Raw genomic sequence first — 131,842 nt, forward strand, 5'->3', positions numbered from 1 at the left:
TTTTTGAAAGTAGCTGTGTTTTTCTATTCCTGGATAACCCCTTTAAGGCCCTTATTCATGGACCAACCATGGCACTGGAACAACTGTTGGTCTCAATGATTGGCGCACATTTAATAAGCCTTTACATGTGCGGCCAATAATGATGATTTTAATGGCTGCATGAAAAATTATATTAGCTGAAGAGACAATTAGGGGGATTGAGTGTCTCCAGCAAACACTCGTTCGCCCAATAATCGGCCTGTGTAAAAGGGTCCTTAGAGGAGGAGCAAGAGACAAGAAGAGAGAACTAGAACCTGTGTAGAACTTATGTCTCGAGTGGAACTGCAATGTTATCAGACAAGAATGAGAGAATTTTGCCCAAGAGTCACGAAAAGCCGTGGAACAGAAAACATAACCATTCTCTTGTGTTCTGGGGGCAAAACCCAACACTTTGATGGTTAAGCAGTTATGAGCTGACACCACTGTTTAAACTGCAGAGTTAAGACAGCTTAAAGGGGTACTCCGCCCCTAGACATCTTATCCCCTATCCAAAGGATCTCCCTGCTGCACCCGGTTCAGCACCGGAGGCTCGTGATGTCACGGTCGCGCCCCCTCGTGACGTCTACTAGACTTGCATTGAGGGGGCGTGGTCGTGACATCACGAGCGTGGCGTGGCCATGACATCACGAGCCTCCGCCCCGCATCGCCAGTCATACAGCACTGAGCGAAGTTCGCTCCATGCATCAGATGTCTGGGGTGCTGCAGCCGAGATTGCGGGGGTCCCGCTGCTGTGGATAGGGGATAAGATGTCTAGGGGCGGAGAACCCCTTTAAAGTAGATCTGGTTATGGACGGCAGCAAAGTAGCCAATTACTTAGGGGCCCCATTACTAAAGGGTACCCCAAGGGCTTGACCTCCAGGAACAGCCTTGAGCATGCAGTGTATACTGCTCTAGACTACCAAGGTAACTCCATCACTATTTAGTGGTCATTCTGTGATGGTTTTATTTATAGACTGTATGAAAGTATTATGGTAGCATTGTATTTCAGTATTCTGGTATAAACTTACAGGTAAATAGTACCTATGAATTTGTGTCTAAAGAATGGCAAACACAGAGATACTATTATGTCCGATTCATGGTCACAATGGAGCTTTGATTATATCTTGATGCTACTGTAATATACAGAGACTGAGGGGCAATGCCTCCCAATTATATGATCATGGCATAGCCACGGTAGTTTGTAAGGCGGTAGTCCGCTTTATTGTGGTCTGCCTGCTTGACGTAAAGGGGTACTCTTCCTCTAGACATATTAACCCTATCCAAAGTATAAGGGATAAGATGTCAGACCACAGGGGTCCCGCTGCTGGGAAGCCCCGAGATCTTGGCTGCGGCACCCCAGACATCCTGTGCACATAGCAAACTTAGCTCCATGTCTGGATGACTGACGATGCGAGGCGGAGGCTCGTGACATCATGGTCACGCCCCCTCAATGCAAGTCTATGGGAGGGGGCGTGACGTCCGTCACGCCCCCTCCCATAGACTTGCATTGAGGGGGCGTGACCCTGATGTCACGAGCAGGCGTGGCCATTAGAGATGAGCGAACTTACAGTAAATTTGATTCGTCACGAACTTCTCGGCTCGGCAGTTGATGACTTTCCTGCATAAATTAGTTCAGCTTTCAGGTGCTCCCGTGGGCTGGAAAAGGTGGATACAGTCCTAGGAGACTATTTCCTAGGAATGTATCCACCTTTTCCAGCCCACCGGAGCACCGGAAGGCTGAACTAATTTACGCAGGATAAGTCATCAACTGCCGAGCCGAGAAGTTCGTGACGAATTGAATTTACTGTAAGTTCGCTCATCTCTAGTGGCCATGATGTCACGAGCCTACGGCACTGCACCCGACACTCTACTGTAAACAAATGCCGTGTGCCACAGGGAGATCCCCAGCGGCACGACCCCCGCGATCAGACATTTTATCACCTATCCTGTGGATAGGTGATAAGATTTCTAGGGGCAGAGTACCCCTTTAATCTCCAGTTAACCTCATCTAACACGTCTGACCACCCAAGTGTCCACCCATCCAATCCTAAGTGACAAATTTTGTTTTTGTAACCAGTTCTAATTTTTTTTTTTCCAGAATACTTCATTAGACCCGACTTACACAAAGGAGACATTATGATCCCAGACTCGAAAAATGTCACTTATTTTCAAATATATATTTTAGTAAGATGAAATAAATGACACAATGGTTTAAACAAATTATTAGTTTCATCTGCATATGAACGAAACTTTTTGTTCGGTTTCATTACAAGAGCAAAAACGCCCATGATTTCAATGGAGAGAGCGGTATGGACGGTATTAGCGCGGCCTTTGTAACATGTAAATGGAGTCTGATCTCAATTTTATAAAACAACAAGCAGAAATTAACTGCAGATTTCGTACAATTCAACGTTTTCACAAAGATGTATTGTTAAGTCCATTAAGGAAGATTTAAAAAAAAATATATAAAAAAAACTCAGTACAGAACAAATCACACCAGAACAATTTTCGGTTTATAACAATTGTAGAGAGACAAAATTAGAGACCGTAGATTTACTCCAACATTATCCAGATCCCTTTGGCTGTCATCAATAATAACTCCTCACATTTTGGGAGAAATTTTAGCCCAAGAAAAAACTGTGCTAAATTACACTTTGGAGCCCAAACTTCTTTATAAAGGAAAGGGAAGGTATAACATAGATTTATACAATAGATTTAAAGGGGTATTTCCACTTTAGAGATACAGTCATGGCCGTAAATGTTGGCACCCCTTAATTCTTTTCAGAAAAGGATTGTAGCATTTCTCACAGAAAAGGATTGCAGTAACACTTGTTTTGCTATACACATGTTTATTCCCTTTGTGTGTATTGGAACTAAACCAAAAAAGGGAGGAGAAAAGCAAATTGGACATAATGTCACCAAACTCCAAAAATGGTCTGGACAAAATTATTGGCACCCTTTCAAAAGTGTGGAAAATTAGATTGTTTCAAGCATGTGATACTCCTTTAAACCCACCTGGGGCAAGTAACCGGTGTGGGCAATATAAAAATCACACCTGAAAGCAGATAAAAAGGAGAGAAGTTCACTTAGTCTTTGCATTGTATGTCTCTGTGTGCCACACTAAGCATGGACAACAGAAAGATGAGAAGAGAACTGTCTGAGGACTTGAGAACCAAAATTGTGGAAAAATATCAACAATCTCATGGTTAAAAGTCCATCTCCAGGGATCTAGATTTGCCTTTGTCCACAGTGCACAACATTATCAAGAAGTTTGCAACCCATGGCACTGTAGCTAATCTCCCTGGGCGTGGACGGAAGAGAAAAGTTGATGAAAGGTGTCAACGCAGGATAGTCCGGATAGTGGATAAGCAGCCCCAAACAAGTTCCAAAGATATTCAAGCTGTCCTGCAGCCTCAGGGAGCATCAGTGTCAGTGCAAACAATCCGTCGACATTTAAATGAAAGTAAACAGTATGGCAGGAGACCCAGGAGGACCCCACTGCTGACAGAGACATAAAAAAGCAAGACTGCATTTTGCCAAATTGAGTAAGCCAAAATCCTTCTGGGACAGGTCCTCAAGCCTGATTGTATTCTGGACTACAATCGGTATATGGTGGGAGTTGATCTCTCTGATCAAGTCCTCAAGCCATACAATGCCATGCGGAAAACACGGGCATGGTACAAAAAATGTGGAGTCTACATGGTACAGGTTGCCATGTACAACTCTTTTGCACTCTCCCAGTACACTGGCAACACATCTTTGATGACCGCCAAAGAGCGGGTCAGAGCATCTCTGGAACTTTGGCTTCCAGTCCCCGGATTGTCCCCAGCCAACACTTTCCAGCTGAGGTCCCCCACACTGAAAAAAAGGGATGATCCCAGAAAAAATGCAGAGTGTGTCACAGGAGGGGGATTCGGAAGAACACCACCACTCAATGTGACACTTGCCCCGATCATCCGGGCCTCTACATTAGAGATTGCTTCAGGGAGTATCACACTTCCATGGAGCACTACATTTTTAATTATTTTCCATAATTTTAATTCCCCAGAATTCAACTCCAATGTATTAGTCTAGAGTACAGTGTCTTCCAAATTTCAAAAACTAAACCTATTTCCCAATACCCCTGATAATATATCCCCCCCCCCCCCCCCCCCCCGCCCCCAAAAAAAAAATTAGTCATGGGACACAGAGTAACAGGACCGGGGGGTTTGCAGTTGCCTCAAATGCGCAGCACTCTCTTTTTTTTCTATTACTACTTGTGAAACAAAAAAATTTTTGGTTAATACCAGCAATTCAGTGTTAAAAATCAATAAAAAGGTGAGTGATGGTTAATTTTCATTTTTTTTGCAGCCCGGGCAGGACAGAGCAGGAGTACTCTGCACCAGAGTACTCCTTTAACATCCACATATGGGGTGTTTTCTTAATCGGGAGAAATTGGGCTTCAAATTTTGGGGTCCATTTTCTCCTATTACACCATGTGAAAATAAAAAAAATAGAGTAACATCATTTAAGTGTTAAAAATCGAATTTTTCATTTTCTCGGCCAAGTTCAACACAAACCTGCCAAACATCTGTAAGGTGTTAAGGCTCACTGTACCCCTTGTCACGTTCCTTGAGGGGTGTAGTTTCCAAAATTGTGTGCCATATGTAGGTTTTTTTGCTGTTCTGGCACCCTGGGGACTTGCTAAATGCAAAATGCCCCCCCAAAAACCATTTCAGCAAAATTCTTTTTCTTTTGAGCATTGTAGTGCGCCAGCAGAGCACTTAACGTCCACACATGGGGTATTTCCATACTCAGAAGAAAGGGAGTTTAAAATTTGGGGGGCATTTACTCCTATTACCCCTTGTGAAAAAGAAAAATTTGGGGTAACACCATCATTTTAGTGTTAAAAATCGAATTTTCCATTTTTACGTCCAAATTCAACGCAAAGTCGTCAAACTCCTGTGAGGTGTTAAGGCTCACTATACCCCCTGTTACAGGGGTATTCCAGGAAAAAAACTTATATATATGTCAACTGGCTCCAGTAAGTAAAACAGATTTGTAAATTACTTCTATTAAACATTAAAAAATCTTAATCCTTTCAGTACAGTTGTTCTTTTCTGTCTAACTGCTCTCTGATGACACCTGTCTCGGGAGCTGTAGGAGCAAATGCCCATAGCAAACCTCTTATGCTCTGGACAGTTCCTGAGACAGACAGAGGTGTCAGCAGAGAGCATTGTTGTTAGACAGAAAAGAACAACTCAACTTCAGCAGCTGATAACTATTGGGAGGATCAAGATTGTTTAATAGAAGTAATTTACAAATCTGTTTAACTTTCTTGAGCCAGTTGATCTAAAAAAAAAAGTTTTTTTCTGGAATACCCCTTTAATTTTAATCAGTAACAACATATAAAACATTTTTGGAACTGACAGTGCCCATATAAAAAGGTGGTCTTAAACTGTGTCCCTCCAGATGTTGCAAAACGTCAACTCCCAGCATGCCCGGACAGCCGTTGGCTGTCCGGTCATGCTGGGAGTTGACGTTTTGCAACATCTGGAGGGCCACAGTTTGAGACCACTTAGTTAGAAGGTATGGGAAAGAATAGCAAGTATCATCCTTCTTTTCCGTCTTCTCCTGTTTAATGGTCTATTTGGGCTCAGTTGCTATGGTACTATCTCATAGAGGATATATTACTATAGATCAGCTGGTCATGACTGCTGAGCACTGTGCTAATTTAGATTGGAAGTCATGATGGTTATTCTCACTTTAAAGATCCCTGGCTTTTGCAGCATAGTGCAGATTATAGTGTCTACTATAGTGTCATTAAAGGGGTACTCCGGTGAAAACCTTTTTTCTTTTAAATCAACTGGTGGCAGAAAGTTAAACATATTTGTAAATTACTTCTATTAAAAAATCTTAATCCTTCCAGTACTTATTAGCTGCTGAATGCTACAGAGGCAATTCCTTTCTTTTTGGAACACTGATGACATCACGAGCACAGTGCTCTCTGCTGACATCTCTGTCCTTTTTAGCAACCATGCATAGCAGATACATAGCAGATGTATGCTAAGGGCAGCATGGTGGCTCAGTGGTTAGCACTGCTGCCTTGCAGTGCTGGGGACTTGGGTTCCAATCCCACTAAGGACAACAATAAATAAAGCGTTATTATTTTTATAATAACGTCAGCAGAGAGAACTGTGCTCGTGATGTCATCAGAGAGCATTCCAAAAAGAAAAGAATTTCCTCTGTAGTATTCAGCAGCTAATAAGTACAGGAAGGATTAAGATTTTTTAATAGAAGTAATTTACAAATCTGTTTAACTTTCTGCCACCAGTTGATTTAAAAGAAAAAAGGTTTTCACCGGAGTACCCCTTTAAACGTAATGCTTTTAGATTTCTGCTCTAAAGTCTTCAGAATTTTAAAGGCATTTCTGGATACTGTATATAATATAGGCTGTATGTCAGTAAGGAACAGAATGCATGTTATGAATGTTATTCACTATACTCAACATATGATTTACAGTGCAACTATCTGTGGCCTGTCAGATGCTTGTTAAAGGGGTACTCCGGTGGAAAACTTTTCTTTTTCTTTTTTTTAAATCAACTAGTGCCAGAAAGTTAAACAGATTTGTAAATTACGTCTATTAAAAAATCTTAATCCTTCCAGTACTTATTAGCTGCTGAATACTACAGAGGAAATTATTTTCTTTTTGGAACACAGAGCTCTCTGCTGACATCATGACCACAGTGCTCTCTGCTGACATCTCTGTCCATTTTAAGAACTGTCCAGAGTAGGAGAAAATCCCCATAGCAAACATATGCTGCTCTGGTCAGTTCCTAAAATGGACAGAGATGTCAGCAGAGAGCACTGTGTTCCAAAATAGAAAAGAATTTCCTCTGTAGTATTCAGCAGCTAATAAGTACTGGAAGGATTAAGCTTTTTTTTAATAGAAGTAATTTACAAATCTGTTTAACTTTCTGGCACCAGTTGATTAAAAAAAAAAAAAGTTTTCCACCGGAGTACCCCTTTAAGGACAGAACCAGTGGACGCTAGCTACATTGCAGGGGGGCTTTGCACAGCTTCCAACTACAAAGGCAATGTTTCCCAAACAGCAAAACTACAATTCCCAGCATGCCAGGATAGCCAAATGCAAAATTTTCAAACCATTTGTCACCTTTTTGGTAAGTTTTGACGCAAATTAAACTTTTATGGAAGTAGTGCAAGCAGTCACCCATTCTTCAGTAAATAGTAAATGTTCACAATCAAACATGTGGCGCACAGAATAATATAATAGGGAAATTGACAAATGGGTCCAAAAAAACATACATTTTCCCCCCCAATGTCTCTCACTCTGGAGGACCTGGTACATTTGTGCATCACACAGTCAGCTCATTGATTTCAATCAGAAATGTGTTATACTTCATTTATCCTGTGGAGGCGCTGCAAAGACATTGAGCAATTGCTACCAGATTTTTTCACAGATTAAAGGGGTACTCTGGTGGAAAAAAAAATTCAAATAAACTGGTGCCAACAAGTTATACAGATTTGTAAATGACTTCTATATAAAAATCACAATCCTTCCAGTACTTATCAGCTGCTGTATGCTCCAGAGGAAGTTGTGTAGTTCTTTCCAGTCTGACCACCGTGCTCTCTGCTGAAACCTCTGTCTGAGTCAGGAACTGTCCAGAGCAGGATAGGTTTGCTATGGGGATTTGTTCCTACTCTGGACAGTTCCTGACATGGACAGAGATGGCAGCAGAGAGCACTGTGGTCAGACAGAAAAGAACTACACAATTTCCTCTGGAGCATGCAGCAGCTAATAAGTACGGGAAGGATTAAGATTTTTAAATAGAAGTTTAAATATCTGTTTAACTTTCTGGTACCAGTTGATTTGAAAACAAAACATTTTTCACCGGAGTACCCCTTTAAAGCTGATTTCTGGGGGTCCGGTCCATGCAGCATGGCACCTTGAGTTCAGCTTTTTCTTAGGTGACCCAACAAAATGATATTTCCAAAGCAAAAATGATACCTTGCAGCTCCCTCTAACCTTTTTTTTCATAAAAAAAAATTCGCTGCTCCAATTTCTGTCACTTTATCTATTTTGGTGACCCATTCAGGGTACATACAGTAGTTATCTTTGGGTGACTGTTTTCTGTCTGTTTTTATAACATTATAAAATAGTAAAGGCCAGAATCTGGCTATGAATGGATATGAATATATTTTTCCATTAACAAACAGCATTCTAAAAGTGTTATTTAGAACTTACAGAGCGTGCTGTGGCTTTTTAACCCTTTAGGGACCAAACGAAACTTAGTCTCACGACGACAGGAATTGATTTCTTTTTGCCAGTCATAATTTTATTTATTTATTTTTGTAACATCTATGTATGCTGCTATAAAGGAGCCTTGTTTTTTTGCAGTTTACATGTTTTGCCTTTCCAATGTTGGAATTTTTAAAACCATGTGTGTCTAAAGGACGCATTTTCATAAACTTTAATATAACACATTATTCCTTTTTTAAGATAGGCAAATTTTGATACCTATTTAATAGCAGTATTTACAGATGTAGCCCTTAAGTAATGGGGCTCAGAATTGTTTCTACCTCGAATTGTGGATCTACAAGTGAAATCACAAGGAAAAGTTGGAGATAAACTTTTATATATATATATATATATATATATATATATATATATATATATATAAATAAATCATCAGAGATAAAGAAATGCGGAGCACTCACCCAAGCTTCTTCTGCAGTGGTAGTTTATTGCAAAACTTACAACATAGGGGTACACAAGTAGGGGAGCTGTGTAGGAGGACGCGGGCGTATCGTCTCGGTGACGGACCGTTGTGCGCTTCGTCAGACCGGGAATATCGGGATCACAGGAAGAGGTGTGCTTTAAAAGAGCGTCACATATATAACTTATAAAATTAGGTTAGTGCAAGTTAAAAGCAAACATCTTACCATCTTAGAGACAAGTCATATCAGGGCACCATATTCCTGTTTATCATTCATACCCAACGGGCCGGTGGCGTCCAGCCGGATAATCCACCTGGCCTCGTTTTTCAGTAATTGTTGGTGCTTGTTCAGACCACGCGCTGCATTTGTAATCTGTTCAATAGCGGCAAATTGCAATCCATCCGGATTGCTATTATGGTGATCTTTCATGTGGGTCATAAATCGTGGGGCTCCTGTTCCTGTTACCAGTGATCTTAGGTGTTCCCTAATCCTATGATATAACGGCCGGATTGTTTTGCCCACATAAAAATGACCACATGTGCAGACTATGCAGTAGACAACAAAGGTTGATTTACAATTTAAAAATTGTTTAACTTGAATATTATATCCTCCTAGTTGTAGGTTTTTAAACTTGCCATTGTATTTGCATTGTTTGCAATTCCCGCAAGTAAAATTTCCTATTGGTTTGGAATCTTTTAACCAATTAGTGGATTGTTTTTTCTGTTTTTTATTTCTGTTATATTGATCCTGAATCGTGATGTTTTTTTCTTTAAGTTATAATGGGTAATGTTTCATAAATTTTTGCTAAATCATTATCTTGTTGAATCATGTACCAGTTTTTATTTATGGATTTTTTTATTATATTGTTCATAGCTGTGTTTTTGAATGTGAACGTGAACCTTGGATTATTGTCCTGTTTTTTTCTATTCGAGAGCAAGGCTGCTCTAGGAATTTTGTTAACTTTTTAATGTGCAGCTTGAAGTATTTCTAGGGGGTAACCTCTTTTCAATAATCTTTTTTCTAATGCATCAGCTTGTTCTGCAAATTTATCCTCATTATTATTAATCCTTTTTAATCTGATAAGTTGACTTGTGGGGATTCCATTTTTTATGTGTGTGGGGTGGGATGAGGTATAATGTAAGATAGAGTTTTTAGAAGTTGGTTTTCTATGACCAGATGTAACTATATTATTATCAATTATTTCTATTTGAACATCAAGAAACTCTAGAGAGTTTTTACCAAACACCGACGTGAAATTCATGTTCATAGTGTTGGTCTCATTAAGGTACTGTATAAATTCTGTAAATCTAGCTTCATCACCTTCCCATACCACGAACACGTCATCCACAAAGCGTAGGAGGAATTTAATGTGATGGATAAAAGGGTTTGCAACTGTGTAGATGTAATTATATTCAAATATTGCTAAGTATATATTAGCGAATGAGCATGATACAGGTGTGCCCATGGCCGTGCCAAGGCACTGCCTGTACCATTGGTCATTATATTGGAAGCAGTTGTGTGATAGAATAAATGAAGTAGCCTATGTTATGAAATCTATGAGTGGTGGGGATTTATCTGAACTGGACAAGAACTGACGGAGAGCTTGCACCCCCGCATCCTGAGGGATGCGGGTGTATAAGCTCTTGAAGTCAATCGATGCCAGGGCGTACGCTTCTTGCCATTTAAAGCCATCAAGGGCTGATATCAAGTCTCCAGTATCCCTCAAATATGAGGGTATGTATGGGAGCAGAGGGGATATCAGCCAATCTATGTAGCTTGACAAAAAAGAAGTGGGTGATCCAATTCCAGCTATTATGGGGCGTCCTGAAGGCAGAGTGACGGCTTTGTGTATTTTAGGTACGATATGCCAATTTGGTTTTGATGGATTTTCAGGTAATAGTTGTTCTGCTGTTTTTTCAGTAATGGTATTGTTATTTACATAGAAGAGTACGGAGGTTGTCCATAATTTTTCTAGTTGGATCCTGCTTGAGTTTTTCATATACTTTTACATTACTCAACTGTTTCATTGATTCGGTTTCATAATCCTTTTTATACCAAATAAGGTAGGATATATTAGAGACTTGACGTCCTGATAGACAGCCCTGTGGAATAAATCCAGAGAGCTGCCTGGAGGAACTGGAGGGTTAAAGTGAGATGGATTGCCTCCCCGAAAGGGGACGTCTATCAATATTTCTCTATTCATTTACTCCTCCTCTGTCTCTGCCAGACTAGCTAAAGTTTGGACATTTTCCTCATCCTGGGCAGTATTACCAGAGATAACTCTAAACCCCAAGGGGCCAATTTTACATTGAGTTTACCCCTCTTTAGGTCATTTGGATTCTGGGAGTCTACCGCTTTTATTCATAATAGCAAAATGTTTAGTTAAGGACAACCTTCGTATGGCTTTCGCCATATCTTCTTCGAATAAGCAATAGTCAAAAGGTTCATGCAAACCAAAATTAAGTCCTTTATTTAATACTTTTAAGCAGTACTCTTTCAGGGGTACGTCAGTCAGATTAACCACAATGTTTTCATTTATTGTCTCCAGGTCACTGTCTTCCTTTTTATCGCTTTGCTTCTTCCTCCTCCTTCTGCCCCCCCTCCGGGTACGAGATCTAAAGGGGAGATCCGTGCTGTATTTTCTCCTTCCTTATTGGATGTCGTAGGTTCGTCAGATATGCTTGAATCCGATTCCGTAGTCAGTCACTTTTTTGGGGAATTTTTTTCTTATATTGATTACAATTTTTTTTTTTACGAGTGTAGGATGTTTTGTCTTGCTGATATTTATTATTCGTTTTTTCTTTATTCCAGGTGAATTCTTGATGGGATTCAAATCTGATTTATCCCTTAAAAACTTATCTCTTTTTATTTCTTTTATGGATAATTGCAGAGTTTACATTTTTTGATCCAGGTTCACAGTAAATTTCTTGTACACCGCTGCTGGTACTCTGGTGTGTAATTCACACTTCATTTTACAGAGTTGTTCAGTGACCATGTCATATTCACTTTTATTTTTCTCTATCACGAGTTGTTGTAATTTTAGTGAATGTTGAAGATGCTGTTCATTCCACATTTTAACAAAGTTTTCATCTTGTAGAAATTGTTGTCTGCATAGGCTTGCAGGGATTCAATAGTCCAAAATAAACGGGTTTCCCGTTCCGCTAAAGAATGGATTTTATGTTCCAGCGTTTTGGTGCTGAGGACCTGAATGGCGTCTTTTGTCTCACAAGATGTGAAATATAGCCCCCGCGTCTACTCTCCCCCTCCGTGACCGTACAGGTCTGATCTGTGTCCATAGTTTCCATGTCGATTCACAGGTGTTGGAATACACCTGATAAAAGTGTGCTCGTGAGTAATAAGGTAACAGTTCATACAATGTAGCAGAGTACTCGGCACCACTTTAAATTCCGGACTGGTAGCTGGAATTGGATCACCCACGTCTTTTTTGTCAAGCTACATAGATTGGCTGATATACCCTCTGCTCTCATACATACCCTTATATTTGAGGGATACTGGAGACTTGATATCATCCCTTGATAGCTTTGAATGGCAAGAAGGGTACACCCTGGCATCGATTGACGTCGAGAGCTTATACACCCGCATCCCTCAGGATGCGGGGGTGCAAGCTCTCCGTCAGTTCTTGTCCAGTTCAGATAAATCCCCACCACTCATAGATTTCATAACAGAGGCTACTTCATTTATTCTATCAAACAACTGCTTCCAATATAATGACCAATGGTACAGGCAGTGCCTTGGCACGGCCATGGGAACACCTGTATCATGCTCATTCGCTAATATATACTTAGCAATATTTGAATATAATTACATCTACACAGTTGCAAACCCTTTTATCCATCACATTAAATTCCTCCTACGCTTTGTGGATGACGTGTTTGTGGTATGGGAAGGTGATGAAGCTAAATTTACAGAATTTATACAGTACCTTAATGATACCAACACCATGAACATGAATTTCACGTCGGTGTTTGGTAAAAACTCTCTAGAGTTTCTTGATGTTCAAATAGAAATAATTGATAATAATTAGTTACATCTGGTCATAGAAAACCAACTTCTAAAAACTCTATCTTACATTATACCTCATCCCACCCCACACACATAAAAAATGGAATCCCCACAAGTCAACTTATCAGATTAAAAAGGATTAATAATAATGAGGATAAATTTGCCGAACAAGCTGATGCATTAGAAAAAAGATCATTGAAAAGAGGTTACCCCCTAGAAATACTTCAAGCTGCACGTTTAAAAGTTAACAAAATTCCTAGAGCAGCCTTGCTCTCAAATAGAAAAAGACAGGACAATAATCCAAGGTTCACGTTCACATTCAAAAACACAGCTATGAACAATATAATACAAAAATCCATAAATAAAAACTGGTACATGATTCAACAAGATAATGATTTAGCAAAAATTAATGAAAAATTACCCATTATAACTTACAGAAAAAACATCACGATTCAGGATCAATATAACAGAAATAAAAAACAGAAAAAACAATCCACTAATTGGTTAAAAGATTCCAAACCAATAGGAAATTTTCCTTGCGGGAATTGCAAACAATGCAAATACAATGGCAAGTTTAAAAACCTACAACTAGGAGGATATAATATTCAAATTAAACAATTTTTAAATTGTAAATCAACCTTTGTTGTCTACTGCATAGTCTGCACATGTGGTCATTTTTATGTGGGCAAAACAATCCGGCCGTTATATCATAGGATTAGGGAACACCTAAGATCACTGGTAACAGGAACAGGAGCCCCACGATTTATGACCCACATGAAAGATCACCATAATAGCAATCCGGATGGATTGCGATTTGCCGCTATTGAACAGGTTACAAATGCAGCGCGTGGTCTGAACAAGCACCAACAATTACTGAAAAACGAGGCCAGGTGGATTATCCGGCTGGACGCCACCGGCCCGTTGGGTATGAATGATAAACAGGAATATGGTGCCCTGATATGACTTGTTATATGTAATGCAGGTCTCTAAGATGATAAGATGTTTGCTTTTAACTTGCACTAACCTAATTTTATAAGTTATATATGTAACGGTGTTTCATCCAATAGCGCACAGGTTACCTGTAGCGTCACAACACCTACCTCTTTTAAAGCACACCTCTTCCTGTGATCCCGATATTCCCGGTCTGACGAAGCGCACAACGGTCCGTCACCGAGACGATACCCCCGCGTCCTCCTACACAGCTCCCCTACCTGTGTACCCCTATGTAGTAAGTTTTGCACTAAACTACCACTGCAGAAGAAGCTTGGGTGAGTGCTCCGCATTTCTTTATCTCTGATGATACATTGTGATTTGCTATACTCCCATCGTGCAAGCACCACATATACAGCTCTCACAGCAGTTAAAGGGGACGTACACACTTTCAAGCCATTTACCAGTCCGGAATTTAAAGTGGTGCCGAGTACTCTGCTTATCTGCTGCTATATATATAACTGTTTATTTGGAAGTAAACTCTTATTGTGCAAAGTTTCTTTCCATTTCCTAGAATGTTAACCTCTGCTGTATATTGAGGTGAAGCCAAACTAACTTCACCTCCAATAGATGGAGTCACAGCGTCTTGACAGATAAGATCACAAGAATCTTAAAGGGGTACTCCGGCCCTAAGACATCTTATCCCCTATACAAAGGATAGGGGATAAGATGTCTGACCACAGGGGTCCCGGCGCTGGGGACCCCCGCAATCTTGCATTCGGCACCCACCTCTTTGAGCTTCAAGCCGCGCTGCTAGCTCACAAACTGCTGGGTGCCGACCATGGGGCCGGAGTATCGTGATGTCACAACTCCACCCCCGCTATGCAAGTCTATGGGAGAGGGCGTGACGGCGGACATGCATTCCATAAAGTTGTGAATGTCACACTGTGTGCGACATTCACAACTTTATGGAATACATTTTTCTTTTTTTCACCTTTATATGGATTTGTGTGCTGCGGATTTATCCTATTTTTCTGCATTTATATGGACCCTTGACCACGGTCTGGTTCTGCGTGCACCTACAATTTTGATTCTACAAGGGTGCTGTTTTCCTGTATTTTGTTGTAGATAGATATGAAATAGATAGATAGATAGATATGAGATAGATATGAGATAGATAGATAGATATGAGATAGATATGAGATAGATAGATATGAGATAGATAGAAAGAGATGAGATAGATACATATATAGATATGAGATAGATAGATAGGAGATAGATAGATAGGAGATAGATAGATAGATAGGAGATAGATAGATAGGAGATAGATAGATAGGAGATAGATAGATAGGAGATAGATAGATAGGAGATAGATAGATAGGAGATAGATAGATAGGAGATAGATAGATAGGAGATAGATAGATAGGAGATAGATAGGAGATAGATAGAACGAGATGATATGGATATAAGATAGATAGATATGAATTAGATAGATAGATATGAGATAGATAGATATGAGATAGATATATAGATAGATAATAGATAGATAGATAGATATGAGATAGAAGATATGAGATAGATAGATATGAGATAGATAGATAGATATGAGATAGATATGAGATAGATAGATAGATATGAGAAAGATAGATATGAGAAAGATAGATAGATATGAGAGATAGATAGATAGATAGATAGATAGATATGAGATAGATAGATAGATGTATCTAAACTGATGCACACATAGATAAATGATAGATAGATTAATATTGATGGTAAAAAAATCTGCAGTTTCAGAGATAATACATCATCTTTGACTCAAAAAAAAAGGAAGAAATAAAAGCCGATTAAAGAATAAGATTTTATTATGGGCCCCTGGGAAGAATTGTAGTCTGTCCAGTAATTGTTCTGTGATCCAGAACATGTGATAACCCAGCACCGTCAATGCCGGATTATTGCATTATAATGGTTGTAAATCTCCATTGTGAGATATTGCTTTACTTCGTACTAAAAGGGAAAGTGATCTGAAGTAATGTCCCCATTCCAGCAGGACCCCCGAGTGACAACCTAGCACACAAAGGAAGCAGATGGGGGGACTCTGCACACAGATTACTGAGCGGAGCGACTCTCCGGAGACTGACGGAACCAATGACCTCATATTGTCAATAAACAGTTTTTATATTAAAACAAACCGCGCTCTCTGTGTCTCCGCAGCCTCGCACTGCATTAAAAGGCATCATGTCAGGCGAGAAATGTGGATTCCCATCTGCTATAATATGTCACAAAGCCTCAAATCTGCAAGTTATTTATACATCAACCTCGCTCTATAGCAATGTTTCCTAACCAGGGTGCCTCCAGCTGTTGCCTTTGGCTGTCCAGGGATGCTGGGAGTTATAGTTTTGCAACAGCTGCAGGCACCCTGGTTGGGAAACACTGCTCTATAGATTAACCTTCATATTTCCTGGGAGCAACTGGAAACAATAAAAAACATAAAATGGCCATCACATCAAACCACATAATAAGACGACGGCAATAACATGTCCAATATTATAAATGGTTGTCATCACATAGGGGGAGATTTATCAAAACCTGTGCAGAGGAAGAGTGGTGCAGTTGCCCATAGCAACCAATCAGAGGCCTGTGGAAAATGAAAGAAGCAATCTGATTGGTTGCTATGGGCAACTGCACCACTCTTCCTCTGCACAGGTTTTGATAAATCTCCCTCATAATGTATATGTGGGGACAGGACATATATAATCACAATAAGCCCCCTATAACTATGGAGAATATGAATTATTTATCAAAACAATGGAGAAGTGGAGTTACTGCCCATTACAACCAGTCCTATTCCAGACATGATTTTTCAAAGGCCCTTTGAAAAATCAAAGCAGCGGTTGCATTGGTTGCTATGGGCAACTGATCTGCTTTCCAAACTGTCCACTGATTGGTTGACAGGTTTTTGTTTAGACACCCAAGTTGCATTGGTTGCAATGGCCCAAGTGTCATTGGTTGCTATGGCCCAAGATGCATTGGTTGCTATGAACAACTGCTATCTAAACTGGAATTGGAAATCTAAGCTGATCCATGACAGTTTTTTGTCAATCTCTGTAACCTCTTTAAAGGGTTACTCCAGGGAACTGAACCTTTTTAGACACATCCCATATCCACAAGATTGAAGATAAGGTCTGATCACAGGGGTCCGACCGCTGGAACCCCCCGCGATCTCCTGTATTGGCCCTGGATTACTTTCTCAGAGCAGAGTTACCCCCACCATCCAGTGCAAGTGATGGCCCGCTTAGCCAATTACCAGCCACAGTGATATCCCGCCTTAACCGGTGATTGGCTGAGCGGACTGTCACTTGCGTCCGTCCAGGGCATGGCGGAGTGCCCAAAAAAGACTGTTTTTCCATTATAGTCTATCTCTGGGTCAGTTCCATTCCTTGTTTTTAATTCTATGGGGTAACTTTGAAATGGGTGGATATTCTGCAGGTTTTTCCGTAGGGGAAAGTCAGCAGCAGATTTTGTTGCTACCCATTGACTTTAATGGGGTCTGCTTGAGACTTTCCACTTTGGAAAACCAGCAGAAAATTCACACCCCTTAGGGCTCGTTCACACAAGCGGATTTCTTATCAAACCTGCAGCAGATCTTCTGCTGCAAGTTTGAAAAGGGTCGGGGCCTCGTGCGCTATCCGCAGCGGATTTTCGCCAGCAGAATCTCCGCTGTTGAAAATCCGCCGCAGACCCCATTAAAGTCTATAGGGTCTGCAGTGGACCTTCAACAGCGGTGATTCCGCTGGTGAAAATCTGCTGCGGATAGCGCACGGAGGACCCGCCCCTTTTAAAAAGTGTGAACGAGCAGATTTATCTGCGGGTTTCCAGCTGCGTGTTTGGAAGCAGCTGGGCTCTCCACGGCTGTCCGCAGTAGATTTTCACCTGTGAAATTTCCCATGCGGAAAATCACCGCAAGCCCCATTGAAGTCAATAGAGTCTGCGGAGTATTTTCCGCAGCGGAAATACCGAAACAAATAAATCCGCTTGTGTCAACGAGCCCTTAGTTTAAGGTTACAAGTGCCGTATTTTGCTGCGAATTTGCTGGAGCTGATTTTGCTAACTATTGAGTTCAATGGGTTGGAAAATACGCAGCAAAATACAGCACGGTCATCCTACCCTTAGGCTACGTTTACGCAGCATATTTTAAAGCTTAAAAATTACACTTTTTGTTTACGGATGTTCCGGTAGTTTCAGTTTTCTGCTTGCAATTTAAGTATTTTGAAGAATTAAGGCCATGTTCACAATAGTGTTCAAATCTAAAACATGCACTGATTTTTATGGCTGGAATAATTAGGACTGTAAAATGAAACTACATGTGAACTGACAGACATTTTCCTATTACATTTATTTCAGTTCATTAGAAGGAAAAACTGATGTAAAATGGCATAAGAAAATACTCTTGAAGAAATGACACGTGAATATGGCCTAATAATGTTTTATTACGGGAACTGTCTAGGACAATACCTCTCGGTTGGGGTCTCAAACGTGTTCAGTTTCTTAATCTGGCTTTTCACACTCTTTGCTTTTGTTCATGAAAGTTGATCGTGGCATCTAAAAATGCTAATTATTGGTGCAGGAGGGTATGGGTTCACCTCAGGGGCTCGATCAGCTGACATTACCTGTCTCCATTCCATCCAATCGCCCCTCTGCTTTAGTACTGGAGAAGCAGAGTGGCAATAACAGTGATCAATGCTACGCAGAGCACCGAAAAGTGTGGCTTATACAGGTGAAACTCTACAGCACCTAATGTGGGGGAACTGTACTGCACCTAATGTGGGGAACTATATTGCGCCTAATGTGGAAAACTATACTGCACTTAACGTGGGATGAACTGTACTGCACCTAATGTGGGATGAACTGTACTGCACCTAATGTGGGATGAACTGTACTGCACCTAATGTGGATAACTATACTGCACCTAATGTGGGGAACTATACTGCACCTAATGTGGGGGCACTATACTGCACCTAATGTGGGGGAACTATACTGCACCTAATGTGGGGAACTATACTGCACCTAATGTGGATAACTATACTGCACCTAATGTGGGGAACTATACTGCACCTAATGTGGGGGAACTATACTGCACCTAATGTGGGGGAACTATACTGCACCTAATGTGGGGGAACTATACTGCACCTAATGTGGGGAACTATACTGCACCTAATGTGGGGAACTATACTGCACCTAATGTGGGGGAACTATACTGCACCTAATGTGGGGAACTATACTGCACCTAATGTGGGGAAATATACTGCACCTAATGTGGGGAACTATACTGCACCTAATGTGGGGGGCTATACTGCACCTAATGGGGGGGAACTATACTGCACCTAATGGGGGGGAACTATACTGCACCTAATGGGGGGGAACTATACTGCACCTAATGGGGGGGAACTATACTGAACCTAATGTGGGGGAACTGTCGGGGGGGGGCATCATTATGAAGTGCTCCGGGCAGCCTTAATCTGGCCCTCCCAAAATCTCCTGGCAGACGGATGTGTTGACCCTGGACTTAAAGGGGCACTCTGGTGGAAAACTTTTTTTTTTTTAATGAACTGGTGCCAGAAAGTTAGGGTACGTTCACACGCATGGATTTATATGCAGGTTTCCCTCTGCGAATTTGAAAGGGGGAGGGCTCTTCTCAGCAGATTTTCTGTGGCGGAATTTCCACTGCGTAAAATCCGCCGCAGACCCTACTGACTTAAATGGGTCTTGCTGCGGATTTTCCGCAGCGTAAATCCACCATGGAAAATCTGCTGCGGACTACCGAGAAGAGCCCACCCCCTTTCAAATATACACAAAAAAGTCCGCCCTTGTGAACGTACCCTTAAACAGATTTGCAAATTACGTCTATTTAAAAATCTTAAACCTTCCAGTACTTATTAGCAGCTGTATGCTACAGAGGAAATTCTTTTCTTTTTGAATTTCTTTTTTGTCTTGTCCACAGTACTCTCTGCCGACACCTCTGTCCATGTCAGGAACTGTCCAGAGCAGCATAGGTTTGCTATGGGGATTATCTCCTGCTCTGGACAGTTCCTGATACGGGCATCAGGTGTCAGCAGAGAGCCCTATGGACAAGGCAAAAAAAAAAATCAAAAAGAAGAGAATTTTCTCGGTAGCATACAGCTGCTAATAAGTACTGGAAGGACAAATACTTTTTAATAGAAGTAATTTTGAAAAATGTTTAGCTTTCTGGCACCAGTTGATTTAAAAAAATATATTTTCCACCGGAGTACCCCTTTAATGAAGCACAGTGGACCAACACCAGCAGATGAAATCATAGTAATTGGGGGGAGATTTGGGGTTTTCATGAGCTGAAGCCATAATCATCACAATTATGACAAATCACGGCTTAGACTATCTTGCTTTGCATGCAATGAGTCTCTCATATATTAGTTTAACCCTTAAAGTTGCATTACCGAAAGAAATGAACTTTGCACGATATTCTAATTTTTCGAGTTTCACCTGTAATAGCCCCCACAGACTTAAAAAGAGTAATGAAAAAAAATGTATTAGTAAATGTGAGTAAGCCCCTCCGCTAATTAGAGTTGGAATCGCCCCCATTTTTCCACATAAAATAATGTAAACAAAAATAAAACAGATGTGGTATCACTGCGTGTGAAAATGTCGAAAATAATGAAACATGTTAATAAAGCATAGTGAATGGCGTAAATCTAAAAAAAAAAAAATGCCAAATTGGAGATTTTTGTTCATACACTACAAAAAAAAAAAAATTAACCCCTTAACGACGCAGGACGTATATTTACGTCCTGCGCCGGCTCCCTCGATATGAAGCGGGATCGCGCCGCAATCCCGCATCATATCGCGTCAGTCCCTACGCTCATCAACGGCCGGGACCCGCGGCTAATACCACACATCGCCGATCGCAGCGATGTGCGGTATTAACCCTTTAGAAGCGGCGGTCAGAGCTGACCGCCGCTTCTAAAGTGAAAGTGACCCGGCTGCTCAGTCGGGCTGTTCGGGACCGCCGCTGTGAAATCGCGGCGTCCCGAACAGCTTGCAGGACACCGGGAGGGCCCTTACCTGCCTCCTCGGTGTCCGATCGGCGAATGACTGCTCCGTGCCTGAGATCCAGGCAGGAGCAGTCAAGCGCCGATAACACTGATCACAGGCGTGTTAATACACACCAGTGATCAGCATAGGAGATCAGTGTGAGCAGTGTTATAGGTCCCTATGGGACCTATAACTGCAAAAAAAAAGTAAAAAAAAAGTGTTAATAAAGGTCATTTAACCCCTTCCCTAATAAAAGTTTGAATCACCCCCCTTTTCCCATAAAAAAACTAAAACAGTGTAAAAATAAAAATAAATAAACATATGTGGTATCGCCGCGTGCGTAAATGTCCGAACTATAAAAAGATATCATTAATTAAACCGCACGGTCAATGGCGTACGCGCAAAAAAATTCCAAAGTCAAAAAAAGCAAATTTTTGGTCACTTTTTATACCATTAAAAAATGAATAAAAAGTGATCAAAAAGTCCGATCAAAACAAAAATCATACCGATAAAAACTTCAGATCACGGCGCAAAAAATGAGTCCTCATACCGCCCTGTACGTGGAAAAATAAAAAAAGTTATAGGGTCAGAAGAGGAAATTTTGAAACGTATAAATTTTCCTGCATGTAGTTATGATTTTTTCCAGAAGTGCGACAAAATCAAACCTATATAAGTAGGGAATCATTTTAATCGTATGGACCTACAGAATAATAAGGTGTCATTTTTACCAAAATATGCACTGCGTAGAAATGGAAGCCCCCAAAAGTTACAAAATGGCGTTTTTTCTTCGATTTTGTCGCACAATTATTTTTTTTTCCGTTCGCCGTGCATTTTTGGGTAAAATGACTGATGTCACTGCAAAGTAGAATTGGTGACGCAAAAAATAAGCCATAATATGGATATTTAGGTGGAAAATTGAAAGGGTTATGATTTTTAAAAGGTAAGGAGGAAAAAACGAAAGTGCAAAAACTGAAAAATCCTGAGTCCTTAAGGGGTTAAAAGTAGAGATGAGCGAACTTACAGTAAATTCGATTCGTCACGAACTTCTCGGCTCGGCAGTTGATGACTTATCCTGCGTAAATGAGTTCAGCTTTCCGGTGCTCCGGTGGGCTGGAAAAGGTGGATACATTCCTAGGAAAGAGTCTCCTAGGACTGTATCCACCTTTTCCAGCCCACGGGAGCACCTGAAAGCTGAACTCATTTATGCAGGAAAAATCATCAACTGCCGAGCCGAGAAGTTCGTGACGAATCGAATTTACTGTAAGTTCGCTCATCTCTAATTAAAAGTGATAACTAAAAGTCTGATCAAGACAAATATGATCTTTATACATCCCTGGTATATTGGGTGAAAAAAAAAAAAAGAATTATAGGGGTCAGAAAATGACAATTTTAAGTATACTAATTTTCTTTAAAAAAGTTTTAATTTTTAGTAGAAAAATAAAACAAAACCTAAATAAAATTTGGTACGTTGTAATCATATTGCTATACAGAATAAATCAGTTTAACCGTAAACCCTCTATCATCTTGGGCCTTTAGGCATTGCCGTAGTGGTTAGTCTTCCCCAGGTGTATAGCCCATCACAACGGATATGCATGGTAATCACATTAATAACCAATACATTTTTTAACATTCATTGGGGGGAACAGAGAAGTGTTTGGAGGGGCTGTCCACATTAAAATAGTCACATACTACATCAGTGTTTCCCAACCAGGGTGCCTCCAGCTGTTGCAAAACTACATCTCCCAGCATGCCCGGACAGGCTTCGGCTGTCCGGGCATGCTGGGAGATGTAGTTTTGCAACAGCTGGAGGCACCCTAGTTGGGAAACACTGTACTACATACTGTGTAGAGATGAGCGAACTTACAGTAAATTCGATTCGTCACAAACTTCTCGGCTCGGCGGTTGATGACTTATCCTGCATAAATTAGTTCAGCTTTCAGGTGCTCCCGTGGGCTGGAAAAGGTGGATACAGTCCTAGGAGACTCTTTCCTAGGAATGTATCCACCTTTTCCAGCCCACCGGAGCACCGGAAAGCTGAACTAATTTATGCAGGATAAGTCATCAACTGCCGAGTTGAGAAGTTCGTGACGAATTGAATTTACTGTAAGTTCGCTCATCTCTAATACAGTGCACTATTATACAGCGACTTATGCCGAATGACAACATCAGCTCCACTATGTATATATAGATATAGATATATATATATATATATATATATAACTCTTATTTACCCGTTCACAATGACTTCGTAAGATATCGCAGCACTTGACGGCACTTGTAAATTAGGAAAATTTTACAGATTTTTTACACCAAATTAGCAAAAAAAAAAGAAAAAATACCAAACCTATAAATTTGGCGCAGGCATTATTTTATATTATTAAATTAATTAATTTATTATTATTATGTTACATATTAGACTGTAATAGCTGAAACAAGAATTTTTTGCATTGTAAATAATTTGTCCCAATTTAACTTTAGTTTGCGGGTTAAAACCTAGTTTTACATTAGCGAAAAATCTCATTGCAAAATATAATTTCAGCCCTACCACATGTGGCGTACACATACTACAGAAGACTCGGGCTTTGTCATTTAGCCCATCGTGTTTTCTGTGGATTTTACATAGGACTGCAGGCAAATCTACTACTACATCTGCAAAAGATCCCAGTGGTTCTGACTTACCCTTCATCCTGCTGGAGTGATCCCGAAATATAGTGCTACTGGTCCTGCGATAATGTCGCCCCTAGAGACCCATGTCTCGTAAGAGTTACACCCCCCGTGCCAGGGTAGAAGACACAGTAAATAGGGAGAGAGAAGGGTCTTCGGATGGAGGAATGACTGAAGGAGGTCTCATCATCAGCAGAATGCTGCACACACCCCTCCATCCACAGCACACACCCAAATAGGACGCTGCACCCCAGTACAGTGCTGAAGCAAAAAGTTCTGTAATGTTTTTTGTTTTATGTAATTTAATATAAATAGAGTCTATGGTCTTGACCTAAAATAATCTACATAGAGTCGTCCCATTATATGGGGTCTACATTTGGATGTGCATATGTATATGAACACATAGGATGTGCTGGTTTGGAATCAGGAAATTAACTATTGTTTAAATAAACTTTTTTTGGTTATATATTATATATATATATATATATATATATATATATATATATATATATATATATATGTATTATATATATATATATATATATATATACATACAAATAAAAGCAGCACATCAAGCAATAATAAATATAGATAGATTCGGGGTGCTTGCATAGTTGGAGCCTGGGTCCACCGGTTCCTTAATCCAAATACAAAAAATAGGATGCAGCACACCACAAATTGCAATCAGGAGTGTTGGTTTATTCCATAACGTGCATAGGACAATGTTTCGCCAGCCTCACGCTGGCTTTCTCAAGGACTTGAGAAAGCCAGCGTGAGGCTGGCGAAACGTTGTCCTCTGCATCCGGTGATCCGGTAATTTTACAGGAATTTAACAGAGAGAAAAAAAATAGTGCTTGCACTATTTCTTTCTCCGCTCACTCCCGTCCTTCTTGCAGGTTTGCCGATGGAACACCGAATAGCGGAGTCCGACGGCAATGTGAACGAGGCCTTACTGATATATTTCCTGGAGATAAAACAACTACTAGTTGCAAAAATGTATAACAACTATTCTGTAACAGTAAATACAGGAGGCTCAACGCATTTTAGTGTATGTTCACACAGGCAAAAAAAAATATGAAAAATGCCCAAAGAAGGCACAGTTTCAAACTCCCATTGCCCATAGCAACCAATCAGAGCACTTCTTTCATTTTTTTTAAAAGGCCTCTGAAAAATGACAGCAGCAATCTGATTGGTTGCTATGGGCAACTGGTCAACTTTTCCTCAGCACAGGTCTTCATAAATCTCCCACATAGTGAACTCAATGGGAGCTTGAAAAGCCACATGAAAAAACACCTCAAAAGAAACACTGAAATCAGCTATAAAATTCTATCAGCTAGAACCGCCTGCCTTATATTGTGTACTAAGCCCTTATATAGCCCTATATGCAGCAAACAGCGTCCTGCTTGTATACATTGCTATTATAACCATCATCAAAGGAGACCTCCAGCTAAAATTTACTTATTCCCCCCCCCTTCCACGATCTCCCGGATGGGACCCCGGCTCTCAGTGAGGAGCGCGTGTTGTCTACTAGTAACGACACACCCTCCATTCATTTCAATGGGGGCACCGATAATGCCTTGAGTGGTGGACTTGGGCCTTTTCGGCACACCCATAGAACTGAAAAGAGCAAGCGCCAGGTCCCGTTCTGGAGATCGCGGCGGGGGTGGGTTCCAGGCATCGGACCCTAACCGGGATCAGATACTCCTGTGGATAGGGAATAAGTTAGTTTTTGTTGGATTTCTCCTTTAACTTTTTCGAGCTACAGTATAGTCCAGTGTTTTCCAACCAGGGTGCCTCCAGCTGTATCAAAACTACAACTCCCAGCATGCCCGGACAGCCTTTGGCTGTCCGGGCATGCTGGGAGTTGTAGTTTTGCAACAGCCGGAGACACCCTGCTTGGGAAACACTCATATAGTAGCTTCCCACACAAGCCATTTGGCTACCCATGACCCAAATCAGCACTTGTCATAGTTGCTCATATCCCTACGCTTGCTTATATATAGTCCTTACATCCCGACCATATATCCCACCCTCATGTCCCGACCTCACATCCCAACCTCACTATATATTAAGTTGACATATAAGTAACATGTGACCAAGTTACATCGATATATCTCCAGCCATTTGGAAGTGATGCTGGAACATATATACATACAGTATACACACATATATATGTGGTAGCCCTTGGGGGGTGTATGGTAGGGATGGTATAATGTTGGTATATGAGGGGTTAATATTAACCCAGTCACTCGTGACGCCAGGGTGAGGGCTGGTATGCTGAATCTATGTTCCGGCCTATCGCCGCCCTTCCCAGAAGCGATAGGTGCATTGAAATGAGTGAAGATCCACAAGCAGATTTAACTTGAACTTGAATAACTTTACTGCAGTGCTTGCAATATCCAATGCGTAGTAACAGTCTCATATAACAGTTCTTAGGTTGCTTAGCGACTGGCAGAAGTTGCGGACCTTGCATTAACTTATAGTCTCTGAATTAAGGGAATGATGTGCAGATCCGTCCGGATTTAGGGGAAATATTGGGTCCGGTGATACTGCAGAGTGCTTAGGGGATGACACACTCTATAATTTAGATCATTCGGCCGTTGCCGCAAGGCTCAGGCCTAACTCACTGTGACCACTGCTATACAGGTCTTGCTTGCTTGCTATCCCAGGAACAAGAGAGAGATAAGATGGCCACCGCTCCCTTATATGGGCAGGGGGTGTGGTGAATCTGATCGGTCCGAATGTCTGCCATTCACTTTACATGGTGTGATGGGATTGCTTCCATCACAGGATCTATATACATTATAAAACCAGAATGAGGCTAGAGATACCAAAGTGAGGCCTGGAACGCATCACATGACCCGAAGGCCCTGCGACACCATGGAAACAAGTAATTAACCATTTATATACAGAAATAATACTATCTACATTATTCTATGGACAAATTAGAAATCTATATACTACAATAGAGGCGACTAGGGGCGGACTGACCAACAGAGATTACTAAGTCCTAGGGACTCTGGCTACAGGGACCCATAGATAAATAAGTACCGCATGAAATGCGGTACTGGGACACCACATATATATATATATATATATATATATATATATATATATATATATATATATATATATATATATATACACACATACAGTGGCCCCTCAACATATGATATTAATTGGTTCCAGGAGAACCATCATATGTTGAAACCATCATATGTCGAGTACATATGTCTATGTAAAAATGGTAATTGGTTCTGGGGCCTCGGAACCATTGTATGTTGAATACATATCTCTATGGGAAACTGCTAATTGGTTCTGGGAAGACCATTGTATGTGGAGTGTATGGGGAGTGTTTAACAAACCAGGGTGCCTCCAGCTGTTGCACAACTACAACTCCCAGCATGCATGTACAGCCATTGACTGTCTGGGCATGCTGGGAGTTATAGTTTTGCAACAGCTGGAGGCACACTGATAGGGAAACATTGATGTATGGGGTGTATAGTGTGTATATGTATTGTATGTGATGTGTGACATCGCATACAGTACTGTACAGTTCTTTAAATACCTTCAGGGGGGACAGAATGTCCTCCATTACCATCCTGCCGACTACAGCTCTATAGGAAAGGAAGGGGAGGGCAGCCAGCAGCTCATTGGATGCCTGCAGCAAGATGCTGCAGGCTATTGGCTATGGCTGCACTGGGGGGCGGGGCTTACAAGGAGCTCACAGTGGAAGCCTGCGTGAGTTAGCAGGACAGCATGTGAGCAACAGGAGGCAGAACAGGGCACACGGGGCACATTAAACAACTATCTGTCAGTTGCTGAAGTTGTCAGCGCTGTCAGATAGCTGTTTGTACGATGGCCCCGACACACAGCAGCATCATATGTCGATGCTGCCTTCAACATACGATGGGCTCTGAGAGGCCATCATATGTTGAAATGATCATATGTCAGGGCCATCATAAGTCGGGGGGGGTCACTGTATATGTATGTATGTATGTATGTGTGTATATATATATATATATATATATATATATATATAATATATGGCTCAAGTCCTGCAGGATCGCATGGGAACTGAGTTCCTGCACTTTTTCCACAGCAGGAACTTGGTGCCCATTAGCAGGACCAGCCCTTCAGTGAAAGTCTAGCGTAAGTTCCCACACTTTTTTTTCCCCAGTACACGGCCCCTATATGTGTGTGTATTTAATATATTTATATATATATATATATATATATATATATATATATATATATATATATATATATATATATATATATATATATAAATAAAACTGCTCATACAATTTTCAGGTAAAGGTCACATATATGGGGGAGGTTTATCAAGACCTGTGCAGAGGAAAAGTTGCTGAGTTGCCCATAGCAACCAATCAGATCGCTTCTTTCATTTTTCACAGGCCTATTCAAAAATGAAAGAAGCAATCTGATTGGTTGCTATGGGCAACTCAGCAACTTTTCCTCTGGAGAGGTTTTGATAAATCTCCCCCTATAATGTTCAGAAAGTCCGTCGCCATGTTCAGTTCTTTCACAATACGTCTTCTTGTCCAGTGGCCTCCAAAGTGTGGAACCTCCAGATGTTGCAAAACTACAACTCCCAGAATGCCCGGACAGCCGTTGGCTGTCCGGGCATTCTGGGAGTTGTAGTTTTGCAACATCTGGAGGTTCTACACTTTGGAGGCCACTGTTCTAGTCCCATAGTCGCATGATAATATCACAAGAGCATATAAAAAATATTTTAAAAAAAGACATCCTACCTTTCCATACAAACGCTTGTCCCAGTCATCTCACTATTTCACTGAAGGTTCATCCTCCTCTTACTCCATCCCTTCTTACATCTCAGTTCCTCGTGCTACATTCCCTTGTGAGTGCGCTGTCCCTCTTTTAAGCACCCTGTGTCATGTTACTGAGAACAATGCCAGCAGTATACCTGCGCCCCCTAGTAGTCATTATGTAGCACTGCAGGACAGCAGTTTAACACTAGATATTCTAGCGATGGCCAAGATTCATTGCACTTCCCTTGCTGCTAATACAATGCTATACACCAGTGTATCTAACCTGTGGCTCTTCAGCTGCTACAAAACTACAACTCCCATCGTGCATTGCTGTCCAAAGGCTGTAGACCATTACTGATCATCATAAATCGGCACGCATACAGTGAGGTTTTGCACGGAGCCCCCAACAGAGGGAGATAATTTTATGATTTTTTAGTAGAGATGAGCGAACTTACAGTAAATTCGATTCGTCACGAACTTCTCGGCTCGGCAGTTGATGACGTATCCTGCGTAAATTAGTTCAGCCTTCAGGTGCTCCGGTGGGCTGGAAAAGGTGGATACAGTCCTAGGAAAGAGTCTCCTAGGACTGTATCCACCTTTTCCAGCCCACGGGAGCACCTGAAAGCTGAACTAATTTACGCAGGAAGTCATCAACTGCCGAGCCGAGAAGTTCGTGACGAATCGAATTTACTGTAAGTTCGCTCATCTCTAATTTTTAGGTTTCTTCCATTTGTAAATAATCACACCAACTTGGTGATGATCTTGTAGCCCAATCCGGCCATGTTTAGGTCTACAGTTTTGTCTTCGACATCCTTGGACAGCAATTTGGTCTTGGCCATGGTGGAGAGCCTGGAATCTGACTAATTGCTTATGTGGACAGGTGTCTTTTATACAAGCTGAGATTAGGAGCACTCCCTTTAGCTCCTAGAGGATGTGGAATGTCCCTGTATGCACTGGCTGTCTGGAATATGGCGCCTCAAGACGTACAGGACTATGAAGTGGATTATAGAGCACAGGTCTCGCCGGTAACGGCAAACATCAGTGGTCATGCTGATACCCACCATTAACCCTTCAGATACTGTGATTAGAGATGAGCGAAGTTACAGTAATTTGATTTGTCACAAACCTCGCGGCTCGGCGGTTGCTAACTTTATCCTGCACAAATTACTTCAGCCTTCAGGCACTCTGGTGGGCTGGAAAAGTTGGATACAGTCCTGGGAGACTCTCCTAGGACTATATCCACCTTTTCCAGCCCACCGGATCACCTGAAAGCCGAACTAATTTATGTAGGCTAAAGTTAGCAACCGCCGAGCTGTGAGGTTTGTGACGAATCGAATTTCTGTAACTTCGCTCATCTCTAGCTGTGATCAATACGGATCAAAGGATCTGATTGAAGTATTAATGGGGGTGCAAAAGACTCATCAGGCCACCTGCAGTGCGATTACGGGGGGTCCGAGGAGTCATGATGGCGACCAGAGGTCTGTGGCCACTCTCGCAGCCTTTTCTATGGTCTGCCTTATGCATAGCACTGATCAGTATTTGCAATGAAAAGATTACTATAAAAAGTCACTATTTGAAACAAGTACGAGAGATCAGCTCTTCGATGAAAGTCCAGAGATCAGCTGATGGGGAGCAGTAGGTGGCCACATATTACTTTGCAAGGAGGTAGGACTATGTAAAAACGCAGCTGCAGCCACTTTTGAATCCCAATCTCTAATGGACAAAATCTGTCTCCTTCTTCCTCTGGCAGTTCACAGCATAGTCCCTTCTTACTTTCACTGCAGGAGAAGTCGTCTTAGGCTGGGTTCACACTACGTTTTCTCCCATACGGGAGCGCATACGGCAGGGGGGAGCTAAAACCTCGCGCTCCCGTATGCCTTCGTATGTGCTCCCGTGTGTCATTCATTTCAATGAGCCGGCCGCAGTTAAACGTTCGGTCCGTTCGGCTCATTTTTGCGCCGTATGCGCTTTTCCCCCGGACCTAAAACTGTGGTCAACCACGGTTTGAGGTCCGGTCGTAAAAGCGCATACGGCGCAAAAATGAGCCGACCGAACGTTTCACTCCGGCCGGCTCATTGAAATGAATGACACACGGGAGCACATACGAAGGCATACGGGAGCGCGAGGTTTTAGCTCCCCCCTGCCGTATGCGCTCCCGTATGGGAGAAAACGTAGTGTGAACCCAGCCTTAGCTATACTGCTGGAGGATCTGCCTTCTTTAACAAGCAAAGTGGAATTCTATTTTTTCTTCACTTAACCCATTAAGGACCAGGCCCTTTTTGGCCTTAAGGACCAGACCAATTTTATTTTTGCATTTTCGTTTTTTCTTCCACGCCTTCAAAAAAATCATAACTCTTATATTTCCATCCACAGACCCATATGAGGGCTTTTATTTTTTTGCATCACCAATTGTACTTTGTAATTACATCACTTATTTTACTATAAAATGTACGGCGCAACCAAACAAATAATATTTATGTGGGAAAATTGAAAAGAAAACCGCAATTTAGCAAATTTTGGAAGGTTTTGTTTTCACGCTGTACACTTTCCGGTAAAAATGACAAGTTTTCTTTATTCTGTGGGTCAATACGATTAAAATGATATCCATGTTGTATGCTTTTCTATAATTGTACCGCTTATAAAGAATCTCAAACCATTTTAACAAAATCTGTATGTTTGAATTGCCCTATTTTGACCACCTATAACTTTCAAATTTTTCCGTATATGGGGCGATATGAGGGCTCATTTTTTGCGCCATGCTCTGTAGTTTTTATCGGTACCACTTTTGCTTAGGTTTTACTTTTTATTAATTTTTTGGGGAATAAAATGTGACAAAAAAAGCAGCAATTTTGGACTTTAATATTTTTACGTTTACGCCGTTCACCAAACGGGATAATTAACAATATATTTTAATAGTTCAGACTTTTACGCATGCGTCGATACCAAATATGTTTTTTACGCTTTTTTGGGGGTAAAATGGAAAAAACTGACGTTTAACTTTTTTATTGGGGGAGGGGATTTCTCACATTTTATCACTTAATTTTACATTTTTTTAACTTTTTTTTTTTACTACACTTCTTATGTCCCCATAGGTGACTATTCATAGCAATCAGTTGATTGCTAATCCTGTTCAGTGCTATGTATAGGACATAGCACTGCTCAGTATTATCGGCTATCTTCTGCTCTGGTCTGCTCGATCTCAGACCAGAGCAGAAGACCCCGGGAGACAGCCGGAGCCAGGTGAGGGGACCTCCGGCCGCCATGCTGGATGATCGGATGGCCGCGGCAGCACTGCGGGCTATCCGATCATCCATTCAAAGTACCGCACTGCCGCAGATGCCATGATCTGTATCACGGCATCTGAAGGGTTAATGGCGGACATCCGCGCGATCGCGGATGTCCGCCATTACCGGCGGGTCCCTGGCTGCTGATAGCAGCCAGGACCTGCCGGGCATGACGCGAGCACCGTTCCGGTGCTCGCGATCATGGCGGCGCGTAAATGTAAGTCATGGTGCCCTAAGTACCACGTCACCATGACGTACATTTACGTCCATTGTCGTTAAGGGGTTAACAGAAGCACTACGCAGAAACCTGGATGTGAGGAAATGCCACTTGTTTGGCTAACCAGCACTTAGCTCAGTAGGTGGACATGCACATTGCTATACACTTTGGACAGCAGGTGGCACCATAATAAAATGATAACCAAGTTCCGGACAACTTAATTAAAGTAGTAGTCCAGTTTAGAAAAATGAATCCCCTGTCCAAAAGATAGAAAATAAGTATCAGATTGCAGGGGTCCCCAAGCGATCTCCTGCCTGGCCCTTCGCTCTCCCCACAAATGGAGCTGTGTTGACCACTGCATGCCCTCTCCATATATCTCTATGGGAGAACAGGAGATACACGAGTACAGCACTTTGGCTCTCCCATAGAGATGAATGAAGGCCACATGCTGACCCACCCTCCGTGCATGAGAAGAACTGGTGTGCCATGCAGGAGATCCTGTGACCTGACACTTTGGATAGGGGATACATTTTTCTAAATGGATAACTCCTTTAAAGCGTACCTGTCAGATCCCACAAAAAAAACAGAACAGTTTTTTGCTACTCAGTACCTCCTCCTGATCATGTACATGTAATTTTTATGTCTCTATCACCAATATTTTTTAAAAAAATAGCATATTACAGCTGCTCAATGTCTTTTCCATCTTGTCAAAGGGAGGGGACTAGACCTTCTGTTGCCTGCACTGTGATGACTCCTCCCCCTCCCTCACTCTGCTGACTCACTGCTCTGGGGAGCCTGGCAGCCCTGCTCTGTAACCCTTTCCTCTCTGGATTTATGCTGTAACACACACACACTGGTTATTGGAGATTACCTGTACTTTACCACCAAACACAATATGGTCAGTGTATAACTTCTTATTTTCCTATGTCATTCATACCTCAGGAACTGGTCACAGCAGGAAAAATTTACAGCTTTAAAACAGGATTAGATACATTACTGGAACAAATTAACATTAATGCTTATGAAGAAATATAAAATCCCATCCCTTCCCCAATATCGCGCCACACCCCTATCCTTCAATTCCCTGGTAGTACGGTTGAAAAAAGACATACGTCCATCAAGTTCAAACTATATGTATCATCCTTAAGCAGTTCCTTAATGCTGGGAATTGTAGTTTTGGAATTGTTGGAGATACAGTGTTTGGATAACTCTTTTTACAGCCGTGTTGCCTTCAGCTGTGTGCCTACACCTTTTGCAAAACTACAACTCCCAACATGCCCATACATGCTTTCACTGTCCAGGCATGCTTGAAATTGTAGTTTTGCAACAGCTGGAGGCACATGATTGTTTTTTTCCAAGATGCACAACATATAGAAAAAAGTTTTCATATCTGACCGTGCTCATTTAAATTCATTTGTACAGAATTAAAATAAATGTAAACACACCAAAAGCATAGAAATATAAAACAGAGGACACTGATCAGATTCAAAACTGTTCACCTTTAATGTAGTAAAGCCGATTGCACTTTTAACTATTTTAAAACGTATGAACCAAAAACATAGAAAATATCAGTTCAGAAAACACAGCAGAGAGGTAGGACAGAGTCAGAGAGAAGGCGACCATCTATGGGAAGACAAATAAATAAAGGTTATGACAAGATACGCTGACGGGTCATGTTGTGGTATCAGATATGGTTAAGTACTGTGTAGACAGGAGCCTGGTAGACATACAGGACAGAACACAAGCAGTTGTCCTGAAGATGGACTATTCCTTGAAGTCAAGAAATTGCTGCAGTTTTTTCCGATGTTCTGAAGATAGAGGAACAGAGCTGGGGAAAAGAAACGGGTTCAGGTTTATAGGATTTTTATTATCAACAGTTATTCCCTATCCAATGAGCAAGTTATAAACAAAGCTAAGCTTGGCAATGCTGGGAATCCCCATAGGCAGTGAATGGAGTGGTGGCTGAGCATGCGCGGGGTGATCCAGTTACTGTAGGGGACATTTCACCTAAATGCCGTTAATCTGCAGGGGTTCCAGCAATTGGCCTTATAGCGATCACCTAGTCATCCCCTATTCCAGTGTGCCTCCAGCTGTTGCAAAACTACAACTCCCAGCATGCCCGGACAGCCGTTGGCTGTCTGGGCATGCTGGGAGTTGTAGTTTTGCAACAGCTGGAGGCACACTGGTTGGGAATCACTGGTGTGAGGTTTTACAATGTTTTGAATTTTTATTTTATTTTTTAAATTTAATTAATAATATTTGGGGGTTTCTTTCTTTTTCAGTGTGATCTTTTCTAATATGTGACTTACATATTCTGGGAATTGTAGTTTTGCAACAGCTGAAGGCACACTGGTTCAAAAATAGTGAATAATGGATAACTGGGACTTTTTTTTTTGACACTTGTTATACAAGAGCCCTTCCCCTGAATTAAATTCTTACTGTAAGGTCTCTCCAAATGTTGTGGTTATCCTGTAGATTGCAGTCTTCAGAGTGGATCTAACCGCGAACCTTACTGTCTTGTAAGAAGAATCTACTATACTTGATGTAGACCTGGCTGGTTTGCTCGAGGCATGTGGAAGCTTAAAATGCTTTTCGACAGCCTGGAAGAAACAAATATAACAAAACAAAAACAAAAAGTCCAATAAATAGCAGCACCAAAATTGGCGACTCTCCTGACATCTCTATCTTAGCAGAAACATAGAAATCCCCATAAGAACTTTTTTTTATTTTTTATTATTATTATTATTTTTTTTTAATAGAACACTTTTTTCCCTCTATCGGCTCCATTGGGGGCCACAGACCGTGGGTGTATGCTGCTGTCTCTAGGAGATGTGACACTATGGTAATAAAAAAAGGTCGTCTCCTCCCAGCAGGATATACCCGCCTTCAGGCCCTGAGCTAATCAGATTAAGCTTAGTGTCTAAAGGAGGTGGACATGGGCTGGAATTCTCCAGACCAGGTCTTCTGATTTATTGTTTTCCTAGTATAGGGACGTGTTAGTTTTTTTATTCCTTTTTCTTTCCCGTTTTCAGGTGGGGACTCAGGGATTCCAGTTCCCTGTTTCCCCATTGCGAGTAAGGGGGCACAGACATTGCGTATATGCGCTGTTCAGCCCCCCCCCCCCCCCCCCCCCCCCCCCCAACGGTCAGCGCCTGGTGGCTGACAGCCGCGGCGCTGGTACGGGCCGGGTGCTCTTAGCGCCGTCTTACTTTCACTTTCTCCGGCAGCGCCTTATATGCAGCTGACAGCCGCGGCGCTGGTACAGGCCGGGCGCTCTCAGCGCCGGCTTACTTTCACTTTTTTCGACAGTCTCTGCCGGCGTATAGGCCGCCCGCTCTATTTCCCCGAGCGCATATGCGGCTGACGTGCGCTCGGGACAAGGAGTGGGCGCCATTACAGCTTCTTCTTAACCAGTCTATAGCTCCGCCCACAGGGCTGTCTGAGCTCTTCAGAGGCGCGAACTAGCATCCAATCAGCGCCGTGGCGCGCGATTTTCAGTTAGAAGGGGCCAATTAGTTACTGCCTCTGCTTCGGGCACGCCCCTCTCTCTATTGGCTAGCCTGTTTCTTACACTCTAGCTGCACGGAGTCGAGTTCTCCTCACTGCAGCTGCCAGGGGACACAGACTAGGGTGAGAAAGTTCCTGTCTCTTTTCTCATTATGTCCGTACCCAGAGCTGTTCCTCCCTCTAAACAGAAACCTGGTTCGTCAGTGACTTATTTTGTCTGTAAGCACTGTAATACCAAGATGCCTGGCTCTGCTGAGCCCACTTGCCCTGCCTGCTCCACTGCTCCCCCAGACCCCCTGGTATCCCCGGATGCCCTTTCAGTTCAGGTGGATTCAGCCGCTCCACCAGCCTGGGTTTCTTCCCTGACCCAGTATATGGCTGACTTGACCCAAGTCTCCCGTTTGGTGGCTGAGGCCTCCCGGGAAGTGGTGTCCGCCTTGAAGGGGTCTTCCTTGCACAGGGCCTCAGAGGGCCCGCTCCTCGTCTCCACATACTTCACGCTCTCACAAGCGTACTAGGGGTGCCTCGTCTGACTCTTCCATTGAGTCTTCAGATGGACGTGGGCGTTCAGTGGATCCACCAATCTCCCAGATCTCTAAGGAGACTACACTGCCACTGGCAGATGGCGTTGCCTTCAAGGATTCCACAGACAAGAAGGTAGAATCCTTAGCGAAGTTTGCCTCTGAAGCAGCTGGCTCTTCTCTTCTTCCCATCTTTGCCTCGACATGGGTGTCCAAGGCCCTGTCGGAGTGGTGCCAAAAGCTTGATCAGGATATCTTAGCGGGATCTCCCCCAGAGGATCTATCTGGGGACTTCCTGTGCGCAGCTTCCATGCAGTCAGCCCGTTGTTTTGTCTTTGCTGTGGGTCACCTAGCGGCTCTCCGCCGCTCTATGTGGCTTAAAGCTTGGAATGCGGATGCCGCTTCCAAAAGGTCTCTCACTGAGCTTCCTTTTACGGGTGGCCGTCTTTGTGGCAAGCGCCTTGGTGAGATTATCTCTGAGGCAACGGGAGGTAAGAGTTCCTTGTTGCCTCAAAATAATGCTTGCCCTACTTCCCAAAGGAAGTCCTCTTCCTTTCGGACCTTTGGCTCCAGCAAAGGGTCCGGGAAGGCGCCTTCGTGGGACAAGAAGGCTCCCTCGTTCCGGGCGCGCCCGTCTTGGAAGTCGGACTCCAACCGGTCCGGCCGTTTTTCGCCCAAATCAGGCAACCGCAAACCCACTTCTGCATTTTCAATTCGTAGCCCTCGCCTTTGGTCTGGCCACGGCTCCTCGGGTCTTTACCAAGATCGTTGCGCCAGTGATGGGCCTGTTACGGTTGAGGGGAGTCTCAGTGATACCCTACATGGACGACCTTCTCATCAAGGCTCCAACCAGAGCCCAGACTCTGGAGAATGTGAATGTCACTCTCCACACTCTGGATCGCTTCGGGTGGATGGTCAACCGGGACAAGTCCGTCCTCCGTCCTACCCAGTCTCTAACCTTCTTGGGACTTTCGCTTAGAGACGGCCTCTGCCCGAATTTGACTCCCGCCGGACAAACGTCTGGCGCTTCTGTCGGGGGGTCCGCTCCCTTCGGACCCAGGTCTCAGTCCCCATCCGTCCCATCCTGGGTCGGATGGTGGCAACTATGGAGGCCGTACCCTTTGCCCAGTTTCATTACTGCCCCCTTCAACTGGTGATTCTCTCTCGATGGGACAGGTCTCCTCTGTCCCTCGATCATCAGAATGTTCTCCCTCGCAGGGTCAGTCAGTCTCTGCTCTGGTGGCTCTGCTCCCCCCTTCTTCTCCAAGGGCGGTCATTTCTTCCCCTTCACTGGCAGGTTGTTACAACGGATGCCAGCCTGTCGGGCTGGGGCGGGGTGTTCAAGGATTGGACGGTTCAGGGACTCTGGTCTCCCCGAGAGGCACTTCTTCCGATAAACATATTGGAATTACGGGCGATTCTTCTTTGTCTTCTTCATTTGGAGTCCCGGCTTCAGTCCCGTCCTGTCCGCATCCAGTCGGACAACGCCACGGCCGTGGCGTACATAAATGAACAAGGCGGCACTCGCAGCTCGGCAGCCATGGCCGAGGTGACCAAGATTCTCATCTGGGCGGAAAGCAATGTTCCGGCCATTTTGCCGATTCACATTCCGGGAGTCCTCAACTGGGAAGCTGACTTCCTCAGACGGTCCTCACCTGACCCCGGCGAGTGGTCTCTACATCCAGAGGTCTTCGCGTAACTCTGCGACCTCTGGGGTGTTCCAGACGTGGACCTCTTCGAGTCCCGACACAATCGGAAGATCCTTCCTTTTGTGTCCAAGTACCGGGACCCTCAGGCTCTGGCCGTGGACGCCCTAGTGATTTCTTGGGCGGGGTTTGCCCTACCGTATCTCTTCCCTCCCCTTCTGCTCCTTCCCAGGGTTCTGAGGAAGCTCAAAATAGAGGACATCGCCGCCATTCTGGTAGCTCCAGATTGGCCCCGAAGGTCGTGGTACGCCGACGTAGTCAGGCTCCTGGACGACGCTCCACTGCGCCTTCCGCTCCGTCCGGACCTGCTCTCTCAGGGTCCTCTTTGCCACCCCAATTTACAGTCGCTGCATTTGACGGCATGGCGGTTGAGACCGCGGTTTTGAGGGCCCGCGGGTTCTCTTACCGAGTCATTCACACCATGCTCAGGGCTCGTAAGCCCTCCTCAGCAAGAATTTACCACCGTACTTGGCGGTCTTATTTTCGTTGGTGTGAAGCTCAGGACTTATCCCCTGTAACCTTCTCGGTTCCCTGTCTTCTCTCCTTTTTGCAGTCTGGTTTGGAACTGAGGTTGTCGCTCAGTCCCCTTAAAAGGTCAGGTTTCGGCCCTTGCTGTTCTTTTCCAGCGGCCCCTGGCTTCTAATTCTCATGTCCGGACCTTCCTTCAAGGAGTGGCGCACGCTGTTCCTCCTTATCGGTCACCCTCTCCCCCTTGGGACTTGAATTTGGTTCTGAGTGCCCTCCAGGGTGCACCCTTTGTGCCCCTTAGAGAGATGTCTCTCCGCCTCCTTTCTTGGAAAGTGGCGTTTCATGTTGCTATCACCTCCATCCGGAGGGTGTCTGAATTGGCAGCTCTTTCCTGCCATTCTCCGTTTCTGGTGATCCACCAGGACAAGGTTGTTTTCCGGCCAGATCCTTCCTTTTTGCCTAAGATGGTTTTGGCCTTTCATCTCAATGAGGACATTGTCCTCCCGTCTTTTTGTCCTGCTCCTTCTCATCCTAAGGAGCGCTTACTACACAAGCTGGATGTAGTTCGGGCTGTTCGGTCCTATCTCTCCATCACTTCTTCATTTCATCAGTGTGATTCCTTTTTCGTCCTTACGGAAGGTCTCGGTGGATTCGGTCTGCCATTTCGGTAGCCTATCGCTGTAAGTGGGAAGATTCCTCCTTTCAGGGTTGTGGCTCATTTTACCCGTTCTGTTGGGGCATCCTAGGCTCTCCAGAATAGAGCCTCAGCCTCGCAGATTTGCAAGGCGGCTACCTGGTCGTCTTTGCACACTTTCTCGAGGTTCTACCCAGTTCATATCCTCACATCGGCTGATGCTAGTCTGGGCCGTAAAGTGTTGCCGGCGGCAGTGGATCAGCAGTCTGTCTGACTGCTTATCTGCCCACCCAAGGGACAGCTTTGGGTACGTCCCACGGTCTGTGTCCCCCAATGGAGCCGGTAGAGAAAAGGAGATTTTTGTTTACTTACCGTAAAATCTCTTTCTCGGAGGATCCATTGGGGGGACACAGCTCCCGCCCTTTTTGGGGTTTCCTTTGGTTCTCTGTCCGAGGGGGTGTTGTTCAGTTATGTTTTTTCTTCTGGTTCTCGGACAGTTTTGAGTTTCTCTTTGACCTGTTGGTCTCCTCTTTTGCTCTGGAACTTAAACTGATTAGCTCAGGGCCTGAAGGCGGGTATATCCTGCTGGGAGGAGCCAACCTTTTTTAAATTACCATGGTGTCACACCTCCTAGAGACAGCAGCATACACCCACGGTCTGTGTCCCCCAATGGATCCTCCGAGAAAGAGATTTTACGGTAAGTAAACAAAAATCTCTTTTTTTTAAAGGTGTTGTTCCCTTCCTCTGTTATTCCTCCTGGAAATGTAAATGATAAAATCACTGACCAACAGGTGCTGTTACCATGCCCAATATTAAAGGTGTTATCCAGGAAAAGAAAAGTAGAGTTGATTTCTTCTAAAAACAGCACCACACCTGTCCTCGGGCTGTGAGTGGTATTAAAACTATGCTCCATTCACTTCAATGGAACAGAGTTGTAATACCACACTCAACCTAAGGATAGGTGTGGTGCTGTTTTTTCGTGCAAAATCAGCTCAGTTTTTTCTTATCCTGAAGGGTCCGATTGCTGGGACCCCCTGCGATCTCCTGAACGGGGCGGCGGCAGTCTGCAGGAAGCAGCGGCAGACAAGCCCCCTCCATGTATTTCTATAGGATCGCGGAGGGTCCCAGCGGTCGGACCCCCCGCGATCTATAACTTATCCCATATCCTCCAGATAGAATATAAGTTATATTCCAATTCCAGTTTTTGCTAAGACGAGTCAGAGTGTGTAAAAACGCTATTTTTTGATAAGGGAGATGGAAACACAGTTATCGATTTAGTCCTACATTTCCAGGAGGAGCAACAGAGGAATGGCAGAATGCAGAAGCCTGAGAGAAAATGTTTTGTTTTTTTCCCAAGGGGGAAAACATATTTACTAAAACAGACATATAAGAAGAGATTCATAACAAGAATCTTTACTTTGCCCACTAGTTGACTGGTGTGTGCAGGAGTGTGCGTGAGGCGACCTTTTTTCTGTCTGTTTTGACTGATAACAGTCCACTCCTGTATTATCCTCAGGAATAGACTACAGCACCCATCAGGTATTTGACACTCACCTCTTGTAGAGTAAGAAGTGTGGCGAGTATGTTGGAGAGAGTAGTCTGTACTACCCCCATTCTGTCTTCTGAGAAGGATGCTGACACCAGATGTGACAGACCTTTAAAAAGAAAATATATATATATATATAAAAAAAAAAAAAAAAAAACACAAGACGACAGGGATTACTATGGACGAAGCAGGTGTTGGGAATCAAGAGTGTCCATAAGATGCATTTGATATGTCTTATGCAACACACACAAAAAATAAAATAAAAAGCCCATGTAGGAGAGGTGTTAAAGGGGTACTCCGCCTCTAGACATCTCGTCCCCTATCCAAAAGAAAAGGGAATAAGATGTCTGATAGCTGGGGTTCCGCTGTTGGGGACCCCCGCGATCTCTGCTGCGGCACTCCAGACATGCTCCCTCCCCTCCATTGGTTAGGGGATAAGATGTCTAGGGGCAGAGTACCCCTTTAAAGATGTGCTCCTTTTCCTATGACAGCTCCACATGACCGTCACCTGCAGCAAATCTGGCCACTGTAGAGTTCCCCTTATAGTTCTTATCTACAAGCCCAGCCCTGCACAGGGTTAACATTTTATGTTGTAACAGTGGGAAATAAGTGTTATGTCTTGTGAAGTACTCAATATAGAGATTTATCAATAATGTTAAAGATGCAAATTAGGGATCGACCGATTATCGGTTTGACCGATATCGGCCGATATTCACGATTTTGGACGTTATCGGTATCGGCAATTACCTTACCGATAATCCTATAATGCACATTTGTTATATGGCCAAAATGAGGTCACTATTCATTCAAATCTATGGGGCCCGGTACCTAACATGCACATATACACCAGAATCCCATTTAGACAGAGGCTGCTGTCATATCTTCAATATACATTGCACATCATATTTTGAACCCAATCTAAGATGTTAGAGATAATTTATACCCAAAATGGATGTAGGGATCTCCACCTAAAACTGTATTCCAATCATTCCAAGTCCACAATCCCTAAACTGGAGTCGCTGTTGATGGTGGTTCATGACTTCAGCTTTATATATTTAAAGGGGTACTCCGGCCCTAAGACATCTTATCCCCTATGCCAAGGATAGGGGATGTCTGATCACGGGGGTCCCGCTGCTGGGCCATCACCCCCTCTCCCATAGACTTGCATTGAGGGGGCGGGGTGTGATGTCACACGGGGCAGAGTCGTGACATCACGATACTCCGTCCTTGTGATCGAGAGACATAAGACTTGGAGCCTCCAGCACTTCCTGCAGTGCTCGCAGGTGGGTGCTGCATGCTAGATTGCAGGGGTCCCCAGCGGAGGGACCCCAGTGATCAGACATCTTATCCCCTATTCTTTGGATTCATGATAAGATGTCTTAGGGTCGGAGTACCACTTTAAAATGTTTCACGCATATACATGGCTATACATAACTAAGCTTACCCTGTTACACAATCAGGAAGAGAAACTAGCTCAGGGTTCAACCTCACCTTCTAAAGCCCAAATGTGGATCTGTGAATCAGCAAACACTTCCTGACTAGAGGCCTCTGGATGCTGTAAAGAAAAGAAAAAAGGAGATTTTTGTTTACTTACCGTAAAATCTCTCTCGGAGGATCCATTGGGGGACACAGACTGTGGGTGTATGCTGCTGTCTCTAGGAGGTGTGACACTATGGTAATAAAAAAAGTCGGCTCCTCCCAGCAGGATATACCCGCCTTCAGGCTCTGAGCTAATCAGTTTAAGTTCCAGAGCAATAGGAGGAGACCAACAGGTCAAAGAAAAACCCAAAACTGTCCGAGAACCAGAAGAAAAAACATAACTGAACACACTCTCGGACAGTGAACCAAGGAAACCACAATAAGGGCGGGAGCTGTGTCCCCCAATGGATCCTCCGAGAAAGAGATTTTACGGTAAGTAAACAAAAATCTCCTTTTCTCTATCGGCTCCATTGGGGGACACAGACCGTGGGACGTACCAAAGCCGTCCCTTGGGTGGGCAGATAAAAAGTCAGGCAGACGGCCGATCCACTGCCGCCTGCAACACTTTACAACCCAGACTAGCATCAGCCGATGCGAAAGTATGAACTTGGTAGAACCTCGAGAAAGTGTGCAAAGACGACCAGGTAGCCGCCTTGCAAATCTGCGAGGCCGAGGCTCTATTCTAGAGAGCCCAGGATGCCCCAACAGAACGGGTAGAATGAGACACAACCCTGAAAGGAGGAATCTTCCCCTTACAGCGATAGGCTTCCGAAATGGCGGACCGAATCCACCGGGAAATGGTGGCTTTGGAAGCAGGTTGTCCCTTGCGACGACCTTCCGTAAGGAAGAAAAAGGAATCACACTGATGAAACGAAGAAGTGATGGAGAGATAAGATCGAACAGCCGAACTACATCCAGCTTGTGTAGTAAGCGCTCCTCAGGATGAGAAGGAGCAGGACAAAAAGACGGGAGGACAATGTCCTCATTGAGATGAAAGGCCAAAACCATCTTAGGCAAAAAGGAATGATCTGGCCGGAAAACAACGTTGTCCTGGTGGATCACCAGAAACGGAGAACGGCAGGAGAGAGCTACCAATACAGATACCCTCCGGATGGAGTTGATAGCAACAAGAAACGCCACTTTCCAAGAAAGGAGGTGGAGAGACACCTCTCTAAGGGGCTCAAAGGGTGCTCCCTGGAGGGCACTCAGAACCAAATTCAAGTCCCAAGGGGGAGAGGGTGGCCGATAAGGAGGAACAGCATTCGCCACTCCTTGAAGGAAGGTCCGGACATGAGAATTAGAAGCCAGGGGCCGCTGGAAAAGAATAGCAAGGGCCGAAACCTGACCTTTAAAAGGGGACTGAGAGACAACCCCAGTTCCAAACCGGACTGCAAAAAGGAGAGAAGACGGGGAACCGAGGTGGTTACAGGGGATAAGTTCTGAGCTTCACACCAACGAAAATAAGACCGCCAAGTACGGTGGTAAATTCTTGCGGAGGAGGGCTTACGAGCCCTGAGCATGGTGTGAATGACTCGGTAAGAGAACCCGCGGGCCCTCAAAACCGCGGTCTCAACTGCCACGCCGTCAAAAGCAGAGACTGTAAATTGGGGTGGCAAAGAGGACCCTGAGAGAGCAGATCCGGATGGAGCGGAAGGCGCAGTGGAGCGTCGTCCATGAGCCTGACTACATCGGCATACCACAACCTTCGGGGCCAATCTGGAGCTGCCAGAATGGCGGGGACGTCTTCTGTTTTGAGCTTCCTCAGAACCCTGGGAAGGAGCGGAAGGGGAGGGAACAGATAGGGTAGGGTAAACCCCGCCCAAGGAATCACTAGGGCGTCCACGGCCGGAGCCTGAGGGTCCCAGGACTTGGACACAAAAGGAAGGATCTTCCGATTGTGTCGGGACGCGAAGAGGTCCATGTCCGGAATGTCCCAGAGGGCGCAGAGTTGCGTGAAGACCTCTGGATGTACGGACCACTCGCCGGGGTCGGGTGAGGACCGACTGAGGAAGTCCGCTTCCCAGTTGAGCACTCCCGGTATGTGAATCGCCGAAATGGCCGGAACATTGCTTTCCGCACAGATGAGAATCTAGGTCACCACGGCCATGGCTGCCGAGCTGCAAGTGCCGCCTTGTCGATTTATGTACGCCACAGCCGTGGCGTTGTCCGACTGGACGGGACTGAAGCCGGGACTCCCAATGAAGAAGACAAAGAAGAATCGCCCGTAATTCCAATATGTTTATCGGAAAAAGGGCCTCTCGGGGAGACCAGAGTCCCTGAACCGTCCAATCCCTGAACACACCACCCCAGCCCGACAGGCTGGCATCTGTTGTAACAACCTGCCAGTGAAGGGGAAGAAATGACCACCCTTGGAGAAGAAGGGGGGAGCGGAGTCACCAGAGCAGAGACTGACTGACCCTGAGAGGGAGAACAATCTGACGATCGAGGGACAGTGGAGATCTGTCCCATCGAGAGAGAATCGCCAGTTGAAGGGGGCGGTAATGAAACTGGGCAAAGGGTACGGCCTCCATAGTTGCCACCATCCGACCCAGGACTTCCATACAAGTGCGGATGGGGACTGAGACCTGGGTCCGAAGGGAGCGGACCCCCGACAGAAGCGCCAGACGTTTGTCCGGCGGGAGGCAAATTCGGGCAGAGGCCGTCTCGAAGCAAAGTCCCAAGAAGGTTAGAGACTGGGTAGGACAGAGGACTGACTTGTCCCGGTTGATCATCCACCCGAAGCGATCCAGAGTGTGGAGAGTGACGTCCACATTCTCCAAAGTCTGGGCTCTGGTTGGAGCCTTGATGAGAAGGTCGTCTAGGTAGGGTATCATCTAGTCTCCCCTCAACCGTAACAGGCCATCACTGGCGCAAGGATCTTGGTAAAGACCCGAGGAGCCATGGCCAAACCAAAGGGGAGGGCTACGAATTGAAAATGCCCCTCCGGAACCGCAAAGCGGAGGTACCGATGATGGCCTGGAAATATTGGCACATGGAGGTAGGCATCCTTGATGTCCACCGATGAAAGAAACTCCCCTTGTTCCAGGGACGCCACCACTGAACGGAGAGATTCCATTCGGAAGTGGCGGATAAGAAGATGACGGTTGAGACGCTTGAGGTCTAGGATTGGTCGCACAGAACCTTCCTTCTTGGGAAACACAAAAAGATTGGAATTGAAACCCCGTTCCCCTGGAGGAAAGGGAACGATAACCCCCTGGAGAAGCAGAGACTGGAGAGCCTCTCAAAATTGCTTCACCAGAGAAGGAGATCGGGGCCCGGGATCGAAAAAAGCGATCCCTCGGAAGGGAGGCCAATTCGATTCGGTAACCATTGGACACCACGTCCCTGACCCAAGAGTACTGAATGTGTGAGGTTCAGATGTCTCGAAAAAGTAAGAGACGACCTCCCACCCAAGAAGAAACCGCAGGTGGGGGCCTCACTTCATGCAGAAGTGGGTTTGCGGTTGCCTCATTTGGGCGCAAAACGGCCGGACCGGTTGGAGTCCGACTTCCAAGAAAGGGCGCCCGGAACGAGGGAGCCTTCTTGTCCCGCGAAGGCGCCTGCCCGGACACTTTGCTGGAGCCAAAGGTCCGAAAGGACCAAAAAGAAGAGGACTTCCTTTGGGAAGTAGGGCGAGCCTTATTTTGAGGCAACAAGGAACTCTTACATCCAGTCGCCTCAGAGATAATCTCACCAAGGCGCTTGCCAAAAAGATGGCCACCTGTAAAAGGAAGCTCAGTGAGAGACCTTTTGAAAGCGGCATCCGCATTCCAAGCTTTAAGCCACATAGAGCGGCGGAGAGCCGCTAGGTGACCCACAGCAAAGGCAGAACAATGGGCTGACTGCATGGAAGCTGTGCACAGGAAGTCCCCAGCTTTAGAGCATTGGAGAGCCAGAGCAGATAGATCCTCTGGGGGGGATCCCGCTAAGATATCCTGATGGAACTTTTGGCACCACTCCGACAGGGCTTTGGACACCCTTGTCGAGGCGAAGATGGGAAGAAGAGAAGAGCCAGCTGCTTCAGAGGCAAACTTCGCTAAGAGGGAGGGGAAACCACCTTAGTGACAAAGTCCTTGTCAAATGGATAACGTTCTTGAATCGTCTTGATTCCCGGGAACCTCTTGTCTGGATGTTACCATGCAGATTCCAGAATGTCGTCAAAGTCAGCGTGCGAGCTGAACCTTTGAGGTGCTGGCTTAGCACGATGAAAGGATACTGCTGGAGTGACATCCGAAGATCCTGAGTCCTCTAAGTGAAAGGTGTCTCTTATGGCTGTCACCAATGAGTTCACAGTTTCAACTGAATCCGAGCAGTCCTCTGAGTCAGATTCCGGCTCGGAAGCCTTGTCCGCCAGTTCACCAGGAGAATGTGAACGAGTAGAGGCAGTCCTGGAGGGGGGGCGACCCTGACCGGGTACGCGGCTCTGGCATGGCAGAGCGGCGACTCCGAGAACGTTCTCTGGAGGAGCGACATTTGTGCCCAGGGTGACAGGGGGCGGGACCCACGAGGGGAACGCCCACGTCTATCTGAAGACTCAATGGAAGAGTCAGACGAGGCACCCCTAGTACGCTTGTGAGAGCGTGATGTGGAGACGAGGAGCGGGCCCTCTCAGAGGCCCTGTGCAAGGAAGACCCCTTCAAGGCGGACTCCACTTCCCGGGAGGCCTCAGCCACCGAACGGGAGACTTGGGTCAAGTCATCCATATACTGGGTCAGGGAAGAAACCCAGGCTGGAGCGGCTGAATCCACCGGAACTGAAAGGGCATCAGGGGGTACCAGGGGGTCTGGGGGAGCAGTGGAGCAGGCAGGGTAAGTGGGCTCAGTAGAGACAGACATCTTGGTATTACAGTGCTTACAGACAAAATAAGTCACTGACGTTCCAGGTTTCTGTTTAGAGGGAGGAACAGCTCTGGGTACGGACATAATGAGAAAAGAGACAGGAACTTTCTCACCCTAGTCTGTGTCCCCTGGCAGCTGCAGTGAGGAGAACTCGACTCCGTGCAGCTAGAGTGTAAGAAACAGGCCAGCCAATAGGAAGGGAGGGGCGTGTCTGAAGCAGAGGCACTAACTAATTGGCCCCTTCTAACTGAAAATCGCGCCCAAGGTGCTGATTGGAGGCTACTTCGCGCCTCTGAAGAGCTCCTACAGCCCTGTGGGCAGCGCTATAGACTGTCCGAGAAGAAGCTGTAATGGCGCCCGCTCCTTGTCCCGAGCGCACATGTCAGCCGCATATGCTCTCGGGGAAATAGGCAGCCTATACGCCGGCAGAGACTGCCAGATAAAGAGATAGTAAGCCAGCGCCGCGGCTGTCAGCCGCATATAAGGCGCTGTCGGAGAAAGTAAAAGTAAGCCAGCGCTGAGAGCGCCCGGCCCGTACCTGCGCCGCGGCTGTCAGCCACCTATAAGGCGCTGCGGACATAGCCGCAAGTAACCACACACACACACACACACACAGTGAAGTGCCCAATGTAAAACATAGATGACATGCCCCCTAAGATGCCACTGCTCCCCCAGAATAAAAGTCCAGCCCCTGTATAAGCCAGCCCCATAACCTGAAAGGTGGGCCAAAAACAGGGGATCTCCAGAGGTTGCAAGACCGTACCTAAGGAGAAAAGGGGGGAAAGTACTTACCTCAGTCAGAAGAACTTACCTAATGAAGTCTTCAGTGAAGTCTTCAGTCAGCTTTAGTTGCCTGCATCACGCCTGGCTGCTATGCGCGAGCAAGGTGAGCAGGGAAATAGGGGACCCAGACCCATGAGGTACCAACCCAGGCACTGACCGTTGGCGAGGGGGGGGGGGGGGGGGGTAAACAGCGCATATACGCAATGTCTGTGCCCCCTTACTCGCAATGGGGAAACAGGGAACCGGAGTCCCCACCTGAAAACAGGAAAGAAGAAGGAATAAAAAACTAACACGTCCCTATACTAGGAAAACAAAAAATCAGAAGACCAGGTCTGGAGAATTCCAGACCATGTCCACCTCCTCCAGACACTAAGCTTAAACTGATTAGCTCAGGGCCTGAAGGCGGGTATATCCTGCTGAGAGGAGCCGACTTTTTTATTACCATAGTGTCACACCTCCTAGAGACAGCAGCATACACCCACGGTCTGTGTCCCCCAATGGAGCCGATAGAGAAAAAAAAAAAAGTTATTGAGCAGACCTGTACAAATATATGATATAAAAAACTAGGGATGCACCGAAATTTCAGCTGCCTAAAATTATCGTCCAAAAATGCCCCTTTCAGCATTGTCGGCCGAGTTAAATTCCGCTGAAAATTTAGCAGGGTGTGGCTTAACCCCCTTCCCGACCCATGACATACATGTACGTCATGGGTCGGGGGAGGACATGACATGGGCCGTGTCATGAACGGGAGATGCCTGCTGCTACCAGCCGCTGACATCTGCCTGTAATGATGGACATCAGAGATTGCTCCGATGTCCGTCATCGACCATACCCGGCAGCCCCCTGCTAATTCTTGTAGCGGGGGGAAGCCGCTAATGGTCGGCATATGGTGATTGCCGCGGCTGGCTTTTAACCCATTAGATCGCCGCTGTCAAAGCTGACAGTGGCGCCTAAAGAGACATGTAAATGCACCCTGGTGGTCCAGTGGGGGCGCGCCCCCCCCCCTTATTAAATTATTATGTTTTTGATCCTGTGAACGGTGTAAAAGCAAAAAGATTCCAAACGCAAAAAATTGCTGATTTCGGCCAAGCACAGCCTAAATTTTTGGACCAATATTTCCCTTTCGGTGCATCCCTACAAAAAAAACTTATCTAGTCTATGCCAGGACTTGAATACACACAATATACATCTTCTATCAGGATCGCCATGAATCAGTTTAAATAATTCCTAATCTGGTACCTATTTGACCCCAGGGACAATGGATTAAAGGAATTTTACAACAAAATTAAGTATATTACTATAGGTTCCTTTGGCTACATAAAAGGCTTAATGTAGAGTTTTAAATAAGTAAAAGTTAAAGGGTTTATCCAGCATTTTAGCAAAATTCATATTCTGCAGCTCCCGTTTGGCTCTGGACACCACTTCAGTCAGTGATTGGCTGAGCAGATAGGTCCTGCACCAAGTGCTTGTCTCGGAAGACAACGATGATCGGGGGGCCAGACTGAGCCAAAATGGGAGCTACAGGGCCTAGGTAAGTATAGATTATTATTTTTTTTCCCCAGCCCCCAGCAGGAATTTCATTTTAGCAAAATGCTGGATAAACCCTTGAACCCATCTCACAAACTTACCTTGCTGAATAGATACGTAAACAAAACTCGTTTTCCAAAGAAATGTTTGATCTAAGAGAACAAAAAATGAAAATAAAAAATCCATTACACAATGCAAAATGGTAAACGAACACGAAATAAACGCTCAATACATACAGTCAGGTCCATAAAGATTGGGACATCTACACAATTCTAAAATGTTTGGCTCTATACACCACCACAATGGATTTGAAATGAAACAAACATGATGTGCTTTAACTCCAGACTGTCAGCTTTAATTTGAGGGTATTTACATCCAAATCAGGTGAAGGGTGTTGGAATTACAACAGTTTGCATATGTGCCTCCCACTTGCTAAGGGACCAAAAGTAATGGGACAATTGGGTTCTCAGCTGTTCCATGGCCAGGTGTGTGTTATTCCCTGATTATCCCAATTACAATGAGAAGATAAAAGGTCCAGAATTAATTTCAACTGTGCTATTTGCATTTGGAATATGTTGCTGTCAACTCTCAAGATAAGATCCAAAGAGCTGTCACTATCAGTGAAGCAAGCCATCATTGGGCTGAAAAAACAAAAACAAACCCATCAGAGAGAGAGCCGAAACAATAGGTGTGGCCAAAACAACTGATTGGAACATTCTTAAAAAGAAGAAACGCTCCAGTGAGCTCAGCAACACCAAAAGACCCGGAAGACCAAGGAAAATAACTGGAGGATGACTGAAGAATTCTTTTCCTGGTGAAGAAAACCCCTTCACAACAGTTGGCCAGATGAAGAACACTCTCCATACAATACATTTACAAGAATAAACCCAAATACATGTAAATGCTACGGTCGTCTGCCAGGAGATCTATGGCAAGAGAAGACTTACTTAAAAGGGTGGGTCCTGATAGTGTCATCCCGAGGACCAAAGTAAGGGACCCAACTGAATCAGGTGGCCGTGAAGTGGCAAATGGGCTACCTGATTCAGTACGTATACTAACTACCTTATATTATTTTTTTCTAATGGTGTTAAGAAGCTACAGATCAGAGTACAACATGTGAATGTGCGGCCATGAATTTTTTTTCTAAATTTGTCTCTTTTTTGGGGTGGGGCCTTCAAGCCTAAAACATTAATCACGTATCCAGCATTCAGATTGCAGGTGGTCCAACATCTGGGACTTCTACTGACCACAAAAATTGGGGACGACTCAATTCAGAGACATAACTATGGCTAGAAGTGCTAAGGTAGCAAGCGCCCAGCCACTTCAAACAACATCTATGTCTCTAATATAAGCTTAAAATATTGATTAAATATTCAAAAAAAAAGTTACAGAATGAAGATTTCAATTATACACTAAATATAGCATTTGCATGTCGGGGAATATGTAAGTCACATATTAGAAAAGATCACATGGAAAAATAAATAAAGTAAGAAACCACCAAATATTAAATAAAAAAAAATAAAAAAATAAAAATTGGAAAAACATTTTAAAACCTCACACCAGTGATTCCCAACCAAGGTGCCTCCAGCTGTTGCAAAACTACAACTCCCAGCATGCCCGGACAGCCAAAGGCTGTCCGGGCATGCTGGGAGATGTAGTTTTGCAACAGCTGGAGGCACCCTGGTTGGGAATCACTGCCTCACACCTTAGGTTTGAAAAAGGACTCCATTTGCACCCTCCTCTTGTAAAATATCATGTGCTGGTCATTAGAGATGAGTGAACTTACAGTAAATTCGATTCGTCACAAACTTCTCGGCTCGGCGGTTGCTGACTTTTCCTGCATAAATTAGTTCAGCTTTCTGGTGCTCCGGTGGGCTGGAAAAGGTGGATACGGTCCTAGGAAAAAGTCTCCTAGGACTGTATCCACCTTTTCCAGCCCACCGGAGCACCGGAAAGCTGAACTCATTTATGCAGGAAAAGTCATCAACTGCCGAGCCGAGAAGTTCGTGACGAATCGAAGTTATTGTAAGTTCGCTCATCTCTACTGGTCATACATACAGCAGCATACCCTTCATTTCCTGCACCTACCTGCTCCAGTCTTTTGTGGAGCCATGTATAGAGGATCCGCTGCCCGGCACCGCCAGTAGAACTAGAGCCGGTTTTAGAGAGAGGAGAAACTTCTGAACCGTTGCTCTGGATGTCTATTAAAAAATAAATACATAAAATGTAAAAGATTTAGTATTATTCGTCCTGTGATCATATGATAAGATAAACACCATAAGCTAGACTTTCAGATATAGGACATCCTATCACGTTAGTATTAAAGGGGTACTGCGGTGGAAAACTTTTTTTTATTTTTCTGGTGCCAGAAAGTGAAACAGATTTGTAAATTACTTCTATTAAAAAAATCTTAATCCTTCCAGTACTTATTAGCTGCTGAATACTACAGAGGAAATTATTTTCTTTTTGGAACACAGAGCTCTCTGCTGACATCACGAGCACAGTGCTCTCTGCTGACATCTCTGTCCATTTTAAGAACTGTCCAGAGTAGGAGAAAATCCCCACAGAAAACATATGCTGCTCTGGACAGTTCCTAAAATGGACAGAGGTGTCAGCAGAGAGCACTGTGCTCGTGATGTCAGCAGAGAGCTCTGTGTTCAAAAAGAAAATAATTTCCTCTGTAGTATTCAGCAGCTAATAAGTACTGGAAGGATTAAGATTATTTTAATAGAAGTAATTTACAAATCTGTTTAACTTTCTGGCACCAGTTGATTAAAAAAAAAAAAAAGTTTTCCACCGGAGTACCCCTTTAATCCTCGCTATTGAAGCCCTGAAAGCATGACTAGATACGTAAACAAGCTATTGCACTCACCCGACTCACAAGTCCACAGCTTGGCACCTCTTCTCATAACATGGGGGCTCTGTACAGATCCATGCCATGGAGAACTTTGCTCAACACTAGCAATGCGACCAACTGCGGGAGAGGCAAAAGGACTACCAGAGTCCCATCTTGATTTCAGAGCAGGACCTTGCTTCAGTAGTGAAGGGAAAGGGGTCTGCGGAGTTGGAACAATGTTTGGTGAAGGCTCAACTGTGTCATTGATGAAAGAGGTACCTGAAAATGAATTAAAAGGGTGTATATTATTTAGAAAAAAAAAAAAAAAAAAAAAACACTTGACATGCTGCCCAGACATAGTTTTGATCGTACCGGGTCCCACTCCTGAGACCGGCTGTGATCGCTAGTTATAAGCCTGAGGAAGTTTGCAGCAGCACACGGCTTACTCCCCGGCTGTCAATCAAATCTGACCTTTTCTCTATACAAGTTTAAGCAGCGAAAAGGTCAGATCTGTCGACTGGCCAGGGGGTCGAGAGCAATGCCGTGCACTTCCCTGGCTTATAACTAGCAATTGCAGAGGGTCTCTTGAGTGAGGTCTGGTTAGATCAAAACGATAAAAACAGAGTGAAACAGAGAGACAGAGCATTGTTACTTTTGGCAAATTAAAATATAAAAGAAAAGCATAAAGGGAGGGTAAATGAGGAGCAATGGTTTCAAGCACATTACTAGGACGGCACACCTGAGCTGCTGGAAGACTTTCTTGTCTCTGAAGAGGATGATGAGAGTCGGACACGTCCATTACTTGCAGCAGCTTCCTGATGAGCAACAAGTCTTGATGTCAAATTGGTTAATACCCCTAAGCACTCCCTAGAGATAGCGGTCCAATTGTGAGGATGTCCTCCTGTCAAATATAAAGGGAAATTATCAAGTTCCTATTTAGTAGTCTATTGGTAGGGGAAAGTGACCCTGTCTTCCAAGCATTATCAAGTAGTGCATACCTGGCTGGCTGAGGCTGAACACTTCTTGTCTTCGATATGGAGAATATTGAGAGAGGAGCATCAGATCTTGGAAAGCCAAATACTGTGGAGGACAAACAAAATGCAACATAAAAATTACAACAAGTCTCCTTTATATCTAGATGAAGAACATTGGGGGGGGGGGGGGGAGATTCATCAAAACCTGTGTAGAGAAATAAGAGAAGCAATCTGATTGGCTGCTATGGGCAACTGCACCACTCTTACTAAACATAGGTTTTTATAAATCTCCGCCATTTGGTATCATGGTGTATATTAACACTAACTGAACAAAACATATGGTAGGTACATTCATGGAACAAAGGCTGATCAAAGAAGGTTGCTTTGACTGTCTAGCAAAGTGTTTCCCAACCAGTGTGCATCCAGCTGTTGCAAAACTACAACTTCCAGCATGCATGAACAGCCGGAGACTGTCCAGGCATGCTGGGACTTGTCGTTTTGCAACAGCTGGAGACACACTGGTTAGGAAATACTGTGCTAGCTTCTGACGAGTGCTAAGGAGTCCAGAAAGAACAAGAAAGGCTGTAGAGAGTGTTTACAAGCAGTAGCCGACCCTCTATGACGTATATATGTATGAACCACTAAGGTAAACAGGTCTGAAAAACACCTCTTTATATCACTCACTTTAAGCAGAGGAGAACTGCAGCTCAACATGTTTGGAAGACATTTATTTGCTTCTTCGGGAAATGCTGTCTGCACAGGAAACTTGTGCGCCTAGAAGTATAGACGGGTTAACAATATAAGAGCAATAAAAGGAGACTACAAAAGAACTAGTCTGCATTCGTGTAAGTGAAGGCAGATTATAAAAAAAAATTATGATATGTATGCACACAAACCTCTGTATATAATACAGCCTTGCTAAATTACAGAAGAAACGAGCTTCTTCACGTCATGGGCTTACTTGAAAGTAATGCAATTATTTTAAATGTATGGTTTTCTGTATTATAGCTGCTTTCATGCTAAAAATTGGTCTGTAAAACAAAAAGGTAGAATCTCCCAGTAGTTGGGTAGGAAATCCTACCCTATTAGGTAAAAGCACCCAAGGAAGTGGGTGGAGAATCTCACCTATAAGATAGAAGTCCCCAGAAGGTAGGTAGGGAATCACCCTATTAGGCAGAAGCCCCCAGTAGGTAGTGAATGCCCACTTAAAGCTAGAAGACCCCCATTATAAGCAAGTATGGAATCCACAGTATAAGGCAGAAGCTCACAGTAGGTTGGTAAGGAAGTCTCCCTTTTAGGTAGAAGCCCTCAGTAGTTAGGTAGTCCAATAGGTGGGGAACCTCCTATTACATAGATGCCCCCATTGGTTGCGACCAACTGCGGGAAAGGCAAAAAGACTACCAGAGTCCCATCTTGCTTTCAGAGCAGGACATTGCTTCAGTAGTGAAGGGAAAGGGGTCTGGGGAGTTGGAACAATGTTTGGTGAAGGCCAAATGTGTCATTGACGAAAGAGGTAGCTGAAAATGAACTAAAGGGTGTATATTATTTAGAAAAACACTTGACATGCTGCCCAGACATAGTTTTGACCGTACCGGGTCCCACTCCTGAGACCCGCTGTGATCGCTAGTTATAAGCCTGAGGAAGTTTGCAGCAGCACACAGCTGACTCCCCGGCTGTCAATCAAATCTGACATTTTCTCTATATAAGTCTAGGCAGCGAAAAGGTCAGATTTGTCGGATGCCCAGAGCAATGTTATGCACTTCCCTGGCTTATAACTAGCAATTGCAGGGGGTTTCTTGGATGAGATAAGCCTCTTTCAAAAGAAAATAATAAAAATCCCACTCACCTCTCCTGTGCTCCTCTGCTCTGTTAGTGGTGAAGGACCTTTTCCTGCAAGCCAAAGTGGTGCAGGACCTGCCGCAAGAGAAAATTACATAATTGAGTGGCAGGTTCTGCACCACTCTAGATAATGAAGTGAAGGATAAAGAGGCCTCAGCTCAGGAGGGTTTTTATTTTTTTTAATGGCCTGCTGGTTTTTATAATGGCCTGCTGGTACTCTAGTTTCCATTATGACATTTTTATAAATAAGGCCCAAAATCTATACAGGACCTAGAAAGGTTTATTACAATAGATTCGTACTACTAACCTCTGTAGCATAGATCTGGAAGAGCAGCCATGCGATGTACCAGGTGGTGAGAAGGAACACACCAGACACCCAAACATGGTAAAAGAGTGACAAGTCCAGGAGTCCACGAAGAGTATCCAGGGGTGGCAAGTGTCTGCACAGAAAATAAGAATACCACAGGTCTGTGACTACAATACAATTGTGTATTTATTAATTGTATGGATTATACAACAGACAGACAACTTGCAGCCTATAGTGTTGGTCTGTGTAGCCCCCAGCCATGCCTTCCGCCTACTTTATTTGGGGGTTCCCCTTTGTTTCTGTCAGCACTCCATAAAAAAAAGTTAAGGTGGCTGCAGCGATACAGCATTGCGGCGCACACACACAATGTATGCCAATGTTTCACAACCAGTGTGCCTCCAGCTGCTGCAAAATGACAACTCCTAGCATGCATGTACCAAAGAGGTAACTGGTTCAAAAACACGACTCACTTATCCATATGGAGGTTCATGACTACTTGAATCCATTTTCTTGGAATATAGCCTGGAATAAAAAGACAGAATTTAAGAGAAGTGTGTATACTTTATGTGTCTGTGTATATAAGAGATTAGAATAAAAAATAAAATCATACCCAGAAAAAAATAGAGAGCGGTCAAATTCCGGGCCAGGTATAGAGACTGGACACCGCTATATTTCAGAAGTTTTGGGACACTTTGACGGAACTGGAAATACTTGAATTGCTTAAAGAGAAGAGAAAGTTGTTTAATATTTAAATCATACATGTAACATGTGACACATAGATCAATTGTGAAGTAGAATATTAAAAAAGCATCACTATTAGTTTGGAAATCAGCTTTGTTTAGCTGATCATGAAAGAGATGAGCAGAGAGTTAGGGTATGGTCACACTGAGGAATTGGAGAGGAATTTACCTGAGTAATTCTGCTTCAAAACATCCAACAATAAAAGTTCCATTGACATTAAAGGACAAGTCTCACAGTAAACAATTGTTCATCTTTTAGTGCAGAAGGTAAAGTTATACAGGTTTGTAAATCACTTCCATTACCAATGCTGCTTAGAAACCAGCTTTATCTGCATTCTTCTGTCTGACAGGAAATTCAGCTGTTCCAGGTTTTCATGACTTTCGACCCCCTATTCAGGCTGTTATCAGCAGCATCCAGGGGCCGTGACGTGACAATTACCCAGAAAACCCCTGTGCTGCAGAGAGGTGACTGAGCTCGGGCTTAGCCCCTCCCATCTGATGAATATTCACACTGTCCTCCCTCTGTTCTGCAGTGATTGGCTGAGCAGCACTGCCTATATGCCGGCTGATTCAGATCATAGTTCTCTCCCCTCTCCTTGCTAATGTTTTTACACTGAGAACGGAGGAGAGGGGGGAGGGGAGGGAGCTGTCACACTGAGCACTGGGGAGAGAGGAGTGCAGGGCAGAGGAGGGGGGAGGTGATTGTGCCACTGTAAAGCTGTTTCATTGAGAGGAGGAGGGGGAGGGAGTGATTTTACAGTGTAAAACTGCAGCTTCAACTCCAGGGTCCCTTTCTCTGAGCACTTTGTTTCCTCGTGGCCACCCTGCTGTATTGGGCTATGATTGGAGCTCAGTGTTATGTGGGAGTGGCTAGCATAAGTTAGGGGAGGTAACAAGCTCTCTGCTCAGGCAGCTGAGAGCAGGAAATGTGAGCAGTGCATGCAGGGAAATGTAGTCTTTGAGATCACAGGCATAGCCACCATAACCAGGAAGTAACTGGAATTTATGAGCTGAATAGCTGGTGAATGGGGGGGCGGAAAAAAAATCACAAACATGTCAGAGAGGTGGTAGGTGAATATACTATGGAATGGCTAGGTATCTTTTTTTTCTTTGCTGCATGGGATATCTTCTTTAACTCCTTGGGGACGGAGCCAATTATAACCCTAAGGACGGGAGAATTTTTTGCACATCTGACCACTTCAAGCATTAATAACTCTGGGATGCTTTTACTTTTCATTCTGATTCAGAGACTGTTTTTTCGTGACATATTCTTCTTCATGTTAGTGGTAAATTTTTGTCGATACTTGCATAATTTCTTGGTGAAAAATTGAAAAATGTTATGAAAAAAATGAAAAATTTAAATTTTTCTAACTTTGAAGCTCTCTGCTTGTAAGGAAAAAGGAGATTTTTGTTTACTTACCGTAAAATCTCTTTCTCGAAGGATCCATTGGGGGACACAGCTCCCGCCATTTTGGGGTTTTTCCTTGGTTCTCTGTCCGAGGGTGTGTTCAGTTATGTTTTTTCTTCTGGTTCTCGGACAGTTTTGGGTTTTTCTTTGACCTGTTGGTCTCCTCCTATTGCTCTGGAACTTAAACTGATTAGCTCAGAGCCTGACGGCGGGTGAATCCTGCAGGGAGGAGCTGACTTTTTTTTTATTACCATAGTGTTACACCTCCTAGAGACAGCAGCATACACCCACAGTCTGCGTCCCCCAATGGATCATTCGAGAAAGAGATTTTACGGTAAGTAAACAAAAATCTCCTTTTCTCTATCGGCTCCATTGGGGGACACAGATCGTGGGACGTACCAAAGCCGTCCCTTGGGTGGGCAGATAACAGTTAGGCAGACGGCCGATCCACTGCCGCCTGCAACACTTTACGACCCAGACTAGCATCAGCCGATGCGAAAGTATGAATTCGGTAAAACCTCGAGAAAGTGTGCAAAGACGATCAGGTGGCCGCCTTGCAAATCTGCGAGGCCGAGGCTCTATTCTGGAGAGCCCAGGATGCCCCAACAGAACGGTAGAATGAGCCAAAACCCTGAAAGGAGGAATCGTCCCCTTACAGCGATAGGCTTCCAAATTGGCGCACCAAATCCACCGAGAAATGGTGGCCTTGGAAGGACGACCTTCCGTAAGGACGAAAAAGGAATCACACTGATGAAACGAAGAAGTGATGGAGAGATAAGACCAAACAGCCCGAACTACATCCAGCTTGTGTAGTAAGTGCTCCTTAGGATGAGAGGGAGCAGGACAAAAGGACGGGAGGACAATGTCCTCATTGAGATGAAAGGCCGAGACCACCTTAGGCAAAAAGGAAGGATCTGGCCAGAAAACAACCTTGTCCTGGTGGATCACCAGAAACGGAGAACGGCAGGAAAGAGCTGCCAGTTCAGACACCCTCCGGATGGAGGTGATCGCAACAAGAAACACCACATTCCAAGAAAGGAGGCGGAGAGACACCTCTCTAAGGGGCTCAAAGGGTGCACCCTGGAGGGCACTCAGAACCAAATTCAAGTCCCAAGGGGGAGAGGGTGACCGATAAGGAGGAACAGCGTGCGCCACTCCTTGAAGGAAGGTCCGGACATGAGAATTAGAAGCCAGGGGCCGCTGGGAAAGAATAGCAAGGGCTGAAACCTGACCTTTAAGGGAACTGAGAGTCAACCCCAGTTCCAACCCCGACTGCAAAAAGGAGAGAAGACTGGGAACCGAGAAGGTTACCGGGGAGAATTCCTGAGCTTCACACCAACGAAAATAAGACCGCCAAGTACGGTGGTAAATTCTTGCGGAGGGGGGCTTACGAGCCTTGAGCATGGTGTGCATAACTTGGGAAGAGGACTTGGGAAGAGAACCCGCGGGCCCTCAAAACCGCGGTCTCAACCGCCACGCCGTCAAATGCAGCAAATTGGGGTGGCAAAGAGGACCCAGAGAGAGTATGTCCGGGCGGAGAGGAAGGCACAGAGGAGCGTCGTCCAGGAGACTGACTACGTCGGCGTACCACGACCTTCGGGGGCCAATCTGGAGCTACCAGAATGGCGGGGACGTCCTCTGCCTTGAGCTTCCTCAGCACCCTGGGAAGCCGGAGCGGAAGAGGAGGGAACAGATAGGGTAGGGCAAACCGCGCCCAAGGAATCACTAGGGCGTCCACGGCCAGAGCCTGAGGGTCCCGGTACTTGGACACAAAAGGAAGGATCTTCCGATTGTGCCGGAGCGCGAAGAGGTCCACGTCCAGAATGCCACAGAGGTCGCAGAGCTGCGCTAAGACCTCTGGATGAAGAGACCACTCGCCGGGGTCGGGTGAGGACCGAGTGAGGAAGTCCGCTTCCCAGTTGAGCACTCCCGGAATGTGAATCGCCGAAATGGCCGGAACCTTGCTCTCCGCCCAGGTGAGAATCTTTGTCACCTCGGCCATGGCTGCCGAGCTGCGAGTGCCGCCCTGTCGATTTATGTACGTACGCCACGGCCGTGGCGTTGTCCGACTGAACGCGGACAGGACGGGACTCCCAATGAAGAAGACAAAGAAGAATCGCCCGTAATTCCAATATGTTTATTGGAAGAAAGGTCTCCTGGGGAGACCAGAGTCCCTGAACCGTCCAATCCCTGAACACGCCGCCCCAGCCCGACAGGCTGGCATCCGTTGTAACAACCTGCAAGTAAAGGGGAAGAAACGACCACCCTTGGAGAAGAAGGGGGGAGCGGAGCCACCAGAGCAGAGACTGATGGACCCTGTGAGGGAGAACGATCTGACGATCAAGGGACAGAGGAGACCTGTTCCATTGAGAAAGAATCGCCAGTTGAAGGGGGCGGTAATGAAACTGGGCAAAGGTTATGCCCTCCATAGTTACCACCATCCGACCCAGGACTTCCATACAAGTGCGGAAGGAGACTGATACCTGGGTCCGAAGGGAGCGGACACCCGACCGGAGCGCAAGACGTTTGTCCGGCGGAAGACAAATTCGGGCAGAGGCCGTGTCGAATCGAAGTCCCAGGACCAGATTCTCCAGTCTGGGCTCTGGTTGGAGCCTTGATGAGATAGGGTATCACCGAGATTCCCCTCGACCGTAACAGGCCCATCACTGACGCAAGGATCTTTGTAAAGACCAGAGGAGCCGTGGCTAGACCAAAGGGGAGGGCTACAAATTGAAAGAGCCCCTCCGGAACCGCAAAGCGGAGGTACAGATGATGGCCCGGAAATATTGGCATATGGAGGTAGGCATCCTTGATGTCCACCGATGAAAGGAACTCCCCTTGATCCAGGGACGCCACCACCGAACGGAGAGATTCCATTCGGAAGTGGCGGATGAGAAGGTGACGGTTGAGACGCTTGAGATCTAGGATTGGTCGCACAGACCCGTCCTTCTTGGAGACCACAAAAAGATTTGAATAGAAACCCCGAAACCGTTCCCCTGGAATTACAGGGACGATAACCCCCTGGAGAAGCAGAGACTGGAGAGCCGCTCTAAATTGCTTAGCCAGGAGGAGGAGACCGGGGGGCCAAGGATCGAAAAAAGCGATCCCTCGAAAGGGAGGCGAATTCGATCCGGTAACCGTTGGACACCACGTCCCTGACCTAAGAATCCTGAATGTGTGAGGTCCAGATGTCTCGGAAAAACAAGAGACGACCTCCTACCCGAGAAGAAACCGCGGGTGGGGGCCTCACTTCATGCAGAAGTGGGTTTGCGGTTGCCCGATTTGGGCGCAAAACGGCCGGACCGGTTGGAGTCCGACTTCCAAGACGGGCGTGCCCGGAAAGAGGGAGCCTTCTTGTCCCGCGAGGGCACCTGCCCGGACCCTTCACTGGAGCCAAAGGTCCGAAAGGACCGAAAGGAAAAGGACTTCCTTTGGGAAGTAGGGCAAGCCTTATTTTGAGGTAACAAGGAACTCTTACCTCCCGTTGCCTCAGAGATAATCTCATCAAAGGAGTTTGCCAAAAAGACGACCACCCGTAAAGGGAAGCTCAGTGAGAGACCTTTTGGAAGCGGCATCCGCATTTCAAGCTTTAAGCCACATAGAGCGGCGGAGAGCCGCTAGGTGACCCACAAAGGCAGAACAAAGGGCTGACTGCATGGAAGCTGTGCACAGAAAGTCCCCAGCTTTAGCGCATTGGAGAGCCAGAGCAGATAGATCCTCTGGGGGGGGGGGGGGGGGGGATCCCGCTAAGATATCCTGATGGAGCTTTTGGCACCACTCCGAAAGGGCCTTGGACACCCATGTCGAGGCGAAGATGGGAAGAAGAGAAGAGCCAGCTTCTTCAGAAGCGAACTTCGCTAAAGATTCTACCTTCTTGTCCGTGGGATCCTTGAAGGCAGCGGCATCTGCCAGAGGCAGTGTAGTCACCTTAGAGATCCTGGAAATTGGTGGATCCACTGAGGGAGGGGATACCACCTTAGCGACAAAGTCCTTGTCAAATGGATAACGTTCTTGAATTGTCTTGATTCCCGGGAACCTCTTGTCTGGATGTTTCCATGCGGATTCCAGAATGTCGTCAAAGTCAGCGTGAGAGCTGAACCTTTGAGGTGCTGGCTTAGCACGATGAAAGGATACTCCTGGAGTGACATCCGAAGATCCTGGGTTCTCCAAGTGAAAGGTGTCTCTTATGGCTGTCACCAATGAGTTCACCGTTGCAACTGAGTCCGAGCGGTCCTCTGAGTCAGATGCCGGCTCGGAAGCCTCGTCCACAAGTTCACCAGGGGAATGTGAATGAGTAGAGGCAGTCCTGGAGGGGGGCGACCCAGACCGGGTACGCGGCTCTGGCGTGGCAGAGCGGCGACTCCGAGAACGTCCTCTGGAGGAGCGACATTTGTGCCCAGATGATAGGGGGTGGCGGGACCCACGAGGGGAACGCTCACGTCTATCTGAAGACTCAAAGGAAGAGTCAGACGAGGCACCCCTAGTACGCTTGTGAGAGCGTGATGTATGAGGAGACGAGGAGCGGGCCCTCTCAGAGGTCCTGCGCAGGGAAGACCCCTTCAAGGCGGACACCACTTCCCGGGAAGCCTCAGCCACTGAACAGGAGACTTGGGTCAAGTCAGCCATATACTGGGTCAGGGAAGAAACCCAGGCTGGGGGAGCAGTGGAGCAGGCAGGGCAAGTGGGCTCAGCAGAGCCAGACATCTTGGTATTACAGTGCTTACAGATATATTAAGTCACTGAAGTTCCAGGTTTCTGTTTAGAGGGAGGAACAACTCTGGGTACGGACATAATGTGGGAAAAAGGAGACAGGAACTTTCTCACCCTAGTCTGTGTCCCCTGTCAGCTGCAGTGAGGAGAACTCGCTCCGTGCAGCTAGAGAGACTGAACAGGCCAGCCAATAGGAAGGGAGGGGCGTGCCTGAAGCAAGGCACACAGTAACAGACCCCTTCTCACTGAAAATCGCGCCCGCAGCGCTGATTGGAGGCTGCTTCGCGCCTCTGAGAGCTCCCAGCCCTGTGGGTGGAGCTACAGACCGGCCGAGAAGAACTGTCATGGCGCCCGCTCCTTGTCCCGAGTGCACATGTCTAGCCGCATATGCGCTCAGGGGAATAGAGCGGGCGGCCCAAACGCCGGCAGAGATTGCCGGCGAAAGTGAAAGTAAGCCGGCGCTGAAGCGCTCGGCTCGTAGCAGCGCCGCGGCTGTCAGCCGCGTATAAGGCGCTGCCGGCAAAACTAAAGTAAGCCGGCGCTGAGAGCGCCCGGCCCGAAACAGCGCCGCGGCTGACAGCCGCATATAAAGGCGCTGGACGTAGTTGCACCAAACACAACATAAAGTAAAGTGCCCCATAATACATGCCCCCTCAGTAGGGAGTGGCGTAGTGGCGTCTATGCAGTGTACTAGGCCGGAGCCTGCCCGGAGTGGAGAAGATGACCGCCGGAGAAGGACAGCCCGGACTGGTTCACTCTTCACCCGGAACACCCCGGACACTACAGGAAGGAAGGATGGATGGCCCGGACCACCCCCATTCTGGGTAAGTTTAATTTTTTTATTGACTCGGAGGGTGGGGGAGGGGCCCGACCGGTATAGCGTTATGGGCAAAAATCCATACCGGTATACCGCCCAGCATCACGGTGGGGGGTGCGACGTGGTGCGGTGGGTCGGCGGTGCGGTGGGTCAGGGCATTATCGGCTTATCGGCAAGGTAATTGCTGATACCGATAATGCCCAAAATCATGATTATCGGCCGATAATATCGGCCATACCGATAATCGGTCGATCCCTACCCCTCAGGTGCCACTGCTCCCCCACCCACTTTTCTCCGTACCTATGGAGAAAAAGGGTACTTACCTCAGTCAGAAGAACTTTCCTAATGGAGTCTTCAGTCAGCTTTTTGTCCCTGCATCACGCCTGGCTGCTACGCGCAAGCGAGGCGAGCAGAGAAATAGGGGGACCCGGACCCATGAGGTACCAACCCAGACGCTGACCGTTGGCAAGGGGAGGCAAACAGCGCATATACGCAATGTCTGTGCCCCCTTACTCGCAATGGGGAAACAGGGAACCGGAGTCCCTTAGTCCCCACCTGAAAACAGAAAAGAAAAAAAGGAATAAAAAAACTAACACGTCCCTATACTAGGAAAACAAAAAATTAGAAGACCTGGTCTGGAAAATCCAAACCATGTCCACCTCCTTCAGACACTAAGCTTAAACTGACTAGCTCAGAGCCTGAAGGCTGGTATATCCTGCTGGGAGGAGCCGAATTTTTATTACCATAGTGTCACACCTCCTAGAGACAGCAGCATACACCCACGGTCTGTGTCCCCCAATGGAGCCGATAGAGAAACAGACATTCCAAAAAATTATATATTGATTCACAAATACAATATGTCTACTTTATATTTGCATCATAAAGTTGACATGTTTTTACTTTTGGAAGACATCAGAGGCTTCAATGTTCCCATTTTTCCCAAAATTTTCAAAATCAGAATTATTCAGGGACCAGTTCAGTTTTGAAGTGGATTTGAAGGGCCTTCATATTAGAAATACCCCACAAATTAACCCATTATAAAAACTGCACCCCTCAAAGTATTCAAAATGACATTCAGAAAGTTTGTTAACCCTTTAGGTGTTTCACAGGAATAGCAGCAAAGTGAAGGAGAAAATTCTAAATCATTTTTTACACTAACAAGTTCGTGCAGACCCAGTTTTTGAATTTTTACAAGGGGTAATAGGAGAAAAGCCCCCCAAAATGTGTAACCCAATTTCTCTAGAGTAAGAAAATACCTCATATGTGTATGTCAAGTGTTCGGGGGGCGCAGTAGAGGGCTCAGAAGGGAAGGAGCGACAATGGGATTTTGGAGAGTGAATTTTTCTGAAATGGTTTTTGAGGGGCATGTCACATTTAGGATGCCCCTATGGTGCCAGAACAGCAAGAAAACCCCCACATGGCATAATATTTTGTAAACTACACCCCTCAAGGCACGTAACAAGGGGTCCAGTGAGCCTTAACACCCCACAGGTGTTTGACGACTTTTCGTTAAAGTCGGATGTGTAAATGGAAAAAAAAAATTTTTCACTGAAGTTCAGTTTTTCCCCACCAAATGTAACATTTGTACAAAGGGTAATGAGAGAAAACCCCCCCCCCCAAAATTTGTAGTGCAATTTCTCCTGAGTACAGAAATACCCCATATGTGGCCCTAAACTGTTGCCTTGAAATACGACAGGGCTCTGGAGAGAGCGCCATGCGCATTTGAGGCCTAAATAAGGAATTAGCAATAGGGGCAGACCCGGTTACCTACAGTAAAATCCTACAGCAGTGTTTCTCAAACAGGGTGCCTCCAGCTGTTGCAAGACTTCCAGCCTGCCAGGACAGTCTATGGCTGTCCGGCAATACTGGGAGTTGCGTTTTTGCAACAGCTGGAGGCTCAGTTTAGGAAACACTGCTGTATGAGACGTTTTCATTTTTATTGGGGGGGAGGGGGGACGTGTAAGGGGGTGTATATGTAGTGTTTTACTTTTTATTATTTGTTAGTGTAGTGTAGTGTAGTGTTTTTAGGGTACATTCACACTGGCGCAGGTTCACAGTAAGTTTTCCGCTGGGAGTTTGAGCTCCGGCGGAAAATTTTACGCAGCTCAAACTTGTAAAAGGAAACACACTGAAAACCTGCCCGTGGGAATGTACCCTGTAAAATGACAACTCCCAGAATGCACAGACAGACTGTACATGCTGGGAGTTGTAGTTTTACAACAGCTGTAGGCACACTGGTGAGGAATTACTGAGTTAGAAAACAGACTGGTTGGGATCACTGAGCTAGAGTCTGTTTTCTAACTCAGTAATTCCTCACCAGTGTGCCTACAGCTGTTGTAAAACTACAACTCCCAGCATGTACGGTCTGTCAGTGCATTCTGGGAGTTGTAGTTTTGCAACAGCTGGAGACACACGGGTTGGAATCACTGAGTTAGGAAACTGACTAGCTCAGTGTTTCCCAACCAGTGTGCCTACAGCTGTTGCACAACTACAATTCCCAGCATGGCCAAACAGTCAGGGATGCTGGGCGTGTAGTTCTGCAATATCTGGCCCTTCAGATGTTGCTGAACTACAACTCCCAGCATGCCTGGACAGTCTGGGCATGCTAGGAGTTGTAGTTATGCAACAACTGGGGAACAACAGTTTGGAGACCGCTAAGTAGTGGTGTCCAAACTGTAGCCCTCCAGATGTTGCAAAACTACAACTCCAAGCATGCCCAGACTGTCCAGGCATGCTGGGAGTTGTAGTTCTGCAACATATGTAGGGCCAGATATTGCAGAACTACACACCCAGCATCCATGACTGTCTGGCCATGCTGGGAGTTGTAGTTTTGCAACATCTGGTGGGCTAGTTTGTAGACCACCGTATAGTCGTCTCCAAACTGTGCCACGTCAGATGTTGCAAAACTACAACTCCCAGCATGCCTAGACAGTCAGTGCATGCTGAAAGTTGTAGTTTTGCAACATCTGGAGGCCCACAGTTTAGAGACCACTACAGTGGTCTCCAAACTGTGACCCTCCAGATGTTGCAAAACTACAACTCCCAGCATGCCCAGACAGCCTTTGGCTGTGTGGGCATGCTGCGAGTTGTAGTTTTGCAGCTTTTAGAAGGCCACAGAGAAGGTCACTTACCGCGATCTTCGCTGCAGCCTTCTCCGCCGCACTTTCCGGCCGCTCCTCCTGCGTCGCTGCCGCTGGTCCAGGATGCCGTCTCTGCCACCTCCATCGGTCCGGTTAAGCCGGGCCATGCTACCCCCTCGCCGCACGTGTTCCCCCCGCTCTGTCCCGTACTTCGATCTGTGCGCAGAGCGGGGGAAACGAACTCTAACCCCCCCCCGCCCCCCTCCTGCCATTGGTCTTCAGCTCCGATCATGCTTATTTTCTGGGAGATCGGGTCACCGGATCACGGGCAAATCGCTGGTCTGAATTGACCAACGATTTGCCGTGATCGCTGACATGGGGGGGGGGGGGGGGGGCACGGGATGCCTGCACGGCTAGCAGCGGTGATCGGAAAGTTAAAGGGGTATTCCAGAATTATTATTTTTTATTTGACTATGCTACAGGGGCTGTAAAGTTAAAGTAGTTCATAATATAGTGACTGTACCTGTGTGTGACGGTTTTCTTACAATTCTCCTGTGATTTTCAATATTTATTTTTACCAAGCATACAAAATGACTTGTCTCTGATTTTTCCCAGGTTGCAATGCGGCCGAGACCTGACTCACTAGTCAGCTGATGACAGGGAGCCTGTCTGCTTCAATGGGTGGAGCGATCGCTTGGTGGGAGAGAGATCAATCTGCAACTAATGCAACAGCTGTAGGCACCCTGATTGAAAACCACAGGTCTTTTGAATGGATGCAGCTCATTTAGGTTTCAATGGGTGGGGAGGCTGATGTGTGGGAGGGAGGAAAATGGAATTATGGGATTTGTAGTCAAAGAAGAAAACTCAAACAGGAAATACCAGTTCACAAAAACTGCCACAGTATTATGGTAATCTCACAACATAGCCATTTAGCCCCAAGACAAGCGCAGATCCTTCCTAAGCATGTCCATTACTGTCTGCCAGGAACGTACTAAAATCACCTTATGGTGGAGAACCCCTTTAATGGACTTCCCGTGGCCCTGTTCACACTGAGGAATTTCTGCTAACAGAATTCTGACACTGAATTCTGTTCCATCTGAAGATAGAACATGTTCATTCAGGTGGAATCCCAAATAAAAGTCTGACTAAATTAGTTTCATGCGGAATCTGCACGGAAATTCCTTGCAAATTCAGCGGAAGGGAGAAAATGGCAAAATAAAAATAAAAATTTACCTGACCAAAATTATTCCTCTTCAATTCCGCTCCAATTCCTCAGTGTAACCATACCCTTATATAGACTAGCAGGAAGTCTTAGGCCAGTGTTTCCCAACTGTAGGAGCTTAGGCCAGTGTTTCCCAACCAGGGTGCCTCCAGATGTTGCAAAACTACAACCCCAGCAAGTCCGGACAGCCTTCGGCTGTCCGGGCATGCTGGGAGTTGTAGTTTTGCAACACCTGGAGGCACCCTGGTTGGGAAACACTGGCCTAAGCTCCTACAGTTGCTGCTTTCCTCTATATTCTGTATCTCATCTCCACATAAAGGATGCAGATAAGGGTGGAACTGAGCAGTTTTCTAACAAAACCCTTTTCACATCTACAGGGAAGAATAAATAAAATAAATATCGGCAGTAATGGAATAGGTAGACAAATTAGTTAGTTCTTACCTGCACCAAAGGAAAAGACAAGCAGTTCATGTTGTGAATAAAATACAGGAGGCTGTAACTGTAGCCCATAAAGCCTCCGGTCAGGAGCACAAATAGGTAACGTTCATTCAGACACATTGCCTGACTGGTGGCTTCAAGATCACTGAGGAAACAAAAACATATAAAGCATTATATATATTTTATATATCACAGTTATACCTCGCAACGTAAGCTGCATATTCTACAAAGGAGAGCCGCACTCGCCAGTAACACACTTGTTAAATGCGCACTGTCTTTAAAACTAATTTTTTTCTATTGCACTCCTTATGGTATATAAAAATATTTCTAATGTACTTTGTTTAAAAAATAAAAAATAAAGTTTTCTATGTTTTATTTGTGTTTAAAAAAGCTACCACTAGGTGTCTCTCTACTTGTTCAGAACACATTTCCCCCCCCCCCCCCCCCATCTCTTGCACAGACTTTGGACTCCTCCTGGCCTGGCAGAAGTCCAAAATCAGGAAATGCAGGGGCGTGGCCTGAACGGGCATGTGAGCGGACGCAGCTTCCCGGAGCTCCGCTATTAATCCTGCTGGAATCCTAGGCATCTGGCCCCATTCTTTCCCCTGACCCCTCTAGTGCCCTTCTCTATGTACCTGGAGGCTGCGGGGACCGTGATGACCGGGCGCAGCAACCGGAACAGGGCTAATAAGTCCCAGGGAGCCGGAGGGCCTGGGCCTCGTGGTGAGCAGGCGCCATCTTGTGTGGAGGTGGCCGGAGTAGCAGAGAGGATGCAGCGCTTCGCCCGGGTGTCGGAGCCTCCAGACGCAGCCCGGGCGGCAGCGGCTGATGACTGGAGCGACGTCAGTGATTCTGGGGCAGAGTGGCTGCCCGCAGATCGGATTCCTACCGCGGCCTCTGACCCTTCTGATGTGCCGGGACCCACTGTGAGTACTACACGGGCAGTTAACCCCCCTTCTGCCGGAGCTTCCACCCTCCCTACTGCAGTCTCCTCCGCTGCCTCCTCTCTCGAGACTGTGGCTACAGGGGGACTCCCTGCTCATCTCTCCTATGCTGGAATGGTCTCAGCCTTGCCAGGCTCGGACCCTTGTTGTATTAACCCCTCACCTGCCATGTTTGGACTGTCTGTTGCTGAAGGGCCCTTGTCATGCTCCATTAGCCCTTAACCCACACTTAAGGGTGCGTTACTAGCTATCTCTAAAGGAAATGCAGATGTGAAGCTTCTCATAGGAGGCATGAGAGAGGATATTAACCTCTTACGCCATGACATGCAGTGGGTGTCTGAACGCATCGGTGCGGTGGAGGAGAGAGTGGGGGGATTTAGAGAAGAAGGTCCCCCCTTTAAAACGGGACATGCATCGTGTGATTACTAACCTAACTGCCATGGCTGCCAAGTAGGATGATATAGAAAATAGTCTACGGAGAGATAATATCCGCCTTGTAGGGGTACCGGAGAAGGCGGAGGGTCGCAATCCAGGAGATTTCTTTGAGAACTGGCTTCTTGCTACATTTGGGAAGGAGACTTTGACACCCTTTTTTTCTGTGGAGCGGGCGCATAGAGTTCCCACTAGACCTCTCCCACCTGGGAGCTTTTGACAGCGTTGAGTGGCAGTTCCTATGGTGTGTGATGCGGCATATGGGGTTTGGGCCGGTTTTCTTGTCTTGGGTGCAGTTGCTGTATGCGGCTCCATGCGCTAGAATTCGGGCTAACGTTTTTTTGTCTCACTCTTTCCCATTGGGTAGGGGTACCCGTCAGGGATGCCCCCTTTTCGTTTCGCTTTAGCCATAGAACCCTTGACAGTTTTAGTATGGGCATCTACTGATTTCCGGGGTTTCCGATATGGAGAACTAGAAGAACGTATTGCCCTTTACGCTGACGATATGTTATTGATTATGGGTGATGTGGCACATTCTATGCCCCCATTTATGGCCCTGATAGAGAGGTATGGAAGCTATTCGGGCCTTGCCATTAACTGGGATAAGTCTACGATTCTCCCTCTTGATCCCCTTCCCCCTATGCCAATACTGGAGAGGGTGGGTCTCCCTGTGGTTTCTCAATTTAAGTACTTGGGTGTAATGGTTTCAGCGTGTTGTTCTGATTATATATCTTTGAATCTTGTTCCCCTACTTGACCGTAGTTCTGGCAAAGTGGCCTCGTGGAGGAAGTTAACTCTTTCTATGATTGGTACATCCAACTTAATTAAAATGATACTTATGCCTCAATTTTCATATATACTGCATAATACCCCTGTCTGGATACCCATGAAGTACTTTCTTAAAATTCAATCCCTGTTTCGAGACCTTCTATGGAATGGGAAGTCAGCCAGGCTGCGATTGGAAACACTACAACGCAAAAAGGAGGCAGGTGGTGTCTCTATCCCTAACCCTTGGTTATACATTTTGGCATCGCAGGTTCAGCAGTTGAAGGGGTGGGTTCGATATAATACCATGGGGCGTACTGGTGAATTGGTTTCAAGACGATTGGGCAAGGTGACCCCTATTTATTTGTTAGAGATGGCAGTGCAGACTCGCCCTCTGGATGTCCCACCTACTTTTGCTCTTATTAGGAAAGTGTGTTTGAAGTTTAAGCTTTACTGCGGTACCCTTTGTTTGTTACTTTCTCCCCTCTGTGGTTTAATCCTAATTTACCTGAAGTGAGCTCGCTACCCGCTGGTGGTCTATGGATTGTTCGGGGGGTTTTATATCTTTCGCAGTTGTATGAAGGGCCAGTGTTGAAGTCCTTTGCTCAGCTGCGAGCTATTTTTTTCGCTATCTGCAGTTGCGGCATGCATTAGAAACGCAGTTTAGAGTGGGGGGGGGGGGCTTTAATATCGGTCCAACACCTGCTGTACAAAGACTATTTACTGAATCCTCTACAAAGAGTGTGATCTCTGAGATATATAAGGAACCTCTGTCCTCCTATCATGAAGCCTACCCATTAACGGTCAAGGCTAAGTGGGAAACAGAGGTGGGCCCCATGTCAGATGAGCAGTAGGCGCACATTGTATCTATGACCCCGCGATTGGCCGTATCTGAGGCTCACAGGGTGTCCCAAATTTTCTTACTACATCTAGTGTATCGCACTCCTGCTTTCCTTCACAGAATTGGACTGCGACCCAATTCTTGCTGCCCTCGCTGTTCTCTACCTGACGCTCATTTTTTCATATGTTATGGGACTGTCCAAGTCTCTCTCTGTTTTGGCGGGAAGTGGGTCAGCTAATTAGGCGGGTGTATGGTTGTCCATTTAATTTATCTGTCCTGACATGCATACTGGGGTTCTTGGAGGGGCTAGATACGGACAGTGGTCTATACCTTGGTGTTAGCAGGATTCTTTACCAAACCCGCAAGTTGATAGCACAGCATTGGTTGAGACCTCTACCGCCTACCATTTCAGAATTGATTATTAAACGAAATCACGCTATTAGACTGGAAAAAGGGGTCTACATAAAGAGGAAAGCAGGGCGTAAGTTTGAAGCTGTTTGGGGCCCCTGGTTAGACACTCCGGGGTTGCCGTCTGCGTAGAAGTCCTGTGGAAGTGCTTTTGGAGGGGGTGAGGGGTCCTCGCCGTTGATGTGCCTATGTCTTCTTAAGCATTTCTATAAATGTTATACTTTTTTATTGGTTTCCTGGTTGAACTGGTATATCTATGTTACCTGTGTCTACTCCATTGTCCACCCTTCTGTGTTGCAATGCCCCCCTGAGTTGCACCCTGAGTTATATGGTGTTTTTTTGAGACCACTCTATGCCCTTCTTTTTTCTTTACTATTGGAGAGAGGACACTGGGATTGGGGGGAAGGGGTGGGTATTGGCCTTTTTTGTGGGTGGGTGGGGAGGGGGGAAGTTGGGGATGTTGGTCTGTATTGTTTATTTTTCTTGTATGAAAAAATTGTTCAATAAAAATTTTCTGATTTTAAAAAAAAAATCAGGAAATGCATTCTGGAGTGCTGAGGGGGGGGGGGGGGGTGCAGCCTTAGCCAATCAAAGCTCATCTCACACTGAACTGCTCTGGGCTGTGTGTAGCAGAGTGAGGGGAGGAAGTTCTCCCCTGTATGGCTTCAGATAATGTCACGCCTGCTGGGGAACGCCCCTTCCCAGTCTGTGAATCTGACTGAGACGGAGCAGAAAATACAGAGCAATATCAAGGTGGAAAACAAAAAATAATAAAAATAAAAGGCAGGAGGTGGTTTATCATGATGGGGGCAGTGAACTGGGAGGATTCTAACATTTAATAAGATCATGAGAGGTACTCTAACACACATAGTATGCAGAGACTGAAGGGGTGACAGACATTTTACAGGAAACTCCCACTTGTGCTGGCCCCTTTGCTTGAGGTTGCACTGCAAAATTCCTTTTTTTTTTATTCGCTGAGAGCTAACACGACTAGTGGAATTTGGGCTGTTGTATTAGTATGTAGTATAATGTAGTATTATTATGTAGTCGATGGATTATTCAGTCTGCCTGGACTGGATGCAAATGTACAGTGGTCCCTCAACCTACGATGGTAATCCGGTCCAAACGGACCATCATTTGTTGAAACCATCGCATGTTGAGGGATCCGTGCAATGTAAAGTATAGGACAGTGGTCTACAACCTGCGGACCTCCAGATGTTGCAAAACTACAACACCCAGCATGCCCGGACAGCCAACGGCTGTCGGGGCATGCTGGGTGTTGTAGTTTTGCAACATCTGGAGGTCCGCAGGTTGTAGACCACTGTTAGAGGAAGTTGTACTCACCTGTCCCCGCAGCTCCGGACCGTCACCGCTCGTCACCGCTGCCCGGGATGTCGCCGTCCATCGCTGTTGCCGTGTCCTAGAGGTGTCCCCCACGCTCCAGTAAGGCCTCTGCGCTCTCCGTCGCCGCCATCACGTCGCTACGCAGGCCGCTCCTATTGGATGACGGGACGGTGTGCGCAGCGACGTGATGACGACGATGGAGAGCGCCGACGATGCAGGGGATCCCGAAGAGGACGCACCGGAGCCCCGAGGACAGGTAAGTGATCGTCAGCAAAGGGCACGGAGCATCGTAAACGGCTATCCAGTGGCAGCTGAAGCAGTCTGCGCTGCCGGATAGCCGTTTATGCGATGGCCCCGACATACAAAAGCATCATATGTTGATGCTGCCTTCAACATGCGATGGCCTCTGAGAGGCCATCGCATGTTGAATTATCGTATGTCGGGGTCATCGTAGGTCGGGGGGCGTCACTGTATTTGGAAAGAACGTGTATAACAGCATAGTGTTAACTCTCTATCGTACTCTTTACTCAACATAAGCCACGTGTATCACCAACTCACCTGGGATCTGGACTGCATGGAACAGTCAGGCTCCGATATTGACTCTGACCCAGGATAGTGCAGCACCAAAACACCAGCACCCCCATACTGGCATGTATGAAGGAATGAAGCACATTCTGTGGAAGCAGGATCAGTCCAATCAAGGAGAGCCGGGAACTGGGGATGGAAGGCACCACTGTGGATGACAGTAACAGCATCATATAGAACAGTGCTTCTCAACCTGGGGTACAAGTACCCCCACGGGTACTTAGCAGTTCTCCAGGGGGTACTTGAAAAAAATTAGTTATGGCAGCCACAGCCACTAGTTACTGGTCTGGACCACTTTGAAAGAAATGGTAGGCTGAGGTCACTGCACCGAGGAGCGGAGCAGGAGGACAGCAAAGGGGAAGTGCGGGCACTGGGCTGCTGCGGGCAGTGACTACTATCAGCTTTGTTGCTCCACTGCCCCTGCAGACCGGGAACCTACTGCTATGAGCTATAACAATAGGTCCCCAGACCAGATGAGCGGTGGAGCAACAAAGCAGGACAGTATGGCGGCCTACAACTATATATGGGGCAGTTTGGGGGCCTACAGCTAAATTTGGTGGCACGGGGGGGGGGGGGGGGGGGTCTAACAACTTTATGGGGACGCAAAGCGGGTACTATTACTGTGTGTGACAAACATGGGGAGTTTGTAAATAGGTGGGTATTGCACTGCAGAAAGGAGTCTATAATGTTTGTTTGTTTGGTTCTGTGGAGAAGCCTTGTATGGGAGAAATCTTAATGGCGGTCTAGGCCACACTTAAAGGGGTTATCCAGGGAAAAAAAACTTTTTTTTAAATATATCAACTGGCTCCAGGAAGTTAAACAGATTTGTAAATAATTTCTGTTAAAAAAAAAATCTTAATTCTTTCAGTACTTATGAGATGCTGAAGTTGAGTTCTTTTCTGTCTAAGTGCTCTCTGATGACACCTGTCCAGAGTAGAAGCAAATCCCCATAGCAAACCTCTTCTACTCTGTGCAGTTCCCGAGACAAGCAGAGATGTCAGCAGAGAGCACTGTTGCCAGACAGAAAAAGAACAACTCAACTTCAGCAGCTGATAATTATTGGAAGATTAAGATTGTTTTAATAGTAAAAAAAAGTAATTTACAAATCTGTTTAATTTTCTGGAGCCAGTTGATATATAAATAAAAAGATTTTTCCTGGAATACCCCTTTAACTCCTATCCTGGTAAACATTTAGGATTAGTGTCATTTTTCATCTCACCTGAATGGAACTGCAAATTGAAAGCGAACTGAACAGCCTGCAGAATACTGAGAAGCAGCAGACAGAAGACTGTGGAACTGCTGAGGGCGTCTTTTATTGATTCTACAGAAGAAAGACATGAATAAATGCATAAGAATAGCATAGGAGCCCACTGGGTGTTCCCCTTGATCACCAGAGCCCAGTATGGCCCCTTCACCAGTAAGTCCCTCCCCTCTGTGTGCTGGTCACCCACCTCTTCTACCACCGAGATTAGCAGACACTAGGTTCTTCCCTGTAATCTAGCAACCAAGGGGAATGCCCAGTGGACTGATTAAAAATAATTTTTGCGCCGTATTAAAGGGGTACTCCGCTGCTCAGTGTTTGGAACAAACTTTTCCGAACGCTGGAGCCAGCAGCTTGTGACTTCATAGCCCCACCCCTCATGACATCACATCCCGGCCCCTCATTGCAAGTCTATGGGAGGGGGCGTGACAGCCATCACGCCCCCTCCCATAGACTTGCATTGAGAGGGTGGGGCGTGACACAATCAGGGGGTGGGGCTACAATGTCACGAGCTGCCGGCTCCAGCATTCGGAGCAATTTTTTCCAAAAGCTGAGCAGCGGAGTACCCCTTTAAAGAAACGTCAAAAGTTTTGATCAGTCAGGGTCTGGAATGACTGGGGAGAAGTGTGCGGCTGAAGCGTTTCTCTCCCCACTCTCTTGTGCTCAAAACAAGATGGTCCCATAGACTTATATTAGGAGTCTGTGCTGGTCAAACATGTGGGGGGAAAAAAAAAAAAAATACACTTAAAAGGGGTTCTCCGCCCCTAGTCATCTTATCCCTATCCAAAAGATAGGGGATAAGATTTCTGATCGCTGGGGACCCCCACGATCTCTGCTGCGGCCCCCCAGACATCCGGTGCACGTAGTGAACTTTGCTCCGTGCAGGATGACTGGCGATGCGGGGTGGAGGCTCGTGACGCCACAGCCACGCCCCCTCAATGCAAGTCTATGGGAGGGGAGCGTGAGGTCACGAGCCTCTGGCGCTGCCCCCGATGCTCTAAACGAATGCTGGGTGCAGCAGGGAGATCGCAGGGGTCCTCAGTGGCAGGACCCCCATGATCAGACATCTTATCTTCTATCCTTTGGATAGGGGAAAAGATGTCTGGGGCGAAGTACCCCCTTAATGCACACTACTCCCAGCTGGTTCCAGAAACTAACTGATCAAAACCTTTTACATGTCTCTACGAAGGTCAAAAGTTACGTTTAAAGTGACAGGTATAATTCTTTATATTCTGCTCCCAAATCACTTACCTGTCAGGCATTGTGCTGGATGAAAGACCTGGAATCTGCTAAGACAGATGAAGGCCAAGCAGCTCAATGGTAACAAGATAACTGCCCAGGCCAGGCTGGATGCCACCCTCCATCTCAATACCTGCAATGCAAGAAGTGACATTACTAACTATAAAACACTGACAGATTTTATTGTAGGGGGTTCATCCCATCAGGACACCCCTCCCCAAAAGGCAGGATCCCCTTACCAGTGATATCTGATGCAGACAGCAACATATTTCCCCAGCAGCACAAAGCAATCATTCAATGTCAGATCAGTACCTGCCATTTGTACTGAAACTCTCTTTCTCCATAACTGTCCAGCAAGTGTAGGAGTAGTCTGTAGTCCAGTCTTTTGGCAGGGGTTTGATAAACCAGGTCTGCCATTAAATAAAGGTCCATTAGGTGAAAGTCCGAGCTGAACGCTGAGGCCTGGTTCACACCTACCGGCTGCAGCACCATGAAACATATAGGTGCAGAACATTAGAAGTCACGAATAGAATCCTGCCACACACACCGCGCTCCCGCGAATAGAATCCTGCCACACACACCACAGCCCACGAATAGAATCCTGCCACACACACCACAGCCCACGAATAGAATCCTGCCACACACACCACAGCCCACGAATAGAATCCTGCCACACACACCGCGGCCCGCGAATAGAATCCTGCCACACACACACCGCGGCCCGCGAATAGAATCCTGCCACACACACCGCGCTCCCGCGAATAGAATCCTGCCACACACACCACAGCCCACGAATAGAATCCTGCCACACACACCGCGGCCCGCGAATAGAATCCTGCCACACACCGCGGCCCGCGAATAGAATCCTGCCACACACACACCGCGGCCCGCAAATAGAATCCTGCCACACACACCGCGCTCCCGCGAATAGAATCCTGCCACACACACACACACACACACCACAGCCCACGAATAGAATCCTGCCACACACACACCGCGGCCCGCGAATAGAATCCTGCCACACACACACCGCGGCCCGCGAATAGAATCCTGCCACACACACCGCGCTCCCGCGAATAGAATCCTGCCACACACACCACAGCCCACGAATAGAATCCTGCCCCACACACCACAGCCCACGAATAGAATCCTGCCACACACACCGCGGCCCGCGAATAGAATCCTGCCACACACACACCGCGGCCCGCGAATAGAATCCTGCCACACACACCGCGCTCCCGCGAATAGAATCCTGCCACACACACACACACACCACAGCCCACGAATAGAATCCTGCCACACACACACACCGCGGCCCGCAAATAGAATCCTGCCACACACACACACCGCGGCCCGCGAATAGAATCCTGCCACACACACCGCGCTCCCGCGAATAGAATCCTGCCACACACACCACAGCCCACGAATAGAATCCTGCCACACACACCACAGCCCACGAATAGAATCCTGCCACACACACCGCGGCCCGCGAATAGAATCCTGCCACACACACCGCGGCCCGCGAATAGAATCCTGCCACACACACACCGCGGCCCGCGAATAGAATCCTGCCACACACACCGCGCTCCCGCGAATAGAATCCTGCCACACACACACACACACCACAGCCCACGAATAGAATCCTGCCACACACACACCGCGGCCCGCGAATAGAATCCTGCCACACACACACCGCGGCCCGCGAATAGAATCCTGCCACACACACACCGCGGCCCGCGAATAGAATCCTGCCACACACACACACCGCGGCCCGCGAATAGAATCCTGCCACACACACACACCACAGCCCGCGAATAGAATCCTGCCACACACACCGCGCTCCCGCGAATAGAATCCTGCCACACACACCGCGCTCCCGCGAATAGAATCCTGCCACACACACACCGCGGCCCACGAATAGAATCCTGCCACACACACACCGCGGCCCACGAATAGAATCCTGCCACACACACCGCGGCCCACGAATAGAATCCTGCCACAAACACACCGCGGCCCGCGAATAGAATCCTGCCACAAACACACCGCGGCCCGCGAATAGAATCCTGCCACACACACACCAAAGCCCGTGAATAGAATCCTGCCACACACACCGCGGCCCGCGAATAGAATCCTGCCACACACACCGCGGCCCGCGAATAGAATCCTGCCACACACACACACCGCTCCCGCGAATAGAATCCTGCCACACACACACCGCACTCCCGCGAATAGAATCCTGCCACACACACACCGCTCCCGCGAATAGAATCCTGCCACACACACACCGCTCCCGCGAATAGAATCCTGCCACACACACACCGCGCTCCCGCGAATAGAATCCTGCCACACACACACACCACAGCCCGCGAAAAGAATCCTGCCACACACACCACAGCCCGCGAAAAGAATCCTGCCACACACACCACAGCCCGCGAATAGAATCCTGCCACACACACCACAGCCCACGAATAGAATCCTGCCACACACCGCGGCCCGTGAATAGAATCCTGCCACACACTGCACTCCTGAACACAATCCTGACACACACACACACACAAGACCCCTGAATATAATTCTGCAGCACACGGTGCCCCCTCAGAGTGTTCCCTCACTCCATGCCAGCACTCAGCTATTCAGTAGTATTGGTGTCTTAACAATACAAATGAATGCAGGGAGATGGGATCCCTTGAGTTTCCCTGAACCAGCTGGGGGAGGCAGGCAGGCGGCTGCTGGGCGGAGGGGCTGCTTGCCCATCCGCCAGTTGGGTACCCCTGCTGTAGTCTGCCAATGCATTGTCACAGGTCAGTCGGATCTCCTGACAGGTCTGAGGACGTTTCCTTCAGCCAGGCAGCTTCTTACCAGAACACTCTGCTAACTTAAAGGGGTATTCCAGGAAAAAAAAATTTATTTATATCAACTGGCTCCAGAAAGTTAAACATATTTGTAAATTACTTCTATTAAAAAATATTAATCCTTCCAATAATTATCAGCTGCTGAAGTTGAGTTGTTCTTTTTCTGTCTGGCAACAGTGCTCTCTGCTGACACCTCTGCTTGTTTCGGGAACTGCACAGAGTAAAAGAGATTTGCTATGGGGATTTGCTTCTACTATTGACAGTTCCCGAGACAGGAGTCATCAGAGAGCACATAGACAGAAAAGAACAACTCAACTTCAGCAGCTCATAAGTACTGAAAGGATTAATATTCTTTTAATAGAAGTAATTTACAAATCTGTTTAACTTTCTGGAGCCAGTTGATATTATATATATATATATATATATATATATATATATATATATATATATATATAAGTTTTTTTCCTGGATAACCCCTTTAAGTCAGTCATACACATAAGTATTGACTAAACCCACAGATTTCATCAGGACCCACCAACCATCTATGGCATAAGGAGGTCTACTGTAGGCAGATGTGGGGGGGCGAGGGGCACAGAGAGAAGGATCAGGCATTGCCCAAACCTTTTGTTCTCAGGGAGGTAAGAGGAGACTGGCAGCGGCTGAAGCAGCTCAGACACATAAGATAGATGCTTGTTTATCTGACAACTATCTCCAGATTTTGCAACAGCTGGAGGCACCCTGGTTGGGAAACACTATAATGTCTTGCCAACAGCTATAGATAGTAAAATCTGGTGACAGGTTCCCTTTAAATACACAGATTAGAAACTCTGCACATTTTCAGCATTGATCTGCATTATGTGAGAGCAAACCTGTCTTTTGCTTCTAGCAACCAATCACAGTACAGTGATCCCTCAACTTACAATGGCCTCAACATACAATAGTCTTTTCTGGACCATTGTAACTTGAAACCAGACTCAACATACAATGTTACAGACAGTCCAGATCTGTGAAACGTGTCACAACTGGAGGAACTGACCAATCAGAATGGGCATTTTACTGGTAAATCACCTCTATGAGGGTGGGTTCACACTACGTTTTGTCCCATACGGGAGCGCATACGGCAGGAGGGAGCTAAAAGCTTGCGCTCCCGTATGTAACCGTATGCGCTCCCGTATGCCATTCACTTCAATGAGCCGACCGGAGTGAAACGTTCGGTCCGGTCGGCTCATTTTTGCGCCGTATGCGCTTTTACAACCGGACCTAAAACCGTGGTTGACCACGGTTTTAGGTCCGGTTGTAAAAGCGCATACGGCGCAAAAATGAGCCGACCGGACCGAACGTTTCACTCCGGTCGGCTCATTGAAGTGAATGGCATACGGGAGCGCATACGGTTACATACGGGAGCGCGAGCTTTTAGCTCCCTCCTGCCGTATGCGCTCCCGTATGGGACAAAACGTAGTGTGAACCCAGCCTTACTTAAGTGCATGCACTGGTGTCTGGTAGCGCCCCCTACAGTACAGGGAGGAACTACAAGCTCTGTACTACTCTTTACCTGTGCCAGGGTTAGTTGCTCCTTCAGACACCAAGTAAGGGCGGAACAATTTCAGCGGCGGAATTACGGACCAGTAGGACCGCACGGACTGCATTGACATCTATGCGGACAGCAATGAACTCCGCGTGGTCCTAGTGCCCTCGGCTTGATCTCCGTCAGAAATTCTGCCCAGAAATTCCGTAGTGTAAACCTAGCCTAAAGGAGAACTACGGGATTGAAAATGTTATTCCCTATCCTAAGGATAGGGGATAAATTTCAGATCGCGGGGGGGGGGGGGGGGGGGGGGTTGTCCGACCGCTGGGGCCCCTCACGATCTCGTACGGGGCTACAGCTCTCCGCATAGAGAGCGCGTGTCGACCACCACATGAGGCGGCGGCTCAGGATAGGGGATAACATTTTCAATCCCGTAGTTCTCCTTTAGGCTAGGTTCACACTACGGAATTTCTGGGCAGAATTTCTGGCGGAGATCAGGCCGGCGGCACTAGGACCACGCGGAGTGCATTGCTGTCCGCAGAGATGTCAATAGATTTCTGAGCAGATCTCCCAAAAGATCCACCCAAAAATGCATTGCCGTCTATGGGGACGGCAATGCAGTCCGTGCGGTCCTACTGCTGCCCGCTAAATCTCCGGCAGAAATTCTGCCCGGAGATTCCATAGTGTGAACCCAGCCTTAAAGTCAGTGGGCAGAGGGGATGGGCATTCATTTGGAGCGGAGAATTCAATAGGAATTACTCAGTGTGAACGCAGCCTAGGGCAGTCTATTCCCATCAGGGTGCCTCCTGCTGTTGCAAAACTATAACTCCCAGCATGCCCTGACAGCCTTTCCAGCAGGTAGAGAGACCCAGATCTTTCTCTATTCTTCTCCGAGCAGCTAATAGGATCAGGCTGCGACTTGTAGTTCTACTCCCCGGACACATGTCCCCGGCCCCCTTACCGTTCTCTCTCCGATCACATTCATGTCGTTGCTGCCGCTTCCTACATTCAAACCGTCAGCGCGGCATGGAAGGAGAAGGCCCCCTGCGCGGCTGTCCTCTGCACTGCCTGACGGAATGCTGCACTCTCGGTCTGCCCTATGCCGCTGCCTGATTGTGATGTAGTTTGAACACACAAAACTTTATTGAACATATTCAAAAGAAAAGTAACAACAGTCTCTTGTCTTTTTACAGGGGCAGTTCAGCTGCTTACAGCGGGGGGCGCTCAACCTGATCTATGTATCTCCTAATACTGGATGACCTTGGAGGGGGAGGCTTCTAATTTGGGGAGTCTCTACTGTATCTATATCGTATCTACTGTATCTTGTGTGATACTATCTGGTCAGCCCATGTATCTAAGGTTACTTTCACACGTGCAGATTTTTTAGCCGGTTTTCCGCTGCGTATTTGAAAGTGGGCGGGCTCTTCTCGGCTGTCCGCAGCAGATTTTCCGCGGCGGAATTTACGCTGCAGAAAATCAGCCACAGTCCCTACTGACCTCAATGGGGCTTGCGGCAGATTTTCTGTAGTGTACATTCCGCCGCGGAAAATCTGCTGCGGACAGCCGGGAAGAGCCCGCCCACTTTCAAATACGCAGCGGAAAACCCGCTAAAAAATCCGCGTGTGTGAACGTACCCTAAGGCTGCATTCACATCTCGTTTTTGCAATACGGTTGCCTTATCCCGTATCTGTCCAAAAAACGTATGTCTCCAAACTGGACCGAAATGTATGCAACCGTATGCAACCATATATGCCTCCTCATGTTTTTAAACCGTAAACACTTTGAAAACAGATGTCCGTTTGCATACGTTTTAATACGTTTTCCTTGAAAAATTGGGATACGGTTTTATGTTTGTCAACATTTTAAATAGTTCTTTTTTTTAAAATATTTTTTTATTAATTAAACAGAATAGTTTACAACAGTACGAAACAAAAGATAAGGCACTTGCATGTGGTAAATAATGTAATACAAACAGTATGGTGCTATAAAAGAAACAAGCTGCTAATCTGGCAATTCTAATGCGCCTAGAGAACCTTTCAGAGCTTCAATGCTGTACCAGGTAGTATGTCTAAAAGGGCGTACTATATTAAGAATCTCGGAGGCATTATAATGCCACACTATGAAAGAAGTCCATTTTTTAAAGAACCTCTTAGTCCCCGTATTACAGTGTCTCTCAGCGTCCAATCTATCCACATTTAGGAAAGCTTTCAAATGCGTCACCAGCAGGGTCAGATCCGGGACCTGAGAGTCTAGCCATTTGAGAAACAAACAACGAAGGGCCACTAGAAGAACTACATGGACTATACCAGGAGCCCTCCGTCCCCCACCCTCCTCCTCCGGTGGGCGCAGTTGGTGGAAAAGAAGGGCCTGAGGAGTGAAGGGGAGAGACAGACTCCAGTGATCATTAACATAGGAGCAAACCAACCTCCAGTAGTCAGCTGAGTGAGCGCACTCCCAAACTCCATGATACAGGTTCGTGAGTGGGGTATTACATTTGGGGCAACTAGTGATTCTGTCAGGGAATGAAGGTGTAGGGAGAATATTAAAGCCGTACAAGGCTGCGTGCGACAACTTAAAGTACGTTTCTCTCCACCTCTCATTTATAACATGTCTGCGAATCCTTCCCCACCCTGCCCGAATGGTGTCATGTATGTCAGCATCTCCCGTCCACCTTTCCCAGGTATGAAAAATCTTCTTACTGTCAAGTTTAAGGAACCGGTCTCTGAAGGCCACATATAATGAGGAAACTGACGTCTTTGATCTGTGCCCATGATGTTGTCTAGTGAGTGCGTGGTGGCCTCCAAAGATAGATCCCTCAGTCTACATACACAAAAGGAGTAAAGTTGGTTAGCGTAGAAAATATGTGTAGAAGGAAGACTATATGTGCTAATAATGTCAGCTGGTGAGAGCCATTGTTTAGTGCTCTTATTCATGAGGCTTCCTGCCGTCCCCACGCCCCGTTCCTCCCAAAGGCGAAAACAGGAAGAGGAACTCCATTGTGGAAATTCAGGGTGACCACTAAAAGGCATTCTCTTGGAGAGGAGGAAGGGAAGGCCAAAAGTCTTACGAACCTCCTTCCAAGACACTATAGTATCTTTGAGCAGAGTCGAGCTTTTAACCACCGTTGGCAATTTGGAATAGGAGGTGTGTAGCAAACCCGAAAGTGACCACGGCGACGCCAGCGCCCCCTCCACCGCTAAATTTGAAAAGAATGTAGTGCCCTGGAGCCAATCCAAAACATGTCGAAAAAGACACGCCAGATTGTATCCACGGGCATTTGGAAAATTGACTCCCCCATCTCCCTTGTTTAACATAAGCTTTTGAAGCGCTATCCTCGGGCGCTTGCCCTGCCACAGGAATTTGGTAAAGGCTGTATTAAGTCGGCAGACATCATCGTGTTTCAAAAGGAGAGGCAGGGTCTGCAGTGGGTATAGCAGTCTAGGAAAACTGATCATTTTGATCAGGTGGCACCGACCCAGAAATGAGAGTGGTAGGTTTTCCCAGCGTCTCAATTCTGCCAGTATTCATTTAAAGAGGGGGGCATAGTTCAGGGAGTACAAAGTGTCAGGAGTGCGCCCAATTTGGATGCCCAGATAAGTTATGTTAGAAGTGCTAATTTTTACCCCTAAATCCCCTGCCATAAGTAACCCCCTTGGATTTGAATTGCCCAAGGGGAGCAACACGCTCTTCGAGGCATTAATAATTATAATTCACTTATAACCAGTGAAACTCCCCACCGTAGACAGGAAATTTGGTATTCTGGGAACATCCCTCTCCGGGTTGCTCAGATAAAGGAGAACATCGTCTGCAAACATGGATAACTTTAACTCTTCGGAGCCCACCCCTATGCCACTATACAGTTTGGAAGTAAGCAGGGAACGCGCCAGAGGCTCAATCGCTAAATCATATAGCAGTGGGGACAGGGGGCAGCCCAGGCGCGTGCCCCTCAACAGTGGAATAGATGGGGAAAGGAAACCCGGGGTATAAACTCTCGCAGTGAGACCGTCGTATAACCCTGATAGAAAAGTAATAAAGTGGCCCGTGATCCCGAATTTGTCCAGAACCAGCCTCAGCCAGTCCCACCTGACATTATGAAAGGCTTTTTCAGCGCCAAGGGTGAGTAAAGCCGGGTGGGAATCTGGCCGGTACGAGCGCTGTACACGATCTATAACTGCCAATACTTTTCTGATATTGGTCACAGCTGATCTAGATTTTACAAAACCGACCTGGTGATCACCCACTAGCCCCGGCAAAAAGGCTGCTAGTCTATCCGCTAGTATTTTAGATAGAAGTTTCACATCTTGGTTAATCATTGAAATCGGTCTTTTCGATCCTGGGTCTAAAGGATCCTTGCCCTGTTTAGGGAGAACTTTAATGTAAGCCAGCTTGGCTGCAGGGGACAGGCGTCCTGTCCGCAGGACTTCATTGAAAAAGGCGGTCAGCGAGGGTCTTATAAAATTCCCCCGGGAAGCCATCTGGTCCCGGAGCTTTACCGGCCGCCAAAGAGTGTATTGCCGTGCGCACTTCATCGCTAGTCACTTCTGCGTTCAGCTCCTGCCTCTGCTCTTCCATCAATGATGGTAGGGTTAGACCACTAAGAAATCTCTCCCCTTCAGTGCCTGAGGGTGGAGGTGAGGAATACAGATCAGAGTAGTAGGAGCCCAACACAGAGCTAATGTCCTGTGGGGTATGTCTGACAGTGCCTTGGAGGTCTTTTAAGGCTAAAACATGAGCAGGGGCCTGGTCCCTTTTGCAAGTCTCGCCAAGAGATGTCCTGCTTTGTTGCCATGTTTGAAAAAATCAACTTCCCAGTGAGACCTGTAAATACGTTCCTTTTTGTCTAACCACAACTCATATGAGGCCCTCGCTTCCTACTATTCTATTTTGTTGGATGGAGTGGGGGAGGCAACAAATTTAGCGTATGCAGTGGAGAGCGCCGCGCTGGCAGCCGCATGACCCTCCCGTGTTTTCCGTTTAAGTGAAGAGCAATAGGCCATAATTCTGCCCCTAAGTACAACCTTCGCCGTTTCCCAATATAACAACGGGTTGTCAGAGTGCTCCGCATTGTCAGTCGTAATCTCCAGCCACCAGCCCTTCAGGAGATCTTGGAAGGATTCATCCTTAGTCAAATACGACGGGTAGCGCCAGAGATAATCAGTTCCCTTAGGGCAAGATGGCTGAAGTTCCAAGAGCAATGGGAAGTGGTCCGAAATAACCATGTCCTGAATTGCAACCGAAAGCAAGCGAGAACCCAAGAGGTCGCTAATCAGGAGATAGTCAATACGGGACCAGGAGGTGTGTGCGTGTGAAAAATTGGTGTACTCACGACCGTCCGGGTGGAGAAGGCGCCACGCATCGTGTAAACCCGTTTGAGAAAGAAAAGGGGGAAGAACCTTGTCGCTTTGTCGGATGATCAGAGCTCCTTCTATCCACCTGTGGTGTTACTACTGAATTTAAATCCCCACCCACAACCGTCAGGGGACCTGCCGTGCGGGTGACTGTGTCTGTTAGAGAAGCAAAAAAAGGGAGGTTATCACCATTTGGAGCATAAACGTTATAAATATTATACAGTTGATCCATGTGTTCCAATTGCATATGAGACAGTCTCCCCTCTGAGTCATGTTCGTGAGACAGTAACCGGTGTGGGAATGACTTATGAATAAGAGTGAGCACCCCGGATCTACCGTCTACTGCTGGTGAGCCCACAACCCTCCCCACCCAAGTTCTTTTTTTTTATTGAATTCCCCCCCCCCCCCCCCCCCAAAAAAAAAAAAAAAATTCAAAGAAAGGAAAAACAGTATTGTGCAAACCGGATGTAACCGTACGCACATACGGTTCAATACGGTTACCATAGAACTCTATTTTAAAATGACCGTATACAGGTTGGATACGGTTTTTGACCGGGACTAGTAGTAGACTTCTACGGCAACCGTATTGCAAAAACGAGATGTGAATGCAGCCTAAGCCCAGCACATGTGATACTGTCTGCTCATCCAGTGTATTTAAAGGGGTACTCCAGTGGAAACCTTTTTTATTTTATTTTTTTTAAATCAAATGGTGTCAAAAAGTTAAACAGATTTGTAAATTAACAACCAAACAAAAGAACGATAGCATGCACTCACCGCTTAAACTGTCAGAGGCTACGCCGGTCGTTTCATGGACAGTGCGCGCTTCTTCCGGCCTCTCCACGTCATTCCGCTGCGTCTTTTATGTCTCTGCTGGGCATATTGCCTCTGACTGGTTCAAATTTGTAAATTACTTCTATTAAAAAATCTTAATCCTTCCAGTACTTATCAGCTTCTGTATACTACAGAGGGAATTCTTTTCTTTATGGATTTCTTTTCTGTCTGTCCACAGTGCTCTCTGCTGACATCTCTGTCCAGGAACTGTCCAGAGTAGCATAGGTTTGCTATGGGGATTTTCTCCTGCTCTGGACAGTTCCTGACATGGACAGAGGTGTCAGCAGAGAGCACTGTGGACAAGACAAAAAAGAAATCCAAAAAGAAAAGAATTTCCTCAGTAGTATACAGCCGCTAATAACTACTAGAAGGATGAAGATTTTTTTATAGAAGTAATTTACAAATCTGTTTAACTTTCTGGCACCAGTTGATTTTGGAAAGTATTTTGGGAGTACCCCTTTAAGCACATTGTGGGAGGTTTATCAAAACCGCTGCAGAGAAAAAGTGTTGCATTTGCCCATAGCAACCAGATTGCTGCTTTCATTTTTAAAGAGGCCTGTGAAAAAAATGAGAGAACAATCTGATTGTTTGCTATGGGCAACTGCTTCACTTTCCCTCGGCACAGGTTTTGATAAATCTCCCCCATTATGTGTGATACTACCTGCTTATCTAAGATATCTAAGTCTATTATGTGTGATACTATCTGCTTATCTAAGATATCTAAGTCTATTATGTGTGATACTGTCTGGTCAGCCTATGTATCCAAGTATATCATGAGTGATGCTATCTGCTTATCTAGTGTATCCAAGCACATCATGTGTTATGCTATTTGCGTATCTAAGCATATCATGTGTGATACTGTCCGGTCAGTCTATGTATCCAAGTATATCATGTGTGATGCTATCTGCTTATATAGTGTATCTAAGCCTATCATGTGTGATACTGTCTGGTCAGCTAATGTATCTAAGCACATAATGTGTGATGCTATCTGCTTATCTAATGTATCTAAGCCTATCATTTGTTATACTGTCTCCCGTGCTGCTGTGTATTGTCCTATCATGTCACGTGTGATACTGTCTGCACATCCAGTGCATTTAAGAGTCTCCTATTGAGGGTGATTCATCTAGTCAGCAATCTGATATCCAGTGCCAGTGTATCTAAGCCTATCCAGTGTGATACATTTAATCTGCCAGTGTATCTCAGCATATCCAGTGTGATAAAAAGATAAGACAGCAACGCAGCTGGTGTCCGCAAAAGTGGTTATTCTTAAAATGATTTCATGTGATGTTAATTTCATCCTGATAGCAGATCAGTATGTTGTAAAGAGAAAAAGAGAAGTGGTGTACGCTCAACATGAAGGAGCATACATGCATCTCTTAGTTAGGATACGTTCACACGAGCAGATCCCCAGCGCGTATTACGCTGCGGATCCGCCGCATGCTACGGTTACAGATGCCTGCTTGGATTGGCAATACGCCGCTAGGTGCAGACACACTGAAGCGATGTGCGAGTCGCTGCGCATGCGCGGTGTACTTGCACACATCATGGGCGCTCCCCCTGCTCAATGAGCTAGGCTGAGAGCTGCAGCGATGTGCGAGTACACTGTGCATGCGCATGGCAACTCGCACATCGCAGTGTGTCTCCTCGTAGCGGCGGATTGTCGTTCCGAGCAGGCACCTGTAAAGGCAGCATACAGCGGTCCTTCAGTGGCGGATCTGCAGCGTAATACGCGCTGGGGATCCACACGTGTGAATGTACCATTATACAGAGTTCCACATTAACCAACTTAAACAGTGATTGTATATATATATATATATATATATATATATATATATATATATATATACTTTATTAGGTACACCTGTTCAATTGCTTGTTAACACGAATAGCTAATCAGCCAATCACATGGCAGCAACTCATTTAGGCATGTAGATGTGGTCAGGACAACTTGCTAAAGTTGAAACTGAGCATTAGAATGGGAACAAAAAGGGGATATAAGGCACTCTGAACATGGCATGGTTATTGTTGCCAGACGGGCTGGTCTTAGTACTTAGAAGATGCTTGTACAACCATCTCTAGGGTATACAGAGAATGGGCATACATACAGAATATCCAATGAGCGGCAGTTGTGTGGAGGAAAAATGCCTTGTTGATATCAGATGAGAATGGGCAGACTGGTTCAGGATGACAAAGGCAACAGTAACTCAAATAACCACAGGTTACAACCAAAACATGCAGAATAGCATCTGTGAGCGCACATGTAGAACTTGAAGCAGATGGGCTACCGCAGCTACAGGAGAATGTTGCCTGGTCTGAAGAGTCTCAATTTCAGCTGCGACATTCAGGTGGCAGGGTCAGAATTTTATGTAAACAACATGAAAGCATGCTCCATCCTGCCTTGTATCAGCGGTTCAGGCTGGAGGTGTAATGTGGTGGGTGGGGGGGGGGGGGGGGACGGGGGACATTTTCTTGGCACACTTTGGGCCCCTTAGTACCAATTGAGCATAGTCTAAACACAACAGCCTACCTGAGTATTGTTACTGACCATGTCCATCCCTTTACGATCACAGTGGACCCATCTTCTGATACTTCTAGCAGGATAATGCAAGATGTCATAAAGCTCACATAATTTTATACATTACACTCCAATGGCCTCCACAGTCACCAGATCTCATCCAATAGATCACTGCTGGGATGTGGTGGAACAGGAGATTCTCATCATGGATCCGACAAATCTGCAGCAACTGTGTGATGTCATCATGTCAATATGGAGGAACTGTGTGATGTCATCATGTCCATATGGAGGAACTGTGTGATGTCATCATGTCCATATGGAGGAACTGTGTGATGTCATCATGTCTATATAACGGAACTGTGTTATGTCATCATGTCCATATGTAGGAACTGTGTGATATCATCATGTCCATATAGAGGAACTGTGTGATGTCATCATGTCCATATGGAGGAACTGTGTGATGTAATCGTGTCCATATGGAGGAACTGTGTGATGTCATCATGTCCATATGGGGGAACTGTGATGTCATCATGTCCATATGGAGGAACTGTGTGATGTCATCATTTCCATATGGAGGAACTGTGTGATGTCATCATGTCCATATGGAGGAACTGTGTGATGTCATCGTGTCCATATGAAGGAACTGTGTGATGTCATCGTGTCCATATGGAGGAACTGTGTGGCGTCATCGTGTCCATATGGAGGAACTGTGTGATGTCATCGTGTCCATATGGAGTAACTGTGTGATGTCATCATGTCCATATGGAGGAACTGTGTGATGTCATCATGTCCATATGGAGGAACTGTGTGATGTCATCATGTCCATATGGAGGAACTGTGTGATGTTATCGTGTCCATATGGAGGAACTGTGTGATGTCATCGTGTCCATATGAAGGAACTGTGTGGCGTCATCGTGTCCATATGGAGGAACTGTGTGGCGTCATCGTGTCCATATGGAGGAACTGTGTGGCGTCATCGTGTCCATATGGAGGAACTGTGTGATGTCATCGTGTCCATATGAAGGAACCGTGTGATGTCATCGTGTCCATATGGAGGAACTGTGTGGCGTCATCGTGTCCATATGGAGGAACTGTGTGATGTCATCGTGTCCATATGGAGTAACTGTGTGATGTCATCATGTCCATATGGAGGAACTGTGTGATGTCATCATGTCCATATGGGGGAACTGTGATGTCATCATGTCCATATGGAGGAACTGTGTGATGTCATCATGTCCATATGGAGGAACTGTGTGATGTCATCGTGTCCATATGGAGGAACTGTGTGATGTCATCGTGTCCATATGAAGGAACTGTGTGGCGTCATCGTGTCCATATGGAGGAACTGTGTGGCGTCATCGTGTCCATATGGAGGAACTGTGTGGCGTCATCGTGTCCATATGGAGGAACTGTGTGATGTCATCGTGTCCATATGGAGGAACTGTGTGATGTCATCTTGTCCATATGGAAGAACTGTGTGATGTCATCATGTCCATATGGAGGAACTGTGTGATGTCATCATGTCTATATAGAAGAACTGTGTAATGTCATCATGTCCATATGGAGGAACTGTGTGATGTAATGTCCATATGGAGGAACTGTGTGATGTCATCATGTCCATATGGAGGAACTGTGTGATGTCATCATGTCCATATGGAGGAACTGTGTGATGTCATCATGTCCATATGGAGGAACTGTGTGATGTCATCATGTCCATATGTGTTACGCCGAGCGCTCCGGGTCCCCGCTCCTCCCCGGAGCGCTCGCTTCACTCTCCCCGCGGCAGCGCTCCGGTCACGTCCTCTGACCCGGGGCGCTGCGATTCCGCTGCCAGCCGGGATGCGATTCGCGATGCGGGTAGCGCCCGCTCGCGATGCGCACCCCGGCTCCCCTACCTGACTCGCTCTCCGTCTGTTCTGTCCCGGCGCGCGCGGCCCCGCTCCCTAGGGCGCGCGCGCGCCGGGTCTCTGCGATTTAAAGGGCCACTGCGCCGCTGATTGGCGCAGTGGTTCCAATCAGTGTGTTCACCTGTGCACTTCCCTATATCACCTCACTTCCCCTGCACTCCCTTGCCGGATCTTGTTGCACTTGTGCCTAGTGAAAGCGTTCCCTTGTCTGTTCCTAGTCCGTGTTCCTGACCTCCTGCCGTTGCCCCTGACTACGATCCTTGCCGCCTGCCCCCGACCTTCTGCTACGTCCGACCTTGCTTCTGCCTACTCCCTTGTACCGTGCCTATCTTCTGCATCTTCAGCAGCCAGAGAGGTAGCCGTTGCTAGTGGATACGACCTGGTCACTACCGCCGCAGCAAGACCATCCCGCTTTGCGGCGGGCTCTGGTGAAAACCTGTAGTGGCTTAGAACCGGTCCACTAGCGCGGTCCTCTCCATCCCTCTCTGGCACAGAGGATCCACTACCTGCCAGCCGGCATCGTGACAATATGGAGGAACTGTGTGATGTCATCATGTCCATATGGAGGAACTGTGTGATGTCATCATGTCCATATGGAGGAACTGTGTGATGTCATCATGTCCATATGGAGGAACTGTGTGATGTCATCATGTCCATATGGAGGAACTGTGTGATGTCATCATGTCCATATGGAGGAACTGTGTAATGTCATCATGTCCATATGGGGGAACTGTGTGATGTCATCATGTCCATATAGAGGAACTGTGTGATGTCATCATGTCCATATGGAGGAACTGTGTGATGTCATCATGTCTATATGGAGGAACTGTGTGATGTTATCATGTCTATATGGAGGAACTGTGTGATGTCATCATGTCCATATGGAGGAACTGTGTGATGTCATCGTGTCCATATGGAGGAACTGTGTGATGTCATCGTGTCCATATGGAGGAACTGTGTGGCGTCATCGTGTCCATATGGAGGAACTGTGTGATGTCATCGTGTCCATATGGAGTAACTGTGTGATGTCATCATGTCCATATGGAGGAACTGTGTGATGTCATCATGTCCATATGGAGGAACTGTGTGATGTCATCATGTCCATATGGAGGAACTGTGTGATGTCATCATGTCCATATGGAGGAACTGTGTGATGTTATCGTGTCCATATGGAGGAACTGTGTGATGTCATCGTGTCCATATGAAGGAACTGTGTGGCGTCATCGTGTCCATATGGAGGAACTGTGTGGCGTCATCGTGTCCATATGGAGGAACTGTGTGATGTCATCGTGTCCATATGAAGGAACCGTGTGATGTCATCGTGTCCATATGGAGGAACCGTGTGATGTCATCGTGTCCATATGGAGGAACTGTGTGATGTCATCGTGTCCATATGGAGTAACTGTGTGATGTCATCATGTCCATATGGAGGAACTGTGTGATGTCATCATGTCCATATGGGGGAACTGTGATGTCATCATGTCCATATGGAGGAACTGTGTGATGTCATCATGTCCATATGGAGGAACTGTGTGATGTCATCGTGTCCATATGGAGGAACTGTGTGATGTCATCATGTCCATATGAAGGAACTGTGTGGCGTCATCGTGTCCATATGGAGGAACTGTGTGGCGTCATCGTGTCCATATGGAGGAACTGTGTGGCGTCATCGTGTCCATATGGAGGAACTGTGTGATGTCATCGTGTCCATATGGAGGAACTGTGGGATGTCATCTTGTCCATATGGAAGAACTGTGTGATGTCATCATGTCCATATGGAGGAACTGTGTGATGTCATCATGTCTATATAGAAGAACTGTGTGATGTCATCATGTCCATATGAAAGAACTGTGTGATGTAATGTCCATATGGAGGAACTGTGTGATGTAATGTCCATATGGAGGAACTGTGTGATGTCATCATGTCCATATAGAGGAACTGTGTGATGTCATCATGTCCATATGGAGGAACTGTGTGATGTCATCATGTCCATATGGAGGAACTGTGTGATGTCATCATGTCCATATGGAGGAACTGTGTGATGTCATCATGTCCATATGGAGGAACTGTGTGATGTCATCATGTCCATATGGAGGAACTGTGTGATGTCATCATGTCCATATGGAGGAACTGTGTGATGTCATCATGTCCATATGGAGGAACTGTGTAATGTCATCATGTCCATATGGGGGAACTGTGTGATGTCATCATGTCCATATAGAGGAACTGTGTGATGTCATCATGTCCATATGGAGGAACTGTGTGATGTCATCATGTCTATATGGAGGAACTGTGTGATGTCATCATGTCTATATGGAGGAACTGTGTGATGTCATCATGTCCATATGGAGGAACTGTGTGATGTCATCGTGTCCATATGGAGGAACTGTGTGACGTCATCGTGTCCATATGGAGGAACTGTGTGATGTCATCGTGTCCATATGGAGGAACTGTGTGACGTCATCGTGTCCATATGGAGGAACTGTGTGACGTCATCGTGTCCATATGGAGGAACTGTGTGACGTCATCGTGTCCATATGGAGGAACTGTGTGGCGTCATCGTGTCCATATGGAGGAACTGTATGATGTCATCATGTCAACATGGAGGAACTGTGTGATGTCATCATGTCCATATGGAGAACTGTGTGATGTCATCATGTCCATATGGGGGAACTGTGTGATGTCATCATGTCCATATGGAGGAACTGTGTGATGTCATCATGTCCATATGGAGGAACTGTGTGATGTCATCATGTCCATATGGAGGAACTGTGTGATGTCATCATGTCCATATGGGGGAACTGTGTGATGTCATCATGTCCATATGGAGGAACTGTGTGATGTCATCATGTCCATATGGAGGTGTGATGTCATCATGTCTATATGGAGGAACTGTGTGATGTCATCATGTCTATATGGAGGAACTGTGTGATGTCATCATGTCCATATGGAGGAACTGTGTGATGTCATCGTGTCCATATGGAGGAACTGTGTGATGTCATCGTGTCCATATGGAGGAACTGTGTGATGTCATCGTGTCCATATGGAGGAACTGTGTGACGTCATCGTGTCCATATGGAGGAACTGTGTGACGTCATCGTGTCCATATGGAGGAACTGTGTGGCGTCATCATGTCCATATGGAGGAACTGTATGATGTCATCATGTCCATATGGAAGAACTGTGTGATGTTATGTCCATATGGAGGAACTGTGTGATGTCATCATGTCCATATGTAGGAACTGTGTGATGTCATCATGTCCATATGGAGGAACTGTGTGATGTCATCATGTCCATATGGAAGAACTGTGTGATGTCATCATGTCCATATGGAGGAACTGTGTGGCGTCATCGTGTCCATATGGAGGAACTGTGTGGCGTCATCGTGTCCATATGGAGGAACTGTGTGATGTCATCGTGTCCATATGGAGGAACTGTGTGATGTCATCATGTCCATATGGAGGAACTGTGTGATGTCATCATGTCCATATGGAAGAACTGTGTGATGTCATCATGTCCATATGGACCAAAATCTCTGAGGACTGTTTCCAGCACCTTGTAGAAAGTATTCTCAGCCATTGTATCTAAGACTGTCTAGTAGATTTAAATTTGTTGTATATAATTTCTGCTTAGCCAGCAGATCTAAGCTTATCATGCACGATACTGCCTGTTGAGCTGGCTGTATCTAATCCTATCACAGTGGTCTTCAACCTGCGGACCTCCAGATGTTGCAAAACTACAACTCCCAGCATGCCCGGACAGCCAACGGCTGTCCGGGCATGCTGGGAGTTGTAGTTTTGCAACATCTGGAGGTCCGCAGGTTGGAGACCACTGTCCTATCATGTTGAAATAAGGAGGAAAAAAAAAAAAGAAACCAGGGTGCGCCCCTCGTGAGGACCGTTAACAGCTGTGAGAAAAAAATGGAAGCATAGGCGGAGCTTCTTACCAAAGGGTGTTGCACTAAGAGCTCAACTCCTACACTAGGATGTAGAAATCGGGACTGTGGCCCCAGATTCGTCTCGGCTCACAGAAGCCTTTCCAATATTGGTATATATAGTTAAAAAGGCAAAGACGAAACCTGAATAAGGGGCGCTCCTCCTGGGAAATGAATGCCAAGGGTAGATTAAATATCATGTAGTTTATCTACCTTTGGCATTCGTTGCCCGGAGGAGCGCCCCTTATCCAGGTTTCATCTTTGCCTTTTTAACTATATAATCTTATCATGTCTGCCGCCAGTATACCCAAGGCTGGGTTCAAACTACTGGGCTGTAGATCGCTGGGACACCACCAACAGGTGTTCCAATGTATACTGCAACATACCTACGGCAGGTTTATTTGCTTTACTTCACTGGAAAACATTTTGTTTTACATCAACTGATGCCAGGAAGTTAAAAAGATTTGTAAATTACTTTTATTAAAAAAAATCTTAATCCTTCCAGTACTTATCAGCTGCTGTATGCTCCACAGGAAGTTCTTTTCTTTTTGAATTTATTTTCTGTCTGACAACAGTGTTCTCTGCTGACACCTCTGTCCATTTTAGGAACTGTCCTAAATCCCCATAGCAAACCTATCCTGCTCTGGACAGTTCCTGACATGGACAGAGGTGTCAGCAGAGAGCACTGTGGTCGGACAAAAAAAATAAATTCAAAAAGAAAAGAACTTCCTGTGGAGCATACAGCAGCTGATAAGTACTGGAAGGATTAAGATTTTTTAATAGAAGTAATTTACAAATCTGTTTAACTTCCTGGCATCAGTTGATGTAAAACAAAATGTTTTCCTGCGGAGTACCCCTTGACTGCACATAGTCTGCACACTTTTAGTTTTAGGAGACCGAATGTAGTAACTACTATGCTGGGACTTGTACTACTTCAGTGCTCCACTGTGTATTTATTCATTACTAGGTTCTTGCAGTACCTCAATGTTTCAGTGTCACTCTTGTCTAGGCTTATTTTACTGCATTGGGTACGTAGGTAGATTAGTCTCCAGGGGTTCCTACCTTATTATTTACCCTGTATTGCGACCAAAATTCAGGCCTCAGCACAGTGTAGTTTCTTTCAGTATGCTTGGTGCCCCTATGGACAAGCAGGGGGTCTGAGGGTAGCCATGACTGCTGCAGGGGTCACAATTAAAGACTGGGGGTGGAGATTTATCAAAACCTGCGCAAAGGAAAATTTGCCCAGTTGCCCATAGCAACCAATCAGATTGCTTCATTCATTTTGCAGAGGCCTTGTTAAAAATGAAAGAAGGGAGTTGATTGGTTGCTATGGGCAACTGGACAGGTTTTAATAAATCTCCCCTGGGAGTCATTGCTGAATATTAGAGATGAGCGAACTTACAGTAAATTCGATTCGTCACAAACTTCTCGGCTCGGCAGTTGATGACTTATCCTGCATAAATGAGTTCAGCTTTCAGGTGCTCCCGTGGGCTGGAAAAGGTGGATACATTCCTAGGAGACTCTTTCCTAGGACTGTATCCACCTTTTCCAGCCCACCGGAGCACCGGAAAGCTGAACTAATTTATGCAGGATAAGTCATCAACTGCCGAGCCGAGAAGTTTGTGACAAATCGAATTTACTGTAAGTTCGCTCATCTCTACTGAATATCAGTATTTCATTGTATTTAAAGGGGTAGTCCAGTGCTGAAAAACTTATCCCCTATCCTAAGGATATGGATAAATCTCAGATCACGGGGGGGTCCGAACACAGGGGCCCCCCGCGATCTAATGTACGGGGCCCCGCTCGCTGGCCAGATAGCGGGTGTTGACCAACGGCGGCCAACACGCCCCCTCAATACAGTCCTATGGCAGAGCCGGAGATTGCCGAAGGCAGCGCTCAGGCTCTGCCATAGAGTTTTACTGAGGGCGCGTGTCAGCTGCAGCTTTGTGCGGTGGTCAACACACCCCCTTCCCGCGGGCTGCTGGGGCCCGGAACAGGAGATCGCAGGGGCCCCAGCGGTCGGGAACCCCCCCCCCCCCCCCGCAATCTGAAACTTATCCCCTATCCTTAGGATAGGGGATACGTTTTTCAGCACTGGATATCTCCTTTAAAGCGACAGAGCAGAAACTTGTCTTGGCAACCAATAATATTCCTGATATATCCCTATGGAGGAGATTTATCAAAACCTTTGTAGAGGAAGAGCAGTGTAGTTGCCCCTAGCAACCAGATTGCTTCTTTAAGAGGGCTTTAAAAAAATAAAAATAATAATAATAATAATAATTAAGGAAGGAAGCGAACTGACTGGTTTCTATGGGCAACTGACTCATTCTGCCTCTACACAGGTTTTGATAAATCTCCCCCATAATCTATATGCAAAGCCATGCCCCTAGACCAGTGTATTCCAAACAATGTTTCTCCCACTGTTGTAAAACTACAACTCCCAGCATGCCCGGACAGCCTTCGGCTGTCCGGGCCTGCTAAGAGTTGTAGTTTTGCAACAGCTGGGGACACACTGGGGGAGATTCTCAAAAATGACTGTAATTTCCGTTCCAGCGATATTATTCACCCTTTTTTTTTTCTCCTCTGCTCTGAAAATATGTGAAAATTCATTTTCGCGCCAAAAATGTTTTTTTTCTTTGTTGCAGCCAAATTGGATTTTTTTGTGCCAAAATTGGCGATTTTTGCGCCAAATTTTACATCCCAGAAAATTCTGACGGAAACATCTCACAAAATATTCCATGGTTACTAGTGCCCAGACAAGTGATAACTGTATAAATAAAACATTTCTGAGCTTAAATGTTAGTGCCGGTGAAGCGACCAAGAAAGAAAAAAAAAATATATATATATATATTTTTTTTTTAAATAACATTTTTCAATAATAATTATTTCTTTTTTTTAAATAATTACTTAAATAACACCTTTTCCCCCAAAAAACTAAAAAAAAAAAAAAAAAAAACTACAACCATTTCTGTGATTTCTACACTATCAAAAAGCTGGTGTGAAATTTTTGATGTAAACTGGACTCTCACCTCTTTGAAAATATCCTGTAAGGGTACGTTCAGACGAGCAGATTTACATCGCATTTTACACTGCGGATCCGCCGCTGAAAGACCTCTGTATGCTGCCTTTACATGTGACTGCTCGGAGTGGCAATACGCCGCTATGTGCAGACACACTGAAGCAATGTGTGAGTCGCCGCGCATGCGCGGTGTAGTCGCACACATCTCGGCCGTTCCCTCTGCTTTATGAGCTAGGCCGAGAGCTGCCGCAATGTGCAAGTATACTGCGCATGCACGCGGCGACTCGCACATCTAAGTGTGTCTGCTCGTAGCGGCCTATTGCCGCTCCGAGCAGGCACATGTAAAGTCAGCTTACAGAGGTCTGCTTACAGAAAATCTGCTCGTCTGAACATACCCTAAAGCAGACAATATACGTGGACACGCCCAATTTTACAAAAACTGACATGAACAGTGTAAACCGCGGCACAAAGCTCTTTGAAAATGCGGTCGATATTTTTTGCATCAAAATTTTGGCACAAAATAATTAATTTTTTTTGTGCAAAATTCTTTGAGAATCTCCCCCACTGTGTGGAAAACACTTACCAAGACCCCACCCATGCTTGTCCCTAGCAAGTGTTGTCTGCTAGAAAACGTGTTAAAGGGGTTATCCAGGGAAAAACTTTTTATATATATATATCAACTTTTGTACTTATGAGCTTCTGAAGTTAAGGTTGTTCTTTTCTATCTAAGTGCTCTCTGATGACATGTGTCTCGGGAACCGCCCAGTTTAGAAGAGGTTTGCTATGGGGATTTGCTTCTAAACTGGCCGTTTCCTGAGACACGTGTCAACAGAGAGCACTTAGACAGAAAAGAACAACCTTAACTTCAGAAGCTCATAAGTACTGAAAGGATTAAGATTTTTTAATAGAATTAATTTACAAATCTGTTTAACTTTCTGGAGCCAGTTGATATATAAAGTTTTTTCCTGGATAACCCCTTTAACCTTACCCTACTGCCAAATGTGTCAAAATTGAAAAATTCTGCCAAGGAATGCGCAGGGACTAGATGCACTCTGTAGACATCACAGTGCTTGGATTTACGATGATCTTATGGTGCAGGTAAATACTGAGAATGTGCTCCCTGTCTTCGATAACAATAGACACAATAACAGTTATCGCCCAAAAAAAGTTTTTATATACAAAAGAAAAAAAAGAAAAAAAAAGTGCTTTTACATTTGGTGTGGTATAAAAATAAGATTCTCTACTGAGTGTATCCTGGTCCACAGCAGACCCGGTGTAAGGACGGAGGGTTCTTCATTGGCGTTTCTTGAGAGACATCGTTGGTCCAGAGAATAAGGAAATATAAAGTCTGATCCAAGAATAGGCGATGCCCAGGGCGCAGTACACGGAGGTGAGCAGCAGAGGGATGAAGGGCAGACGCTGCTGCCAGGGGGTCAAGGGATAAATGACCTCACACAGTAATCCCAGGGGTACGAGGCCAAAAACATACAAAGCTTCCACACAGTTCAGTAGCTTCCCTTCTTTCCTGTAATAAGCAGGAGAACGTAACGAGCACAGGAATAACATAGCAGTAAGTGAAAATTCAGATTATGAGACAATAAGACGGATGAAAGCGATCATAAGCTCTGTACATGTTATGGGATAGGTAATAAACACATCAACAGTAGATCGCGAGAGAGTCATGAAGGCTGGGGCCACGGGAGGGTACCATCTCTTTTTGGGAGGGAACCATCTCTTTTTGGGAGGGAACCATCTCTTTTTGGGAGGGTACCATCTCTTTTTAAGTTAGCTGAAATATAATTTATGATATACACTTTGGAAAATATTAAATGGCAAAAGCAGCTAGAAAGAAGGAAAGGGGAAAGAGGAGAAGCCGCGGAAGTGGAAGGAGGTGTTGAGGAGTGGTGTGGTAGGGTTTAAAAAATAAAATAAAATATATATATATATATATATATATATATCTTGAGGAGTATATATATATATATATATATATATATATATATATATATATATAGTATATATTTGAGGAGTGCCAATAATAAGAGAACACAACAGCTGGAGGCACCTGACTATAACACCTAAATGCAGACAATAGGATAAATCACGGGAAGAGAAACCGAATAGTAAGTCGGTTCAAAAATAAAAACTGAATATGTCGGTGGTGCAAAGGAATCCATAGTATAAATATTCAAATAACTAAGAAAAGAGAAAGTCCAGCAACCCACCGCAACGTGCATTCAGTAAATTAAAGCCGCCATGGATGTCCGGGATCTAGCGGGATGCTCAGAGGCTACAAACCGGTAGGTTTCGTGCAATCAGCACTTCTTCCGGCCCCTAGGGATGTCCGGGATCTAGCGGGATGCTCAGAGGCTACAAACCGGTAGGTTTCATGCAATCAGCACTTCTTCCGGCCCCTAGGGCCGGAAGAAGTGCTGATTGCACGAAACCTACCGGTTTGTAGCCTCTGAGCATCCCGCTAGATCCCGGACATCCATGGCGGCTTTAATTTACTGAATGCACGTTGCGGTGAGTTGCTGGACTTTCTCTTTTCCTCGTTATTTGAATATCTAAATTTGAGGAGTGTAAAAGGGGGATTTAATTATATAGGAGATATTGTTTGTGATATGGGTTGTATTTATATGATGATGTAATATTTATTGTAGTTGATGTAAAAAGGAAGGAAAAATAAAATAAAATTTGTAGGGAAAAAAAAAAAAAGAAGCTCTGTACATGTTGGTACAAAATATAAATAAACAAAAAAAAATTATAAAATAAACTCCCCCAAGCCTTTCCTGCTGTGCGTAAAGATCGAAATTAGGTGCTGATTGGCGCTCGGCCTGCATAAGGCTCAATTAATTGTGAGGCCCATTAAAGGGTACCTTTCATCAAAAAAACTTTTGATATATTATAGATTAATGTATGCAGAATAACTTTCCAATAGCATGTTATTAAAAAATATGCTTCTTTCTATTTAATTTTCCACTTTGAAAAAATGACCACTAGGGGTCTCCCTACCAGTCCTTTTTTTTATAGATTTCAGACTCATGCAGGAGTCCTAAATCTCAGACTGCATCCGGGACACAGACAAGCGCAACATTGCTCCCTGGCAGTGAGCAGTGGTGAGTTTGTGTGTGTTTCGGATACAGTCTGAGATTTAGGACTCCAGCATGAGTCTGAAATCTATAAAAAAAGGACTGGTAGGGAGACCCCTAGTGGTCACTTTTTCAAAGTGGAAAATTAAATAGAAAGAAGCATTTTTTTAATAACATACTATTGGAAAGTTACTCTGCATACATTAATCTATAATATATCAAAAGTTTTTTTGATGAAAGGTACCCTTTAAATTCATCACCGTTGGCCGCACATCTCCTGTTCACATAGGGCGATGTGCGGCTGATAACGATAATCTACATGGCTGAACAAACTATGCGATCAGCTGACAAAGGAGTGTTTTCTCCTTGCACACTGCTGCTCCATTCTCAAGGTAACTATGTTCTCGTTATCGGTGGACAGACAACCCCATCAGCCGTACACTTATCACCTATATATACTATGAATACTATTTTAGGGATTACCCTCAGCTCAACATTCTCAGAGCTGCCGAGATAAAGCAAGAGGCATAGAGATAAAACAGAGGCATAGAGATAAAACAAATGATTTCGGTCTCTTAGAAAAGTCATACAATGTGCATGCTGCGGCAGCACAGCAAGTCTGTCCAGTGATGCACGTCCCACGCACAGTTCAGCATGGAGAGGAGCAGCTCACGCTGAGAGGCTGAGCCAACCCTATGACCCCCAGCAAATAGGGCTCACACATGGATCTTGCTGGGACAAAGATCAAGTTGAATTGTCGAGAGCGCATAAGTGGACTGACACTTTGAGCTTGGAAGGAAAACATGATTTTATAACTTTGCAAACAGCCATCAGCTAAAAGGTATGTTTTATCTTCCAATAAGTTATCTGTCCATGTCTGCATCTGTGAAATGAGAGCTTAAAGATTCCCTTTAATTAATTATAAATACATTTCATATGTAAATTCTGTTTACCTGAATAAAGCCTTTAAGGAACTGAAGCTGAACACGGTAAAAATCGCCATCAGCAGAATCTTAATAGGCAGCTCTGAAAAGAACAAAACATTTAGTTTATTGTCTGCACCCCATATATAAATTTTGAGTTTCACAACTCTCCAAAGTCTGCATCTTAGTCCATGCATTATACGACACTAGGGAGGCCCAGGAGCCTCCATCAACCTCCCTGAGCCCAACTAGTATTCCGCCACTGACAGTAAGTGCGAATTACGGAGGAGGCTGCAGTAAGCGGAATGTGGAAGTTCTGGGAAGAAATTCTCTAGTGTGAACAGGCCCTTAGGTTTCTATCATTTCAACACAGTACGGTATAAAAGCCCCCTGAGCCACATACAGTCATGGCCGTAAATGTTGGCACCCATGACATTTTTCAAGAAAATGAAGTATTTCTCACAGAAAAGGATTGCAGTAACACATGTTTTGCTATACACGTTTATTCCCTTTGTGTGTAATTGAACTAAGGCAAAAAGGGAGGAAAAAAAGCAAATTGGACATAATGTCACCAAACTCCAAAAATGGGCTGGACAAAATTATTGGCACCCTTAACTTAATAATTGGTTGCACACCCTTTGGAAAAAATAACTGAAATCAGTCGCTTCCTATAACCATCGATAAGCTTCTTACACCTCTCAGCCGGAATGTTGGACCACTCTTCCTTTACAAACTGCTCCAGGTCTCTCTTATTGGAAGGCGCCTTTTCCCAACAGCAATTTTAAGATCTCTCCACAGGTGATCAATGGGATTTAGATCTGGACTCATTGCTGGACACTTCAGAACTCTCCAGTGCTTTCTTGCCATCCATTCCTGGGGGCTTTTTGACATATGTTTGGGGTCATTGTCCTGCTGGAAGACCCAAGATCTCGGACGCAAACCCAGCTTTCTGACACTGAGCTGTACAGTGCGACCCAAAATCCGTCGATAATCCTCAGATTTCATGATATCTTGTACACATTCAAGGCACCCAGTGCCAGAGGCAGCAAAACAACCCAAAACATCATTGAACCTCCACCATATTTCACTGTAGGTACTGTGTTCTTTTCTTTGTAGGCCTCATTCCGTTTTCGGTAAACAGTAGAATGATGTGCTTTACCAAAAAGCTCTATCTTGGTCTCATCTGTCACAAGACGTTTTACCAGAAGGATTTTGGCTTACTCAAGTTCATTTTGGCAAAATGCAGTGTTGCTTTTTTATGTCTCTGTGTCAGCAGTGGGGTCCTCCTGGGTCTCCTCCATAGCGTTTCATTTCATTTAAATGTCGACGGATAGTTCGCGCTGACACTGATGCTCCCTGAGTCTGCAGGACAAAGTGAATATCTTTGGAACTTGTTTGGGGCTGCTTATCCACCATCCAGACTATCCTACATTGACACCTTCCATCAATGTTTCTCTTCTGTCCATGCCCAGGGAGATTAGCTACAGTGCCATGGGTTGCAAACTTCTTGATAATGTTGCGCACTGTGGACAAAGGCAAATCTAGATCTCTGGAGATGGACTTGTAACCTTGAGATTGTGGATATTTTTCCACAATTCTGGTTCTCAAGTCCTCAGACAGTTCTCTTCTCCTCTTTCTGTTATCCATGCTTAGTGTGGCACACACAGACACACAATGCAAAGACTAAGTGAACTTCTCTCCTTTTTATCTGCTTTCAGGTGTGATTTTTATATTGCCCACTCCTGTTACTTGGCCCAGGTGAGTTTAAAGGAGCATCACATGCTTGAAACAATCTTATTTTTCCACAATTTTGAAAGGGTGCCAATAATTTTGTCCAGCCTATTTTTGGAGTTTGGTGTGAAATTATGTCCAATTTGCTTTTTTCCTCCCTTTTTTGGTGTATAGCAAAACATGCGTTACTGCAATCCTTTTCTGTGAGAAAAATTCAGGGATGCCAACATTTACGGCCATGACTGTAGAATACTCATAATTCTCTTTAACCTTGTTTAAGAACAGTAAACCTTAATTTTTGCATGTTGTTACAGACCCAAAACCTGAGGCTGCGTTACTGAGAAAGTAATTCAACATCTTTTAACCAATGACAATAACTTTACCTTGAGGAGTGAAGAGAAGAGGAAACAATGAGAAGTGACCCACAGTGGTCAGAATCAGATATATCCCAGCATCCTTTGCACTGCTGACTGCCAGTAGGCTAAAAATTAACAAACACTCTATTATAAAAAAGATGCAAAAAAAATTGTATTAAACATATACATCCTAGTGCTTCCCTCTAACCTTAAAGGTAAAATGGACAGGAGGATTGCCTTCTCATGTACGTGCCAACCAAACATAAAGGAGCTGAGGGCGCAGCAGATCAGACAGCGTAAGAAGCCTTGAGGTCCTTGGGGTTTAAACCACAAACATAAAACCGATGGCTGAAAAAGACAAAAGTAAAGATCTACAAAGTGAATCCAAAACTATGCTTTGGAGCAGTGTCTTCTAACCAGTGTGCCTCCAGCTGTTGCAAAATTACAACTCCAAGCATACCTGGATGGCCAGTGGGCCTCAGTGTGTCCAGAGGCACACTGGTTGGGAAACAACGCTACAAAGGCAAAAACAAGATCTAGAATACATGGTTCTTTCCTGGCAGCATGCTATTATAGTACATTTGGTGCTGTTCATTACCAGTAGAGATGAGCCAACTTACAGTAAATTCGATTCGTCACGAACTTCTCAGCTCGGCAGTTGATGACTTTTCCTGCGTAAATTAGTTCAGCCTTCAGGTGCTCCGGTGGGCTGGAAAAGGTGGATACAGTCCTAGGAGACTGTTTCCTAGTAATGTATCCACCTTTTCCAGCCCACCGGAGCACCTGAAAGGCTGAACTAATTTACGCAGGAAAAGTCATCAACTGCCGAGCCGAGAAGGTCGTGACAAATCGAATTTCCTGTAAGTTCGCTCATCTCTAATTACCAGTATAGATATAAATGTGCAGATCAATGTCGCCAGTGGCGTGACAGATAGAAGGACGCTGTGTTCAAACTCCTGGACCAAACCCCCAGTCATCGATCCTGCGCGAACTGAAGCCGGATTCAGCAGCTGCATCTTAACACCTGCAATACAAGAAGGGGGAGACAAAAAAGATCAGACTAAAGGGTGACATACACTTTCAAAAACTCTCCCACCCTCCCCATAAGCCAAACATTTACATGTTGTCTGTGGGGAGGGGTAAACCCAAGCCCCACAGCTCTAGCACCAGCATATCCCTCCTAGAACAATAGGGTCGAGCGGTGGAAAGTCAACGCACCAGACCCTTCTCTCCACCGACGTTATCTGTCAGAGGCCACCATACATTTTAGACTGTAGTCCGAACCCACAGAAGGTGGCTTATTCAGCTAACTTTAGTTTAAAGGTGTATGGAAACCTTAAAGGGGTACTCGTAGACATTTTATCCCCTATCCAAAGAATAGGGGATAAGATGTCTGATTGCGGGGGTCCCGCAGCAGGGAAACTCAGCAATCTCGGCCGCTGCACCAGGAGCGAACTTTGCTCCATGCAGGATGACTGGCGATGCGGGGCGGAGGCTCATGACGTCACGGCCGCGCCCCGCTCGTGACGTCACAGCCATGCCCCCTCAATGCAAGTCTATGGGAGGGGGCGTCAAGCCCCCTCCCATAGACTTGCATTGAGGGGGCATGGCCGTGACGTCACAAGCCTCCGGCGCAGCACCCAACACTCTAAACAAGCATCATTTGGATAGGGAATAAGATATTTAGGGGAGTACCCCTTTAACCCCTTGAGGACACAGTGAGTATACATTTTTGTGTTTTCATTCCTTCTCGCCTTCCAATAGCCATAACACTTTACTATTCCCACCTACAGACCCATATGAGGCTTGTTTTATGCTAGTCCAATTGTACTTTGTAATAACATCACTCATTTTACCACAAAATCTACAGCAAAACAAAACTATTTATGATGCAAAATTAAAAATAAAATAAAACCCATGCAATATTCAGGGGATTTGTTTCCACATGGTGAACTTTACGGTAAAAATTGGCTTTTACTTCTATTACCGATAACAGACAGGGCTTTGTCTGCGCCATTGTACAATGCCCAGAAGTTCGGAGCCCAGTATGCATGGCAGAGGCCTCTCTTAAATGGGAAAAGCCGAGAAAGGACTTGAGGAGACTGACCCTATAAAGACAAACAAGCATGGCTTTAATATCACTGTAAGGTAAAAATGAGTGGGTCCCTACTGCATGACGGAAAATGAGGGGGGGGGGGGGGTTGCCGCTAATAGTCAGCACAGCGTGATCTCTGCTGCTGGTTAACTGTTAAGATGCTGTTGTAAAAAGTGACAGCTGCATTCAAACAGTAAAGATGTGCACAAATAGCGGTATAGGGGTCAGTTAGAGGAGTAGTCCAGTGCTGAAAAACTTACCCTCTATGCTAAGGATAGGGGATAAGTTTCAGATAAGTTTCGATCTCCTGTACGGGTCCCCGGCAGCCCGCGGGAAGGGGGCGTGTTGACCACCGCACGAAGTGGCGGCTGACACGCCCCCTCAATACAACTATAAGGCAGAGCCGGATCACTGCCTTCGGCAATCTCCGTCTCCGCCATAGAGCTGTATTGAGGGAGCGTGTCAGCCGCCGCTTCGTGCGGTGGTCAACACCCGCTATCTGGCTGGAGAGCCGGGGCCCCGTACAGGAGATCGCGGGGGGCCCCAGCGGTCAGACCCCCCGCGATCTGAAACTTATTCCCTATACTTAGGATAGAGGATATGCTTTTCAGCACTAGACTACTCCTTTAAAGGGGTACTCCGCCCCTAGACATCTTATCCCCTATCCAAAGGATAGGGGATAAGATGTCAGACCCCCGTGGTCCCGCTGCTGGGGACCCCGGGGATCCCCGCTGCGGCACCCCGCTATCATTACATTCTGTGCGTAATGACGGGCGATACAGAGGACGGAGCAGTGTGACGTCATGGCTCCGCCCCTCATGACATCACGGCCCGTCCCCTTAATGCAAGTCTATGGCAGGGGGCGGGACGACTGCCACGCCCCCTCCCATAGACTTGTATTGACGAGGGCGGGCCGTGACGTCACGAGGGGCGGAGCCATGACATAACGATGCTCCGGCCCCTGTAGTGCCCGTCATTACGTGCAGAGCGAACTCGCTCTGCGCAGTAATGATAGCGAGGTGCCGCAGCGGCGATCCCCGGGGTCCCCAGCAGTGGGACCGCAGCGATCTGACATCTTATCCCCTATCCTTTGGATAGGGGATAAGATGTCTAGGGGCGGAGTACCCCTTTAAGGCAGCCCCAGGCCTTCTTAAGTCCTCAGTGCCTCCTGTGACTGATCTGCTCTAACAGGGGGGAGGGGGAGGTTTCTAACCTGGAACATGTTGGACTGCACCTTTTTTTGTATTATGTGGATTTTAATGGATTCAAATAAATGGACATTTTACCAGTGCTGTGAATACCTTGGATTCTTAATTTTTTGGCACACGTATATCTCCATGTTACCATAGAGACTGCATGGAGCGCATGCTGACCCACCAATCCAAGTATACGGAGATCCAGGGCCCCATTCTGGAGACTGCAGGGGTCTCAGTAGTTGGACCCTCCCTACGAAATCAAACACTTATCCCCTATCCTGCGCATAGGGGACATATACTGGAGTACCCCTCTAAATGGGCACTGTCAGATACAAAAACTTTTGATATGTTGTAAAGCAAGCAGCAATAGGTTTTGCAATTGCTTTCATTATAACATTTTCAGTATTTCATACTAAAAAAGCCAGTCAAATAACTGCCCCCCTCCCCCTGCCTGCTTGGACACATAATAGTCCTGCTGTGTCCATGCGTCATCACCTAGGTCATGGACACACTTCCTTGATTGACAGCTGTGAGCGCAGGGCTCACATCTGGAGGAAAAATCCTCCCACTGTCATCTTGTGTCCCGCTACTGTCAGTGAGGACAAGCTGGGAGTTGTAGTTTTGCTAATGCTAGGGGAGATGTGAGCAGACAGCATACTGAGGGAGGGGGCGGAGACCTGCACAGTGAGGCCACGCCCCCTCCCTTTGAGAGGAATTCAGACTAGTGATAATAAAATAGTGTAATAAAAAATAAAATAAAGGTGCTAGACACATAAAGGATTAGATATGATGGTAGGATTAGGTACTGAGTGATATATTAAAAAAAACATTTTGGGTGGATCTGACGGGTACGCTTTAAGCTATGTTGTTGCAACCCCCAGCATGCCTTGATAAGGAGTTTTGTGATGTGAACTAAGCGATTATTAATAGATAAGATATCAACAAACATGTCCGTCCGTCCGTCCCCCCCCCGCCCCTTGTATTCCTGCAATAGAAAGATAAAGTTTGTGGTTCTATTCAACTGATGAGCACTGTGGACAAGTTACCTCCTCTATTTACACTGAGCACCGTTTGGGACCACATATACCTCTGCATCTATCCTTAAGACAGTGTTTCCCAACCAGTGTGCCTCCAGCTGTTGCAAAACTACAACTCCCAGCATGCCCGGACAGCCTTCAGCCTTTCGCTGTCCAGGCATGCTGGGAGTTGTAGTTTTGGAGGCACCCTGGTTGGGAAACACTGCCTTAGGGTGTGCTCACACTGAGGTATAGGAGAGGAATCCTCGTGCATAAATTACGCCGCAGAATTTACTTTTTTTTTTCGTGCTAAATTTGCATGAAAATCACGCAGAATTAACACACATTTTCCACGCGGAATATAGGAGGAAACTTTTTTTTTTTTTGCTGGACTACAACCTCCAATTGGAATTTCCCTTTTTATTTATTTATTTTTTCTGCACAAATTCCACACAAATTCTATGCGGAAAGATTTCAAGCGGACAATTTTTACCATTGACTTCAATGGACTTCTGCTCGCGTATTCCGCAAGAAGAAAGAACATGTTCTTTCTTCTAGCAGAACGGAATTCCGCGAGCGGAATTTACGCAGTGTGAACAGTGCAGGGTAAAATACATTGAAGTCAATGGCAAAGCAGATGTTAATTATTTCTAAGCTGAGAATTCAAGAGGAATTACTTGAGTAAATTCCTCTTGAATTACTCAGTGTGAATGTACCCTTAAAGGGGTACTCTGGTGGAAAACGTTTTATTTATTTATTTTTAATCAACTGGTGCCAGAAAGTTTAACAGATTTGTAAATTACTTCTATTAAAAAATCTTAATCCTTCCAGTACTTATTAGCTGCTGAATACAACAGCATATGTTTTCTATGGGGATTTTCTCTTACTCAGTCAGCAGAGAGCACTGTGGTCATGATGTTAGCAGAGAGCTCTGTGTTCCAAAAAGAAAAGTATTTCCTCCGTAGTATTCAGCAGCTAATAAGTACAGGAAGGATTAAGATTTTTTAATAGAAGTAATTTACAAATCTGTTTAACTTTCTGGCACCAGTTGAAAACAAAGTTTTCCACCAGAGTACCCATTTAAGGCAGTGTTTCCCAACCAGGGTGCCTCCGGCTGTTGCAAAACTGCAACTCCCAGCATGCCGGACAGCCAAAGGTTGTCCAAGCATGCTGGGAGTTGTAGTTTTGCAACAGCTGGATGCCCCCTGGTTGGGAAACACTGCCTTAAGGTGATGGCTCACACATTCAGATAATGCCGACCAGAATATATATATATATATATATATATATATATATATAGATATATATATATATATGTTGTTTAAATTTACAATAAATGTTATGTTACAAATCACAGAATTTTCATGCACATTTGCATAGGATACGTACCAAGTATATAAAGGGTCCAAATGAAATGGCAAAAACAAACACAACTATGATGGCCAAAGCAAGAAAGCGCAAAAGGCTGAAGCTTCTCCAGCGTATAGATCCATCTATGGAACAAGACATGAGGTGAAGAGACTGCACCATAATTAGGAGGAAATTATCTGGTATAATGGTAGCTTCTTTATCATTACTGACCTGGATTATTTGTTGTGAAGCAGTAGGAACGCAATAAGTAAATGCCATATGCAGGTGCGATGTACAGGTAGATGTGTTTAAAGTTCAGGAGGACAGCGAAGAGGAGGGCACTCTCCAGGTGTCTCTTCTGCCAGTGAAGATGAAAATATCAGTTCACACCAGTGTTTCCCAACCAGGGTGCCTCCAGCTGTTGCAAAACTACAACTCCCAGCATCCGATCATCCATTCAAAGTACCGCAATGCCGCAGATGCCGTGATCTGTATTGCTAGCAGCCGGGACCTGCCGTGTATGACGCGAGCACCGTTCTGATGCTCGCGCTCATACACAGGATGTAAATGTACGTCCTGGTGCGGGAAGTCCCGCCAAACCAGGACGTACATTTACGTCCGTGGTCGTTAAGGGGTTAAAACCTGTCTTTATGTTGGGCCATGTGATCTCACGGTGACACCCTTTAAATTACATGTCTTTCTATGCTCTTAATGGGGGAGGTTCAGCTACTGACTAGAACCTCCTGTATGATGAAACTGTATGGACTGTTCCACACAAGTTTTCCACAGAGGGGGAGGGACGACATTTTTATACACCCTATTATGTAATTCTGAGAGTCCCTTCTCAGGATCCTTATCCCTCTGCTAAAATGGAGAGCATTTTCAAGAGGTATCATTTGTTCTGGTGAACCAGTCCTGTCGTCCATTACTTAGACATCCAACTGGTTTAAATACACAACGAATAATAATGCTTAAAGGGGTACTCCGGTGAAATACTTTTTTTTCCTTTAAATCAATTGGTGCCAGAAAGTTAAACAGATTTGTAAATTACTTCTATTAAAAAAATCTTAATCCTTCCAGTACTTATTAGCTGCTGAATACTACAGAGGAAATTCTTTTCTTATTGGAAAACAGAGCTCTCTGCTGACATCACAAGCACAGTGCTCTGCTGACATCTCTGTCCATTTTAAGAACTGTCCAGAGTAGGAGAAAATCCCCATAGAAAACATATGCTGCTCTGGACAGTTCCTAAAATGGACAGAGGTGTCAGCAGAGAGCACTGTGCTTGTGATGTCAGCAGAGAGCTCTGTGTTCCAAAAAGAAAATAATTTCCTCTATAGTATTCAACAGCTAATAAGTACTGGAAGGATTAAGATTTTTTTAATAGATGTAATTTACAAATCTGTTTAACTTTCTGGCACCAGTTGATTTAAAAAAAAAAAAAAAAAAAGTATTCCATCGGACTACCCCTTTAAAGTGTCTAAACCATACAATAAACAATACATATGAACACAGTAGCGGTAACAATTACCTGAAACATGCGAGCAATAGACAGTAGCATGATCCCGGACAGGAATCCATTATACTGGAAGTGAATATCTAAGAATGTATTCAGGATGTAAATAATCAGAACTCAATATAGGTTCCGGACCAGAAATAGTTTACTTATGATAATTATATCGGTAATTGAGAACAGAGACTGCATTGTAGAAACAAAAACCAGATCCCTCCAAGACAGCACAGGATAGAGCTGGTACACAAAACTTCAAGGTAAAAGCAGATTTATTTTACCCGGCATGCAACGCGTTTCGCTGGATAACCAGCTTCATCAGGCATGTCTGATGAAGCTGGTTATCCAGCGAAACGCGTTGCATGCCGGGTAAAATAAATCTGCTTTTACCTTGAAGTCTTGTGCGCCAGCTCTATCCTGTGCTGTCCTGGAGGGATCTGTTTTTTTGCTTCACGTCGTGTTGCCAGGAGCGGCTGCCGAGTTTCGCCCGCATAGGGTCTATGCCTGCACCATTGTTGTACTTGGTTGCAGTACAACCGACATCGGTGAGCAATATTGCTTAAATTGTATCCTATTTATTTACGGTATCACACTAGGAGCGCCGTCTCCCTTTGTCTATAGTTGCATTGTAGAAAGGATACGATCTACTATGAGTAGCCCAAAGTTCCAGAGGAGAAGGACAGCGAGGATGAACGACGGTCTCTCAAGCAAATCTCTCCGATCTTTTTTACCATTAATGCACTGGCAGCACCTGGATTGAAATCACAAGTTTTGTAGCAGAACAAAACTAAAAAGACAACGGAAAGTAAAAATGTCTGAACAGCTGAAGGAAACCAGGTAAGGTTGGGGAATGGAAGATAAAGGAAGAAAATAGATGAAACTGGAAGCAAAGTCCAAAAATGGTAATGGAAAAAAAGGAAGGCACCAGAACTTGTAAGGAAATGGGTAAAAAAGACAAAAAGGACAATGGTGGGAAAGACCAGACAAGGTGTGGACACTGCAGAAAAGGAAAATAAATATATTCTGGATTTGTATAGATGTGTGTTAAAATATATATGTACACACATACCCTTTTTAGTTGTCAATATGTTAATTTAGCTGTTAAGTCATAAAATCCCCCAATAAAGGGGTACTCCGCTGCTCAGTGTTTGGAACAAACTGTTCCGAACGCTGGAGCCGGCAGCTCGTGATGTCATAGCCCCACCCCTCATGACGTCACGCTCCACCCCCTCAATGCAAGTCTATGGGAGGGGGCGTGACAGCTGTCACGGCCCCTCCCATAGACTTGCATTGAGGGGGCGGAGTCGTGACGTCACAACACTCCGGCCCCATGGTCGTCACGCTACACATTTGGAGCCTCCAGCGCTGCGGAGAGCTCACAAAGGTGGATGCGCAGGAAAGTTAAACAGATTTGTAAATGACTTCTATTAAAAAAAATCTTTACCCTTTCCAGTACTTTTTAGCGGCTTTATGCTACAGAGGAAATTCTTTTCTTTTTTAATTTGTTTTTGTCTTGTCCACAGTGCTCTCTGCTGACGCCCGTATCAGGAACTGTCCAGAGCAGGAAAAAAATCCCCATTGCAAACCTATGCTGCTCTGGACAGAGGTGTCAGCAGAGAGCACTGTGGACAAGACAAAAAAGAAATTCAAAAAGAAAAGAATTTCCTCTGTAGCATACAGCTGCTAAAAAGTACTGGAAGGGTAAAGATTTTTTTTAGTAGAAGACATTCACAAATCTGTTTAACTTTCTGGCACCGGAGTACCCCTTTAAGTATAAACATCTGCGTGGACCTTACTGTTTGGCTGCATAGAAGAAGAGGACATCAGTGAAGATGACTGAGAACCTCTGGAAGAGGATGGTATTCTGGCTGCCATAGTTCAGGTTCTCCACTTTCAGCATTCCTGGGTCAAAAAAGCGAGCCACATGGGACAGAGAGTACTCAAACCACGCGAAAAACGGGGGGTAATCCAGAGTCCATTCAGAAATTGCCTGGAGGTCAACAAACAATCAACCATCAGGTTTATAGATGTAACAAAGGCAAATGAGACATACACATCAACTAAGGCAGTGTTTCCCAACCAGGGTGCCTCCAGCTGTTGCAAAACTAAACTCCCAGCATGCCCAGACAGCCAAAGGCTGTCCGGGCATGCTGGGAGTTGCAGTTTTGCAACAGCTGGAGACAGCCTGGTTGGGGAACACTGACCTAAGGGCTGAAAGCCCCAGGAAGCAATGATTCAGGGTCTAAAAGAGAACTACCAGAACTACAACACAACCAAGAATGTTTTTACATAGAGTACTTTATGGTAAGACTGACAGGTTATCTTTATTCTGTGGGTCAATAGGATTAAAAAGATACCCAAGGTTACATGCCTGTCTATTATTGTACTACTCAAACTATTTTAACAAAAGAAGTTTGTTTAAAGGGGTATTCCAGGAAAAAAACTTTTTACATACATACACACACATATATATATATATATACACACACACACACACACATATATATACATATATCTTTCTCAACTGGCTCCAGAAAGTTAAACAGATTTGTAATTTAAATTCGAGTAGAATACAGACATGGCGCACATCTACAATCTTGTATAATGATCTGATTGCTTCTCAGCATTATATCAAAACTAATAGGTTGTTATTATACATTTTTGATCAAAAAGTACAAGCCCACTCGCCACGTCAAGGCCACCTATTCAGAGTGGGTCCCTAATGTCCCTAGCATAAAATGGCGTAGCACCCGGCGGTGACCACCACCGCCGCAACACCAGTGCCCACAGGGGGGGGAGCGACCCACCGGCAGAGCGGCCCCAATGCCTCTCAAACCAGTCTATAGGCCGCACTTGCCCGCAGATACAGCGCCACTGCAGCAACAGACGCCGCCCCGCACCACACCAGTGTGAACAAGGTGTAATGGTTCACTTACCTTGCTCTCCTAGTCAGACTGGGAGGCAGCTAGGAGTGAAATGGCCCTAGTGTGGCTAATTACCACCTATATAGGTTTGGGCTGAGGGGGGGTGGGGAAGAGTGCAGCACATGTTCAAAAAAAAAAAAAAATAAATAAAAAAAAAGGGGGAAGATAGAAATCACAATATGAATCTAATAGATGGCCTTGACGTGGCGAGTGGGCTTGTACTTTATGATCAAAAATGTATACTAACAACCTGTTAGTTTTTTTGATATTGTGCTGAGAAGCAATTAGATCATTATACAAGATTGTAGATGTGCGCTATGTCTGTATTCTACTCGAATTCTGATTTGTAATTTACTCCCATTAAAAAATCTTAATCCTTCCAATAATTATTAGCTGCTGAAGTTGAGTTGTTGTTTTCTGTCTGGCAACAGAGCTCTCTGTTGACATCTCTGCTTGTCTCGGGAACTGCACATAGTAGAAGAGGTTTGCTATGGGAATTTGCTTGTACTCTGAACAGTTCCTGAGACATGTGTCATCAGAGAGCACTTAGACAGAAAAGAACAACTCAACTTCAGCAGCTTATAAGTACTGAAAGGATTAAGATTTTTTTAACAGAAGTAATTTACTAATCTGTTTAACTTCCTGGAGCCAGTTGATATATATAAAAAGTTTATAAAGTATAAAAAGTAAATAAAGTTTTCCCCTGCATAACCCCTTTAAAATTGTCCTATTCTGACCCCTTTTTTTTTTTCTGTATACCGGGCCGTAGGAGGGCTCATTTTTTGCACCGAGATCTGTAGCTGATTATCGGTATATGTGATGTTTTGATCACTTTTTATTCCTTTTTATCTGGAATGTGATGTGACCAAAAATCAGCAATTTTGGACTTGAGTATTTTTTTTACATTTCGCAGTTCACCGTACAGAATTTTATTTTATTTTTGTAAAATGGGAAAAGAGGGGATTTCATTTTAATTAGGTAAGGGGCTTATTTTATGAAAACATTTACATTTTTTTAATTTTATTTTTTTATATATTTTTTAAGTCAACACAGGGGACTATTTACAGCAATCTTTCGATTGCTCATAGTATTCAGTGCTATGAATAGGTATAGCACTGATCAGTATAATCTGCAATCTACTTATATGGTCTGCCAGAAGGCAGATCATAGCCATAAGAACCCTGAACCTCCAGCCACCATTTTGTGTCATCAGACCCCCACGATTGCTCTGCGGGTGGTCTAAGTCTCTGTACGTCTCTGACATCTGAAGAGTTAATGGCGCGCATCAGCGCGATCACTGATATCCGCCATTACCAGCAGGTCCCCAGCTGCTGGCTGATAGCAGTCAGGACCCGAGGTCTATGAAGTGCAGAGCTCCTGCACTAGCTTCATAGTCCGGACAGGAATCAGGATGTACATGTATGTCCTGGTGCACCAAATACCAGGCAGCCAGGGAAAACATGTACGCCCTGTATCCTCAAGATGAAAGCTGGAATCTCCACTGTTCCTCTGCTCAAGTTTTGTGATACCAAATGCAGTGCTCTGCATATCCCTTGTTCTTTGATCAATGGGGGAGATTTATCAAAACCTGTGCAGAGGAAGAGTGGTGCAGTTGCCCATAGCAACCAATCAGATCGCTTCTTTCATTTTCCACAGGCCTCTAAAGAGGCCTGTGGAAAATGAAAAAAGCAATCTGATTGGTTGCTATGGGCAACTGCACCACTCTTCCTCTGCACAGGTTTTGATAAATCTCCCCTAATAAGTATACTTGTCAAAAGTAGTTATTTTGTGGGACTGTTCCAGGCACTGGATCATAAAAGTGGTGGAGCTTGTGCTAAGTTGCACAAAACAATGTTGTTTTTTTTCCTGTACACCTACCTCATAGTACCACCGAGATATGGGCAAACTGTGGGTGATCGCCAGCCAGTTTCTGTGGACCTCAAAATCTGTAGAATGACTGTAAACATAAAATATTAACTAAAGATCATCTGCCCACCAATATAAATCCTGTAAAGAACTAATACTGTAATATGCACATGGTAGTAGTAGGTGGGCTCTATATGATGTGGGCTGTATGGCAGTAGTATGTGGGCTCTATATGATGTGGGCTGTATGGTAGTAGTAGGTGGGCTCTATATGATGTGGACTGTATGGCTGTAGTAGGTGGGCTCTATATGATGTGGGCTGTATGGCAGTAGTAGGTGGGCTCTATATGATGTTAGCTGTATGGCAGTAGTAGGTGGGCTCTATATGATGTGGGCTGTATGGCAGTAGTGGGCTCTATATGATGTGGGCTGTATGGCAGTAGTAGGTGGGCTCTATATGATGTGGGCTGTATGTAGTAGTAGGTGGGCTCTATATGATGTGGACTGTATGGCAGTAGTATGTGGGCTCTATATGATGTGGGCTGTATGGCAGTAGTAGGTGGGCTCTATATGATGTGGACTGTATGGCAGTAGTATGTGGGCTCTATATGATGTGGGCTGTATGGCAGTAGTAGGTGGGCTCTATATGATGTGGGCTGTCTGGCAGTAGTAGGTGGGCTCTATATGATGTGGGCTGTATGTCAGTAGTAGGTGGGCTCTATATGAAGTGGACTGTATGGCAGTAGTAGGTGGGCTCTATATGATGTGGACTGCATGGCAGTAGTAGGTGGGCTCTATATGATGTGGGCTGTATGGCAGTAGTAGGTGGGCTCTATATGATGTGGGCTCTATATGATGTGGGCTGTATGGCTGTAATAGGTGGGCACTATATGATGTGGGCTGTATGGCAGTAGTAGGTGGGCTCTATATGATGTGGACTGTATGGCAGTAGTAGGTGGGCTCTATATGATGTGGGCTGTATGGCAGTAGTAGGTGGGCTCTATATGATGAGGGCTGTATGGTAGTAGTAGGTGGGCTCTATATGATGTGGACTGTATGGCAGTAGTAGGTGGGCTCTATATGATGTAGGCTGTATGGCAGTAGTAGGTGGGCTCTATATGATGTGGGCTGTATGGCAGTAGTAGGTGGGCTCTATATGATGTGGGCTGTATGGCAGTTGTAGGTGGGCACTATATGATGTGGGCTGTATGGCAGTTGTAGGTGGGCACTATATGATGTGGGCTGTATGGCAGTAGTAGGTGGGCTCTATATGATGTGGGCTGTATGGCAGTAGTAGGTGGGCACTATATGATGTGGGCTGTATGGCAGTAGTAGGTGGGCTCTATATGATGTGGGCTGTATGGCAGTTGTAGGTGGGCACTATATGATGTGGGCTGTATGGCAGTAGTAGGTGGGCACTATATGATGTGGGCTGTATGGCAGTAGTAGGTGGGCACTATATGATGTGGGCTGTATGGCAGTAGTAGGTGGGCTCTATATGATGTGGGCTGTATGGCAGTTGTAGGTGGGCACTATATGATGTGGGCTGTATGGCAGTAGTAGGTGGGCACTATATGATGTGGGCTGTATGGCAGTAGTAGGTGGGCTCTATATGATGTGGACTGTATGGCAGTAGTAGGTGGGCTCTATATGATGTGGACTGTATGGCTGTAGTAGGTGGGCTCTATATGATGTGGGCTGTATGGCAGTAGTAGGTGGGCTCTATATGATGTGGGCTGTATGGCAGTAGTAGGTGGGCACTATATGATGTGGGCTGTATGGCAGTAGTAGGTGGGCTCTATATGATGAGGGCTGTATGGTAGTAGTAGGTGGGCTCTATATGATGTGGACTGTATGGCAGTAGTAGGTGGGCTCTATATGATGTGGGCTGTATGGCAGTAGTAGGTGGGCTCTATATGATGTGGGCTGTATGGCAGTTGTAGGTGGGCACTATATGATGTGGGCTGTATGGCAGTAGTAGGTGGGCACTATATGATGTGGGCTGTATGGCAGTGGTAGGTGGGCTCTATATGATGTGGGCTGTATGGCAGTGGTAGGTGGGCACTATATGATGTGGGCTGTATGGCAGTTGTAGGTGGGCTCTATATGATGTGGGCTGTATGGCAGTTGTATATGCAATGTATACACCATAGATGTATTCGCTCTTGGTAATGTGAACAGTATTAGGATTTGGGTGACCCCTGTAGTGGTAATAGTGCACACATTTCTGTTTATATTAAATCAATTGTAAGGAGCCATATACAGTATATATCTCCAGTCCTGACTAGTATATACTGTAAAAGCAGCAACAAGGAGTGATATATTTGGGGGCACATTCATCCATCCATGCTGGGTGTAGGAGCCTCCCATATATCAGTGTATGACACATCCCCAGGGACAGGAGTGGTGTCCATCTACTTCAGCTGAGACCACCCCCTCCCCTCGGCTAGGCATGCTGGGATTTGTAGTCCCCTTCACCCTTCACCATCACGAGGCACAATGCGTTCTGCTGCTTACTAGGTCGGTATGAGGAGACACTTTAGCAGGGACACTCCTAGAGCTAGCGTCACAAACCATCCCCCATCCCCAGCCTCCCGGCTCCGAGCTCCGCTGTCCACGTTTCCGCCTCTGGGGGCCGCCATCTTTGTACACTCAGTAGACAATACGGAAGCCGCAAGGGTTTCTTTCCCTCAGCAGCTGTCAGAGCATCACGTGACCTCGTGACGTCAGCCTTCCCGGGAGCCCATAGAGTAGACGCTTGCCATTTGCGCCCCCTGGTGGTAGAGGGGGACCTCAGCTGGAGGGGTATAACCCGCGCCAGTGTTTTCCTAGCAGTGTACCTCCAGCTGTTGCAAAACTACAAATCCGGGCATGCTGGGAGTTGTAGTTTTGCAACAGCCAGAGGCACCCTGATCGGGAAACACTGGCCTTGTGCTTATGTAACTGGCAAGAAGAACACTTGGAGATTGCTGAGACTTGTAGTTCTACTGACGCAATGGTGGAACTCCAAGTCAGTTATAATATAGATGCAAGTCCCAGGTGTATTGAAAGAATACAGTCATGGCCATAAATGTTGGCAAACCCTGACATTTTTCTAGAAAATTATGTATTTCTCACAGAAAAGGATTGCAGTAACACATGTTTTGCTATACACATGTTTATTCCCTTTGTGTGTTTTGGAACTAAACCAAAAAAGGAGGAAAAAAACCAAATTGGACATAATGTCACCAAACTCCAAAAATGGGTAGATTAACAAAAAGTGTTAAATAAATAAATTAATTAATTAATTAATGAATACATGCTTTTAACTCCTTAAAGGGGTACTCCACTGGCCCAGCATCCGGAACATTTTGTTCCTAACGCTGGGTGCGGGCTGCGGGGCTCGTGACGTCACGGCCACACCCCTTGTGACATCACATCACACCATCTCAAGGCAAGTCTATGGAAGGGGGCGTGGCAAAATGTTCCGGAGCTGGGTCAGTGGAGTACCCCTTTAAAGACGCAGCTTTTTTTTCCCTCCTCCTCCTTCTCCTCCCGGTGTCCTGTAAGCTGTTCGGGACGCCGCGGCGGTCCCGAACAGCCCGACTGAGCAGCCAGTTTAGTGTTATTTTCGCTACAGACGCGGCGGTCAGCTTTAATCACCACGTCTGAAGGGTTAATACAGGGCATCACCGCGATCGGTGATGTCCTGTATTAGCGGTGGGTCCCGGCCATTGATGGCCGCAGGTATTCGCCGTATAAGATGCACCAACTTTTCCCCCTCAGTTTTGGGGAAGAAAAAGTGCGTCTTATACGGCGAAAAATACGGTACATACGGGAGCGCATAGAAAGGCATACGGGGGCGCAAGCTTTTAGCTCTCTCCTGCCGTATGGGGGAAAACGTTAGGGGAACCCAGCCAAACACAGTTTTGCAAGTTTTGGGGAATTTCATTTCTACGCAGTGAACTTTACTCTTAGAACGACGTTCTCTTTGCTCTGTGGGTCAATAAAATTACAACGATGTCCGATTTATATAGGTTTTGAGTTATTCAAACTTTTTGTAAGAAAATTTGTAGGCTTAAAATTGCCTTCTTCTGACCCCTATAACTTTATTTTTAATTTTGCGTATACAGAAGCAGAAACAGCGAGAAACGGAGGCAATTGAGGGCCTTCTGGCTGTTTTGGCCGATGTGATGTCAGCCTGGTGGTCCCAATCAGCCCTTTAACCCACTGGCAAATGTTAAAGGGGTTATCCAGGAAAAAACTTTTTTTTTATATATCAACTGGCTCCAGAAAGTTAAATAGATTTGTAAATTACTTCTATTAAAAAATCTTAATCCTTTCAGTACTTATGAGCTTCTGAAATTTAGGTTGTTCTTTTCTGTCTAAGTGCTCTCTGATGACACGTGTCTCGGGAACCGCCCAGTTTAGAAGAGGTTTGCTATGGGAATTTGCTTCTAAACTGGGCGGTTCCCGAGACACGTGTCATCAGAGAGCACTTAGACAGAAAAGAACAACCTTAACTTCAGAAGCTCATAAGTACTGAAAGGATTAAGATTTTTTAATAGAAGTAATTTACAAATCTGTTTAACTTTCTGGAGCCAGTTGATATATATATATATATATATATATATATATATATATATATATATATATAAAATTTCCTGGAATACCCCTTTAAAATAAGGTTTTGTTTTAGGCCAGGTTTACTTTTTACAGTAGGGGTGTGGTCCAAGTTCTATTACTCCAGTGGAAGAAAACATTTTTTTAAACCAACTGGTGCCAGAAAGTTAAACATATTTTTAAATGACTTCTATTTAAAGGGTACCTTTCATCAAAAAAACTTTTGATATATTATAGATTAATGTATGCAGAATAACTTTCCAAGTGCATGTTATTAAAAAATACGCTTCTTTCTATTTAATTTTCCACTTTGAAAAAAATGACCACTAGGGGTCTCCCTACCAGTCCTTTTTTATAGACTCATGCTGGAGTCCTAAATCTCAGACTGCAGCCGGGACACAGACAAACTCCTTCCAGTACTTATTAGATGCTGTATGCTCCACAGGAAGTTTTGTAGTTCTTTCCAGTCTTTTTTTTTATTTATTTTCTGTCTGACCACAGTGTTCTCTGCTGATGCCTCTGTCCATGTCAAGGAACTGTCCAGATTAGGAGCAAATCCCCATAGCAAACCTCTCCTGCTCTGGACAGTTCCTGACACGAACAGAGGTGTCAGCAGAGAACGCTGTGGTCACGCAGAAAAAGAACTACACAGCTTTCTCTGGAGCATACAGCAGCTGATAAGTACTGAGAGAATTAAGATTTTGGAATAGAAGTAATTTACAAATCTGTTTAACTTTCTAGCACCAGATGATTTAAAAAAAAATATATATAATAATTCCACCGGAGTACCCCTTTAACTTCAAAAGCAAAACAACTAAATGGACCCTTCCCTTCCACCATGGACTACAGTGATTTAGTTCATCGCAGTCACTGCACTATAGTCTCCAGTGGAAGTACCCTGATGACTTTCCCATACACTCAGCCCAAGTCGCTGTAGCCGATCCCTGGCTTCAGTGGTCATGTGTAAGCAGAGAGTTGAGATTAATATTTTATTAGTTTTTGCCCTCCATACCCATTTATATTGTGTGGTTCTCATTGTGTACTATGTCACTAATGGTTTTCTCACTATAACAATTTGTAGACATCACGTAGACAAAAGGTCTTAAGACAGAAATGTCAGTGAAGGAAAAAAAAAATGATCCCCTGATGATTTTCTGCACCGACTAAGAAATGATCAGTCAATAATTTTAATGATCGGTTTATTTGAACAACTGGTAACACACTGCATCATGAATGACTGAATTCCTGAAATGCCCGTAAGGTCCCCCTGCTCAAGAAAGCCAATGTACAGGCCTGTCTGGAGTTTGTCAATGAATCTTGAAATCATTCCTTTAAGAGAGTGCTCCTAATCTCAGCTTGTTACCTATATAAAAGTGCATGCCGGGAATTGTAGTTTTGCAACATCTGGAGGTCCGCAGGTTGGAGACCACTGGTCTACAGAAACTTTGCCCAAATCTGAATCATATGAATCGGCAATCAATTTGTTTAGTCTTGAAAAAGTAGTTTCGATTTCAAAGTGCCCCTATTGCCCCTAAAAGTTAGGCAGACACTCTGAGGTCTCGTAGCACTGTAGGAAGGACAATGGAAGTTACTGTAGATTTGCTCACATCTAGTCAATAGCTACGTATTATGTTTCCAGGTTGAAGCCTAAAACCACTTGAACTCCTGTTAGTTTAGCTTCTTCTGCGTTACCATGTAGTCAGCCATTCATTACACTTTTATGCCGTCACTAATTCACATGCCATACGTTACAGGTATGTATTCCTAATGGAAGTTACCCGTCTTGGACTGTATGGAATTCCTTGAGGTCTAGGAGGATGTGGCCCCACCATCAGCCCATCATTGTTCACTGTCTATCGTGGGACAATCACTGGGACAAGATTCTCATCTAACGTTCTTGGCAAATCATCTGAAGATTTATTAACTGAATATTTTAAGAAACAGATGCTACCCTCCAGGCAGCCTTGTATGTAGAATAGGATAATCTCCCATGGATCGCACTATGGTCTGTTGTGGTGGCCCAGTATGGGAGGTGTTAACCCGTGCTCCTGCTGTCCTGTCAGGCAGCCTCCTTCAGTGTCTCCAAGGCCCCCTACACTTGTTTCCCTATTGTAAATATGTTTTACCATATAAAGTGTTATAAAATATAATGTTGCTTTAATAGTTATACCATGTGATATGTCATGTGATTGTTACCCAGGAGGTATCAGTGACCAGGTGACCTAGGGGTGACCAATGGGCTCCCTGCTAGTCTCCCCCATATAAGCCCTGGGTGGAGCTTCTCTCTCTTTGAGCTCTGCTCTTCTGCTAAGCTGAGGTCCAGTGCAGTCGCCTAGTATGTGTGTCCAGAGTGTTGGAGACCTCAAAGTCCAGTCCTGCAGCCACCATCAAGTCACAGCTTTATGAGTCAAGTCAGTCCCTGTCATCTGTCAAGTCAGCATGGTCTGCATTCAGTCGTCTAGTCCTACTAAAAGTGCCAGCAAGCCCCTAAGGTCTCTGCGTCACTGGTCACCTCCTTGTGCCCTGGCTGAACTGTATAGACTTTACCATCTGTCTACCCTCAGTAAAGCTACCGTTGTCCGTAACTTGGCGTTGGAGTCTTTATTGCCCCCGTGCCTAGCCCAGGATCCAGCAGTATACCTTCGGGTGGTTATAGGCTAAACCACGCCCTGGCGTCACAAATACAAGGGGTTAATGCCATCTGTCCCTAGGGTAAAAAAATCTGCCCTCATCACACCGTAACTATGCACTGTACTATGCCATTGCATTTCAAGAAGACATGATCAAAAAAAACGCAATTCTGAGGTTTTGTATTTTTTTTCTTTTATGCCATTTACTGTACGGGATTAGTAATATTATATTTTAATAGTAGGACATTTATTAAACAGTTTTTATTTATTTTATTAAAATTTTTTACCTTTTAATGGTCTTTTAGGGGACTTTTAGGAAGAATCATTAGATTCCTCATACACAATCAAGGCAGTTCCATAGGGCGATCTACCCCACTGGGTAGGGGCAATCTAAATGGTTAATAGCCAGCTGCGGCGATCGTTACATGCCGGCTATTAGCGGCAGCCCCCAGCTACTGAAAAAAGCTGAGGGTCACCGGGTATGGAGCGGGCTCAAGTCAGGAGCCCGCTCCATACACCCTGAGTGGCACCATGACGGACTCCATCATGGGTTGCAAAGGGGTCAAAAGTCTTCTTGGGGCGGCAATTTAGGTCCAGTGGACCCAGCACAACCCATTATAGGGCCGGTCCTGGTTCACAGGATATGTGATGAGAGTCAGCTCAATGGGTGTCCAGCTGCTGGCACCACCAATCACCAATATTTCCATAACTCACATAGACTTCAATGTATATTAAAGAGTACCTCTCATCACAAAAACTTTTTAAATGTTGTTAATTACCGTATTTTTCGCCCTATAGGACGCACCGGCGTATAAGACGCACCCAATTTATAGGTGCAAAATCTAAAAAAATTCAGATTTTGAACCCAATAGTGGTCTTCAACCTGCAGACCTCCAGATGTTGCAAAACTACAACTCCCAACATGCCACATCTGGAGGTCCGCAGATTGAAGACCACTGCATAGGAGGTAATACTCACGTGTCCCCGCCGCTCCGGACCCGTCAACACTGCCCTGGATGTCGCTCCATCGCTGTCGCCGTGTCCCCATCGCTCCGGAACGTCTCTGCTGCCGGCCGGGTATCCTCGCTCTCCGTCGCCGTCATCACGTCATTACGCACGCCGACGCACGTACGCGACGATGTGATGACGAGGAAGGAGAGCGCCGGCGATACAGGGGATCCCTGAACGGAGAAGACACCGAGGAGGCAGGTAAGGTCCCTCCCGGTGTCCTGTAAGCTCTAACCCGGCTATTCAGTCGGGCTGTTCGGGACCGCCGCGGTGAAATCGCGGTGGTCCCGAACAGCCCGACTGAACAGCCGGGTTAGTGTCACTTTCCCTTCAGACGCGGCGGTCAGCTTTGATCGCCGTGTCTGAAGGGTTAATACAGGGCATCACCGCGATCGGTGATGTCCTGTATTAGCCGCGGGTCCCGGCCGTTGATGGCCGCAGGGACTGCCGCGATAGGGGGTGTATTCGCCGTATAAGACGAAAAATACGTAATGTATGAGAAACAACTTTATAATACCATGTCATTAAAAAAAATTATATTTATCTTTATTTTGACTTGTAAAAACTGACCACTAGGGGTCTCCCTACATGTCCCAGCTGTAAGTCTCTCATAGAGTTCAGACTCATGCATGAGTCCTGGAATCTGTAGGCGCTATATAAATAAAAAAAATTAACAAAATAAAACTCTCATAGTGCAGCCTGGACACCGATGAACACAGCTCAGCTCCCTGCCTGTCAATCAGACAGACGGGAGTGAATGCTGTGCACGCTGCATGACGCACCTCAGCTGCAGTGAGCAAGCTTTTTAATAGGATAATGAAGGAAATACTGAGCAAAAAATGAAAAAGAAAAACTGCGGGGGGCAGGTAATGAAGAGGGCAACATACCAGCAGCATAATATAAAGCAATGGAGATAGATGGTGGCAGGTACTCTTTTAAAGGAGTACTTCTGCGAAAAACAACTTATCCCCTATCCACAAGATAGGGGATAAGTAGCTGATTGTGGGGGGGCGACCGCTGGTACCCCCCGCGATCATCAGGACGGGACCCTGGCGCTCTCAGCGAGAAGCGTGTGTGTTGTCTACCGGTAGACGGCACGCGCTCCATTCATTTCTATGGGAGCGCCGATGATGCCTGAGAGCTGTACTCGTGTCTTTTCGGTGCTCCCATAAGCTATTCACTCACGATTCCAGGGCTTAACCCCTTAAGGACTCAGCCCATTTTGGCCTTAAGGACTCAGACAATTTAATTTTTACGTTTTCATTTTTTCCTCCTCGCCTTCTAAAAATCATAACTCTTTTATATTTTCATCCACAGACTAGTATGAGGGCTTATTTTTTGCGTGACCAGTTGTCCTTTGTAATGACATCACTCATTATATCATAAAATGTATGGCGCAACCAAAAAACACTATTTTTGTGGGGAAATTAAAACGAAAAACGCAATTTTGCTAATTTTGGAAGGTTTTGTTTTCACGCCGTACAATTTCTGGTAAAAATGACATGTGTTCTTTATTCTGAGGGTCAATACGATTAAAATGATACCCATTATTATATACTTTTATATTATTGTTGCGCTTAAAAAAAATCACAAACTTTTTAACCAAATTAGTACGTTTATAATCCCTTTATTTTGATGACCTATAACTTTTTTATTTTTCAGTATAAGCGGCGGTATGGGGGCTCATTTTGTGCGCCATGATCTGTACTTTTTTTTGATACCACATTTGTATATAAAAAACTTTTAATACATTTTTTATAATTTTTTTTTTAATAAAATGTATTAAAAAAGTAGGAATTTTGGACTTTTTAAAATTTTTTTCGTTCACGCCGTTCACCGTACGGGATCATTAACATTTTATTTTAATAGTTCGGACATTTACGCACGCGGCGATACCAAATATGTCTATAAAAAATGTTTTTTACGCTTTTTGGGGGTAAAATAGGAAAAAACGGACGTTTTACTTTTTTATTGGGGGAGGGGATTTTTCACTTTTTTTTTACTTTTACTTTTACATTTTTTTACATTTTTTTTTACACTTGAATAGTCCCCATAGGGGACTATTCATAGCAATACCATGATTGCTAATACTGATCTGTTCTATGTATAGGACATAGAACAGATCAGTATTATCGGTCATCTCCTGCTCTGGTCTGCTCGATCACAGACCAGAGCAGGAGAAGCCGGGAGCCGCACGGAGGAAGGAGAGGGGACCTCCGTGCGGCGTTATGAATGATCGGATCCCCGCAGCAGCGCTGCGGGCGATCCGATCGTTCATTTTAATCGCGAACTCCCGCAGATGCCGGGATCTGTATTGATCCCGGCACCTGAGGGGTTAATGGCGGACGCCCGCGAGATCGCGGGCGTCGGCCATTGCCGGCGGGTCCCTGGCTGCGATTAGCAGCCGGGATCAGCCGCGCATGACACGGGCATCGCTCCGATGCCCGCGGTTATGCTTAGGACGTAAATGTACGTCCTGGTGCGTTAAGTACCACCTCACCAGGACGTACATTTACGTCCTGCGTCCTTAAGGGGTTAAAGGGGTTATGCAGGAAGAAAACTTTTTTTTTATATATCAACTGGCTCCAGAAAGTTAAACAGATTTGTAAATTACTTCTATTAAAAAATCTTAATCCTTTCAGTACTTATGAGCTTCTGAAGTTAAGGTTGTTCTTTTCTGTCTAAGTGCTCTCTGATGACACCTGTCTCGGGAACCGCCCAATTTAGAAGAGGTTTGCTATGGAGATTTGCTTCTAAACTGGGCATTTCCTGAGACAGGTGTCATCAGAGAGCACGTAGACAAAAATGAACAACCTTAACTTTAGAAGCTCATAAGTACTGAAAGGATTAAGATTTTTTAATAAAAGTAATTTACAAATATGTTTAACTTTCTGGAGCCAGTTGATATATAAAATATAAGTTTTTTCCTGGATAACTCCTTTAATAGCATTGTGGATCATGGAGTAAAGCACCATGTGCCAACTTGGGTGCTCAAATCCTAGTGATGTGTAAGAAGCCAGCAGAGTCCAAAGGAGTAGAAGATAAGAAGGCATTCACCAGGGTACTGTGCAAAATTAGATATTCTTTATTTTAAAGGTGCAAAAATCATCACGCATGGCTAGGAGCCGCAAGGATGCTCCATGCTCCTAGCCATGCGTGATGATTTTTGCATGATATGGACAGCATAAAAAGGGTGACTGGTTTTCTTTAAATTTGTTTTTAGATGATAGTTTGTTATACTTGTATATGAGTAAAGTACAAGGTTTAATACAATTCATTAAAAAACACAAATTTAATCAGCTCAAAACTGGCAGATATTCCTTTAGGCTAAGTTTCTACTTGTTTTTTTGTCCGGCATTTTTTTGTTTGAAAAAAAAAACGCAAGAAAAATATGTCACTGCAATTTCCTGTGTTTTTCCATTTGTGTGGAAATTGCATTTTTTGGCACCTTGGCAGTTTTTCTAGCCGTTCCAAGTTGGATTTTTTGAACTTTTTGGCTGACTCCAGAGAAAATGGCTGCTGTTCCTCTTCCTGGGAACAGCCTCTTTTTTTTACAGGTGAAAAAATGCCAAAGAAAAACACCAAGTGCAAAACATCCATGGCGTTTTTAATGGCTTTTTTTTTCACCCCATAGACTTCTATGGGAGAAAATTGCCACGATTTTGACAAGAAAAACGCCAGTGGCTCAACATGCTGCAACTTTGGAAAACCGCCAAGGAGCTGAAAAACACAAAAAAAAGAGAGAAAAAAACACCAAAAGGATTACAAAAAACGCCAAAATGAAAAACACCATTTTGTGATTTCTCATTGATTTACAGCTAACATCTGGCCGCAGCGTTTTTTGGCCAAAAAAACGCCATGCGGCAGATTTGGCGTTTTTTTCCCAAAAAAATAAATAAAAACAAGTAGAAACTTAGCCTTAAAGGGGTACTCCGGTGGAAAACTTTTTTTTTTTGTTAAATCAACTGGTGCCAGAAAGTTAAACAGATCAGTAAATTACTTCTATTAAAAAAAATATTAATCCTTCCAGTACTTATTAGCTGCTGAATACTACATAGGAAATTCTTTTCTTTTTGGAACACAGAGCTCTCTGCTGACATCTCTGTCTATTTTAGGAACTGTCCAGAGCAGCATATGTTTACTATGTGGATTTTCTTCTACTCTGGACAGTTCTTAAAATGGAAAGAGATGTCAGCAGAGAGCACTGTGGTCATGATGTCAGCAGAGAGCTCTGTGTTGCAAAAAGAAAAGAATTTCCTCTGTAGTATTCAGCAGCTAATAAGTACTGGAAGGATTAATATTTTTTAATAGAAGTAATTTACAAATCTCTTTAAACTTTCTGGCACCAGTTGATAAAAAAAAAAAAAAAAAGGGTTTCCACCGGAGTACCCCTTTAAACTCAATTCAACATGAAGACTCCAGCAGAATCTATGGCTGTCAGGACGGATTGTGTAAAGTCCTGTGGTATGGCTTCTGTGTGTTCATAGCAGAAGTTGGTGTTGAGTTACTTGCTTCCGATGTCTGCAAATTAAAGGAGTCCCTAGAGACTCTCTTGGTAAGAGTGGTTGGTAAAGTGACGGGAATGGATGTGGCTGTTTGTATAGATCGGCTCGTAACATTCTTTGCATCTTCTATAGACTTCTTGTAGCTCATATAAGCCCTCTCCAAAGCCTCTTTATCTTTCCGGCTCTCCTGCAATAGCTGGGACAGGTGGATATTTTCTTTCGATAGATTCCGCATTTTTTTTTCCATAACCTCAAGCTGAATCTGCAGATCAGCCGTCTGCTTCTGTGACTTAACAATGACGGGAACCATTTCTTTGAGTTGCACTGAGAGAAGCTGGTTGTCCTCTTTGAGATTTGAACACTGGTCTTCCTGCTCATGTAGCTCCTTGATGATGTCCCTGGTCATCTTCCCTTTCAATCTTGGACTCCCTTCTAGGCCCAGGTCTATTCTGAGTTTTTTCACCGTTCGATGTAGATTCTTGTTTTCGCTGGTCACTTCTTTAAGCTTGGCTTTAAGTTCCTGGACCTGGGAGCGCGAAGAGAACTCAAGACGCTTCAGTTTGTCCCTGGCTGATTCCTCTCTTCGAAGAGCATCATCTCTTTCCTTTTGACACCTCTGTACAATACGACTTACTTCATATGACATGTAGGACCTATTCAGAGGGTACCTGGATGGATCAGGGAGGCTCCCTTCGGAGGGGGATCTGTAATACATCTCATAGTCAGCTGATACCACAGTGGCAACACAAAAATAAGAAGACTTTATACGCTAATAGAACAACTGGAAAGAAATTGAAATTTCACTTGATCCGTATGGCCGGGTTCACATTATAATTGTGCCTTCCAAGGCCTGTATACATCAGAAATCTGTCAAAATATGATGCTGACATATACATGCACAAATTTCTATGATTCAAACATAGTGCTAATGGCAATTCTACTTATTTGCTCATTGAAATGTGAACTTCTGTTTTTGAAGAGAAACCAACAGCTTATGAAAGGCTTTAAAAAGAGGCCTTTTATAATTGTGTTCCTATTGCGCAATGGAGGCAGGGAGCCGACTCGCCAAGCTCCCCTGCCTCATCAATATTAACATTCACTTCCCTTAAAAAATGTGTATATTTTTGGGTAAAAAAAATGCTGTCCCTGCAGCTATTGCCTGTGTGTCTCTGTGAGGAGTCCAAATACAGGAAGTAAGGGCAGGACAAGTAGGGCTCTGTGCAGACTCCTGGCTTGTCAATCATCCTGCTGTGTGAACTGGGGGCATGTCACATAGCCTCAGTGCACAGAGCCCTGCTTGTCCTCAGTGTACAGAGCCCTGTTTGTCCTCACTGCACAGAGCCCTGCTTGTCCTCACTGCACAGAGCCCTGCTTGTCCTCACTGCACAGAGCCCTGCTTGTCCTCACTGCACAGAGCCCTGCTTGTCCTCACTGCACAGAGCCCTGCTTGTCCTCACTGCACAGAGCCCTGCTTGTCCTCACTGCACAGAGCCCTGCTTGTCCTCACTGCACAGAGCCCTGCTTGTCCTCACTGCACAGAACCCCGCTTGTCCTCACTGCACAGAGCCCTGCTTGTCCTCAGTGTACAGAGCCCTGCTTGTCCTCAGTGTACAGAGCCCTGCTTGGCAATAGCTGCAGGGACAAAAATATACACATTTTATAACCAATGTATATTACAAATATACATATGTTATTTTCTACATTATATAAAAAGTATTTGTTAAATGACTGGTACACTTCAAAGGAGTAGTCCAGTATAACAAAACTTATCCCCTTATCTGCAGGACAGGGATTAGTTTCAGATCACGCAGATCTCCCGTCCGGCGCCCTGGCTCTCTGCATGAATGGAGTGGCACGAAGCTGTTGCCAACACTCCCCCTCATGCATCTGTATGAGATAGCCGGAAATACATAGGCTCTTTCATAGGGATACATGGAGGGAGCGCGTCGACCAGCACGGGCAGCAAATTCCAAAACCGGCCACTGCCGTATCCCGGCCACATCTCATTCATTTGAATAAGCTGAGTGAAGTCAGATCGTGACTCGAGTTGGCTAATTTTTTCACCATATCAGTTTTATTGCCGGACTTAAAACCGCGACATACGACGGTGGCGGGGATATGGCAGCAGCCGGTTTTGAAATTTCCCCACCAGATCTGGTGACCGTATGAAGAAATCGTGGTGTGAATGTGTGAATCCTTTAAGCAGTGGTCAATTAGTTTTGTCTAGAAAAAGTAGTTCGGCTTTGAAAGTGTTCCAAAGCGGAGAATTTCTTTTAGTTTTTCTTGACAAAATAGATTGACTGCTTCTGCAAACTTTACTCGTCTCTAGTTTTCAGCTTATTCTCTGAAACTATATAGAATAGCATAAAATTAGAACTATGCAAGAATGGAAGTAGACATAGAAAACTAGCAAATTTGTCTAAATAAAAAAAGAAAAGAAAAACTTTGAATCCAAAATGTTTGATAATTTGGTGACTATCAGGTCCCATTGATGCAATTGTAATATATATAAATGTACAGATCAGATTTTAAAAACTCTCTGGAATGTGGCCAACTAATGGATATTGGGATTATTTGTTAAGAGAAAATTAAATAATAGGTATAAATTTAAAGTAGAAACACAAAGAAGTGATCTTGTACACTCACCGCGGTGAGTGCACGATATCTCTTCTTGGTGTTTCTACTATTGGATACTTTACCTGAGTTTGGTTGCACCCCACAGGCACCTGTGTTATTGGTCACATAGAGGATTGCCATCTGTGTTGCATATAAGTACTCACGGACACTACACTAGCGTCTCTCCATATCGAGGTATGCCTCATCCCTTTCTTCTTAGATTATAAATTTAAAGTATTTGTATGATTAAAATTCTGAACCATGGGTAATGTAAAATTGCAAACTAGTAAGTGCTGTATGGAAGTAAATTCTACCAGGATTCCATTAACTACTAAAGGGATGAATTAAATCTAAGAAAATACATCATAGCTATAAATTATGAGAGAAATGTATATTCTGTCCCAGAATTCTGTCCTAAAAATTTGTATTAATGTGCATAAAGAAGCCAAGGAAAGATGGAAAGATCTCCAAAAGGCATCAAATTACAGATTAGACATTCTTATACTATGTCAACAAAAGTTAGATTTTATTTCCATCATTTACACTTTCAAAATAACAGAAAACAAAAAAATGGCGTCTGCAAAAGTTTGGGCACCCTGCAGAATTTATAGCATGCACTGCCCCTTTTGCAAAGCAGAGACCTGCCAGTGTCATGGATTGTTCTCAATCATCATCTGGGAAGACCAGGTGATGTCAATCTCAAAGGTTGTAAATGCCCAGACTCATCTGACCTTGCCCTAACAATCAGCACCATGGGTTCTTCTAAGCAGTTGTCTAGAAATCTGAAACAGAAAATAGTTGACGCTCACAAAACTGGAGAAGGCTATAAGAAAATAGCAAAACATTTTCAGATGTCAATATCCTCTGTTCGGAATGTAATTAAGAAATGGCAGTCATCAGGAACAGTGGAAGTTAAAGCAAGATCTGGAAGACCAAGAAAAATATCAGACAGAACAGCTCGCAGGATTGTGAGAAAAACAATTCAAAACCCACGTTTGACTGCACAATCCCTCCAGAAAGATCTGGCAGACACTGGAATTGTGTTACACTATTCCACTATAAAGAGATACTTGTACAAATATGGTCTTCATGGAAGAATCATCAGAAGAAAACCTCTTCTACGTCCTCACCACAAAAATCTGCGTTTGAACTTTGCAAATGAACATATAGACAAGCCTGATGCATTTTGGAAACAAGTTCTGTAGACCGATGAGGTTAAAATTAAACTTTTTGGCCGGAATGAGCAAAGGTACGTTTGGAGAAGAAGGGGAACAGAATTTAATGAAAAGAACCTCTGTCCAACTGTTAAGCATGGGGATGGATCAATCATGCTTTGGGGTTGTATTGCAGCCAGTGGCACAGGGAACATCTCACGAGTAGAAGGAAAAATCGATTCAATAAAATTTCAGCAAATTTTGGATGCTTACTTGATGCCATCTGTGAAAAAGCTGAAGTTAAAGAGAGGATGGCTTCTACAAATGGATAATGATCCTAAACACACCTCGAAATCCACGGGGGATTACATCAAGAGGTGTAAACTGAAGGTTTTGCCATGGCCTTCACAATCTCCTGACCTCAACAT

General features: G+C 45.2%; 3 protein-coding genes across 5 annotated transcripts in view; all 3 read right to left on the reverse strand.

Annotated features, from left to right (window-relative positions):
• GLIS1 (GLIS family zinc finger 1) overlaps positions 1 to 28,309 on the reverse strand; it is a 162,306-nt gene extending 133,997 nt beyond the window's left edge. The window contains exon 1 of one of the 2 annotated variants that reach the window (XM_056532126.1): positions 28,194 to 28,309. Coding sequence is in view for 1 of the 2 variants with exons in the window: in XM_056532124.1 (XP_056388099.1) it covers positions 23,434 to 23,440 (7 nt within the window). In the remaining variant the exon portion in view is untranslated. Of the gene's footprint in view, positions 1 to 23,433; positions 23,561 to 28,193 lie in introns of those variants that run through there. The other variant, XM_056532124.1, reaches the window with a different exon arrangement.
• A 4,882-nt stretch (positions 28,310 to 33,191) lies between these two features.
• On the reverse strand, positions 33,192 to 80,397 carry NDC1 (NDC1 transmembrane nucleoporin). Of its 2 annotated transcripts, none has more exons than XM_056532148.1 (18): positions 80,250 to 80,397; positions 74,924 to 75,044; positions 73,631 to 73,732; positions 72,385 to 72,559; positions 67,096 to 67,237; positions 55,288 to 55,396; positions 55,148 to 55,199; positions 54,678 to 54,810; positions 53,216 to 53,305; positions 52,556 to 52,637; positions 52,297 to 52,458; positions 51,594 to 51,836; positions 50,810 to 50,922; positions 48,823 to 48,873; positions 41,586 to 41,649; positions 40,103 to 40,203; positions 34,152 to 34,312; positions 33,192 to 33,540 (listed from the first exon to the last, which is right to left on the reverse strand). In XM_056532148.1, the coding sequence occupies exons 1-18, from the start codon at positions 80,271 to 80,273 to the stop codon at positions 33,477 to 33,479; spliced, it is 1,989 nt and encodes a 662-aa protein (XP_056388123.1). In that variant the 5' UTR covers positions 80,274 to 80,397; the 3' UTR covers positions 33,192 to 33,476. The 2 variants fall into 2 exon arrangements, with proteins under 2 accessions (XP_056388123.1, XP_056388124.1); XM_056532149.1 differs by having other exon boundaries at positions 72,385 to 72,540; positions 80,250 to 80,269.
• Positions 80,398 to 98,006: 17,609 nt separating this feature from the next.
• On the reverse strand, positions 98,007 to 117,571 carry ALG8 (ALG8 alpha-1,3-glucosyltransferase). Its single transcript, XM_056530082.1, has 13 exons — positions 117,417 to 117,571; positions 114,913 to 114,991; positions 111,907 to 112,100; positions 110,752 to 110,861; positions 110,132 to 110,199; positions 108,832 to 108,958; positions 108,640 to 108,743; positions 104,931 to 105,051; positions 103,828 to 103,967; positions 103,152 to 103,291; positions 102,971 to 103,068; positions 100,887 to 100,959; positions 98,007 to 98,366 (listed from the first exon to the last, which is right to left on the reverse strand). The coding sequence occupies exons 1-13, from the start codon at positions 117,539 to 117,541 to the stop codon at positions 98,135 to 98,137; spliced, it is 1,611 nt and encodes a 536-aa protein (XP_056386057.1). The 5' UTR covers positions 117,542 to 117,571; the 3' UTR covers positions 98,007 to 98,134.
• Positions 117,572 to 131,842: the final 14,271 nt, after the last annotated feature.

This window comes from Hyla sarda, chromosome 7 (genome assembly GCF_029499605.1).
Source record: "Hyla sarda isolate aHylSar1 chromosome 7, aHylSar1.hap1, whole genome shotgun sequence".
Lineage (NCBI taxonomy): Eukaryota > Metazoa > Chordata > Amphibia > Anura > Hylidae > Hyla > Hyla sarda.

Coding starts and splice junctions, on each gene's coding strand:
- ALG8 (XM_056530082.1), bottom strand. CDS start 117,541: ATGGCGGCCCCCAGAGGCGGAAACGTGGACAGCGGAGCTCGGAGCCGG. Junction 110,862..111,906: donor TTCTTCTATGCAGCCAAACA/GTAAGGTCCACG, acceptor ATTTCAATCCAG/GTGCTGCCAGTGCATTAATG. Junction 105,052..108,639: donor TTGGACCCTTTATATACTTG/GTACGTATCCTA, acceptor TTGTCTTTATAG/GGTCAGTCTCCTCAAGTCCT.
- NDC1 (XM_056532148.1), bottom strand. CDS start 80,273: ATGAATGTGATCGGAGAGAGAACG. Junction 52,459..52,555: donor GTTCAGCCTCAGCCAGCCAG/GTATGCACTACT, acceptor TATATTTGACAG/GAGGACATCCTCACAATTGG. Junction 40,204..41,585: donor CCACATTTGGGCTTTAGAAG/GTGAGGTTGAAC, acceptor TTCTTTTTAAAG/GTCTGTCACATCTGGTGTCA.